Source organism: Macaca mulatta, chromosome 4, assembly GCF_049350105.2.
Source record: "Macaca mulatta isolate MMU2019108-1 chromosome 4, T2T-MMU8v2.0, whole genome shotgun sequence".
Classification (NCBI taxonomy): Eukaryota; Metazoa; Chordata; class Mammalia; order Primates; family Cercopithecidae; genus Macaca; species Macaca mulatta.
In genome coordinates this window covers 171975306-172081842 of record NC_133409.1, presented here as the reverse complement: position 1 = coordinate 172081842, position 106537 = coordinate 171975306, and the positions used below count along the sequence as shown (strand labels likewise).

General features: G+C 42.8%; 3 protein-coding genes and 1 non-coding gene across 6 annotated transcripts; 2 read left to right on the top strand and 2 right to left on the bottom strand.

Moving 5' to 3' along the window:
- The first annotated feature begins 33099 nt into the window (after positions 1-33099).
- Positions 33100-33203, top strand: LOC114677897 (small nucleolar RNA U13). Its single transcript, XR_003729323.1, has one exon. It is a non-coding gene; the product is annotated as a small nucleolar RNA U13 (small nucleolar RNA).
- Positions 33204-46693: 13490 nt separating this feature from the next.
- LOC144340571 (uncharacterized) lies at positions 46694-48001 on the bottom strand. The gene is made up of 2 exons (XM_078000963.1): positions 47223-48001; positions 46694-47140 (listed from the first exon to the last, which is right to left on the bottom strand). The coding sequence occupies exon 1, from the start codon at positions 47999-48001 to the stop codon at positions 47267-47269; it is 735 nt and encodes a 244-aa protein (XP_077857089.1). The 3' UTR covers positions 46694-47140; positions 47223-47266.
- On the top strand, positions 47569-91017 carry SMIM13 (small integral membrane protein 13). 3 transcript variants are annotated; one of them, XM_077998596.1, is made up of 4 exons: positions 47569-47620; positions 47774-48195; positions 48477-48541; positions 86748-91017. In XM_077998596.1, exons 2-4 carry the CDS (start codon positions 48120-48122, stop codon positions 87009-87011), a joined length of 405 nt encoding a protein of 134 aa, XP_077854722.1. In that variant the 5' UTR covers positions 47569-47620; positions 47774-48119; the 3' UTR covers positions 87012-91017.
- ERVFRD-1 (endogenous retrovirus group FRD member 1, envelope) lies at positions 54723-64438 on the bottom strand. The gene is given in 2 exon segments (NM_001307972.3): positions 54723-57866; positions 63846-64438. A coding segment is annotated over 1 exon segment (1614 nt). The 5' UTR covers positions 57547-57866; positions 63846-64438; the 3' UTR covers positions 54723-55932.
- Positions 91018-106537: the final 15520 nt, after the last annotated feature.

Genomic DNA, 106537 nt, shown 5'->3' with positions numbered 1-106537 from the left:
CTTTTGATATACCTAGCATCTTTGTGTTTTATCTTGAGAAAAATACTCACTCACAATGTATTTTGACTTTAAATCAATCTACTACGTTTCTTCAAAGTATTTGTACTTTTAGGGTAGTAGTAGAAACAGACTACGGAAATCATGTCCTTTCCTTGGCCATGTGCTCTGCTTTGTGTAAAGAAAGCTCTGCACCTATATGAGTTTAGAAATGAAAAATAATAAGATAAAGAGTAAAGAGTAAGCCCAAGTGAAGGCACATTGACGAAACTGAGTTCCCTCCATCAAATTTAGTGCAGCTTTCACTCGATATGTTAGGACTAAGGATTTATGCCAAAGAAATATATGTGTATATTGGTCATTTGATTGGATGTAGTAACAAGGAGACAATCATAACCTTGTATCAATCCAGATTTAAAATAAAGTTTATGTTAATTCATTTGAAAATATTATGCTGAGTACTATATTCTAGTATAACGTTCTAGAGCAGAGGTTGGCAAACTACAGCTGCAGGACAAATCCAGTCAGTTGCCTGCTTTTGTAAATAAAGTTTGTATTAGAATACCGCCATGCCCATACGTTTACGTATTGTCTGTGGGTGCTCTCATGTTAGGACAGCAGAGTTGTGACACAACTGTATGGTCTGCAAGTCCCCAGATATCTACTATTTGACCCTTTACAAAAAAAAAAAAGTGCCAATTTCTGTAGGACTTGGATGATATTAATATGACCTGCAACAATATAGATAACTTCCCATGTTTTATGAAGCTTGTATTTCAACGAGAGGAAGAAGACAATAAAAAAGTCTAGATAGAGAAGTATCATGAAGAAACAGTATGATGATAGAGTGACTTGAGGGTAGCACTTTATTTTTCTAAGTTTTTGCTTTTTAAATTTTTTATGTATTTTAATTTTTATGTATTTAATGCATACAAGTGCAGATTTCTTTTTTAATTATTATTATTATTATTTTACTTTAAGTTCTGGGATACATGTGCAGAATGTGCAGGTTTGTTAATAGGCATACGTGTGCCATGGTGATTTGCTGCCCCTTCAACCCGTCGTCTAGGTTTTAAGCCCTGCATGCATTAGGTATTTGTTCTAATGTTCTCCCTCCCATCACCCCCCAACCCCAACAAATTTCGGTGTGTGATTTCTTATATGCATATTTGCATATTGGTGAAGTCTGGGCTTTTAGTGTACCCATCACTAACTAGTGAGTATACTACCCAATAGGTAATTTTTCAACCCTCCTACCCCTTCTACCCTCCTACTCTCCCACCCTCTGACCTATTAAAGTCTCCAGTGCCATCCGCATTGCTGCAAATCACATGGTTTCGTTCTCTATGACTGACTGGTATTCCAGGGTGTGTGTATGTATGTGTGTGTATGTGTATACATTTTCTTAATCTAGTCCTCCATTGATGGACACTTAGGTTGAATCCCATATCTTTGCTATTGTGAATAGTGCTGTGATGAACATACAAGTGCAGGTATCTTTTTGATATAATTATTTCTTTCCCTTTGGGTATATACCCAGTAGTGGGATCGAGGGATCAAATAGTAGTTCTATTTTTAGTCCTTTGAGAAATCTCCATACTGTTTTCCATGAAGGCTATACTAATTTACATTCCCACCAACAATGTATAAGCATTTCCTTTTCTCTACATCTTTGCCAATCTGTTGTTTTTTGACTTTTTAGTAATGGCCATTCTGACTGGTGTAAGATGATATCTCATTGTGGTTTTAAAATGCATTTCTGTGATGATTAGTGATGTTGGGCATTTTTTCATGTTTGGTGGCCACTCATATGTCTTCCTTTGAAAAATGTTGGCCGGGCGCGGTGGCTCATGCCTGTGATCCCAGTACTTTGGGAGGCCGAGGCAGGCGGATCACGAGGTCAGGAGTTCGAGACCAGTCTGGCCAACATGGTGAAACCCTGTCTCTACTGAAAATACAAAAAATTAGCCGGGTGTGGTGGTGTGCGCCTGTAATCCCAGCTACTTGGGAGGCTGAGGCAAGAAAATCGCATGAAACTGGGAGGCAGAGGTTGCAGTGAGCCAAGATCACACCATTGCACTCCAGCCCGGGTGACAGTGTGAGACTCTATCTCAAAAAAAAGAATAAAGTCTGTTCATATTTTCTGTCCATTTTAAAATGGGATTATTTGTGTGTTTTTTGAGCTATTTGAGTTCCTTATAGATTCTATATATTTGCCCTTCATCAGATGCATAGTTTGCAAATATTTTTTCCTATTCTGTAGGTTGTCTGTTTAATCTGTTGGTTATTTCTTTTGCTGTGCAGAAGCCTCTTACTTTAATTTAGTCCCATTTGTCTATTTTTTGTTTTTGCTGTGTTTGCTTTTGAAGACTTGGTCATAAATTGTTTGCCTAGGCCAGTGTCTTTTAAAAGAGGTTTTTTCCCAGGTTTTCTTGTAGGATTTTTGTAGTTTCAGGTCTTACACTTAGGTCTTTAATCCATCTTGAGTTAATTTTTGTACATGGTGAGAGGTAGGAGTCCAGTTTCATTCTCCGGCATATGGTTATCCAGTTTCTCCTGCACCATTTATTGAAGTAGGTGTCCTTTCCTTGGGAAGAACACTGTAAACAGGATGGTCAGGAAAGACCCCTAAGCACATAATATCTAAATTGAGATACCAGTGATGAAAACAAGCCAGCCATGAAGCCATGAGAAGATGTACGGGAAATCCTTCCTGGAGAAGATAACAAATGGAAACACTTTGAGACAGAAAAATCAGGCTTCTTTGAGGAACAGGAAGGTAGCCAGTGTGTCTGGAAAGTGTGAATCATCAGGGATTGTGGTGAGGATGCAGGTCCATCATCCTCCTGACCAAATCCTATAGATAGAGATCCATGTGTTTGTTGACACCGTGGCCACTGGTCCCTGCTCTGTTGCTATGCCTTTGAGGACCTCAGTCCTAAGGAATCCAGATCCTGGCAGAACATTTTCATGTGATGTTTACTAGTCAGCTGCATTTATCCTAGATTAAAAAATCTAATGGGGGCCATTACTTTGTACCTTTGTAGCCATTTGACTTTATCGTTCATCTTTTTGTGATGCTCACTTAACTGATCTTATTTACGCATTCTTGCACTTTACCGTTTTGTCTTTCATAGAAGCTATTTTACTTAAATTGTCTTTGTTAATTTCTTTTTAAATTTTTTTAAAATGTATTCATGGCAACTAGCACAGGCATAAAGTGGGATAGTGTACTTCACAAGGAAGGCAGTCCCTCAGCATGGCCTGCCATAGCCATCCCAATCCATACCACAGAGTGGCTGTTCCTTTCCCAGGTGTACCGCTCCAAGATTAACCCCACACAGTAGTTCTCCAGTCTATTTTTGTTGCAAACCTACTCTACAGCAAACTTGAAGCCTAGAATTCAACTGAGGAAGGAGAGAAAATGCTGATAAAAATCTGACCACTTAGGTCTCAAGGAGGGCACACTGCAGGGACTCCCCCTTTCCGTTCCCCATTGTAAGTGTGATTGTGTGAGTGTGCGTGTAGGGGGGTGGCAGTGTGAAGCCACACATCCTCTTCTGCTAGAATGAGAGTAATGTAAATAAGAGAGTAGACGAGCAACCCACAATTAATCGTTTTGAAGGCTATGATTTTTTGGCCTGTAGTTGGGCTGATCTGTAACGAATGATTTTTACAACATTATTGTAAATTTGGTTTTTCTTAAGAGATGAGATCTCCTTTTTTTTTTTTTTTTTTTGAGCTGGAGTCTTGCTGTGTTGCCCAGGCTGGAGTGCAGTGGTGGAATCTCAGCTCACTGCAACCTCTGCCTCCCAGGTTCAAGTGATTCTCCTGCCTCAGCCTCCCAAATAGCTAGGATTACAGGCACATGCTACCATGCCTGGCTAATTTTTGTATTTTAGTAGAGATGGGGTTTCACCATATTGGCCAGGCTGGTCTCAAACTCCCGACCTCAAGGGATCTCCCTGCCTTGGCCTCCCAAAGTGCTGGGATTACAGGCGTGAGCCACCACACTTGGCCAAGATGAGATCTCCTTATGTTGCCCAGGCGGGGTCCCAAGCTCCTGGGCTCAAGGGATCCTCCTGACTCAGCCTCCTGAGGAGCCAGGATTACAAGTTCATGCTACCACAAATTATTTTCATTATTGTAAATTATTGACGATGTTATTGCGAATGTAGTTGGTGATAAAATTTAGATGGATACACAAAATTTAACAGACTCTTCCCTTGACTTTGCTTCACCTTAGACTGATTGGTCCTGCATTTCCTTTCTATTGTCATCAAGAACAAAAGCCTTCCATATGAAAACCCTATATGCCAACAAATAATCTACTCAAAAATTTTGTCAACTTCACCCTAAAGCAAGGAATTTAAATGTACTAAGAAGTCATCAGGTGGCCGGGCGCAGTAGCTCACGCCTGTAATCCCAGCACTTTGGGAAGCTGAGGCAGGTGGATCACCCGCGATCAGGTTTTAAGACCAGCCTGGCCAACATGGTGAAACCTTCTCTACTAAACATACAAAAAAATTAGCTGGGCATGGTGGTGGGCGCCTGTAATCCCAGCTACTCGGGAGGCTGAGGCACGAGAATTGCTTGAATCTGGGAGGTGGAGGTTGCAGTGAGCTGAGATCGCACCATCGCACTCCAGTCTGGGCGACAAGAGCAAAATTCCATCTCAAAAAAAAAAAAAAAAAAAAAAAAAAAGAAGTCATCAGGCTAATAAAAATAGCTAGAAAATAGAGTCTTATTTAAACATAGCTAATGCATTATTATATTTGTCCTAATTGGTATTAAATGAGAATACAAAATAAGAACAGTCTCAATGTAGTTAACATTTTATCTTTCCAGTAAATCGGTCCATTAACCTTGTAGAAGAAATAGAGATGACGAGTCTCAGTGATAGTCAAGAATGCAGGTCTTAATTATGTACCTTGTTACAACCTGAACAAGTTCTTCAGTGTCTGCGAAACAGAAACTAAAGCAGGGTGTCCAATCTTTTGACTTCCCTGGACCACATTGGTCTTGGGCCATACATAAAATATACTAACACTAATGATAGCTGATGAGCTGGAAAAAAAAAAAAGTCACAAAATAATCCCATAATGTTTTAGAAAAGTTTACATTCAAAACCATCCTGAGCTGCATGCAGCCCATGGGTCATGGGTTGAACAAGCTTTGACTAAAGGCATCCTATAATTAGTGCAGGAGTCATAGCAGGCAGCCTCAGCTTATAACTTCATCATTCTGTAAGCTCAGATGTGACATTTACAGGTAGCTATTGGGTATCCAATAGAAGCCCAAAATTATGCTAGGTAACTTACAACAGTAGCTCATTTAATCCTCACAATAGTCCTGTGACTAGCCCCGTTGTAGAGGTGAGGGACCTGAGGCTCAGAGACATTCAGTAATGTACACAGTGTCACATGGTTAGGCAGTTGGAAAGTAGGAGAGCCAGGATTCAACCTGAGGCCTGTTGGACTGTTTCCAGGACACCATGCTATTTTGAATAATCCTATCTTTAAGAATCCTTATAGACTTATCAGAGAAATTCACTTTCTTCAGGTCATTTTTTCACTTTTTGAGGGTCAGTCACTTCTATGACATGAGTCCACCATGACTCTAGGAGAGCTTCACAGCATTGGTAGAAGAGTACGGTTGAAGCAAAATGTTATGCTCATTAAGGTTGTCATAGTGGCTTAAAGACAGCCTTCAGTGATCTGTAGGTTAATTTTGCAGTTACGGTGAAAGGGAAATTCTTCTGCATTGTTTGCTGAAGGAGTGAAAATACAAGAGTATGTCACCGGTCTTCCTTCAGCTATTAGTATTAATGTCTAAAAGAGCAGAAAAGGTGTGAGCCTTCCAGTGATTTTATTTATTTTTCTTAATTATAGAACATTTCAAACATATACAAAAGAAGACAGAATAATAATGAATAATGAATCCCAATGCATTCATCATCTATCTTCTGTTTTTTTTTTTTTTTTTTGAGATGGAGTCTCGCTCAGTCGCCCAGGCTGGAGTGCATTGGCGCGATCTTGGCTCGCTGCAAGTTCCGCCTCCCGGGTTCACGCCATTCTCCTGCCTTAGCCTCCCAAGTAGCTGGGACTACAAGGCGCCCGCCACCACACCCGGCTAATTTTTTGTATTTTTGGTAGAGACGGGGTTTCACTGTGTTAGCCAGGATGGTCTCGATCTCCAGACCTCGTGATCCGCCTGCCTCGGCCTCCCAAAGTGCTGGGATTACAGGCCTAAGCCACCGCGCCTGGCCCATCATCTATCTTAAAACACTCATGACCCATCTTGCTTTATCTATATCCTACCTATTTTCCCTCCATCTATTACTTTGAAGCAAACCTCAGATATAATAATTTATCTGTAAATAATTTCATATGTATCTCTAAAGACAAGGATTTTTTAAAAAAACACAATCACAGTACCATTATAATACCTTAAAAATCAGATTTCTTAATATCTTTAGAGACAGTAAGTGTAGGCCAGGTGCGGTGGCTCATGCCAGTAATCCCAGCACTTTGGGAGGCTGAGTCGGGTGGATCACCTGAGGTCAGGAGTTCGAGACCAGCCTAACACGGGGAAATCCTGTCTCTACTATAAATACAAAAATTAAACGGGCGTGGTAGCAGGCACCTGTAATCCCAGCTACTCAGGAGGCTGAGACAGGAGAATTGCTTGAACCCGGGAGGCAGAGGTTGCAGTGAGCCAAGATGGCACGACTGCACTCCAACCTGGGCGACAGAGCAAGACTCCATCTCAAAACAAAAATAAAATAAAATAAGTATACAACTCTCCAACTAGGTTTATGTCTTTCTTTTTAACATTGCAGTTGCTTGATGTGTCTTTTAAGTCTCCTTTAATATCTACATCTGTTCATCTCTTTTTCTCGTAATTTGTTTGCACCGTAGAATTTCCAATAGTCTGGATTTTGTTGATGGCATCCCTGCAATGGGAATTCCATAGCTTAACAAGTGCTGTGCATTCTGCATGTTTGTAAATCGGTAACTGGCTCTAGAGGTTTGATCAGATTCAGGTAAGAATTTTTTTGGCAAAAATACTTCATACAAGTGTGGTGTGCTTTTGTATCAGGAAGCACAAAACATCTGATTATACACTCTTTCTATGATGTTCAGGCATGCTCAATACTACATCCAGTGATTCATTAGGGGCTGAAAAACTGTGGTATTCTAGCTCTACATTCCTTTTTCATTCATTAGCTAGACTACTTTACAGAAAAATATCCCTCATATACTCTTTGATTACCTAAGGAGTATAGTTTGTGTAGGAAAGACAGGATAAGTGCCAATTATAAAAATAAAAAAGAAGAGCTGGTTCATTAGACAATCTAAAAATGCAGAGAGCGAGTTCGAAATTTAGATATGAGATAGGCGAAGAATAAACAGCATTTAGAAATACTCGTGCTAACTGCCAAGGTCAATAATGCCACGTTAACTGTTGTTGCCCAACTTGTTTTTTCATCACTTATGTTCTACCTGAAAATAGAGTGGCTCTTTCAAAGAATTCGTTTTATTTATATAAGCTCTGAAAAGGAAAAAATTAACAGAAGGCTTTAACATGATTGATCCTTTTCAAGGGGATAGGTCAGAGTTCAGGAGAGGGAGTCATGAAGAATTTGTCTAAAATCTTGTTTGGTGACCTCATTGAACTAATTGGATGGAAAAGTACATGTTTCAGTAATCTTGGGAGAAAATATAGTCTATGTCCAATCTCTAACTAATTCTGTTACAGGTAAATTTATAATTAATTATATCAGTACTTCAGCTTAGTTCGGTATTTTACTTATAATGTTAATTTTGACTGCCTTTTTAGTTTCTGTCACACAGTAGATATTTGGTAAATATTTGAGACAAACTGGCCTTTTGTTGTTTACCCCATGCCACCTGGGTTTCTATGACACTCTAAAGAGAATTTTATCCGATTCAAAGCTCTTTGAAAAGTATATTATTTTATTAGATAATGGAAATATAGTCCCTGATTAAATGCCAATTTAATAATATATTTATATAAACAATATTGTGAAACAAATGTGGTCATTACCATTTTGAGACCTGCACCATGCTAGTATTATAAGATGTTTGCAGGCTGGGCGCGGTGACTCACGTCTGTAATCCCAACACTTTGGGAGGCCAAGGCAGGCAGATCACCTGAGGTCAGGAGTTTGAGACCAGCCTGGCCAACATGGTGAAACCCCATCTCTACTAAAAATACAAAATTTGGTAGGCGTGGTGGCACGCACCTGTAATCCCAGCTACTAGGAAGGCTGAGGTACGAGAATCGCTTGAACCCAGGAGGTGGAGGTTGTGGCGAATCAAGATCTCACCACTGTACTCAAGCCTGGGCGACAGAGTAAGACTCCATCTCAAAACAAAAACAAAAACAAAAACAAAAAAAGATGTTTGCAAGAAACTTTGGACACACAATTCTAGCTATCACAGAGATACAACACATATATAAAACACAGTTAAATAACACAAAAATAAAAACAACAATCACATTTGTTAAGCACAGTGGCTGCTTTGGACCTTGTATTTTGTAGGTCCTAATATTTTCTCCATGTTTCTGATAGTGACACTGAACATGGTACTAGCAGTGAAGAAACTGCTGCCTGACCAGTACCCACAGGGTCTGTTGAATTCCAGTAATGGCGACAATTCAGTGAGCTGGGAATTAGTGTCCAGGAAACTTACATATGTTGGAGCCTGAGATAAGGTTAGCTAGTAAGAGTGGGGCCAAGTGCCGGGCGCAGTGGCTGAAGCCTGTAATCCCAGCACTTTGGGAGGCCGAGGCGGGTGGATCACGAGGTCAGGAGATCGAGACCATCCTGGCTAACATGGTGAAACCCCGTCTCTACTAAAAATACAAAAAACTAGCCGGGCGTGGTGGTGGGCGCCTGTAGTCCCAGCTACTCGGAGGCTGAGGCAGGAGAATGGCGTGAACCTGGGAGGCGGAGCTTGCAGTGAGCCAAGATCGCGCCACTGCACTCCAGCCTGGGTGACACAGCGCGAGACTCCGTCTCAAAAAAAAAAAAAAAAAAAAAAGAGTGGGGCCAAGTATTACCAATGAAAGCATATTTAGCTTATTTGCATTTTCTCTATTTTTTGTCCCTAAAAGGACACACACTTCAATTCATATGTACCTATCCTGATCATTCTTCCTGTAGTGAAATTGAATGAAGCTTGGTGATACTTCCAGTTGAGTTTGTGCTCACCTGCTCTTTTATGTTAATATCTGCAGCTTTAAAAGGCAGTGCACCAAGCTGGGTGCAGTGGCTCATGCCTGTAATCCCATCTATTCAGGAGGGTGCCTGTAATCCCAGCTATTCAGGAGGGTGTGAGGCAGTGGGGGACCAGGGGGTGGCTTGAGCCCAGGAGTTCAAGGCTGGTGTGAGGTGTGATTGTGCCACTGCCCTCCAGCCTGGGCACTAGAACAAGGCCCTGACTCTAAAAATGAATCAATTAATTATAGTAAAATAAAAGGCAACGCACCAACAGCTAGACATCATGGTGCAACAATTTATAGTCCATCATTTCCAGTGAGCTGAAGTCACTAAATTCCTGAATTTGGATGCATAGACCTGATTAAAGACCTCATATTTGGAGGATGGCCTCTTTTACCATACAACTTTGGACTCACCCTGCTCCCACAACTCTCATCCTGCCTCCAGCCTCTAGCAAGTATTGCATAGCTTTGGACCTTGCTAAGTGAACTTCTGCTGGTGGTTACACATAGTTTTCTCATCCAGACAAATAGACTATCAACCAGACTATATCTTGGAAATTTAGCATGCTCTCTCATAACAGTACTCAGAACGTGCTTATAAATGCAAAGATCTGACCACTTCTGAATTTCTTAAACACTTTATTATTTATTTATTTATTTATTTATTTATTTATTTATTTGAGACGCAGTCTTGCCCTGTTGCCCAGGCTGGAGGGCAATGGTGAGATCTCGGCTCACTGCAACCTCCCTCTCCCAGGTTCAAGCAATTTTTCTGCCTCAGCCTCCCAAGTAGCTGAAATTACGGGTGCCCGCCACCATGCCCAGCTAATTTTTAGTATTTATTTATTTAATTTTTTTTTGTTTTGAGATGGAGTCTGGCTCTGTTGCCCAGGCTGGAGTGCAGTGGCCGGATCTTGGCTCACTGCAAGCTCTGCCTCCTGGATTCAGGCCATTCTCCTGCCTCAGCCTCCCAAGTAGCTGGGACTACAGGCACCCGCCACCATGCCCAGCTGATTTTTTTGTATTTTTAGTAGAAACGGGGTTTCCCAGTGTTAGCGAAAATGGTCTCAATCTCCTGACCTCGTGATCCGCCCACCTCGGCCTCCCAAAGTGCTGGGATTACAGGTGTGAGCCACCGCGCCCGACCTTTTAGTATTTTTATTAGAGATGGGGTTTCACCATGTTGGCCAGGATGTTCTTGAACTTCTGACCTCAGGTGATCCACCCACCTCGACCTCCCAAAGTGCTGGGATTACAAGTGTGAGTCACTGTGCCCAGCCAACAAACACTTTAAAGCAAACTGATAGCCTTTGGAACTGGCTGGGGAACAGGTCAATACCCTTTATTACACTTTAGGAAAAAGAAAAAATAAATAAATGGAAAGAAAACCCAATCCATGTTCTAATGCGACTGTTCAAGATTCTTACTCTGCCAGAAGATAGGCTGAAAATTAAAATTTAAAATATGACACAATGGAGACCAAGAACATAATCTCAAAGGGCTCTAAATATCATCAATCTTCAAGAAAAATAAATGTAAGAGCAACCTTTTTTTTTTTTTTTTGAGATGGAGTTTCGCTCTGTCGCCGGGGCTGGAGTGCAGTGGCGCGATGTCGGCTCACTGCGAGCTCCGCCTCCCGGGTTCACGCCATTCTCCTGCCTCAGCCTCCGGAATAGCAGGGACTACAGGTGCCCGCCACCACGCCCAGCTAATTTTTTTGTATTTTTAGTAGAGATGGGGTTTCACCGTGTTAGCCAGGATGGTCTCGATCTCCTGACCTCGTGATCCATCCACCTTGGCCTCCCAAAGTGCTGGAATTACAAACGTGAGCCACCACGCCTCGCCAAGAGCAACTTTTAACACTTAACTTTCTACAAACTCAATGCTACCTCCTGAGTAGCTGGAATTATGGGCATGAGCCACTGCACCCAACTTAGTGCTGACAAAGAGAACCAAGGAAATTAACTCTTAGCCTTGAAACAAAGTACAAACTCATTCTGTAGCCAAGATGTAGTATTTGAGTAATAATCTCAGACACATTTCCTTATTAAGGTCATTAATAGATATCCATCTATACTCTATTTGTCTCTTAGTATTATCTTGAACTTACTGATACTGAGTATCCACCAAAAGTCTGAGAGAAGAATTTTTTAATGGGGACTTGGCGTTTTTGTAATCTTATCTACATAGGCTAAATCCGTCCCTGCGTTAAGCCAGGTCTTCAGAAAGCTTAGGACAGGGACCACATCAAACTGACCCTTACTGAATTGTTCAACTAAACTTTGCACTATACTATTATTTTGTATTAAGAAATATCGTAAGAGGCCGGATGCAGAGGCTCACGCCTGTAATCCCGGCACTTTGGGAGGCCGAGGAGGGCGGATCACAAGGTCAGGAGATCGAGGCCATCCTGGACAACATGGCAAAACCCCGTTTCTACTAAAAATACAAAAATTAGCCAGCCATGGTGGCACGCGCCTATAGTCACAGCTACTCGGGAGGCTGAGGCAGGAGACTCGCTTGAACCCAGGAGGCAGAAGCTGCAGTGAGCCGAGATCATGCCACTGCACTCCAGCCTGGGTGACAGAGCGAGACTTTGTCTCAAAACAAACAAAGAAACAAAAAACCATAAGAAGCCCTGTGGCATATTTTCTTGTGTTTACCTTTTTTTTTTTTTTTTTTTTTTTTGAGACGGAGTCTCACTCTGTCACCCAGGCTGGAGTGCAGTGGCACGATCTCACTTGCTCACTGCAAGCTCCGCTTCCCGGATTCACGCCATTCTCTTGCCTCAGCCTCCCAAGTAGCTGGGACTACAGGCGCCCGCCACCTCGCCCAGCTAATTTTGTTTTTGTATTTTTAGTAGAGACGGGGTTTCACCATGTTAGCCAGGATGGTCTCGATCTCCTGACCTTGTGATCCACCCACCTAGGCCTCCCAAAGTGCTGGGATTACAGGTGCGAGTCACCGCGCCCAGCCTTGTTGTGTTTATCTTAATGTAGATAACTTTTAAAAAATTACTTGGCTTTGGGACGGGCACGGTGGCTCACGCCTGTAATCCCAGCACTTTGGGAGGCCAAGGCAGGCAGATCACGAGGTCCGGAGATCGAGACCATCCTTGCTAACATGGTGAAACCCCGTCTCTCTTACAAATACAAAAAATTAGCCGGGCGCGGTGGTGGGCACCTGTAATTTCAGCTACTTGGGAGGCTGAGGCAGGAGAATGGCGAGAACGTGGGAGGCAGAGCTTGCAGTGAGCGGAGATGGCGACACTGCACTCCAGCCTAGGTGACACAGCGAGACTCCATCTCAAAAAAAAAAAAAAAAAAAAATTACTTGCCCTACTAGAAGGAACCTAAGGTAGAAGTCCATATAACTTATTTTTTATCTGACTTTACTGTGTATGTTTGTAATGGAATAATTTTCACTTGCTCTAATTACTAGAGTAATCATCAAAATGAATTCTAAAGAGTTAATCAAGTAGTGGTCTTTGGCAAGACCAAAACTCATTCATTCATTCATTTATTCAGCAGGTATTTTTGAGCTCGTTTCATGTGTGTAGTATTTGCCACTAGTGTGTGTCTTCTTCAGCAAAGAATCTCTTCAAATTTTTGGCCCATTTGTTATTATTTTTTTCTTATTGAGGTTTGAGAGTTCTTCATATATTCTGCATACAAGTCCTTTATCAGATATGCATATTACAAGTATTTTCTTCTAGTCTATGGCCTGTTTTTTTCTTTCTCTTAACAAATCCTGGCTGGGCGCGGTGGCACACGCCTGTAATCCCAGCACTTTGGGAAGCCGAGGCGGGCGGATCACAAGGTCAGGAGATCGAGACCACGGTGAAACCCCGTCTCTACTAAAAATACAAAAAATGAGCCGGGCGCAGTGGCGGGCGCCTGTAGTCCCAGCTACTCGGGAGGCTGGGGCAGGAGAATGGCGTGAACCCAGGAGGCGGAGCTTGCAGTGAGCCAGGATCGCGCCACTGCACTCCAGCTTGGGCGACAGAGCAAGACTCCGTCTCAAAAAAAAAAAAAAAAAAAAAAAACAAACAAACAAAAAACAAATCCTTTCAAAGAAAAGTTCTTAGTTTTGATATAGTTCAAGCTGGTTTTTTTTTTTAAATGAGTTGTGCTTTCTGTGTTGTATACAAGAAATATTTGCTTCCCAAGGTCACAAAGATTTTCTTCCTGTATTTTCTTCTAGAAATTTGGTAGCATTAGGTATTACATTTACGTCTGTATTCAGTTAATTTTTCAGTTAATTTTTGTGTATGGTGTAAGGGATGGGTCAAAGTTCTTTTTTTTTTTCTTTCTTTTGCATACAAGTGTTCAATTGCTATAGTACCATTTGTTGAAAAAAACTATCTTTCTTTCTTTCTTTTTTTTTTTTTTTTAGACAGAGTCTTGCTTTGTTGCTCAGGATGGAGTGCAATGGCGCAATCTCAGCTCACTGCAACCTCTGCCTCCTGCGTTCAAGTGATTCTCCTGCCTCAGCCTCCCGAGTGGCTGGGATTACAGGCATGCACCACCATGCTGGGCTAATTTTTGTATTTTCAGTAGAGATGGGGTTTTGCCATTTTGGCCAGGCTGATCTTGAACACCTAACCTCAGGTGATCCACCTGCCTCAGTAAGTCTATTATTTTTTAATTGCTTTTGTACCTTTGTCAAAAATTAGTTGATCATATATATATGGGTCTATCTCTAGACTTTCTATTCTGTTTCATTGATCTATGTGTCTACCTTTTCACCAATACCACACTGTCTTGATTACTGTTTCTTTATAGTAAGTCTTAAAATCAAGTTGTGTAAATTTTCCACTTTTTCAAAACTGTTTTGGGGTATTCCAGCTTCTTTGCTTTCCCATATACATTTTAGAATCAACTTGTCAACATTCCACAAAAAATCCTAGAGAAAGTGTGGCTGAGATTGTGTTAAATCTGTAGGACAATTTAGGAAGAAGTGACATCTTCACAATATCGAGTTTTCCAATCTACATGCTGGTATATTTATCCATTGTTTAAATCTTCTTTGACTTCTTTCAGCACTGTTTTGTAATTCTAGGCATATCTTCCATAGATTTTGTTAAATTTTTGCCTGAGTATTTCATGTTTTTTGATGCTATTGTAAATGGTATTTTAAAAATTTCAATGTGTGGTTGTTGCTAGTATTTAGAATTACAATGAATTTTTTTATATTAACATTCTACCTTGTGATATTGCTAAACTTACTTATTCATTCCAGAAGCTTTTTGGTAGATACTTGGAGATTTTCTACATAAATAATCAGGTCATCTGTGAATAGAGACGGCTGTTTTTCCTTTCCCATATGTATGCCTTTTTTTCCTTTTCCTAACTCATTCAGCTGACTTGGGCCTCCAATACAATGTTGAATCGGAATAGTGAGAGCGGACATCCAATGCTTGTTCCTCATCTTAGGCAGAAAGCTTTGCCTTTCACCAGTCATTATGATGATGGTTGTAGGCTTGTGTTTGTTTTGTAGATGTCCTTTAGCAGGTCAAAGAAGTTCCCTTCTTTGGCCAGGCATGGTGGCTCACGTCTGTAATCCCAGCACTTTGGAGCCTGAGGTAGGTGGATCACTTGAGGTCAGGAGTTTGAGACCAGCCTGGCCAACATGATGAAACCTCGTCTCTACTAAAAATACAGAAACTTAGCTGGGCTTGGGGGTGGGTGCCTGTAATCTCAGCTACTTGGGAGACTGAGGCAGGAGAGTCATTTTGAACTCAGGAGGCAGAGGTTGCAGTGAGCTGAGATTGTGCCATTGCACTCCAGCCTAGGTAATAAGAGCAAAATTCCATCTCGGGGGAAAAAAAAAAGAAAAAAAAAAAAAGAAAAAAAAAAAGAAAGAAATTCTCTTTCTTTTTTTAGTTTTTTTAGAATTTAGAAAAAATTCTTTTTCTAGTTTGCCGAGAATTTTTTTTTAGTGTTATAAATGGATGTTAAATTTGCTCAAATGCCTTGATTGTGGTCTAGTAAGATAATCATACACTTTTTTCTTATTTAGTTTGTGGATTTGGGAAATTTCATTCATTAAATTTTCCTCTAAGCATTGTTTTAGCCACATTTCACACATTTTGACATGTTTTTGTTTCATTTTTATTCAATTCAGGATATTTTCTATTTTCTCTGTGATTTCCTCTTTGACCCATGTGTTATTTAGAAGTGTTTCTTTTTTAGGCCGGGCACGGTGGCTCACGCCTGTAATCCCAGCACTTTGGGAGGCCAAGGCGGGCGGATCACAAGGTCAGGAGATCGAGACCACGGTGAAACCCCGTCTCTACTAAAAATACAAAAAATTAGCTGGGCGAGGTGGCGGGCGCCTGTAGTCCCAGCTACTCAGGAGGCTGAGGCAGGAGAATGGCGTAAACCTGGGAGGCGGAGCTTGCAGTGAGCCGAGATCGCGCCACTGCACTCCAGCCGGGGCGACAGAGCAAGACTCTATCTCAAAAAAAAAAAAAAAAAAAAAAAAAGAAGTGTTTCTTTTCATTTCTAAGGATTTGGAGGTTTCCCAGATATCTCTTTGTGCAGTAAAATATTGTGTGTCTGTATTAAAAATGAAAGAAAAGACATTACTTGAGATGCTACAGACACTTAAAGGACAATAAGGGAATAGGATGAACAAATTTATGCCAACAAATTTGACAATAAAATGGACAAACTATTTGAAAGACACAAATTACTAAAGCTCACTCAAAAAGAAATAAATGACCTGAATGGCTCTATGTCTATTAAAGAAGTTGAATTCATATTTTACATTTTTCTAAGAAAGAAACTTCTGGCTCATATGATTTCAAATATACGTACTGCTAAATATTTTTTAAAGAAGAAATAACATGAATTCTACATAAACTCCTCCAGAAAATAGAAGAGGAGGGAGGACTGTCCAACTCGTTACTGAGGCCAGCTTTATCTCGATACCAAAATCAGACAAAGACATTATCAGAAAACAACAGAACAATGTTCTGTGTGTGCTTGAAAAGAATGTGTATTCTGCTGTTGTTGGGTGGAATGTTGGTTTCAGCCAGTGTCAGCTAAGTCATGCTTGTTTGTGATATTTGGTCTTCTATATACTTAAGCTGCCTTCATCTTTAATCTCAGTCTACCTTCAAATAGTGTTGCTTCTCATATGGCATAAGAAATTTACCACAGTATATTCCCAATTCTCCGGTTCTACCTTTTGTGCTATTGTTGGCATGCATTTTACTTTTTATGTGCCATAATACTATATAATTCATTACTCTTATCTTTGCTTCAGATAATCAGTTATCTTTAGAACAACTTAAAACATTTTTTTTTAAGATTTTACTTTCAGCTTAGCCATTTCTAGAGATCTGCATTTCTTTGTGCAGATCCAACTCTCTGCCTAGCATCATACTCCTCAGTAGAATTTCTCTGACTACTTTTTGTAGCACAGGTCTCAGGTAATGAATTCTCTGTGTGTTTTTTTTTTTTGTTTTTTTTTTTTTTTGGCCCATGTTTACATGAGATTTCAAGTATTTTACCTGAGATAAATAAATCTCTGGAGATGAATGCTGTTAATTCCCTTTCTCCCTGTAAGCACATCAAGAGGTAAAATCTGCTTTCATTCCCCTTAAACTTGGGCTGATCTGTGACTTGCTGTGACCATTGATTGTGGTAGAAGTAACTACGTGCAAGTTAAGTTCTGAGTCTAGCCTTTAAGAGTCCTAGCAGCTTCTGCTTTTTCTTGAGGAGGCCAGCCACCTTAATGTAAAGAAGCTCAAGCATACTACTGAACTGTAAGATACACTACGGAGAGAAACGCTACATGAGGGAACACCAGATGTGAGACGTGAGGGAAACCTTCTTGGACCTTCCATCCCAGTTCAGCTACCCTCTAAATTCAGTTGCAGGAATGACCTTAGCTGATTTCACACAAAGCAGAAGAACCACTCAGCTGATTGCTGCCCAGATTCCCGATCCTATTAACATAGTGGTAAGAAAAACTAGACAAATGTTTAATGCAGTTAAAAAATATTGTTTATATTCTTAATGAACAAGGAACCCCCTTGGCCTGCACCCAAGTTGAGCTGCTCCCCCATCTTTCAATAGGACTTTGGGTAAGAGTGAGAAACTTGGAATTACACGGGGCTAGCTCTTGTACTCACTGGTAAATCAAGATTCTTAGGTCTCTGGCCAGGCACGGTGGCTCACACCTGTAATCCCAACGCTTTGGGAGGTCAAGGCAGGCTGATCACTTGAGGTCAGGAGTTTGAGACCAGCCTGGCCAGCATGGTGAAATGCCATCTCTACTAAACATACAAAAATTAGCCAGGCATGGTAGCATGTGCCTGTAATCCCAGCTACTTGGCAGGCTGAGACAGGAGAAATGCTTAAATCCAGGAGGAAGAGGTTGCAGTGAGCCAGGACTGCACTTTTGCACTCTAACCTGGGCAACAGCGTGGAGACCCTGGCAAAAAAAAGGAGCGGGCGCTGGGTGTGGTGGCTCACACCTGTAATCCCAGCACTTTGGGGGGCCAAGGTGGGTGGGTGGATTACCTGAGGTCAGGAGTTCAAGACCAACCTGGCCAACGTGGTGAAACCCCTCTACTAAAAATACAAAAATTAGCTGGGCATGGTGGCCTATGCCTATAATCCCAGTTACTTGGGAGGCTGAGGTGGGAAAATTGATTGAACCTGGGAGATGGAGGTTGCAGTGAGCCGAGATCACACCATTGCACTCCAGCCTGGGCAACAGAGCGAGATTCTGTCTCTTAAAAAAAAAAAAAAAAAAAAAAGATTAATAAGTCTCCACTAGCTGATGGTATGGACTAGCAATAATAATTTTTCTATGTACATTCAACTAGCAGAGTTTCGTGAAATATAACTTACAATTTCTCTTCAGGTAATCTTACCAAGACTTCAGATATTCAGGATCTAGTAGCATTTTTTATTCAGAGAAAAAAAATCTTTCCTTCTTCCTTTTTTTTCTTTTTTAAATATTTGTTCATTCAAATTTCAAACTGTATTGTAGATTGTGGCAAAAGAGAGTAAATGCTGCTTCATCCTCAGTGAAACTAAATCACTACTCTTTGGCTGCAAGCCTTTAGCTGGTGATGCACACAGATGGCCCTGGCATTGTTTCTGGGATTAGCAAGATGAGACTCCCTTGTGAGATGGAATCAGAAGTCTGCCAGTCAGCCTTAGGAGAAAACAAAACTGGCTGAGATAATGTGTTCATTAAGGTGGCTATCCAGGAATTTTCAATGTTTTTATTTACTTCCTCTAGCTTTTTCTCAAAGAAGGTTTCAAGAGAAAGCTGTTTATCAACCTGAGGAAGCATGGCTCAGTCACTTGCACTTGTTTTGTAGAATGATATGTTTTCCCTCAAGCTAGTAACTGAGACAGAGTAATGAAAAGAAAGACGACTTCCTGAAATACATACAAAAATAAAATATCTGCTATCAGGCAATCTTTATTAAGGATGTTTAAAATGTAATTATTATACTTCAGGTGGAATAAGTAAAGTCTTTTGCTACTAATATTCATCATTTTTCAGCTACTTATTGTGCCAGTTGCTGCAGTCTTGACTTCAGATTAGCTAAGTGTGTTTCTTCCCTTGTCCTAGGCCAAAGGAGAGTCTTGCTGCCTTGATGGAAGTTACACCACCTCTTTGTCCTGGTTATGCTCTTATTTGGTGACTGGTCATGTGAGGATAGAAAGGCCCAGCTCCCTATGCCGCTTCTGGAGCACCCCATAGGATGGAATGAGTCCCCCCCATCACTGGCCAGTCCTGCTTCCTCACTCCCTCACAGACATTGATCCCAAGAGCACTCCCCAGTAAATGTTATCCATTTCAGAGACTGCTTCCCATAGGCAAATGGACCCACAACAATATAGTCAGGAAGGTATTCCCCCACAATTCACGTGCTGAAATTCTAAACGCCATGGTGATGGTATTAGGAGGGTGGAGCCTTTGGGAGGTGATTAGATAATAAGGGCTCTGCCCTCATGATTGGGATTCATGTCCTTATAAAGAGACCCAATAGAGCTAGCTCACTCCTTTTGCCATGTGAGAACTCAGCTAAAAGGTGTCATCTGTGAACTCGGAAATGGGCTCTCACCAGACACAGAATCTGAAGATGCTTGATCTTGGACTTCCCAGTCTCCAGGACTATGAGAAGTAAATTTCTGTTGTTTGTAACCCACTCAATTTGTGGTATTTTGTTATAGCAGCCTGAACTGACTAAGACACCAACTCAACAACTAACTTTGATTTATCTAACCCCCCCCCAGTTATTTCCTGTATTATTTAAAACTAGGCAATACTGTATTTCCTATATTATTCCAAAGCAAATCCCATATGCCATATTTTTATCTGTAAACATATCAGGATGTGCTGTATCTTTCAAAAGTAAGGACTCCTCCTTTTAAAAACCATAACTGCAATACCATTATTACACCTTTAAGAGTTAACAGTAATTCCCAATAACATCAGATAAAGTCAGTATTTACTTAGTTTGAAATGGGATCCATATAAGGGCCTATAATTGTAATTGATTGATATGTCTCTTAATTTTCTTTTGATCTGTAACTTCTTTTTTTTCTCATCAGATAGTTTTTAATCCATATAATTTTCAACTTTTGTGATTACTGTGCTTGGATATACAGTCCCTTTTTGTATGGACCGTAAGCTCAGTCTCAAGAGTTTATGGTAATACTTGTGACACTAGTAGTAGCTGCCTTTTGAGGCCTTTTTATAAACCAGGCACTCATAGTGCTTTGCATATATTATCTCAGTTAATCTGTGTAACAACCCTCAGCCCCATTTTACAGATAGAAAAACTCTCCCATTTGAGATTTCAGAGGTGAAGTAATAATAAACAGAGCTGAACCATGTCATTCTGACTCCAGAGTTCACATTCTCAACCTCTAGGCTACACTGCCTGAGTAAACGTATTAGAAGTTAATGCCATCCTGAGTGAGTGCTATGTTATTCTCAGTACTTTTATGGGTGTTTGAAATTTTTCTTAGGTTAACGAAAAAAAATTGAATGCTGTCATAAAATGGCCATGTAGTCAATCTAAATCAACAAACCATCTGTGTACATGGAACTGGGTAGGAGCTGAGCAAAATCCACAGATAAATGATATTTGATCTCTGTCCTCCAGATGCTCACAGGCCAAAGGCTGGTGGCGGGAGACAAACGGATACGAAGCAGACTGAGTACAAAGTGGGCTGTCGGGAGTCTGTAGTAGAGCTGTAGACAGAAAGACATGGAGGCAGAAAGGGCTTTCTGATTTGGGGGGTTAGGGAAGGCATTTTGGAGAACGTGGGATCTGCAAGGCCCTTGAATGATGAGAAGGATATTAGCAAAGTGTAGGCAGATGAGGATTGAAGATGATGAGTATTAAAGTGTGACACCACATTCTAATGAAGTTCCTTGGGGGCTTCTCTTTCTCCCAGTTGACTGTGTGGAAATGCACAAAGCATTCGTTGAAGTTTTCTCCCCAACTCAGCAACTTGCGACATAGGCAGATAGGACCTAAACTCTGACCCTGTCTTCACTGCCTTTCCAGACAGGATCCAGGTTGGGGTGCTGATGTTAAGGTCATGTTGTCCACCTGTTATCTGTTTAGGTCAGGCAACTTGCCAGGTCTACCTTGGCAGGAAAGCTTCGGTTCCCAAGATAACCTGTTTTGTGTCTCTCTGATTACAACCTGACTGCAGCCCTGCGTTGTTCTCGGTGAGCAGTGAGCAGCTATCACTGCACGAGGTGGCAAAACTCTGTGCTTAGTGGCAGATCCGTCTGAGATTCCTTTTGGGTGCGCTAAGAAACAAAGCTCTCCTTTCTAGTACTTGGAGGGAGTACTTACTTCATTTTACATCTTTATTAGACATACCTGCTTCTCTGGCTTCACGAGGCTAAGCAAAAAGGATGTGCTAAGCAGCAAAGTTTTCATTTCTGTTTTGTCGCCTGTCAGCAGCAGAAGCTCAGGCTCCGGCTGTCTGACCTTATCCCAAGCCTAGTGTCTCCTTTCCTGCCTCCCCGCACATCTTGCAGTTATGTTCTCAGGAAAGTCAAGTAGGTTTAACGTTAATCAAAGACAAACCTAAGTAGAGGAGTAAATCGACGACCTGCTCCTCCTCTCCAAACCGTATGTAGTAATGAATTCAAAAGCAAAATATTTTCATTATCCATGCTAGCGATTCTTGTCACTAAGGACGAAAGTTGAGTTAATAATAAGCCTACAGGCCCTTACTTCGAAGATATAAGGATAACGTATAAATCAATGTTGCTATATTATTTCTAATGAAATTTTTTTTTAATTTTTACACTTGTATGTTTTATTTTCTTCTTATCACATTTATAACATGTAATAGGTCTTAGTGCTGTCCGTTAAATATTTCTGGTTTTCCTCCAAGATTCACAATAGTAGTATATTTCCTGAACTCTAGAAGTTAGGTGTGGGCACGTGATTTGCTGTATAGTTAAGACAGTGTGGGTGAAGGAAATGGATGCCACCTCCAGACAAACTTTGGGAGCCAATGCATGATTGCCTGTGCTTTGCTTTCCCTTTGCCACAGTGACTGGTGACTTTCTGGGTGACGGCTGCTTCTTCGGTCTGATTCACCCGGTAGATCCCTCAGCCAACTCTGTGATAGATATGCAGCATGAGGTGGAAATCAACCCTGGATGTTTTAAGTGACTGAAACTTTGAGGTGGAATGTTATTGCAGCATTACCTAGCCTCATTTGACTGAAATATAGGCTTTTAAAAAGGCTTCTGAGGGGCCGGGCGCGGTGGCTTACGCCTGTAATCCCAACACTTTGGGAGGCTGAGGCGGGTGGATTATGAGGTCAGGAGATCGAGACCATCCTGGCTGGCACAGTGAAACCCCGTCTCTATTAAAAATACAAAAAATTAGCTGGGTGTGGTGGTGGGCACCTGTAGTCCCAGCTACTCAGGAGGCTGAGGCAGGAGAATGGTGTGAACCCAGGAGGCGGAGCTTGCAGTGAGCCGAGATCACGCCACTGCACTCCAGCCTGGGCGACAGTGAGACTGTTTCCAAAAAAAAAAAAAAAAAAAAAAGGGCTTCTGAGGATTAAAATGAGAAATGAGCCTCTAGATAACCTTTAAGATAACTTCAGAAAAGAGTTTGGCTTGGTGAGTGTGATAAAACACTCACCCTCTACAAATTGGAGGGACTAATGATAATTTTGCCCATCTTTCTAAAAAGGCTTATTTTCCAGTCCTTTGATGACTTACATTATATAGCATAATATGTAAATATTATGTATATAACATAATATAGCCCCTTATAACAAGTTTTTTCCCCAACAAACATTAACTAAAAGTTTTGCAAAGTATCATAGCAAGCTAACATGGAGGAAATTGCTCTTGTATTTAAAATTTAATATTAAAAATTTCACATTTGTAAAACTTTGGTTCTAAGACCTCCCATGCTCATAATCTACAAGACTGGCCCTTTTTGGTTAGATTTGCTGCAAGAACCTGACAATAAGGACTGAGTTGACAAATCTGTTGAATAAATTTATGCTAGGCTTCACAGTGTCAAATTTATATTTTTAGCACCCTCTGCTGGAGAAACTATATACACTTCTGATAAATACGGGTGATTTATGCCAATGTGATCATTCTGACTTGTGTCTTAAATATAGGGTTTGGAGAATGTTATTTAAAATCTGTACTAAAAGAATCCTCTCCTTTAAGCTTTTAAGGCCTTTTAAGGCCTCTCCTTTTAAGGCCAACTGGCCTTCTCACACACTATTCATGCACCAGTGGTATTTGTCTCCTGCAGATCCCCTAGAAAGACATATACATGTTCATATAGTTATTAATGTGTATATAATTTACACATGGAAAAAGTAGAAATGTCCTTAATGAAAATGAGAAATTTGTAGGCCGGGTGCAGTGGTTCACACCTGTAATCCCAACACTTTGGGAGGCCAAAGCAGGCGGATCACAAGGTCAGGAGATCGAGACCATCCTGGCTAACATGGTGAAACCCTGTCTCTACTAAAAATACAAAAGTTAGCCAGGCGTGGTGGCGGGTGCCTGTAGTCCCAGCTACTCAGGAGGCTGAGGCAGGAGGATGGCGTGAACCCAGGAGGCGGAGCTTGCAGTGAGCTGAGATTGCGCCACTGCACTCTAGCCTGGGCGACAGAGCAAGACTCCGTCTCTTTTAAAAAAAAAAAAAAAAGGAAATTAGAAATTTGTAATAATTTGTAATATGCCTTTCCTCAAAACAGCCTCCCCACCATGTATTCTTGTGGGCAAGCACACTTACAGCTTCCAGTCTCTCTACAGTATCTTCTGATTCATCTGCCAAATCTCAGTCCACATTATGTCATTCCTACTCATTCATTCAGCAAACCATGTGACAAAGTGTTAAGTGGTGGGAATCCCATTTTAAGCTAAACCCATTATCTCCTATCTTAGTCTGTTTTATGCTCCTATAACTGAATACCACAGTTTGGGTCATTTATAAGGAAAAGAAATGTATTTTTTATGGCTCTGGAGGCTAGGGAGTTTAAGGTCGAGGGGCTGATCATCTGAGAAGGGCTTTCTTGCTGTGTCACCCACAGTGGAAGCTGGAAGACCATGAGAGAGCAGAGGAAAGGGGGTCGAGCTCATTTTATCAGGAACTCACTCCTAACCCACTCCCAGGGGAATGGCATTAATCTATTTAGGAGGGCAGAGCCTCTATCACCTCTTACAGGTCCCACCTCTTAATGTTGTTACAGTGGCAATTAAATTTCAATGTGACTTTTGGAGGAGACATCCAAACCATACAATATCTCTGTCTTTAGGGAGTTTATGGTCTTATTGGAGAACAGACTTTCACCAAATGAAGAGGTTGGTAAGTATTTAATTATGAACTGTAGGCCAGGCACGGTGGCTCACGCTCTGTAATCCCAGCACTCTGGGAGGCCGGGAGGTGGATGTGGATCACTTGAGGTCAGGAGTTTGAGACCAACGTGAGCAACATGGTGAAAACCGTCTCTTCTAAAAATACAAAAATTAGCTGAGCATGATGGCATGTACCTGTAATTCCAGCTACTCCGGAGGCTGAGGGACAAGAATTGCTTGAACCCAGGAGGCAGAGGTTGCAGTGAGCCGAGATTACACCACTGCACTCCAGCTTGGGCAAAAGAGGGAGACCCTGTCAGAAAAAAAAATAATAATAATTAAAAAAATAAATAGTTATGAACTGTGATATGTATTTTGAAAGGGTACTCTATGTGACTATCTTAATTATATGACTATGTTAACCTAATTTAGCCGACTAAGTTAGAAAGCAGTATTTGGGCTAAGATGACCTGAACTCGGTGGACAGTGCTAACCAGCTGAAGAGAGGGGTGGGCTGGTGGAAGAGAAACATTGCACACACGGAAAGCAGCAGGTGCACCGCTCTGCATCTAGAAAGGATGAGTGAAAGACAAACAAGATTCCATAGTAAGGAGATCGGGGGAGTGTTGCTCTTTTACTTTAGAATAGTGGGAGCTGGTAAAAAGAGGCCAATGGAAGCAGGGTAGATGGGATAGGCAGTACACTCTCAGCTCTGCATTTCAAAACAAAATTGCTCTTGCTGTGTTTGGGAGAAGAAATAATTGGTTGGATATAACAAGATTGGATTCCCTTTACTCTAGAATTAAACCTAGTGCCCAAGCATGATATGTAAGTTTCTCTAAGTGGGCTCTGTCTGTTTTTTCAATTTCATCCTTACACGCTCTGTGATACTGATTGTTTCCTGAGAATATGTATCATGCTCACTTGAAAGGCCTTTTCTTTTTCTTACTTCTCCTTTCTCCATCTGTGGAAATGCCATTTATTTGTTTAATTTATTATTATTATTATTTTTGATACAGAGTCTTCCTGTGTTGCCCAGACGAGTGCAGTGGCATGGTCTCAGTTCACTGCAACCTCCACCTCCCAGGCTCACGTGATTCTCCTGCCTCAGCCTCCCAAGTAGCTGGGATTACAGGCACCCGCCACCATTCCCGGCTAATTTTTGTATTTTTATTAGAGACAGGGTTTCACCATGTTGGCCAGGCTGGTCTCGAACTCCTGACCTCAGGTGATCCGCCAGCCTCGGCCTCCCAAAGTGCTGGGATTACAGGCATGAGCCACTGCACCCAGCCGGAAATGCCATTTATTCTTAAAATACCAATGCAAGACCACATCCTTTGGGAAGCTTTCTCTTTTTTCATCCCCACTCAACATGAATTCTGCTTCTACTTCCTCTACACTTCCATAACATAGCATCTGCATTTCTACATAAGACATCTCACACTTCTCTGCACCATGAGATTGTAAAAAATATAAAAGGGATAATAGCTTCTTTCCTTCCTCCAGCCTCCCCCGACCCCCGGTATTTCCTAGATCATTGCTTTGAACTCAATAGGGCACTTTGAAATGAAATTCATCATTACATTTCATTATACTATAAATTTCATTAGATCTCTCATAGACCCACATTAGTAAGGTTACATTCGTACATGCAAATACATGTAGAGGCACACTTCTAAGAGCAGAATGGGCAGGAAGTTAATGCTTTGCTTGGGTTGAGAGAGAACACCCTAGAAAGTAGACAGAGAAAGGGAAGGGAGGTGGGAAGGAATAGGGAGGTGAGTTGGAGTGGGGAGGCAAATAGGTGAAAAGTGTGAGTAGTAAGTGAGGTGGCCAGAGGATGACCATATAAATAACTGTGCTGACACGGTTTGGCTGTGTTCCCACCCAAATCTCATCTTGAGTTGTAGCTTCCGCAACTCCCACGTGTTGTGGGAAGGACCTGGTGGGAGGTAATTGAATCATGGGGGTGGGTCTTTCCCATACTATTCTCATGCTAGTGAGTAAGTCTTACAAGTTCTCAGGGTTTTTTTGTTTTGTTTTGTTTTTGAGATGGAGCTTGGCTCTTGTTGCCCAAGCTGGAGTACAGTGGCGTGATCTCGGCTCACTGCAACCTCTACCTTCCAGGTTCAAGCAATTCTCCTGCCTTGGCCTCCTGAGTAGCTGGGATTACAGGCGCATGCCACCATGCCTGGCTAGTTTTTTGTATTTTTAGTAGAAATAGGGTTTCACCTTGTTGGTCAGGCTGGTCTCGAACTCCTGACCTCAGATGATTCTCGCGCCTCAGCCTCCCAAAGTGCTGGGATTACAAGCGTGAGCCACCATGCCCAGCCAAGATCTGATGGTTTTATAAAGGGGAGTTTCCCTGCACAAGCCCTCTTCCTTGTCTGCCACCATGTGAGATGAGCCTTTCACCTTCCACCATGATTGTGAGGCCTCCCCAGCCACATGGAACTGTGAGTCCGTTAAACCTCTTTCTTTTGTGAATTGCCCAGTCTCAGGTATGTCTTTATCAGCTGCATGAAAACGAACTAACATACATGTTGATCTAAAGTTGAAGGCTTGCTTCAGACAACTTCTGTTTTTCTCACACATTTACACTAAGGGCTGGAAAAACAGATATGAAATAGTCATGAACAAATAAACTAGTTGGTGTGTGTGTGTATACATATGTGTATGTCTACATATAGAGAGATAGCTACACCCATATGTATATCTCTGAAAATGTAAGACAAGATATAATGTGTACTTACTATTCTCTTTTGCCATTTTCTAGTTTGGGGGAAAGTTCTATTAAATCTAAGTTGATAAACATTATTCCCCCTGCTAATACCACAAGTCCTGACTTGTAAGGAGGACAAAGCTTGAGGTCAGTGCATAAGTATGAGCTGCGGATCTTGTGAAAACACAGATTCTGATTGAGTAGGCATGGAGTGCAACCTGAGTTTCTGCTTCAGGTGATGCTGATTCTGCTAGTCTGTGGCCCACACTTTGAATAGCAAGGGACTGGATGGTTTCTGGTAATCCTTTCTAATTCTGTTGCAGTTGTTTTGCTTGAAAAACTTTCTACCTTTTGGAAGTATTCACTTATAAATCACTTATAGTTTAATCTGTATAGTTTCAGGTGATAACAAAATAGGACATTTCAAGGCAATGAATTAAAAAGGTAAGTAACAATATTAAATATAACCCAGAATTTTCTCTAAGGCAATAAACATTTTCAAAGTAAGTGACAAGTGTGAGGCTTGAATTTTTAAGGATGCACTTAAAATCCAGTGGACAAGCCATTGTTGAGTGAAAATTCAGGCCTCGTCTCTCTTATTGGAAGGTGAATGTGAGCTAGATCAGTAGATATCAAAGTTTTTGTTTGTGACGCACAGTGAGAAACATATTTTAGGTTATGATCTTGCACATAAATAACAGTTTCACAAACAAAACAATATTAATATGTACTCTGATAACATTCATTCTATAGCAATCCTTTTTTTTTTTTTGAGACAGAGTTTCACTTTTATTGCCCAGGCTGGAGTGCAATGGTGCGATCTCGGCTCACTGCAACCTCCGCCTCCCAGGTTCAAGCAATTCTCCTGCCTCAGTCCTCTGAGTAGCTGGAATTACAGGCATGCGCCACCACGCCTGGCTTACTTTGTATTTTTAGTAGAGATGGGGTTTCTCCATGTTGGTCAGGCTGGTCTTGAACTTCTGATCTCAGATGATTTGCCCACCTCGGCCTCCCTCTCAAAGTGCTGGGATTACAGGCGTGAGCTACCGCACCTAGTCTGCAATCTATTTTTTAAAATGCTTTTCACAAGCGCATAGTGGCCTGCAACTCGCAAAATTGGAACTGGATGACCTTTTCAGCCTTCATCTTTAAAAAAAAAAAATCACTATTCATTGGCAAAATGTGATAAAATTGTATTGCATTTAGGTTCCTAAAGCATTCATTTGTCTTTTTTTTTTTTTTTTTTTTTTTTTTTTTTTCCGGAGATGGAGTCTTGCTCTGTTGCCCAGGCTGGGGTGCATTGGCACGATCTCGGCTCACTGTAAGCTCCGCCTCCTGGGTTCAAGCAATTCTCCTGCCTCAGCCTCCCAAGTAGCTGGGACCACAGGTGCGTGATGCCATGCCAGGCTAATTTTTTGTATTTTAATAGAGATGGGGTTTCACCATGTTGCCTAGGCTGGTCTCAAACTCCTGAGCTCAGAGAAACCATCCACCTCGGCCTCTCAAAATGCTAGGATTACAGGCGTTTCTATTGTGTGAAATGGAATATTGGAAAGTGGGATTCCAGGGTAGGCTGGATGGCAGAAAAGACCTGCTTGCTATGTCTTCCAGGAGCACTTTTTATTATAGCTACCACTTATTTTCCCCCTAATCTACAATATAACTACATGTTTGACTTCTGGAATTTTATAAAGGCAAACTGGAGTATTTTTCCCTCAAAACTACTTAACCCTCACTTAAGCAGGCAGTAGAGCAGCATGAACTGATGGCAGGCTGTCTGGTCAACATCCTGGCCATCCCACGTACTAGCTGTATAATTTTAGTCTACTTACTTAACCTTACGTGCCTCACTTTCCTCATCTGTGAAATGGGAACAGTAATACTAGTTGAGTATCCCTTTTCCAAAATGCTTGGGACCGGAAGTATTTAGAATTTCAGATTTTTTTTTTTTTTTTTGATTTTGGAATATTTGCATAAACATAATGAGATATCTTGGGGATGGGACCTAGGTCTAAACATAAAATTATGTTTCATATATACCTCATACACATAGCTTGAAGGTCATTTTATACAACATTTTAAATTCGTACATTAAACAAAGTTTGTGTACACAAGGTCAAGGGTGAAATTTTCTACTTGTGGTGTTGTATCAGTGCTCAAAACTTTTGGATTTTTGAATTAGGGATGGTCAGCCAATAGTTCCTACCTAATAGAATTGAGGTGAAGATTGAATGAGTTAACATCGTAGACAAGCACAACAGGAATGTTATTAGCTACTGTTAGCTAGGCTTAAATTACAATGTAAAGTTTGAGCCTAACTCCAATTTCATGACAAAGTAGAAGAGTAGCAATATAATACGTATTACTTATTAATATAATAATAAGTACTTCTAAACCAGTGTCTTGATATTGAGCTATAGTAAATATTAAGTCCAATAAAAGTGCTTTTTTTTTTTTTTTTTTTTTTTTTTTTGAGACGGAGTCTCGCTCTGTAGCCCAGGCTGGAGTGCAGTGGCTGGATCTCAGCTCACTGCAAGCTCCGCCTCCCGGGTTCACGCCATTCTCCGGCCTCAGCCTCCCGAGTAGCTGGGACTACAGGCGCTGCCACCTCGCCCGGCTATTTTTTGTATTTCCTAGTAGAGACGGGGTTTCACCGTGTTAGCCAGGATGGTCTCGATCTCCTGACCTTGTGATCTGCCCATCTCGGCCTCCCAAAGTGCTGGGATTACAGGCTTGAGCCACCGCGCCCGGCCAAAAGTGCTTTTGGTAATCCCAAATGCAATTTCCCCTCAGTCCTGATTCAAACAGGCCTGCAATAACTTAGTTATCCAACTGATTAGCATTCTAAAACCATACTGAGGGAAAAAATTCTACCAGAAATTTACATCTTGTACTAGAAAATGAAGATCCAGTAATGTCACATTTCTGTGGGAATGTAACAATCAGGGCTTTTGTGGTTTAAATGGAACGATGCAGGCTCCATTCTGTGTAACACCAAAGAAAGCATGACATGTTTGAGAAATTTGTATTTTTTTGCATGATGGTCTTCCTTTCTTTGTTGTTACTCATTTTTGGGGTGGAGGGAGGTCAGTGGAAAGTACTTATGGAAGTTTAGAAAAAGATAGATTCAGCTGCTAAAGGAAGGAAATACGGTATCCATTTTTTCAAATGTTCTACCTATTAAATTGTGAAAATAATAGTATAGATACCCTTTCAAAGTTCTAAATTGGTTAACTTTCCCCCAAAACACTAACAAGTGAACCTAAACAGCTACAATCTAAACTTCTATAAATATGGTCTAGAACTAAATATTCTACCTGTCATGGGAGTGATTACACCACAGAAGGAAGTGAGAATCAGTCATACTTGCCTTCTTGCTTATGACATGTCGTTGCTGTCTGTGTAGGTAAAAATCTATTACTATAGTTAGTCATCTAAATTGCCATAGGGAACTGGTGTGTGTTCAGTGCCTAACTGCAGCTTAACCACTTCTAAAACTGGAACCATAAAGGCTTCATATGCATGTGGATTTTCATAACGTCAGAATGGGAGTAAGGCACAGAGTATTTAAAATAAAGGTATTTTTCCAAATAAGGTCTAAAAGGAAAACATGAACTCCCTCCTCTCCCTAGTTCCCTACTCCTGTTAGTCATAAAGCTTGCCCAAATGCATCCTCTCTTTCCCACCCCTCCGCCCTCCCTGTGTCCTTGCCCAGGACTTCGTTAGCCCACATTTGCATCTCTACAGCCTCCTGCAGGCTGCCTTGAGATCTGAGGCCTTTCCAGCATATCATATCCTTAATACTACTGCTGGACCTAATCTGTTAAAAACATTACTTTGGGCTTGTCATCTTCTCTCTTTATACTCTCATCACTTCCTTGCTTTAACGTTCCCAAGCTTGCAGATGGCCACTTGAGTCCTGGCAGCTCTCCTGATTGCCCCTCATGCATACATACACTGGAACCTTCCCACTGAACTCCTGTATCCAGATGTTCCACCATCACGCTCCAAATCCTGCATGGCAAATGCCATCTTGCTCCTCTCCCCAAGTCAAAGATTTCAGGGCACTGACTTTCATTCAGTCACTCGAGCTAGCAATCTAGAAGTTATCTTTGGCTCTTCCCATGTCCTCAGCAGCACAGACAGTTCATAAGTTCTGGCCCCACTGGGTTGTGGCTTCCTTACATTCACTTCTTGTGACTTTTTGCCCACATGAGTAGACTTTGCAATTTAATGCTGTATTTTAAGGACATAGAAAATATGAGAAAGCATATGTATTTATGTTAAAAGGTAAGAAATTAAGCTTTCTTAATATTTGCTATAAGGATAGACACTGGGTCCTCAATTTGTCTCTTACGTTCGATGATCACGTGTCAAATAGAATACTAGGAAGGATCCTGAGGGCATGGTAGGAGTTCCACTGTTAGTGTATCACTCTGTATTGCTGTTTCCTTGCTATGAGTTGTTTTCAATGGGTCTCATTTTGTAAAAGTAAGATTTTAAAATAACAGGCCATGGCCTGGTGCAGTGGCTCACACCTGTAATCCCAGCACTTTGGAAGGCTGAGATGGGCAGATCACGAGGTCAGGAGATCGAGACCGTCCTGGCTAACACGGTGAAACCCCGTCTCTACTAAAAGTAAATAAATAAATAAATAGCCGGGCATGGTGGCGGGTGCCTGTAGTCCCAGCTACTCCAGGGGCTGAGGCAGGAGAATGGCATGAACCCAGGAGGCGGAGCTTGCAGTGAGTTGAGATTCCGCCACTGCACTCCAGCCTGGGCAACAGTGGGAGACTCCATCTCAAAAAATAATAATAAAATAATAATAATAAATAAATAAATACAATAAATTAACAGGCCATCACTAAAATGGCCAGGCAAACCTTTTCTTACCACCAGGAGTTTTCTGACTTTTTTTTGGCAAAGTACTTAAAGATAAGTTACACATATTTTTTATCTCTTTTAGATGAAAGTGTCATAAGTTAGATTCCTGGGAAGAAAATTCTGAGACACATTCTGCTGGATGATTATTAGGGCTCATCCTTGGTTTCAACACCCATAGAAGGAAGGGGGAAGAAGGAATCGAACAGAGGAGAGACAGAAGTCGAGATGCATTTCAGGCCGGGACTCTTGACTGAACCCACAGGAGCTTTGGAGCTAGAATGGCCCTTCAGAGTTGTCCTGAGTTGGGCTGAGATGGCCAGTTCTTTATATTCCTGCATGGGATAGTCACTGGATGTCCACCCCAGGAAGCAGTGTGGCCAAGACAGTCCCTGAAATGCCTGCCAGCACTCCCTATACCTGGAGCAATGAGACCAACATCACAGGGGGATATACTGGGTGAGGATCACAGCATTCATCCCAGAAGATGATGATACAGAATTGGCTGACTGCTACATTCTAAATGTCAATGTTCCCCAAAATTCATATGTTGAAACTTAATTCCCCAATGTGATGGCATTAGGAAAGGGGGCCTTTGGGAGGGGCTATAGGTCATGAGTGGGATTAGTGTCCAGAGAGCTGCCTTGCCCTTCCACCATGTGAGGACATAGTGAGAAGGTGCCATCTATGAACGAGGAAGTGGGCGCTTACTACCAGACACCCACTCTTCGGGCAACTTAATCTTGAATTTCCCAGCATCCAGAACTCTGAGAGATCAATTTCTGCTGATTATAAGCTACCCAGTCCATAGCATTTTGTTAAAGCAGCTGAAACTAAACTAAGACAGTGACGTTTTCTGCAACAAAAAGATAGAGTGAGTCTCTATAGCATACCATGTAACAGATGTGTTTGGAAAAATAACCTCATTTCATATGTTTCCTCAAGCTAAAAAGAATATCGTAACAACAAATGAGAAAATAGTTGGTTTAGAAATATTGCACCCTATGGAGAGAGTATTTTGGATTTGGCTTTTTTGTTTTGTTTTTAACTTTTGTTTTAGGTTCAGGGGCACATATGCAGGCTGGTTATATAGGTAAACTCATGTCACAGGGATTTGTTGTACAGATAATTTCATCACCCAGGTACTAAGCCTAGTACCCAATAGTTGCTCTTTTTCCTCCTCTCCCTCCTCCCACCCTCCACCCTCAAATAGGCCCCAGTTTGTGTTGTTCCTTTCATTATGTTCATGAAGTTGAGAGAGTGTTTTGAAAAAGAATGTTGCAAAGCATTTCCACTGTTAGATGATTTTAAGTCAAAAAGTTATATAACAGTGTCACCTATCTAGATGCACACAAGCATGGACACAGAATTGTTTCATATGTTTAAAACTTTTCTAGATCCTTTTGTGGTTCATAAGCTTGATGATTGAGTTTTCACGTCCACGTGTGAGATGTGCCTCCCTTGAGCCTTGTTACAACATTGGCACATTCCCTGCCTGATGTGAACAATAAAAATAGAAAATAAAAATTTGCTAAACAGAGTTTCTGTGGATTTCTAACTTATTTATAAAAACAATAAAAATGTAACGTATTCCATTTAGCGTTCAAGAACAACTAAGTAACAGTGAAGGGGTGGCCTGCCCCTCCACACCTGTGGGTGTTTCTCGTTAGGTGGAACGAGAGACTTGAGAAAAGAAATAAGACACAGAGACAAAGTATAGAGAAAAGCGGGGGCCCAGGGGACTGGCGCTCAGCTTACAGAGGACCCACGCCAGCACCGGTCTCTGAGTTCCCTTAGTATTTATAGATAATTATCTTTACCATCTTAAAGATCAGGGAGTGGCAGGACAATAGGATCGTTTTTAGGGAGGAAATCAGCAGTAAGACATAAGAACAAGGATCTCTGTGACATGAATAAGTTTAAAGGAAAATCCTGTGCCTAGAGATAAACCTTTAGCAGCATTGTTTCATCCTATCACATGGGGATAAACCTTGGACAATACCTAGCTTTTCTAGGAACAAAGACACACCCTGCATGCCCAAAATCCATTAAACCTTGAGTTACCACAGCACATGTCTCTTGCAAGGACAAGGTTGGGGATAGGGTCACAGATTAACAGCATCTCAAATACAGAACAAAATGGAGTCTCTTATGTCTACTTCTTTCTATATAGACATAGTAACAGGCTGATCTCTTTCTTTTCCCCACAAACAGTAAAGATGGAAATTTGCTAGCTGAATTTCAAGAAAAATATTTGTATAGTAAGTAGATGAGATAGAAAAAAATGTATGTCATAATTCAAAAGTTAGTCAGAAGCCTGGGTAACATAGTGAGACTCTGTCTCCACAAAAATTAAAAATTAAAAACATTAGCCAGGACAACAGACATGGGAGGTTGAGGTGGGAGGACCGCCTGAGTCCAGGAGTTTGGGGCCACAGTGAGCCATGATCACACCACTGCACTCCAGTCTGGGCAACCGAGTGAGACCCTGTCTAAAAAAAGAAAAAAACAAAAGTCAGTCAGAGGGGCAGTGTTTTCATTTGGAATTCTTCATTTTTTTAAGGTATTAAAGAAAAATGATTTCTTACCACACTGCTGACACAAATGTGGGCGTGTGTGTCACAAGAACCAATTCTCCAACCCTCTGTACACCAGCTGAGTGTCCTACAATTCATTTCCTTTTTTTTTTTTTTCCTTTTGAGATGGAGTCTCAATCTGTGGCCCAGGCTGGAGTGCAGTGGTACGATCTCAGCTCACTGCAACCTCTGCCTCCCAGGTTCAAGTGATTCCCCTGCCTCAGCCTCCCTAGTAGCTGGGATTACAGGCGCCCATCACCATGCCCACCATGCCCAGTTAATTTTGTGTTTTTAGTAGAGACGGGGTTTTTCTACGTTGGCCAGGCTGGTCTCAAACTCCTGACCTCAGGTGATCCTCCTGCCTTGGCCTCCCAAAGTGCTGGGATTACAGGTGTGAGCCACCGTGCCTGGCCCTGCAATTCATTTCTGACACTAACTACCCAGAGTTAGTGCAGCCCCCACGGGTTATGGGTCCATTCCACAAGACTGCCCCACTTTGGATTCCAGTGCCAGATCTGGGCCTACTGTATGTGTGAGCAATCAGCTATAAATCTGTACATCAGAGCTGTCCACCATCCTCTCCTCACACTCCATAAGTTGTTAGAACTGCTCACAGAACTCAGGGAAACATTTTACCTTCATTGACTGGTTTCTTATAAAGAATATGATAGAGGATACAAATGAACAGCCAGATGAAGAGGTACATAGAGCGAGGTCCCCAGCACAGGAGCTGCTGTCCCCATGAAGTTGAGATGTGCCAACCTCCCAGCACGTGGTCGTACTCACCAACCCAGAAGCTTTCTGAACCTGGTAGTTTAGGGATTTAGTGGAGGCTTCATCATGGAAGCATGACTGATTATTAACTCAGTCGCTAGTCCCTCCCTCTTCCCCAGAGGATGCCGGGTGGAGCTGAAAGTTCCAAGCTTCTAATCATGGCTTGGTCTTTCTGGTGACCAGCTCCATTCAGGAGCCTACCAAGAGTTGCCTGGCTAGAACAAAATACATTCCCATCGGCTTTTGGACATCCCAATAATTTCCAAAGGATGTAGGACCTCTGTCTCAGGAACCAGAGTGTATTAGTCCATTCTCACATTGTTATAAAGAAATACCTGAGACTGGGTAATTTAGAAAGGAGGTTTAGTTGGCTCACAGTTCTGCAGGCTGTACAGGAAGTATAGTGGCTTCTGCTCTTGGGGAGGCCTCAGGAAGCTTCCAATTATGGCGGAAGACAAAGGGGTAGTGAGACATCTCACATGCCTGGAGCGGGAGCAAGAGAGCGGGGAGATGCCACACACTTTTAAACAACCAGATCTTGAGAGGACTTACTATTGTGAGAACAGTACTAAGAGGATGGTGCTAAACCATTCATGAGAAATCTGCCCCCATGATCCAGTCACCTCCCACCAGGCCCCACCCCAAACACTAGGGATTACAATTCCCCATGAGATTTGGGTGGGGACACATCCAAACCATATCACAGAGTTGAGGACCAAATATTAAAATAAAAGATGCTCCTAGTACTCCTATTGCTTGGGAAACTGCAAGAGTTTTAGGGGCTCTGTGTCAAGAACTGGAGACAGAGATCAAATATATATTTATTATTATGTCATAGATTATTTTAAATTATGACAAATATTAAAATTCAGTATTAAGATAAAGTGAATATAGGTCATTGAACTGCTAAACCTCAAAGTATTAATCATTTTCAAAAGATTTTTTGAAGTAATGAAGACTGGTGATAGTTACTGATTGAATTATGTCTCACAAAAAGTTAAGTTGAAATCCTTATCCTCAGTTCCTATTTGGAAATAGGGTCATTGCAGATATAATTAGTTAAATTAAGATGAAGTCATAAGGGTTTTTTTTTTCTTTTTTGAGACAGAATTTTGTTCCTGTTTCCCAGGGTGGAGTGCAATGGCGTGATCTCAGCTCACTGCACCCTCCGCCTCCCCGATTCAAGCAATACTCCTGCCTCAGCCTCCCAAGTAGCTGGAATTACAAGCAGCCACCAACACGCCCGGCTCATTTTTGTATTTTTGGCAGAGACGGTGTTTCACCACGTTGGCCAGGCTGGTCTTGAACTCCTGACCTCAGGTGATCCATTCCCCTCGGCCTCCCAAAGTGATGGGACTACAGGTGTGAGGTACTGTGCTCAGCTGGTAGGCCCTTATATGACTGGTGTCCCTACAACAAGAGGAGAGAGCAGATACACATAGAGGAGAGGACCAGGTAAGGAGTCGTCGAAGACTACATTTATGTTGCCACTAGCCAGGGAACACCTGGGGCTATCCAGTGTTGGTGGAGGCAAGGAAGGATCCTCTCCTAGAACTTCAGAGGGTCCATGGCCCTCCTAGCAGCTTGATTTTGGACTTCTAGCCTCCACAAGAGTGACAGAATAAACTCCTGTTGTTTTAAGCTACCCAGTTTGTGGTTCTTTGTACTTTGTGGTTCCAGCAAACTAACACCGTGATATTAAAAATTTTCTCTACTATTAAAAATAAAGTTTTAGGTGGGGGAGATATCTCCTTCACCAAATGCAGCGCATTTGTGTGTTTTCAACGTTCAGAGAATTCTACCTTTTGAGGTTCTTGAAATGACTTGCAAATTAACTAAAGTTTTAAAGTAAACTTTTTTTTCCATTGTAAATATTTCTAAAAATACTACCCATTGGAAATTAGAAAAGTAGAGTACTTTTCTGAATCCAGTCCTGCTTTTATTTTTTTTATTTTTTATTTTTTTGAGACGGAGTCTCGCTCTGTCACCCAGGCTGGAGTGCAGTGGCCGGATCTCAGCTCACTGCAAGCTCCGCCTCCCGGGTTTACGCCATTCTCCTGCCTCAGCCTCCCGAGTACCTGGGACTACAGGCGCCCACTACCTCGCCCGGCTAGTTTTTTTGTATTTTTTAGTAGAGATGGGGTTTCACCGTGTTAGCCAGGATGGTCTCGATCTCCTGACCTCGTGATCCGCCCGTCTCGGCCTCCCAAAGTGCTGGGATTACAGGCTTCAGCGACCGCGCCTGGCCAGTCCTGCTTTTATTTTACACAGTATTTCACAGCTGTGATCTCTGGAGCAAAAGCCAACAGGAAAAAAGTTTGTACGAGTATCATGAAGTATGTCTTTGGGCTTTCGTAAATAATTTTAACTCAAAACTGCTTCTTGCAATACAAAAATAAAATGTAAAAGCTTAAATATTTTATTCATATTCATCTCATCCTCTAGCATTTCTTTTTCTGTACATTCCATAATATAAAGTAACAAGTGTGATAATTTGTAAACAAATATGTATTAAACGTGTGTGCTCAAAATTTTTGTTTTAACTTAAGAATGGCATACAATAAAAAAATACTTGAGTATGTGCTGGAAATTGTGTTTGAAAAGGTGTTTGCATAAATCATTTGAGGCCTAGGACGATGAGCTTCTTTCTTTGTTTCTGCCAGGTCTTAAGGCTATACTAATCCAGGATTCCCCTAATCCAGTTTCAGAAATTGAACTTTTCTGGGTCAGCCCGATCAGTCAAAGCCAACCAGGCTTCAGGTTTATTTTCAGTCACCCCTTTATTCCTGTGGTGAGGCCCTTTGGGGTCTGAGCCCTCTATGCCTGGGATTCTCTAGAGCCCCAGTCCCACAACTCCAGCTGTGCCCTTGTCAACCCAGAGTTGTGGAAAGCACTGCTCAGCCTCCTTTTAGGACCTTTGAATGCCCTCCCTGGGTAAAAGAACCTCCAAATGCCTGGTTCTTGTTTTAGATTTTCTATTTCTATCTTCTCCCCAATCTTGGCCCACTTATTTCTCATTGTCTCATTAGCTATTTGACTTTTTTTTTTTTTTTTTTGAGATGGAGTTTCACTCTTGTTGCCCAGGCTGGAGTGCCCAGGATGGAGTGTTGCAGTGGTACGATCTCGCCTCACTGCAAACTCCGCCTCCCGGGTTCAAGCAATTCTCCAGCCTCAGCCTCCTGAGTAGCTGGGATTACAGGCACCTGCCACCACGCCTGACTAATTTTTTGTATTTTTAGTAGAGATGGGGTTTCTCCATGTTTGCTAGGCTGGTCTGAAACTCCCGGCCTCATGTGATCCACCTGCGTCAGCCTCCCAAAATGCTGGCATTACAGGCGTGAGCCACCACGCCCAGCCGATGTTTGTAAAAAGATTTTTGTTTTAATTCCAACTTTTTAGTTGGATTTAGCTAGAGGATTGGCCCAATTTATTTAGTCTATGATTACCAAAAGCATAATCAAAAACACTTAGAGACCACTGTCTTAGACTATGTCAGCAATCTCTTAATGAATCTGCAATCTTTTCTTACCCCCGATCTCTCCTCCACTTTGCTGCCAGATCAATATTTTTAAAACAACATTCCCATCAAGTCTTTTTGACTTGAGAGTCATCAGTGACTCTCACTGTGTAGTGACCATGTATTACAACAATTTGGTGAAAATGGAATTTCCCAGTATTTACTTTCCTTTATCTTTCTGGATCAGCGTTGGCCAATAAAGACATGTTGGATGATATTTGAGAGGTTGAAATGAAGCAGCTGCCATTTTTTTTTAATGCTTTAGTGACTCGTGAAGGGCAGGCATATTGTCACTGCTCTGCAGCTAGCTCACTTCGTAGGCATGAGAAAGCACCCCAAACCACAGTTCCCCTATGTACTGTGTTGAGCAGTGTGGTCCTGTCAAAATTCACATTGACCAGTAATGTCAGAATGTGACCTTATTTGGTAATAGGGTCTTTGCAACTGTAATTAGTTATGTTAAGATTAGGTCCTATTGGATTATGGTAGGCCCTAAATCCCATGACTAGTGTCCTTATAAGAAGGCCATGTGAAGACACAGCAACACAGACATGCAGGGAAGAATGCTATGTGATGGTGGAGACAGAGATTGGAGTGATGCAGCTTGGCCAAGGAAGGCCAAGGACTGCCATAGCCACCAGAAGCTGGAAAGGACTCTCCCTTAGAGCCCTCAGAGGGAGCATGGCCCGGCCAATACCTTGCTTTTGGAGTCCCGGCCTTCTGAACTGTGAGAGACTAACTTTCTGTGGCTGAAGCCACCACATTTCTCTGGTACTTTGCTATGGCAGCCCTAGGAAATGAATACACTCCAGCTCCCGCCAGACCTCTCCCATCAGTTTCTTCAACTCCTGGACTGAGTGTGTGCTCAGTTCCATAGTGAAGGGCACAAGCTTCTTCTACACATTATCTACGGCATCAAGGTTGGAAGTGGGGAGAGGAGGGTGTTGGTTCCAGTTAGTCTTTGCAGGGTCTGATTGTCTTCGTTGGTCCTAGTTTGCCCTTGCAGTTTCCAGTTCGCCCTTGCCCTTGTTCACATCCAACTTTCCTTCCCAACTGCTCTTTCAGCAACTGTAGGCTCAACAGTAGACATGGAAACAACAGCCTGTTTGGGCTGTCCTGTCAGCTCCCACAATTGCCTGAGACTTAACTCCTACAGTAAATCCTGTATTCCATGCCCCTTTCGGTGGTTCTGGCTCTCTGATCAAATTCTGACAGACTCTTTTCCAAATCAAGTAAAAATGAATTTAATGAAACCAGTCTTGCTACCCAGTTCCTTTTCTTATGTTAAAATAAATTAGGGCCAGTTGTGGTGACTCACACCTGTAATCCCAGCACTTTGGGAAGCTGAGGCGGGCGGGTCACTTGAGGTCAGAAGTTCGAGACCAGTCTAACTAGCATGGTGAAACCACATCTCTATGAAAACATACAAAAATTAGCTGGGTGTGGTGGTATGCACCTGTAGTCCCAGTTACTTGGGAGTCTGAGGCAGGAGAATCTTGAACCTGGGAGGCAGAGGTTGCAGTGAGCCAAGATCGCACCACTATACTCCAGCCTAGGTGACAGAGCGAGACTCTGTCTCAAAAAAATAGTAAAAATATATAAATTAGGTTATGAAGATATTAATGGCATTTATTGAAGACATCCTAAGTGCAGGGTGACACTGTGCTAGGTAAGCTGTCTCTATGTAGTATCTCATTACATTCTCAAAGTGATTCCATGGAGAAGGCACTACAGTTCCCCCTTGAACAACGCGGGGTGGGGGTAGGGATGCTAACCCCCCCCAGGCACTCAAAAACGTGTATATAACTTTTGACTTCCCAAAAACTTAACTACTAATATTGTCTACGAATGACTAGAAGCCTTACAAATAACATATACAGTCAATTAACATGTATTTTGTATGTTATTTGTATTATATGCTATTATGTTATTTATACAAAAAAGTAAGCTAGAGAAAAGAAAATGTTATTAAGAAAACCATGCTGGGCGCGGTGGCTCACGCCTGTAATCCCAGCACTTTGGGAGGCTGAGGCAGATAGATCACGAGGTCAGGAGACCAAGACCATCCTGGCCAACATGGTGAAACCGCGTCTCTACTGAAAATACAAAAATTAGTTAGGCGTGGTGGCGCGTGCCTGTAATCCCAGCTACTTGGGAGGCTGAGGCAGGAGAATCACTTGAACCTGGGAGTCGGAGGTTGCAGCGAGCCGAGATCGTACCACTGCACTCCAGCCTGGGTGACAGAGTGAGACTCTGTCTCAAAAAAAATAAAAATAAAAATAATAAAAGAAAATCATAAGGACTAGAAAATATATTTACTATTCATTAACTGGAAGTGGATCATCATAAAGGTCTTCATCCTTGCAGTCCATACATTGAACAGGCTGAGGAGGAGGAAGAGGAGGGGTTGGTTCTGCTGTCTTAGCAATGATAGAGGTAGAAGAAAACCCTTATGTAAGTGAAACTGTGCAGTTCAAACCTATGTTGTTTGAAGGTCAACTGTATTATTATTAGTAATAATAAATTTATTTGTTACTGTATTAAACATTAGTAAGAGGCTTAGAGAGATGAAGTGATTCAACTAAGTTAGTTAGAATTCAAAGCCAGAGCTGAATTGCAGAGCAGGAGCTTAACCACCATAGTGTCCCTCTACTCCAAATTTTTCAGAACTGAAAGGAACTGTTATCTTTTCCATGGAATCTTAGGCATCCTAACCATCCCGCTCACAAATGTACTCATGACCTCAAGAATCTGCTCAAGGTTTTTCCCTTAATCTTTCCTTTCTCCCAGATCTTTTTCTGTCTGTGGTACAATGGAAACAAAATTTTATTTTAAGTCATACTGACCCGGGTTTGGATGTCAGTTCAATTCATTACCTACTACAAATTTTTTTAGAGTCACTAAGCCTCAATCACATCTGAAAAATCCTATATTATACATGTAAAGTAATATTTAAAATAGTCGGCCAGGCATGGTGGCTCACACCTGTAATCTCAGCTCTTTGGGAGGCCCAGGCAGGTGGATCACCTGAGGTCAGGAGTTCAAGACCAGCCTGGCTAACATGGCGAAACCCCATCTCTACTAAAAATACAAAAATTAGCTGGGCGTGGTGGCACATGCCTATAATCCCAGCTACTTGGGAGGCTGAGGCAGCAGAATCGCTTGAACCTGGGAGGCAGAGGTTGCAGTGAGCCACTGTACTCCAGCCTGGGTGACAGAGTAAGACTCCATCTAAAAAAAAAAAAAAGAAAAAAAAAAGTCACATATATACATGTCTGGTTCCCTTTTACTAGACTGGATTTTTCATCTTTTTATAAACTATAACCCATAGTAAGAATATATTTTGCATTGCAACTCAGTTCACACACACACTCCACTAATACACACACCCACATACATAAATAACTGAAATAAAAGTTCCGTGAATAGTATTTGCCCTTACTAGTTGTGATATACATTTATGGCTTCTATTCTAGTCCTTAAAGTACTGGTTGTGATGCTCACTGAATTAATTTCACGATACACAGATGGGTCAACATTGAAAAATACTGAGCCAGGCTGGGCTATTTTATATCAGGGAGCATATTTATTTTTGTACTGCTACTAGCAAACACAGTGCGTGGCACAAAGTAGGTGTAGGTGTTTGGTAAATACTTGGTGTGGGACTGGATTTTCCATGAGGGCAGGAATCTTGTCTTACCTTGTATCCACCCCACATTTAGCATATTCTTCCCACAATATTTAGTGATCAAATGGCTAAAATTTGCGAGGCTTTAGAGATCAAACATTTGGATCAAAATCTGACAAGCACCTACTATGTGATAACACATAAATGCTGAGTTCATAGCTCCTCTCTCTCTCTTTGTTTTAATACCAATCTAATGAGACATGACTCTTTCTCTTAATTATCTTAAAAGAAGTATGGGATTGCTGAGAGAAAACAATACTGCTGCTCAACTGAGAAATTAAAACAAGAAGTAAGACATTTGGAGGTGAAAATATTAGCTTTAATAATAAGGTTACGTCAGAGAACAAAAAATAACGTGCGAGCCAGTCAGGCCTGTTGACTGGACCTAAGTTGAAGCAACTAGTGTGGACCTCCCTTTGCTGCTGGCCTATGTGAATATAACGCATAAGCAGCTCAGATTCAAGAGGAATGTGGGAAAAGTCGAGCTCTGCAAACCCAGTTTTTCCTAAAGGCACCAGTTAAGTAAATCACTCCTCCCCTGACCAGGGACAGAGGGGATAAAAGAGCACAGAGAGACCAGACATATTGTAATTACACCACCTGAGCTGCCTCCCTCATGGAAGGAAATAGCAGAGGAGGAGAGGTAAGTGTTCCCCCACGAAGAATCAGATATGGGAAAGAAGACATATGTACATATTTGTATTTACATGTGTGTATTTCTACTGCTATGGTTTGAATGTTGGTGTCTCCCCAAAATTCTTATGTTGGACCCCAATGCCCAATATGATACTATTAAGAAGTGGGAAATGATTAGGTCATGAGGGCTCCACCCTCTTTTTTTTTTTTTTTTTTGAAACGGAGTCTCGCTCTGTCGCCCAGGCTGGAGTGCAGTGGCCGGATCTCAGCTCACTGCAAGCTCCGCCTCCCGGGTTCACGGCATTCTCCGGCCTCAGCCTCCGGAGTAGCTGGGACTACAGGCGCCCGCCACCTCGCCTGGCTAGTTTTTTTGTATTTTTTAGTAGAGACGGGGTTTCACCGTGTGAGCCAGGATGGTCTCGATCTCCTGACCTCGTGATCCACCCGTCTCGGCCTCCCAAAGTGCTGGGATTACAGGCTTGAGCCACCGCGCCCGGCCTGGGCTCCACCCTCTTGAATGAGATTAGTGCCCTTGTAAAAGAAGCTCAAGGACCGGGTGTGGTGGCTCACACCTATAATCCTACGCTTCGGGGAGGCTGAGGCCGGCGGATCACTTGAGCCTGGGAGTTTGAGACCAGCCTAGGCAACATGGTGGAACCCCATCTCTACAAAAAATACAAAAAATTAGCCAGGAGAGTGGTGGCAGATGCCTATAGACCCAGCTACTCTAAAGGCAGAGGTGGGAGGATCGGCTGAGCCCAGGGATGTCAAGGCTGCAGTGAGTCATGATCGTGCCACTGCACTCTAGCCTGGGCGGCAGAGTGATACCTTGTCTCAGAAAAAAACGAAAAAACAAAAAAGCAAACCTGAAAAGCTTGAGTGAACTCCCTTGCCTCTTCCACCTTGTAGGGACACAGCAAGAGGTGCCATCTATGAAGCAGCGAGCTCTCACCAGACATTGAATCTGCTGGCACTTTGATCTTGGACTTCTTAGCCTCCAAAACTGTACACAATAAATTTCTGTTGTATATAAACTACCCAATCTAAGGTATTTTGTTATAGCAGCCTGAAGTAAGACATATATGAACATATATATATATTTGAATTGCTAAATATGAAACAATCCAAGGGCTATCACAAGGTGGGCACACAATTGCTAAATGTAATTTACACTGGTGTTTCTCAAGTCTGTTCATCAAAACATGGAGAATATTAAAAAACTTACAGCTCCTCTATACCTCCTTCCCTGCCTTCAGTATTCCTGGTATGAAACCTAGGAAATTTTTTTGGCTGGGCACGGTGGCTCAAGCCTGTAATCCCAGCACTTTGGGAGGCCGAGACGGGCGGATCACGAGGTCAGGAGATCGAGACCATCCTGGCTAACACGGTGAAACCCCATCTCTACTAAAAAATACAAAAAACTATCTGGGTGAGGTGGCGGGCGCCTGTAGTCCCAGCTACTAGGGAGGCAGAGGCAGGAGAATGGCGTAAACCCGGGAGGCAGAGTTTGCAGTGAGCTGAGATCCGGCCACTGCACTCCAGCCTGGGTGACAGAGCGAGACTCTGTCTCAAAAAAAAAAAGAAACTTAGGAATTTTTTTTTTTTTTTTTTTTTGAGACAGGGTCTTGCTCTGTCTCCCAGGCTGGAGTGCCGTGGCATGATCTTGGCTCACTGCAACGTCCGTCTCTCGGGTTCCACAAATTCTCACTCCTCAGCCTCCCAAGTAGCTGGGATTACAGGCATGTGCCACCATGCCTGGCTGAATTTTTTTGCATTTTCAGTAGAGATGAGCTTTCACCTTGTGGTCCAGGCTGGTCTCAAACTCCTGACCTCAAGTGATCCTCCTGCCTCGGCCTCCCAAAGTGCTGGGATTACAGGTGTGAGCCACCGCGCCCAGCCCAAAACCTAGGAATGTTTTTAAAGCTCCCTGGGTAATTCCGACGTATAAACAAGACTGATAACCAGGTGTGGTGGCTCATGCCTGTAATTCCATCACTTTGGGAGGCCAACGTGGGCAGATTACTTGAGCACAGGAGTTCGAGACCAGCCTAGGTAATATGGCAAAAACCTATCTCTGCAAAAAATAAAATTAGCAGGGCATAGTGACGCATGCCTGTGGTCCCAGCTACTCAGGAGGCTGAGGTGGGAGGATCACTTGAGCCCAGGAGGTCAAGGCTGCAGTAAGCCATTGGCTTAGAGGAGTTAGACAAGTGAACAGGAGTCAGGAAGATCTTATTGAGGAGGAATGTGGACAGACATTGCAGAAGTAGGAGTGAGGCTGTCAGAAAGGAGGGAGCAGAGCGTTTTTTATAGGGATGAGAATAGTAAAAGGACTGGAAATAGCTGGGCTTATTTTTTTAATTTCATTTTTATTAAAACTGAGTCTCGCTCTGTCACCCAGGCTGGGGTGCAGTGGTGTGATCTTGGCTCACTGCAACCTCTGCCTCTGGGCTCAAGCGATTCTCCTGCCTCAGCCTCCTGAGTAGCTGGGATTACAGGCATCTGCCACCACACCCAGCTATTTTTTGTATTTTTAGTAGAGATGGGGTTTCGCCATGTTGGTCAGGCTGGTCTCGAACTCCTGACCTCAAGTGATCTGCCCACCTCGGCCCCCCAAAGCTGGTTGCGGTGCCACCGCACCCAACCAGCTGTCTCAAAAACAAAAATAAAAAACAATCATGATTAGGCCCTACTCCCAGAGATTCTGTTCATTTGGTATGGGGATGAGGTCTAGCTATTTGTAATTTATAAATCTCCCTAGGTGATTTGAAATGTGCATCCAGAGTTGAGAAACATTGACAAGGCTTAGAGCAATGGCCAAGTTGATTTGCTTCCTGTGGCTTTTGCACTAGCTGTTCCCTTTACCTGGTGTGTTCTTCTCTAGGTCTTTCCATGAACCCTTCTTGTCATTCAGGACTCAGATTAAATGTTACTTCCTCAGGAAGACCTTCCCTGATCCCCCACAACAAGCTAAAATAACACACCTACATTTATCACACTGTCTTGCTTATTTTCATGACTGAATTAATAGCAGTCCCTGAGATTTCTCTATTTATGCTTATTGTCTGTTTTTCTCCAACCAGCATATAAGCATCTTGAGTAAAGGCACTTTGTCTTATTCACTGCTGTATCCCCAGCACTTAGAACAGTGCCTGGCCTCTATAGGTATTCCAATATATGTGAATCAATGATAAAAATAAATTGTTTTAGTTCTTCTGATGGCGCTTTTTTTTTTTTTTTTTTTTTTTTTTTTTTTTTTTTTTTTGATACGGAGTCTCTCTGTCGCCCAAGCTGGAGTGCAGTGGCGCGATCTCGGCACACTGCAACCTCGGCCTCCAGGGTTCAAGTGATTCTCCTGCGTCAGCCCCCCGAGTACATGAAATTACAGGCGCCCACCACTACCCCCGGCTAATTTTTGTATTTTTAGTAGAGACAGGGTTTCACCAGGTTGGCCAGGCTGGTCTCGATCTCCTGATCTCAGGTGATCTGCCCACCTCGGCCTCCCAAAGTGCTGGGATTACAGGCGTGAGCCACCTCGCCTAGCCCTGACGGCTATTTTCAACTGGTTTTTAATAAAATGTGCTTTACTTATGCAAAGTAATTGAACCATCCATGAAATAAGCACAAACTGATTTTTTTGTAAATATATCTTAATTTCACTGGGTTCATTCTCTTCACAGGAATCTATATTAAATCTGTTGCAAAACAAGTAATTATCCTTTAATGTATTTTTACATATGATATCGGTTCCTAATGTTGCTTCTTAGGGAATACAGTACACATAGCATGGCAGCTGGGTATGGCAGGATACATTTATTAAATCAAGGGATTGCTGCTTCGAACTTTTGTGTTTGTTTTTGGAGACAGAAGACAGGGAACTGTAATTTCTAGAAGAGTAGAAAGTATCTCAGGAAGCAAAGGAGTCACAGGAAAACGCGAAGGCTCTGATTCCTTCTGAAAGAGGGACACATTTACCCTCTATTCTTCTCGGGGCACCTCTTTAACAAGTGAATGTAATCTGGCGGAAGTGGGGAGTTTTAATTTTAGGTGGAGACAGAATAGTTGAGATTATGCAAGTGTCTTGTTTCGTAGAGGAGTAAGCCAGTGCGGCAACATCTCCAAGCTGTGGGTCAGCTGTCGCTTGGTCTCAAGGAAGCAGCTGAGTCTAATTTACAACTCAGGCCGGCGATCTGAGGGCAGTGCTGCTGTCCTTAAGTCACCCGCGGGCCATTTCTGAAATGCTTTACCTACGAAAAGACAGAACATAACATCTGTTGCAAGGGAAAAATGAGGGACCTGAGTACTTCCTCCAAGTCCCAAATATCCAACCTTCGCCCCGGGCAACAGGGCTAGGTGCACGAGCAACCAGTTTTTCAGGCAGCCGCCTCCTCTTCCCTCCCTCGGCGTACTTCATCACGGCTGGAAACAAAACGACTTCGTATTCGGAATAATGGTTGAAATCTCACTGGCGCCTCAGCACTGCGGGCAGCCAAATCCGCGGCTGCGGAGAAGGCCAGCCCACCTTCTTCCGACTGAGGCGACTTGAGCAAGACCAAAGGCAGAGCGACCCTCACGATGGAAGCAGCGAAGCCCGAGTGGGCGGTGCTTTCTGGGAGTTGTAGTCCGTGCGAGACAACGCCCTCCCGTCTCCACCAGGCTCTGCACTCCATCTCCCAGCCGCCCCCGCGCCGCGGAGGAGGCGAGCTCGGTGATGAGCTGCCGCAGCGGTAGGGGGCCTGGGGCGGAGAAGCCGCTGCAGCAGCGGCCGGGAGGCGCTGACATCTGGCATCCCTGGGGGTCTCAGAGACACTTGGGTGGACAGCGACGAAGGCCTTGTGGCCGCCGTGTGTCCCCGCGCTAACCCTCTGTCCTCCCCACAGGCGCGCGGTGTCCGCCATGGAAGCACATCCGATCGCCGGGGTCTCTGGGTGCCGCGGCCTCGGCTTCCCGGGGCGATGACGGACTAGAGGCGCCCTGCGGCCCGCCTGACTCCAGCGCTCTGGCCACCCGGGCGGGAAAGGGATCGGGCGGGCGGGAGGTCCCACAGTGCCCGCCTTTGCGCCGCCCCACCCCCTGAGGGCGCTGCTGAGGGGGCGCCAGCCGCCCATGCAGCCCCGGCGCCCAGCCGCGCCTGGCGCCCGCAGCTGAAGCGCAGGACGCGCGGCCGCCCTCGCTCACTGCCGTCCGCGCCCGCCGCCCCGAGCCGGCCGCCCTTCTGCCCCCAAGATGTGGCACAGCGTCGGGCTGACCCTGCTTGTGTTCGTGGCTACTCTGCTGATCGTCCTGCTGCTGATGGTGTGCGGTGAGTGGGGGCGGCAGCCGCGGGGCAATTCCACACGCCGGGTCGCTGATGTGCTGTTTTTTTTTTTTGGTTTTGGTTTTTTGGTTTTTTTGTTTGTTTGTTTAAAAAGGGGCGTGGACGGACAAGTGTCTTAAAATCAACTGTTGTCCCTTAGCCTCTAGGGCTGAGCGCAGAGGTGGGCCCTTTACCCATGGCCGGCCCTCGGGCATCCTGGGGGAGGGAAAGGATAGGCTGCAGGGCTTCCTGACTCTGAGTGAAACTCTGTCTTGCTTCACCGGCAGCGTCTGCTCTTGATTTCATTCTCACCACAGGCTGCCCAGATTGTAACCTTGGCCTGCATTCGAAGGTGAAGTGATTGGTTAGTCCTTTTTCATTTGCACAGATTCTTACCTTAACGATGAGAGGTGTCACCTTCGTTTCATCAGCGGGTGGGCTAGAGTTGGGTTTTCAGCACCCGTTCAATTGTTTACTCAGAGTTCAGCCTTAAACTCAATTCCAAGCAGAGATGTCGAGACCAGGCAGAGCTTAAAAACACCGGCTATATTAAACTTCCAGGGTCAGGTAACCTAACTCTCAGTTCTATAATAATGGTGCTATTTTGAATGCTGTGCGTATTTTCCTTCTTGGAATGAGAGGACGTTCAACTTTCTTCTTAGGATAATGTTAGCCCAATTTTAGATCTTTTTTATTTCTTTGTACATATATAGTAGCTGATAACCACAGGTCTCTTAGCAAAGTGGCTGAGCAATTGTGAAAATCTAAAAAGTATATAGAACACATGTCAGTGAGTTTACACATATTTATGAGACTGAAGTATGGGTTCAGGTTGATGTAATAATGGGTCAGAATTCATACAGATACTATAGGGCTTGTTCATTACATGATAAATGTACAAATTGTTACTTAGTGATGCTGTGGAAGACGTGTGCACTTGTGCATATGCGTGTATATGTATTTATAAACTTGTAGGTTTATTTTATTTTGTTTTTTGAGATGGAGTCTCATTCTTGTCGCCCAGGCAGGAGTGCAATGGCCTGATCTTGGCCCACTGTAACCTCCGCCTCCTGGGTTTAAGTGATTTTCCTGCCTCAGCCTCTGGAGTAGCTGTAGCTGGGATTACAGGCACCCACCACCATGACCAGCTAATTTTTGTATTTTTAGTAGAGATGGGGTTTAACTGTGTTGGCCACGCTGGTCTTGAACTCCTGACCTCATGAGATCCACCCGCCTTGGCCTCCCAAAGTGCTGGGATTACAGGCATGAGCCACCGCGCCTGGCCTTGTATGTATGTTTAAAATTTATTGTGCTTTCCTATAACACCAGATTAAAGCTTCTAATTTACAGCCTTTCTTTTCTGATGAGATAAAGCAATTGAATAACTTCTTAATTTTCTGCTTGTGATGTCAACAAGCAGAAGAATATTAGAATATTGAACTAATTGTAGATGTTTAAGGTTCTTGAAGTAAGGACAACAAACTCCTTGTGATATGTTTGGATGTGGGGAAGGAGGGAAAGCATTTATTACCCTTTCTAGTTTGAAAATGCAAGCTACCTGGACATGGGAATGTGACATGTAGACCCTACCATACCTTGGCTAGGATATTTGCCAAATTTACCTTTGTGACTTCAGAATTCCAAATTGCTCTCTCGTCTCTAAACAGCTATTTGATGGTTTAATTATACAAATTTTTCTAAAAGTGCTTTTAGTTTCAGAAACATTAAAGAATAAGAGAGATGAGGTGTGTTAGGACAACAGTCCCCAACCTTTTTGGCACCAGGGACTCGTTTCATGGAGAATAATTTTTCCACAGACGGAGCAGGGATGGTTTTGGGATAAAATCATTCCACCTCAGATCATCAGGCATTAGTTAGATTCTCATAAGCAGCGAGCAACCTAGATCCCTCCTATGCGCAGTTCACCGTAGGTTCACAATAGGTGCTCCTATGAGAATCTAATGTGCTGCTGATCAAACAGGAGGCGGAGCTCAGATGGTACCACTCGCCGCCTGCATGGGCCAGGGACCTGTGTGCTAGGGATGGGGACCCCTGTGCTAGGACACCTTAGTTGTTTGGAATGATCAAGAACTAAAAGCTCCATGATGAAGTTATCAACACTTTTTGTTGTTGTTGTTGGGAGAACTGATGATGGAGTAGCCTCATCTTTTGACTAGGATGGGGCGGGAACTTGGGGAGAGGAGGCAAGGATCAGACCAGACTTGAGAGAGAAACTAGAGTGCGATATTAGTTTGCCAGGGCTGCCATGACAAAATACTGGAGACTGGTGGGTGGCTTAAACAACACATTTCTTTTCTTTCTTATCTTTTTTTTTTTTTTTTTTGAGACGGCGTTTTGCTCTCGTTGCCCAGGCTGGAGTGCAATGACGCGATCTCGGCCCACTGCAACCTCTGCCACCTGGGTTCAAGCGATTCTCCTGCCTCAGCCTCCTGAGTAGCTGGGATCACAGGCATGCGCCACCATGCCCGGCTAATTTTCTATTTTTAATAGAGATGGGGTTTCTCCGTGTTGGCCAGGCTGGTCTTGATCTCCCAACCTCAGGTGATCCACCTGCCTCGGCCTCCCAAAGTGCTGGGATTACAGGCGTGAGCCACTGCGCCTGGCCCAATGCCCGGCTAATTTTGTATTTTTAGTAGAGATGGGGTTTCTCCATGTTGGTCAGTCAGGCGGGTCTTGAGCTCAGGTGATCTGCCCACCTCGACCTCCCAAAGTGCTGGGATGACAGGCGTAAGCCACCCACGCCTGGCCGAACACATTTATTTTCTTTTTTTTTTTTTTTGATCTGGAGTCTCGCTCTGTTGCCCAGGCTGGAGTGCAATGGCACAATCTCGGCTCACTGCAACCTCCGTCTCCCGGGTTCAAGCGATTCTCCTGCCTCAGCCTCCCAAGTATCTGGGATTATAGGCGCCCACCACTACACTTGGCTCATTCTTGTATTTTTAGTAGAGATGGGCTTTCACCATGTTAGTCAGGGTGGTCTTGAACTCCTGACCTCAGGCGATCCACCCACCTCGGCCTCCCAAAGTGCTGGGATTACAGGCATGAGCCACCGCGCCCTGCCTGAACACATTTGTTTTCTTACATCTCTGGAAGCTAGAAGTCAAAGATCAGCAGGATTGATTTTCTCCTGAGGCTACTCCCCTTAGCTTGTAGATAGTGGTCTTCTCCTTGTGTCTTCACATAGTCTCTTCTTTGTTGTGTTCTAATCTCTTTATAAGTCACTGGATTATGCTTCCTCACCCTATGACTTTATTTAACCTTAATTACCTCTTTAAAAACCTTATCTCCAGGCCGGGCATGGCGGCTCACGCTTGTAATCCCAGCCCTTTGGAAGGCCGAGGCGGGCAGATCACCTGAGATCAGGAGTTCGAGACCAGTCTGGCCAACCTGGCAAATCCTCGTCTCTACTAAAAAAAAAAAAAAAATGCCAAAAATTTGCCGGGCATGATGGCATGTGTCTGTAATCCCAGCTGCTCAGGAGGCTGAGGCAAGAGAACTGCTTGAACCCAGTAGGCGGAGGATGCAGTGAGCTGACATCGCACCATAGCACTCCAGCCTGGGTGACAAGAGTAAAACTCCGTCTTGAAAAAAATAAAAATAAAAAATAAAAAAATCAGAAATACATTGTCTTCTCTGTGCCCACCACCACCTTCATCTTCAGCCTGCATTAGTCTCCTAACTAGTCTTTTTTCCAACCCATCTTAAGTTACTTTTCACATACTAGCCACACTGTTTTATGAAGAATATTTTATCACCAGTCTAGTTTCAAAAGTCAGTAGTACTTATGAAGAGCTGGTTCCTTTCAACTGTTTCACTATTTTCCTGGTTATTTTCTTTCATATTTCTAAATAACATTCATTACTATCTCTTGATTTTGCATTTTTAGACATTATTAACCATGGTAGATGCTCCATCCATTTCTTTCTCTCGTTGCCATTGATAATACATTTAGCTGACTTAATAGTGTGGATTTATATTTTGACTCTATAAACATTATTCTCTGCTGGTTAAATAGTGTAATATGACCACACTTTCATTCTTACATGGTTCTTCATTTTTTTTGAAGTTAATACATAATTGCCTTTTTAGCTTACCTACTGTTGCTTTGGTACATTGTTGTTTTGTTTTGTTTTGTTTTCTGAGAGGGAGTCTCACTCTGTTGCCCAGGCTGGAGTCCAGTGGCGCGATCTCAGCTCACTGCAACCTTCACCTCCTGGGTTCGAGCAATTCTCCTGCCTCAGCCTCCTGAGTAGCTGGGACTACAGGTGCCTGCCACCATGCCCAGCTAATTTTTTGTATTTTTAATGGAGACGAGGTTTCACCATGTTAGCCAGGATGGTCTTGATCTCCTGACCTCGTGATCCACCTGCCTCGGCCTTCCAAAGTACTGGGATTACAGGCGTGAGCCACCATGCCTGGCCTACTTTGGTACATTGTTATGTGCCCCCTACCAGATGTTCCACAATCTCTTACATTCATCAGTAGTATTTCCCATATGTTCAAATGGAATGCTTTTCCCCTCCTTCCCCTACCCAGCTCCAGAACCTTCCTTCTTTCTCAACAGCTGTCATTCTGCAGGAAGTTGTACTTTCTCTGTCCTGTTCTGTACCCTGTTTTCTGGGTCTCATGTCATTATCTTTTTCAGTTTCCATTCTTTTTTTGTTGGAGCACATTTTCTAGTAGCTTTTTAGGAAAGAATGCATGAAAAATAATTTTTTGAGCTAATGCATACCTGAAAATGTCTCTATTTGTTTATATTCTACCTTTATACTTGATTGATAATTTGAATAGGTTTTGGGGTTGCAAATGATTTTCACCCAAAATTTGAGAATGGTTACCCCATTGATTTCTTGCTTCCAGGTCTGGTATTGAAAAATTTAATGCCTTCTGTTTCCTTGTCGTTATACATGACTTGGTTTCTCTTTCAAGATGTTTTTTGGATAGCCTTTTTGTCATTGTATACTGGAAAGTCATAATGATGTGCCTTTGTATGTGTCTCTTTCATTTTTCTAGGTCCCTTCAGTTCAGATTTTTTCCTCATTTCTGGGGAAATTTTCTACTAGATTTGTGATCATTTTCTCCTCTCCATTTTCTTTTTTTTTTCTTTTCTCTCTGAAACTTCTGGTAGTTGTATGCTGGACCTCTTGGATTGATCTTTTTATCTCCTAATTCCCTCCTCCCCCTTTCTTCTGGAGGATCTTTGGGGCTTTATCTTCTGTCTCTTAAAATGAATTTTTAGTTGTAGCTGTCCAGTTTTTAATTTCCGAACTTTGTTGTTATATGATCAGCGTTGGACCTGGGCTGATCTGTGACTGTGTGATCAAGTCACACAGCTGGCGTTGCCGCTTACTAGCTGTGTGGCTTGAGCAATCCACTTAACCTCTCTTATTTCAGCTGGTAGGTAAATTCACAAATAATTCAGGAATCCTGAGGTTCAACCGTGTTTCTGCTTATTTATCTTACATTGAGGTACTGTAACTGTAATAGAGCTGTTTCTCGCAATACCAGTTGCAGTGAAGAGGTTTTATGGTAGGGCTTCTGAAGAAGGAGATGGAAGGAAACTCCAAATCCATCTTGGAGTGGTTTGGGGCTAGGGTTTAAGGGTTTTGGAGTGGGCGGATTGATTGGTCAAAGAACCCAGGGGTGAAGCTATGGGACAGGAGATGAAGACACTATTCTCGTGCTGATTTGATTCCTCTGTAGGGTGTCTTTAAACTGGTCATAAACTGGTGACAGCTGTTTTACTGTAATTCCAGAACCTGAAAAATGTCTTAAGCAATTCTTTTTTATTTTGAGACAGAGTCTCTTCTGTGGCCCAGGCTGGAGTGGAGTGGCACAATCGCCGCTCACTGCAACCTCCGCCTCCTGGGTTCAAGTGATTCTCATGCCTCAACCTCCCAAGTAGCTGGATTACAGGCATGCACTACCACACCTGGCTAATTTTTTGTATTTTTAGTAGAGACCGGGTTTCACTATGTTGACCAGGCTGGTCTTGAACTCCTGATCTCGTGATCCACCCACCTCAGCCTCCCAAAGTGCTGGGATTACAGGCGTGAGCCACCACACCTGTCCTCATCTTAAGCAATTCTTAAAAGCCTTATGATTCTAACTCAAAAATCTTATTTTTAAGAACCATGGAGATGCAAATGGACAGTATCTAGCATATTGTGACTTTTGGTTACACGAAAATGGGTCAAAGTGCAGCTTGATTAAACTATATTGCTGTCCAGAATTCTCATTAACCCTGTGAGGATGACTTTGGTACAGGTGAATATATATGAATTAATTGACTTTTGAAAAAATCAATTTTTAAAGATTAAATTTGGTTTTAGAAATTTAAACTATCCTTAGATTAATACAGTTTTACTTAGGGTGATGTACATATTTCAAAGATAGTAGACTGAGGTAAAACGTGCTGATTACAGAAAAGTGTGAACAAATTTTGTAGGTTGTCTAGTTCATTGGTTTTCATACAATTTGCAAAGATGTGTTAAGAAATCAACTTAGGCACATTAGCAGTTTAGAGAGTTTATTTGAGTAAGGGTGATTCATGAACAGTCAGTGCCAAACTGCGAGCAACTGGGTCTTTACTGCAGAGGTATAAGGGGGAAACTTTTATAAGGTGCTCACAGAAGCAAGACAAAGAAAATACTTGGTTAAAGTAGAAAGGACCTAGTTAGAGGTTAGTTGGTGGTTTCTAATTGGTTAAGCTTAAGTTTTGTTTGGCTGTTTACACTGAGTTGAGTGTTAGTTTGCTTGGTGCTGGAACCTAAATGGTGGAACTGTTACCAGCAGCAAATCCGATGGGTCTGCAGCAAACTCCATCCTTGCCCCGCTGGAGGAGAGGAGGGAATTTGGCAGGGAGGCATAAGGTAGCCTGACAGTCCCAGGCTCAAGTTTTAGAGCAGGAGTGAAAGTTGTAGAGTAAGAACAAAAGGAAGCAAAGTGCGCTTGAAGAGAGCCAAGCGGGCGACTTGAGAGATCCAATTGCCCTGCTAGGCCCTTGATTTGGGGTTTTATGCATTAGCGTGGTTCCAGGATTTCCATTTCTCCTCCTCTGATTTTTTTTGGGGGCAGGCTGTCTGCATGCACAGTGGCCTGCCAGCACTTGGGAGGGGACACATGTGCAGTGTTTTTACTGAAGTTGTGCACGTGTTCACTGGAGGAGTTTTTCCCTTGCCAGTCAAGCCTTCCTAAAGGAAGGTCATATGCGACTTAACTGCCACTATTTTGCCTCTTAGGGGGCATGCTTGAGCCTGCGCGCCCAACTCCTGAGATTTTATCAGGAAGCTGCTGATGACCAGCTTCAGGTGTTTCCTATCTATTGGGAGCCCATCTTTCCCTGGCGCCAGCTGCCATCCATTATTATGTTAGTGACACAGCTTAACAACTGCTTGACCATCACCTGATGGTTGCTTGACATTCCTGGTGAGGGGGCCCTGCCCTGCTCATGTCTGACTAGCGACCTGCTCCAACATTTCCTCCCCATCAAGAATCCAAGACCCAATTATTTGGGAAAATGGACGAAGGTCAGTCTTCTTTAACTGCTTCCTGCTGACAGAGGGGCTGTAGTGGTTGTTCTGTGGGTCTTGGCCTCTTGCTAGCTGTCAGGGCAGGATGGCTCTGTGGATTGACAAAAGCCGTATCCAGCCAGATCCACAGGAGACGGGGCAGGATTTCGCCTCTGTTGTGTCCCACTAGTGAGCAGTCTAGGGGCCCTCTTTAGAAGGGTGACTCTTGAATATTGCGAGGACGGCATCCCGCACCGTTTGTCTGAAGCTTTATGGCCTGAAGGCGAGAGGAGACAAATTGAGTTATTAGATTTAGGAGACATGGGCCAAAAAGGAGCAAAAGTAGGAGACTAACAAGTGGGCCTATAAAGGGAAGAACCCAAGAGAACCATTTCCAAGTTCCTTCCCAATTTAACCAACCCTGAGTGGCTCGTTCCCGTAAACTGGAGGCTTGATTTAGGAGTTGTCTGATGTTGTCTTGTACTTTTCCTGATTGATTCACCCAAAAGCAACATTTTTCATCTAAGGCCAAACAAATTCCTCCCTGTGCTGCCGTTAACATGTCTAGTCCTCGACGATTTTGGAGGACTACGGCTGCTAAAGAGTCGATTTGTTCTTGCACGGTCGTTAAGGTTTTAGCCATGGTGTCAATGTTCTTGGCTATTTCCTTTGAGAGCTGGCTGTAGGTGAAGGAAGCTTTTGTGATTCCAGCAATTCCGGTTCCCGTACCGGCTAGAATGCCGAGTCCCGCGAGAAGGGGAATGAAATGGATTGCCCTCCTCACCCTGGGCAGCTGGGAATTCCCATAGATTGGTATTGGAAGAGAGAGATTGCCAGGGGCTATGAAGATGTCAGGGGTTACATAGCCTATGGTACAAGTTCCAGTCCAGTTAGTGGGGAGGCATTGGTGAATCGACTGGCCACAAATATAAAAGGCTCCTTGAGTTTTAAGGCATGTAGAGATATGGAAATGAAATAAGGGGGTGAGGGAGGTTCCAAAAAATTCTGAGACTGCTGATATGCCCAGGTAGCTGGTGGCTATAGTCATGCCTGCTAAGACTTGGATGCAGGGTGTTTGGCTCTGGTTAGCTCCCTTGGTTTTATTTTCCCAAAAAAGAGAATTTCGAGTTTGGTCCAATAGAACCCATTCTGCTGGAGAGCTGAGGTTGGGAATTTGCAGACATTGATTGTAATCAGCAGGCCGAAACCAGAAATTTCGAGTTCTACATGAGCTTGGGCGTCCCTGGCAAAACTGGGTGGATTTATCTAGCAAAGTTCCCTGAGGAAAAGTAATATTTGGAGGTTTGGGGAATCTTGGTTGATGGCGGAATTGGTTGTGGGTGTATGTTTGATAAGTCTGTTGGTTAGGATCTACAGTGAAAGTAACATTACAGACTGTACTTGGAAGAGTGCCTACATTTGTTCCATTTTTCCTTTTGGCTGTAACACAAATAGGGGCTTTTCCCATTAAGTTGATATTCGTAAAGATGGGTCCGAAAATGGGAGGTTTCTGGCGGATATCAGGGAAATCTTGCTTTACTGTTGAAAGAAGGCTGTTTGCAGGCGTCATCAGTCCTTTCAGATTAGGGTCCCATTGATAGGAAATATGTAATTCCGCCTCTATGCTTGTCCATTCTCTAGGCGAGGCTGGATAAGCTGTCCCTGGCGTTTCAGTGGAAGAGCTAGTACATAACCAGCAATTGGTGGAGTAAGGGGATCCTGTACTTTGGAGCAGTTGCTGAGCTTTTTCCAATAACGGGAAATCAGGATGGCGGTAGGCTGCTAGTAAAGGAGTGAGAATGAGAACCAGCAGGAGCAGGCCCATGGTGACCTAAGAGAAACTGGTCACAAAACGAGCTGCCAATGGAACTCCTGCTGGTGTACAAGTTAGGGTTAAAATAGTGATAACAATCAGAGCAGTTGCCGATACAATTTCTAGTATTGGGATCACCTTACTTTGAGGCGAAGGGATGTTGGTGGGGCATTACTTATCTTTTTGTTTAAAGAGGAATTTTAGATCTTCCAGTGCCTCGCAAGTGTATTCTGGAGCTGAGGTTGCTGGTTCTGGCTCTGGTGTTTAAGGGCTTTTCCACGGCTTCACTTGAGTGTGATGGATCTAGCTGGCAATCTCCAGTACTGTAATGGCTGTAGGGGTAGATAATAGAATGGTGAAGGGGCCCTTTCAGATAGGAGTTTGTTGGGAATTTGGGGTTCCATCCTTCCAGACATTAATGAGAAGCTGTGAGCGTACAGGATATAGAGGTGGGGATTTTTCCCCTTCAGATTTTGGTTTGTTTGTAAACCATATTCCCAGAAAGCCTGCGAGAAGCCTGCTAAAGAAGAAACGTAGTGGGTGACTTTGGCAGTTTCTTCAGCTAGTAATGTCAGAATATAGGAATGGCCTACCATATAAAGCCTTGAAGGGGCTTAATTGCAAGGGAGCCTTAGGGGCAACAAATCAGAAAGAGGGCTAAAGCTAAGAGGTCCACCCATGGCTGTGCTGTTTCCTCGCAGAGTTTGTTGGGGATATGTTTGAGGGTTTGGTTATTTCTTTCCACTTTTCCTGAAGATTACAGTCTCCTGGCAGAGTGAAGCTTTATGTCCAGGGCACTACTAACCTGTTGAGTTAATTGGGAAATGAAGGATGGACCTTTGTCACTCTGCAATGACCTGGGTTGCCTGAACTGAGGAATGAGTTCCTTTAGGAGGAATTTAGCTACCTCCTGTGCCTTTTCAGTCCTTGTGAGGCAGGCTTCTACCCATCCTGTGAAGGTGTCTACACAGACCAAGAGGTACTTACACCTGCGGTGTGCAGGCAGCTGAGTGAATTCAGTCCATCTGCCGGTCCTCTGCAGGGTATGTACCTCTCCTTTTACTGATGGAGAGGCTTCCCCGTATGGGGATTATTTATAGTGCACAAAGTGCAGGCTTGACAAACCTGTTGAATAGTTTTATTTACTCCTGAACACCCATTTACAAATTTGCCCTAGACTGTCTTTTCTAAAGTGGCGGGAGTCCTGTAAACTCTTGATGATTTCCATTGGAAGGTTTTAGGTAGACGGAGAAGTTCTCCCAACCTATACCATCCATTGGTTTCTTTTCAATACCCATGTTGGGTGGCCCAATCTGTTTCTTCCTTAGTGTATTGGAGAGAGAGCAGTTGCATTGGAGAGAGAGAGGAGCAAGGCCCCCATGAAGGTATCTTTTGAGATGCCTGTCTCTTTAGCTGTTTAGTCATCTAACCTGTTTCCCCATGTAATTTCATCGGAGCCCCTTTGGTGTCCTTTACTGTGCACTATTGCCAATTCCTGGGGCAAATGAACAGCCTCCAATAGCTCTAAGATTTGAGGCCCATACTTAATTTGAGTATCTGGAGCTGTTAGGTACACCCTCTCCTTCCAGATAGCCGTGTGGGTGTGAAGCACCAGAAATGTGTATTTGGAATCTGTATGTACTCTTTTTCTTTCCCCTAGTTTAAGGCTTTGGTCAGCGCAGTGAGTTTGGCTAGATGCACAGAGATCCCCGGGGACAGAGCTTTAGCCTCTATAACTTGGTGAAGGGACATTATAGCGTACTCTGCATAGCTAGTTCTATCCCTGACAAAGCTATTCCCACTTGAAAACCATATGTCATCTGGATTATCTAGGAGCTGATCTTTTTAGTCTTCCTGGCTGGCATAAATTTGGTTAAGTATCTCACAACACAAATGTGGTATTATGGTCTCCTGGTAGTGGCAGTAAGGAAACTGGGTTAAGGGTGGAACACTGCTCAACTCTTACCTATGGGTTTTCTAACAACAAGACTTGGTACTTTAGGAGTCTGTTTTCAGACACCGTGTATCCTCTGTCTGCAAGGAAATTTAGTGTTTTGGACTAGATGTTGGATTCCCAGTTCTCTTGTTGGGGAGCAGATTAACAGGTCGCCCATCTATTGTAGGACACACTCTCTCCTCTCAAGACTTAGGTCCTGCAAATCTCTAGGTAGGGCTTGCCCAGACCAGTGGGGACTGTCTCTGAAACCTTGGGGAAGCACTGTCCAGGTGAGCTGTTGACTCCTTCCTTTTCATTCTCCCACTCAAATGCAAATAGAAATTAGGAGGATGGGTCGAGGGGGAGATACAAAAGAACGAGTCTTTAAGGTCTAAGACTGGAAACCGCTGAGCATCTGGAGGTTGGGGAAGAAGTACGTAAGAGTTGGGGAGCATTGGGTGTAGTGGGACTATTTATGATTCGCAGGTCCTGGACCAGCCTATGTTCTTCATTGCTCTTTTTAACAGGTAAGATGGGGTGTTACAAGGTATTAATAATCCATGTTTTTGAAATTTTTCAGTGAGAAGCTGAAATCCCTCTTTGGCCTCCAGCTGAAGAGGAAACTGCTTTCTACAAGGATAGCTAGAAGGATTCTTGAGCTGAATTACTATAGGCATTGCCGTTATGGCCTTTCCTGTTATTCCTGAGGCCCAGACCTCTGGATCAATGGAAAGGTCTGTGAGCAGTTCATCCTTGTGTATGGTTTCCTTGAGGCGTAAGATTGCATTTGAAAAAGGGGGTGTTGGCCCTGGAGGAAAGGTTAACTGAGCCCCTAGTCTGAACAAAATATCCCTACCCAAAAGGTGTGTAGGGTATTCTGGCATCACCAGAAATGAATGAGAAAAGATGGTTTTCCCCCATGGGCAGCACAGAGGAGGAGTAAACCTCCAGGTTATGAGCACTTCATATTCTCCCAGGAGGGTAATTGCCTGGGAAAAGAGGTAAGCACTGAGCAGGCAGCCCTCATGTCCAAAAGAAAACTTACAGTCCTGCTAGGCACATCCAAGGCAGCCCTTGGCTCTGTCCCTTCAGTAGTGATATTTGATCCAGGAGCCAGCTGGAGCGTAGTTGGGATGTCCTGAAGGCCTTTCATCTTTCAGGGTAGTCCTGTTTCCCAGTGGCCAAGCTTGTGGCAATTGGAGCATGGAGAGCTGGGGGTGGGGGTCCCCACTGGTTTGGGCACTGCCTTCTTGTGTGGCCTGGCTCCCCACAGAAGTAGCATTTGGGCAAAGGGGTCTGCCTGGGGCTGGCCAGAGGTGGCTGGTGGGTTTGCAGGGCAGTCAGTAGTTGGAACTGTCGCTTTTCCTTTTGCCTGTCCTTTTCTTGAGCACTTTCTTCCTCCTCCTGGTTCTGGTTGTAAAAGACCAAGGAACCTACTTTGCAGATCTCACGCATAGGGGTACTGGGGTCCAGTGCTAGTTTCTGGTGTTTCCTCCTACTATCTGGGGTTGTTTGAGTTAGGGAAATGATCCTTTATGAACGATTGTCCTTCTAGTGGATCTGGGTCTAGGTTAGTATGTTTCACTAGGGCCTTTTCTAGCCTCTCTAAGAAAATGGTGAGGTTTTCATAAGGCCCTTCATCTGTTAAGGCCAATTTGTTACAGTTCACAGGCTTTGCTCTGCTAGCTTTCATTCCTTCTATCAGACGGAGGGACTTGTGGTTCCTTGCTCATATACTCCCCTGGATATTGTAATCCCAGTTGGGGTTGACCTGGGGAACTGTGGTGGCCCCCACAGGGTAGCCACCAGGGTCAGTCATGTGCATTGTGTTTGCAAATTGTTAAACCGCCACTATAATGGAGTCACATTCTCCCTTAGGCAGAGTTTGTCCTAGTATGATTGAGACGTCCCTCCTGGTAAGTTCATATGTTAAGCCCAGTTTAGAAAACACTTTGATATATTTGTCAGGGTCCTCCATAAACTCCCCTAGTTCCATTTTAATTTGGCTCAGGTGTTGCACAGTGAGTGGAGTCTGGACTCTAGTGGGTCCACTGGGACCACTAAACCTCCTTAATGGGACATAACTTAAGGGGATGGTGTCCAGAGGATGGCCCTGGGTAGGGAGGAGAAGGCTTCTGGGAGACTTTGATATAATTGGGTAGAAGGGGCAGTGGGGCTTGAGCTCTGGATAAACCTGATGAGGGGACTCCTGAACCAATGGGAAGGGTTTGCATGACTATGGCTGTGGATCTGTTTTACAAGCCTGACCTTTTCAGGGTTGTTTCTTAGGGCCATGAAGACCAGTACATAGGGGATTTCTGTCCATTTTCCCTGGTGGTAGCAAAACAAATCTAGTTGATGGATCATATTTAATTTCGTGCTTCCGTTTTCTGGCCAAGATTCCTGGTCCTAGAGCTTTTATTCAAGCCAGGCTGTGTTACAGAAAAAAGCCTTTTCCTTTTTAGGGTTTGGGAGTCAAACTTTTCCCAGTTCTTGAAGATGTATCTGAGTAGTGTGTCCTGTGGTATGGAGACTTGATTACCCATCCACAAAGAGAGAACAGAGGAGAGAAGGGAAAAAGAAGGCAACCCCTCCAATTTCCCTACTGTCTTCTTCCTGAACTTACAGCATACCAGAGTGGGTAGGGCGTTACCCATTCATCCATTTTTCCTTTGCGTCTGGCAGTGTCCCCCATTCATCCTAAGGGTTCCAGAATGAACCGGTGCTTACCAGGTACCCCAACCTTGGTCCCATCTTGTTTTATGGAGGCACAATTACCCGTTTGCAAAGAAAAGAGGCGAGAAGAGGGTGTCTCCCCTTGTTCTCTTAGTCCTCTGCCTATGGCAGACCACAATGAGCAGGGTGCCCCCCGCAATTCATCCAAGGGGTTCTGGAATGAGCCAGTGTTAACTGGGTACCCCTACCCTGGTCCCATCCCCTTTCTGGACCAGCCTGCATCTGTGTTGCAGTGGTAGCCTGTTTTGTGTTTGTAGCCTGGAACTAGTCTTCATCTCTGTTCTATGGGTACTTTGGTCTCTTGCATCTGCCTCCTTGGGCGTCCTGTATCCTTATCTCCATGACCTTATAGTGACTCTTGTTCAGAGCATTCTAGCAACAAAATGATTATCTCTTTTCTCAGATTCACATTTCCCATGTTCTTTAATTAGACAAGAAGCCTGTTTTTCTGCCAGTTGCTGCAAGGGGGCTGGCCTTCCCTCCCTTCAAATATAACTTTGAAGGTCCTGATACATACTGAGAAGGGCATGGAGGTGATTAGAGGAATGGAGGAAAATTTGTATTTGGGATTCTTCATCCTCCCAGGGTAACATGCAGAACAAATGCTTAAATAGATAGAACAATCCTTCTGCTACAGGAGGAAGCAGGAGGAAGCAAGAGGAATACTCATGGAAAGCCTTCATATGCTCGCGGAAACAGCAGCCCTTGGATTTGAGAGCGCAATGTTTATTTGCCCTCCAGAGCAACCTCTGGAGGACTTGGTGTTTGGGATAAGGGCCTGCAAATGGCAGAGAAAGAATATTCCGTCCTCCCAAAGGGGTGCTAACTCAACAAAAAATCAAGTGGGTGGGGTCCTTAAGTGCCACAGAGTGAGGTCCTATGCAAGCAAGCAAACCACTTCAAAAGCCAGTGAAAAACATGGCCCTGGAGCATCACAGGGATGAAAAGCATATGGTAAGTCATAAGGAGCTGGCAGAGCTGAGGTTCTGATTAGTGTCTGTCCCGGCAGTGAGCCAACAGACAGGGAAAGGGTTGGAGGTCGTCCGAACTGGTAGGGTAACAAGTATAAATATCAAGGGACATCCATAAGGGAGCCCATCTCTTGGTTGCCAGGCTAACACAGCAAGAGCTGTGGGTGCATGAGTAAGAAATAGGGAGTGTAGGTTTAAGGCAGAGAAGAAAGTTGCAGGGCATGCAAAGTAAGAACAGAGAAAAGGCAGACTTACCCCCAAGGCAGTTGGTCCAATGGGTGTGCAAGGTCATTTTGGAATACATACAGAGAAAGGAGAATAGGTGGTGGTGGGTTTTTGGGAAAGAGCTGATTTTAGTTGAAAAAGCAGAGGAAACCCCAGATACTACATGGTGGTAGGTTTTAGCCCTACCACGCTCATCGGCCTTCTGTCAAGGGGGGTTATTAGTGTCTCAGGTCTACTCAGTGCAGACTCCAAGGTCCTTCCCACCCCTGCAAGCCATCCTCAGGGTGAGCAGAGAGAGCAGCCAGGGGGAGCAGAGCCACTGTGGCTGAGAAGAATCGTTCTAGGGGTTGGTTAGTAAGCAGGAGAGTGCAAGAGAAGAAGGAAACCACACATAAGGGTTGAACGCCTCTAGCCAAAGAAGGCAAGGCGTAGAGATGTCTTACCATTAGGGAAGGTATCCGAGTCACTGCACCACTTGAGAGATCCAACTGGCCTGTTCAGCCCTTGACTTGGGGTTTTATACATCGGCATGGTTCCGGGGTTTCCGTTTCTGCTCCGTGGATTTTTGTCTTGGGATGGGCTGTCTGCATGTGCAGTGGCCTGTCAGCACTTGGGAGGAGCCACATGTGCATGTGTTTACTGAAGTTGTGCGCATGATTTCTTGAGACATTTTTCCCATATCAGTCAAGTGTTCCTAGAGGAAGGTCATATACTGGTTAAACTCTGTCCTTTTGCTTCTTAGTGCGCATGCTTGAGCCCACTTGCCTAGCTTTGGAGATCTTATCAGGAAGTTGCTGATCACCAGCTTCCGGTGTTTCCTGTCTTTTGGGAGACTGTCTTTCCCTTGTACTGGCCTCGACCCATTATTATTATTTTAGAGAAACAGTGTAACAACCGCCTGATCATCACCTGATGATCACCTGACATTCCTGAGGTGGGGGCCCTCTCCTGCCCTGCTCATGTCTGCTTGACTACCTACTCTAACAGAACCAGCTTAACCTAATGGCCTCCTGATTGAACTGCTTTCTTTTTTTTTTTTTTTTTTTTTTGAAACATTCTTGCTCTGTCTCCCAGGCTGGAGTACAGTGGTGCAATCTTGACTCACTGCAACCTCCACCTCCCGGGTTCAAGTGATTCTTGTGCCTCAGACTCCTGAATAGCTGGAATAACAGGTGTGCACCACCATGCCCAGCTAATTATTGTATTTTTAGTAGAGACAAGATTTCACCATGGTGGCCAGGCTGATCTTGAACTCCTGACCTCAAGTAATCTGCTGTCCTTGGCCTCCCAAAATGCTGGGATTATAGGCATGAGCCACTGCACCTGGCCCAAACTGCTTTCCATAAACATACAACATGCTTTTTGTGTTTGACTTCTTTCTTCCAGCATAATGCTTTTGAAATCTATTTGTGTTGTGTATATCAGTAATACATTCTTTTTTATTGTTGAAAGAGTATTCTATTGTGTAGATATACCACAATTTGTTTATCTACTTACTCATTGATGGATATTAAAGTGGTTTCCAGCTTTTGGCTGTTATTATTATTATTATTATTATTGTTATTTTATTTTATTTTATTTTTTGAGACAGGGTCTTGCTCTGTCGCCCAAGCTGGAGTGCAGTGGTATAATCTTGGCTCACTGCAACCTTTGCCTCCCGGATTCAAGCCATTCTCCTGCCTCAGCCTCCCAAGTAGCGGTATTATAGGCGCCTGCCACCATGCCTGGTTTTTTGTTTTTTGTTTTTTTTTCAGTAGAGACGCGGTTTCACCATGTTGGCCAGGCTGGTCTCAAACTCCTGACCTCAAGTAGTCCACCCGCCTAGGCCTCCCAAAGTGCTGGGATTACAGGCGTGAGCCTGTAGTAATATTAGTAGTGGTTAGTAGTATTATTAACATTCAATTGCAAATCTTGGTGTAGACATATGTTTTCATTTCTCTTGAGTAGCTTCATAAGAAACTGCCAAACATTTGCATTGCCAACAGTCGTGTGAGAATTCGTTACTGCGCATCCATCACCAACTTTTGATGCTATTGTCTGTTTTTAATTTAGCCATTCTAGAGGATGGGTATTATACTTTTGATTTTTGTTTCCTTAATGACTAATTATTTTGAGCATCTTTTATATGTTATTTGCCATTCTTTCTACCTTCTGTGTAAATCATCTGTACAAGTCTTTTCTACTCATTTAAAAAATTGTGTTACTTGTCTTTTATCAAGTTGTAAACAATTCTTTATTCTGGATACAAGTTTGTTTTGTTTTTTTTGTTTTTATTCTATCTGTTTTGCAAGTATTTTCTTCTATTCTGTAGCTTATCTTTTTATTTTTATTTTTTCGAGACGGAGTCTTGCTTTGTTGCCCAGGCTGGAGTGCAGTGGCACAATCTTGGCTCACTGCAGCCCCCGCCTCCCAGGTTCAAACGATTGCCCTGTTTCAGTCTCCCCAGTAGCTGGGAATTACAGGCATGTGCCACCGTACCTGGCTAATTTTTGTATTTTTAGTAGAGGCAGGGCTTCACCATGGTGGTCAGGCTGGTCTTGAACTTCTGATCTCAGGTGGTCCACCCACCTTGGCCTCCCAAAGTGCTGGGATTACAGGTGTGAGCCACTGCACTTTTTTATTTTTAAATGTCATTTGTTTTGTGTTGTTATTGTTTGGTAAGTGCTGCTTATCAAGTTTTTAAGGTATGACATATAAAGTTATTCTTTTTTTTTTTTTTTTTTTTGAGACAGAGTCTCACTGTGTCGCCCAGGCTGGAGTGCAATGGCGCAATCTTGGCTCACTGCATCCTCTGCCTCCTGGATTCAAGTGATTCTCCTGCCTCAGCCTCCCAAGTAGCTGGGATTACAGGTGCGTGCCACCACGCCTGGCTAATTTTTGTATTTTTAGTAGAGATGGGATTTCACCATGTTGGCCAGGCTCATCTCCAACTCCTTATCTCAAGTGATCTACCTACCTTAGCCTCCCAAAGTGTTGGGATTACAGGCAGTTGAAGGTAGTTTTACCTTTTCTTCCCAGTGTGTACATTTGTCTTTTCGCTTTTGCCTCATTGCACTGGCTAGGGCCTTACAATGTTGCAAGAAAGGAGTGAGAGCAAACCTTCCCCCCTATCTTTTGGAGTAAAACATTTAGCTTTTTACCATTAAATGAGTTATTAGCTGTAGGATTTTAATAGATATTCTTTGTCAAGTTTAGGAAGAAAACTTCCCCTTTGTCTCTGCTTTGTGGGGATTTTTCTTTTTAAAAAAAATCAGGAGTGGATATTGGATTTTTTTTTTTTTTTTTAATTTTTCTGTATTGAGATGTTCATGTACTTTTTCTCTTTTCCTTTTTTTTTTTGTGACGGAGTCTTGCTCTGTCGCCCAGGCTGGAATGCAGTGGTATGATCTCAGCTCACTGCAACCTCCTCCTCCCAGGCTCAAGTGATTCTCGTGCCTCAGCCTCCTAAGTAGCTGGGATTATAGGCGTGTGCCATCACACCCAGCTAATTTTTGTATTTTTAGTGGAGACAGGGTTTCACCGTGTTGGTCAGGCTGGTCTTGAACTCCTGACCTCAAGCGATCCACCCACCTCGGCCTCCCAAAGTGTTGGCATTACAGGCATGAGCTACCACACCCGGCTGTATTTTTTCTCTTTTAAGTCTGTTAACATGATGGATTATGTTGCATTTCGAATGTGAAAGAACCCATTCCTCAGATAAACCTGCTTTGGTCATGACATGTTATCCGTTTTCTATACTGTAGGAATTAATTTAGTAAGCATTTAAGATGTTTCTGTTTATATTCATGAGAAATACTTGTGGTTTTCTTAAGCACCCTTGTCTGGTTTTGTCATAGTGTTAATGCAGACCTTATTACATGAGTTGGGCACTGTTCCTTTCTTTTGGATTTTTGGGAGCATTTACATACAATTGGCATATTGGTTTTCTGTTGCTACATAACAAATTGCCACAGATTTAGCAGCTTAAGACAACACACAGTTATTAGATATCAGTTTCTATGGATCAGGAGTCTCCACTTGGCTTAGCTGGGTCCTTTGCTCCTAAGGCTGCAGTCGGGGCCTGACTTCGTTCGTTTCTGGAGCTTGGGTTCCTCCTTCAAGCTTATGTGGTTGTTGGCAGGATTTGGTTCTGTTGAGTCCTGTGACTGAGGACTCAAGTTGGCTCACCTCTTCATGCCAGTTGAATCTCTGACACCAGGGAGGGTCCCAATCCCTCTTTTAAGGTTTTTACCTAATTGAGTCAGGCCCACCCGAGGTAATTTCACTTTTGAATAACTAAAAAATAACTGATTGAGACCTTAATTGTAGTTTCAAAATCCCTTCGTCTTTACCAAATAATATAACCTAATAAAGGGAGTAACTGTCCCATTACCTTTGCCATATTCTGTCTTGTCTTGTCTTTTCTTTTTTTTGACAGAATTTCACTTTTGTTGCCCAGGCTGGAGTGCAATGGCTCGATCTTGGCTCACCGCAACCTCCGCCTCCTGGGTTCAAGCGATTCTCCTGCCTCAGGCTCCCGAGTAGCTGGGATTACAAGCATAGACTGCCACACCTGGCTCATTTTCTTGTATTTTTAGTAGAGATGGGGTTTCTCCATGTTGGTCAGGCTGGTCTCAAACTCCCAACCTCAGGTGATCTGCCCGCCTCGGCCTCCTAAAGTGCTGGGATTACAGGCGTGAGCCACCATGGCCAGCCTTCCTCCCTCCTTCCCTCCCTCCCTCCCTCCCTCCCTTCCTTCCTTCCCTTTTTTCTTTTTTGGACAGGGTATCACTCTTTCACCCAGGCTGGGGTATAGTGGTGTGATCTCTGCCCACTGCAACCTCCGCCTCCCAGGTTCAAGCGATTCTCGTGCCTCAGCCTCCCAAGTAGCTGCTACAGGCATGCACTACCACGCCCAGCTAATTTTTTTTTTTTTTTCTAGAGATGGGGTTTCGTCATGTTGGCCAGGCTGGTCTCAAACTCTGGGCCTCACGTGATCCGCCTGCGTCAGCTTCTCAAAGTGCTGGGTTTATAGGCATGAGCCACTGCTCCTGGCCAGCTTTGCCATGTTCTGTTGGTTAGAAGCAGATCAGTTTCTACCCACACTCAAGAGGAGGAATCATATAAAGATTACACAAAGGATTGACTCATTGGGATTACTAGAGTGTGTCTGTCACATTTGACATAATTTCTTTTGTAAATGTTTGGTAGAATTCATCTGGGCTGGGACTTTTCTTTTTGGAAAGATTTTCAACTACGAATTGAGTTTCTTTATTAGATATTTGGCTATTATTTGGCTATTCCACTTACCTGTTTCTTCTTGAATGAACTTTCTTTTTTTTTTTTTTTTTTTTTTTTGAGACGGAGTCTTGCTCTGTCGCCCGCCCGGGCTGGAGTGCAGTGGCCGTATCTCTCAGCTCACTGCAAGCTCCGCCTCCCGGGTTCACGCCATTCTCCTGCCTCAGCCTCCCGAGTAGCTGGGACTACAGGTGCCCACAACCGCGCCCGGCTAGTTTTTTGTATTTTTTAGTAGAGATGGGGTTTCATCGTGTTAGCCAGGATGGTCTCGATCTCCTGACCTCATGATCCACCCGTCTCGGCCTCCCAAAGTGCTGGGATTACAGGCTTGAGCCACCGCGCCCGGCCTGAATGAACTTTCATAGTGTTTTTCAGGCACTGTGTCTGTTTACTCTGAATTGTATAATTTACAGGGATAAAGTTTATAATGTTTCTTAATTAGCCTTTTAACACCTGTAGGATCTGATATTGGTTATTTGTGTCCTTTCTTGTTTGTAATTGGCCTGACTAGAGGTTTATAAATTTTATTGATCTTTTTCCAAGAACCACCTTTGGTTTGATATTTTTCTCCCTATTGCTTGTCCATATTCTGTTTCATTGGTTTATGCATATATCTAGATATCTTTCCTTCTGCTTATTTTGAGTTTAATTTGTACTTCTTTTTCAAGTTTCTTATGGGGAAAGCTTGGGTTATTGATTTTAGACTTTTCTTATTTTTAAGAAAATAGATATTTAATGATAATTGTTTCTTTTTCTTCTTTTTTTTTTTTTTTTTGAGATGTAGTCTTGCTCTGTCGCGAGGCTGGAGTGCAGTAGCGCGATCTTGGCTCACTGCAACCTCCGCCTCCCGGGTTCAAGCGATTTTCCTGCCTAATCTCCTGAGTAGCTGGGACTGCAGGTGCCTGCCACCACGTCCAGCTAATTTTTGTATTTTTAGTAGAGATGGGGTTTTACCATGTGGCCAGGATGGTATCGATCTCTTGACCTCATGATCCGCCTGCCTTGGCCTCCCAAGATGTTGGGATTACAGGCGTGAGCCACCGTGCCAGGCTGACATTTAATAATTGTTTCTAAGTATTGATTTTGACTTTTAAATTTTTATTCAATTCAAGATATTTTCGAATTTCACTTGTGATTTCTCCCTGGCACCATGGCTTATTTAGAAGTATGTTGTTAAATTTTGACTATTTTTTCTTTTCCAGATATTTTGTTTTCAGTTTCTAATTTGACTTTTTTATGGTCACAAATGTATTTTGTATGATAAAATTTAGGAGGGTTTACTTTTACATTTAATGGGACTTATTTTATGATAGAATATGGTTTATCTTTTTTTTTTTCTTTTTTTCTTTTTTCTTTTTAAGACGGTCTCTCTCTGTCACCCAACTGGAGTGCAGTCGCAAGATCTCTGCTCACTGCAATCTCCGCCTCCCGGGTTCAAGCAATTCTTGTGCCTCAGCCTCGCAAGTGGCTGGGATTGCACGCCCGGCAAATTTTTGTGTTTTTAATAGAGATGGAGTTTCACCATGTTAGCCAGGCTGGTCTCGAACTCCTGAACTCAAGTCATCTGCCCACCTCAGCCCTCTAAAGTGGTGGGATTACAGGCATGAACCACCACCCCTGGCCAGTATATGGTTTGTCTTTGCGAACATCGCATATATAATTGAAAAGAATGTTTTTTCTGCTATTGATTGAAATGTTCTATATATCTCAGATCAGTTTGGTTGAGGGTTGCTTGGTACTTTTGTGAAAGGGCACCAGCAGCTTTTGCCATACAGTAGCTACTATATTATATAGTAGGACTCTTCAGAGCAAACATTGAACTCTGTAATGGATCAATTGGTCAAATTAATTAAATCTTGGTAGTTTTGGGGGTGGGATTGGGACAGGGAGAATAAAAGTTGATTTGTTTTGAGTATCTACTTTGTGCCAGGTGCTGTTTTAAGGCATAGTGAGCACACTGGAAAACTGATTAAAGCATACATTTCCTTTCCTTAAGAAACTTGGGTCTCATAGGGAAGGTGATCAGTAGTATGGATGATGGAAGTGAGCATGAGGTGCTAAAGCAATTACCCAAAACAGGTTATATTGAAGTAATAGTATTGTAGAATGATCTAAAAATTATATATTAGTAATGCTTAAAATTCTCAGTTACAGCGGTAGTAGTCTCATGTCTGTATTGTTTGCCTTAGAGGGGAGGAGGTTGGAGCCTATGAGATGGTAACAGTGCTAATATTTGATGAGTATTATGTTTTAGGCATTCATTTTAGCTTGTTACATGTATTAACTTTTAATTACCGCATACTCTTTGAGAATGGGTGCTGTTATTCACATTTTATAGAACAGGAAACTGAGGCACGTAGAGGTTAACTTGCCAAAGTGAGAAATAAGTCATGGAGTTTTAGGATTCATGGAAGAACATTGTGGTCTAACATGCCTCTGAGATATAAGAAATTATGGTGACAATCCAGTTGATAGATACAAGGATGTGATCTAGGATAGAGAATGGCGCTAGGAATGTAGAGAAGGAGACAGATGTGAGAGGGTTCATTAAAATAAAATCTGCAGCACTGGGATAAGATAAAGTGGGAACAAAATGCTGAAGAGGAACTCTTTTCTGCCATAGAGAGGGGGAGAGAATATAGTTCCCCCAAAGAGCTGTTGGATGGAGACAGACAGCAGACACATGTGCGTGTGCTCTCTCTCTCTCAGCCTCTCTCAATCTCTCACTCACTCGCTGTTTTTGAGATGTCTTCAAACTAGCCAGGTAGAAATTCCCTCTTGAGGTTCAGGAAAGTGGAAAGTGTGGATGAAAATTTGGTCCTCATCATCTGTAATAACGATGATATTTGGATCCATGGCAGTGTTGTGATCACCAGAAGAAGAGAACAGAAAGAGAGAAGAGATTTTAAAAGGCAACTTGAAATGTCTTATGATTATTGGATAGAAAGGCTTTGGATTTGTTAGGTACTATGGCTGAAATTTGTGTTGATTTGGTAGTGGCAACTCCAGGGGCTTAACTTCTAGCATTGCCTAGTGTGTCATTGAGAAAGGGGTGTGCAGTAGAGGGAGAATTTTAAGAATTAGAAGAGCTTGGCTTACTTGGTTTAGTCTGCATTTAGGACTTGGACATACTATCTCACAGATGAGCCTTTGCTGCCTTCAGAGTAAAATGGAAATAAAGTAGTAAGATTGAACGTGGAAAAGAGCTTTTTATAAATGTGAAATCTGTATTGAGCCAGTCAACTAGCTACTTAGATAGTATCATGAAGGTGAGATTATGTAACTCCATTGGAATGATTCCACAATTTACAAATACAAGAATTTGTGGTTATACCGCACCTGGGCTTTTGGACTGAAAATACCTTGGGTAGTGTGTCTTAGTCTGTTTGGGCTGCTGTAACAAAAATACCATAGACTGGGTAGCTTATAAACAACGAAAGTTTATTTCTCATGGTTCTAGAGGGCTGGAAAATCCAAGGTCAAGGTACTGGCAGATTTAGTGTCTGGTGAGGGCCTGCTTCCTGGTTCATAGATGTGTCTTCTCACTGTGTCCAAACATGGCAGAAGGGGAAGGAGGGAGGGAGCTCTCTGGGGTGTTATTTTAATAAATGCATTAATCCCACTCATGAGTCTCCACCCTATGGCCTAATCACCTCCCAGAGGCTTCACCTGCCAATGCTATCACATTGGGGATTAAATTTCAATATATGAATTTTGGGGGCACACAAACATTCAGACTATAGCAAGTAGCAAAATGGTATTCTCATTCTCTAGATAGTGCTTTGTGTTTTAGTCATACTGTCACCATGAAAATCTGAGAAGTTTGATACACTGTTAAGATTCATTGCTGTGTCTTATGTAGCTGGCTGTCTTCAAATGTCATGAGTCACTGTGTGCCTTTATTTTCTTATTTAGAAAATGGGAATAATGATTGCTGGTCTCATTCAGATGGATTGTGTACAAGCACAATGATTGAATGTAAAAGCACTTTGTGAACTGATAACTGTATAATTGAAGGTGAAATTACACTTCTCCCCTAGGTTTGTGGTGTGTTGATGGTGATGGTTCATCACTCAAGTTCATCTATCACAACCCTTCTGCTGCCAGCATGTTTATCTTACATAGAAAACAATTTACAGTGTGTTTAATGAAATTCATCATTTGAACAAATGCTTAGTTATTGGCACACAGAAGTGAGTACTCTTTTGCTTATCTCAGAATACACACCCTCTTTTGCTTACTAGTTATTCTGGCATACAATGCCAGACTGAAGCAAGACATAAACTTCCTTTTAAGCTGAAAAACTGCAAAGCTCATTTTAACAGTCAGTGTATTATGGACTGTCCTTTGCCCCTCACCTCTCCTTTCTTCTCACTCTACTGTTTCTGTCTTACTAAATCCCAGGACATGGTTCTAGACCCATGCCCATAGAATAAGTGTCAAGAAGTTTCTGATATGTGCCTTTTGGGTCTGGGTGGGAGGAATTGTATAAGCTATACTTCTGTAAGAAGTCCGCTGTAGGCATGCAGGGTGCAATTGGTAAGTCTTTTTCAGAAAAAGGCTGCCTGGGTTTTAGTGGTTTTGCTTCCTTCATTCCCCTCTCCCCCAAAATACATATGCACACCTGGGAGAAGTTAGTCACTAGGGCCCTGAGTCCAGATTAGGTTGGTCTATATTTATGGTTATACAGGTGCCTCTCCCCCTCCCAACACACACACCTGCATACACACCCCTCTCCTGGTATTTGGTGCTCTCTTACCAATATCATGTAAAGAGTGATGCTTTATTTTCTATTACATAACTTTCCACTTGTCCTCTCTTCCACTCATTGTTTACAAGAGAATGAGTTCTGAATGCATAAGTGCTGTATTAAACCATTCTATTAACTAGACATAATACAGTTCCACTTGGAGCAAGATACAGTCATTCTTTATGTCCACTACTGACTATCCATTATGTCGGTCATCATATCCATGGTCCTCCTGCAGCATTGCTCCACTTATCAGCAATGTCTGGCCAGTTTCTTTGTTGCTCCCCTTACATACATACCTACACTGTCTCACTAGTAAATACTGATTTTGCATTAAGCTGTGTTTTCTCAAGTATAGTCTTCTCAGGTTCTCTGGTCAACTGTTGTTCTGTCTATCCCCCATGTACACCCCACTGCTAATCTTTTTCTTCTTTTCTTTGGCCAGTCTCCACAATTGATTGGCAGCAGCACTCATGCTTCTTTTTCACTTCTTTTTGTCTTTTCCAAGGCTGCATGTGTGTCAGAATCATCTAGGGAGCTTAAAAACATGAATCAGCACAATCCCTGGAGACTGATTTTGGGATATCTGGGATGAGCTCTTGGCAATCTGCATTTTCTAAAAACTCCTCAGCGGATTTCGAAGTCTGTATGATCCCTCTTGTGAAGGGTGCAGTGTGGTAATCACATACCTTTAACTCGAATCATTGCACTGGATAATAATTTTGAATTCGCCTTACTTTTATAGGTGTTCTTTTCCCTAAAAGGGAAAATATGACTCCTGTCCTCTTGTGACCCTACCTTGCCCCGACTCTTGAGTAGTTCCTCTGCCCTAGAGGTGGAGGGCTTTTTGCAGTGTGGACCAAAGTTTAGGCCTATCCTCTTGCGTGCCCACCTTCCCCTGACTAAGTAGTTCCTCTGCTCTAGAGGTGGAGGACTTTTTGCAATGTGGACCTTTATCAAAGGTCAGGCCTGTGTTTTAAAGGAATTGGGGCAGATTCCAAGAAGATTGAAGGTTTTGGTTAGACATTATCTAACAAAATATTATTGCCTGCCTGGTTTTTTTTTTTTTTTTTTGAGACGGGGTGGCTCCCATGATAGAGGCCATCCTCCAAGAGCCTATTGTCTAGTAAAGGTGGAGGAGATATCAAGATATTACTGGGCATCTTTTCCCAGACTATTCCCTCCACTCCCCTTTAATCTCAAAAATCACCATGTCAGCTGGGCGTGGCAGCTCACACCTGTAATCCCAGCACGTTGAGAGGCCAAGGCAGGAGGATCACTTGAACCGGGAGTTTGAGACCTGCCTGGGCAACAAAGCAAGACCCTATCTCTACAATAAATAAAAATTAAAAACACCCATGTCCTCTCAGGGATGGGCCCTATATTCATGTTCACTGTACCTGCTCCTGGGGCTAACGCTTGAACTCAGAGATTCTACGTTGTGTTTTTTCTAAGTTTGTGTTTTAGAAAGCTGTGGGGAGGAGGAGCAATCTACAGAGAGAAGCATAGAGGAAAATGGAGCCAGTATGCAGAGAGAAACAGATCATGCTGAGCAAATGACCTCAGTTCGTGAGAACCTTCTCCTAGTTCTTGTCCCTCGTAAGGGCGCTTCCTCCCATGCTCTCTGAGACACCCACCTCTGTAGCTTTTAGTAAATTCCCTTTTTGTTTAAGCTGTCTTTGGGATTCTCTAACTTGAACTAAAAGCTGCTTTATTAAAATAACAAGAGATGAACTATGTATGTGACTTTCTATTTCATGTTACATTTGTCATAAGATGATTACAAATACCATAGCTGAATAGATTTGAGCCCTATTAGCAGCAAGGAGTGTGGCATACCAGAAGTGTGTGACACAACGGTTTAGTTCAACTGAATAACAATTTGGCCATTAGATGATATGTGCAAAGCATTTTCTTACAGTTCTTGTCTCAGAGTTTTAAAAGTTAGCTATTATTATTTTTATTGTTACATAATAATCATACATATTTATGGAGTAAATATATTTCAATACATAAATATAATGTACCATGATCAAAGCAAGGTATTTAGCATATCCATCAACTCAAACATTTACCATTTCTTTATGTTGGGAACATTTCAAATCTTGCTATTTTGAAATATACAATAAATTATTGTATGTATTTTTTATTTTTGTGGGTACATAGTAGGTATATATAGGGAGTACATGAGATATTTTGATATGAGCATGCAATGCATAATAATCACATAAGGATAAATGGGGTGTTCACTACTTCATACATTTATCCTTTGTGCTACAATTCTTTTCTTTTAGTTATTTTTATAAATATACAGTAAGTTATTGTTGACTGTGATCACCCCGATGTGCTGTCAAATACTAGATCTTACTCATTCTATCCCAATATGTTTTTGTACCCATTAACCGTTCCCACTCCCTGCCCCTTCAATACCCTTCCCAGCCTCTGGGAACTATCATTATACTTTCTGTAAGTTCAGTTGTTTTAATTCTTAACTTCTACAAATAAGTGAGAACATACAAAGTTTGTCTTTCCGTGCTTGGCTTTTGTCATTTAACATCCTCCAGTTTCATCCATGTTATTGCAAGTGACAGGATCTCATTCTTTTCTACACCTGGATAGTATTCCATTGTGTATATGTACCACATTTTAAAAATCCATTTGTCTGTTGATGGACACCTAGGTTGCTTCCAAATCTTGACTATTGTGAATAGCACTGCAGTAAACATGGGAATGTAGGTATCTCTTCAGTATATTGATTTCCTTTTTTTAGGGGGGTAGGTGGGGAAATACCTAGCAGTGGGATTGCTGGATCATATGGTAGTTTTATTTTTAGATTTTTAAAGGAACCTCCAAATTGTTCTCCATAGTGGTATTACTAACTTATGTACACAGTGTTTCCACCAGCATTGTACAAGGGTTCCTTTTTCCTCCACATTCTCACCCAGCATTCATTATTGTCTATCTTTTGGATAAAAGCCATTTTAACTAGGTGAGATGATATCTCATTGTAGTTTCGTTTTGCATTTCTCTGATGATCAGGGATGTTGAGCACCTTTTTATATACCTGTTTGCCATTTGCATGTCTTCTTCTGAGAAATGTCTATTCAGATCTTTTGCCCATTTTTAATTGAATTATTACATTTTTTTCCTATAGAGTTGTTTGAGCTCTTTATATGTTGTAGTTATTAATCCCTTGTCAGATGGATAGTTTGCATATATTTTCTCCTATTCTGTCGGTTGTCTCTTCATTTTATTGGTTGTTTCCTTTGCTGCACAGAAGCTTTTAAACTTGATGGGATCCCATTTGCCCATTTTTGCTTTGGTTGGTTGTGCTTTTGAGGTATCACTGAAGAAATCTTTGCTTAGACCAGTGTCCCAGAGAGTTTCCTCAGTGTTTTCTTATAGTAGCTTCATAATTTGAGGTCTTAAATGTAAGTCTTAAGCCGTTTTGATTTGATTTTTGTATATGGTGAGAGATAGGAGTCTAGTTTCATTCTTTTGCATATGGATATCCAGTTTCCCCAGCACCATTCAAGAGGCCAACCAGTTTTATACCTTCAGGTGATTTCTTATCAGTAATGTCCTTTTCTTTCAGGTTGAAGAACTCCCTTTAGCACTTCTTGTAGGACAGGTTTGGTGTTGACGAAATCCCCTAGCGGGAAAGTCTTAATTTCTCCTTCATGTTTGAAGGATATTTTTGCTTAATATACTGTTCTAGGATATTTTTTTTTTCCCTTCAGCACTTTAAATATGTCATGCCATGGCCAGGCATAGTAGCTCATGCCTGTAATCCCAGCATTTTGGGAGGCCGAGGCTGGTGGATCACCTGAGGTCAGGAGTTTGAAACCGGCCTGGCCAATGTGGCAAAACCCCATCTCTACTAAAAATACAAAAATCAACTGGGCATGGTGGCGTGCACCTGTAATGCCAGCTACTTGGGAGGCTGAGGCAGGGGAATCACCTGAACCCGGGAGACAGAGGTTGCAGTGAGCCGAGATAGTGCTACTGCACTCCAGTCTGGGCAACAGAGTGAGACTCTATCTTAAAAAAAAAAAAAAAAAAAAAAAAAGCCTGGTGTGGTGGCTCATGCTTGTAATTCCAGCACTTTGGGAGGCCAAGGCGGGTGGATCCCTTGAAGTAAGGAGTTTGAGACCAGCCTGGCCAACATGGTGAAACCCCGTGTCTACTAAAAATACAAAAATTAGCTGGGCGTGATAGTGCACACCTGTAATCTCAGCCACCTGGGAGGCTGAAGCAGGAGAATTGCTTGAACCTGGGAAGTAGAGGTTGCAGTGAGCTGAGATCATGCCATTGCAATCCAGACTCCAGCCTGGGTGACAGAGTGAGACCCTGTTTAAAAAAAAAAAAAAAAAAAATGCCTTGCCACTTTCTCCTGGGGTTTCCACTGAGAGGTTGACTGCCAGACATGTTCAAGCTTCTGAGTATCTTATTTGTTTCTTTTCTCTTGCTGCCTTCAGTATCATTTCTTTGTCCTTTACCTTTGGGAGTTTGATTATTAAATGCCTTGAGGTGGCCGGGCGCGGTGGCTCAAGCCTGTAATCCCAGCACTTTGGGAGGCCGAGACGGGCGGATCACGAGGTCAGGAGATCGAGACCATCCTGGCTAAAACAAAAAAAAAACTAGCCGGGCGAGGTGGCGGGCGCCTGTAGTCCCAGCTACTCGGGAGGCTGAGGCAGGAGAATGGCGTGAACCCGGGAGGCGGAGCTTGCAGTGAGCTGAGATCCGGCCACTGCACTCCAGCCTGGGCGACAGAGCGAGACTCCGTCTCCAAAAAAAAAAAAAAAAAAAAAAATGCCTTGAGGTAGTCTTCTTTGGGTTAAATCTGCTTGGTGTTCTGTAACTTTCTTGTACTTGAGTATTGATACCTTTCTCTAGGTTTGAGAAGTTCTCTGTTATCTCTTTAAATAACTTTGTACCCTAATCTCTCTCTCTACCTCCTCTTTAAGGCCTATAATTCTTAGATTAGCCCTTCTGAGGCTGTTCTCTAGATCTTGTAGATGTACTTCTTTTTTCTTTTGTCTCCTCTGACTGCATATTTTCATTTATTTTATTTATTTTGAGATGGAGTCTCGCCCTGTTGCCCTGGCTGGCGTAGTGGCGCAATCTTGGCTCACCACAACCTCCGCCTCCCGCGTTCAAGCGATTCTCCTGCCTCAGCCTCCCGAGTAGCTGGGACTACAGGTGCACGCCACCATGCCCAGCTAATTTTTGTATTTTTAGTAGAGATGGGGTTTCATATGTTGGCCAGGCTGGTCTCGAACTTCTGGCCTCGTGATCCGCCTGCCTCGGCCTCCCAAAGTGCTGAGATTATAGGCGCGAGCCATGGCGCCCAGCCCTGGCTGCGTATTTTAAAATAGCCTGTCTTCAAGGTCACTGATTTTCTTCTGCTTGATCAGTTCTGCTGTTGAGAGGCTCTGATGCATTCTTCAGTATTTCAGTTGAAGTTTTTAGCTCCAGAATTTCTTCTTGATTTTAAAAAATTATTTCAATCTTTTTGTTAAATTTATCTGATAGGATTCAAATTCATTCTGTTATCTTTAATTTTGTTGAGCCTCCTCAAAACAGCTATTTTGAATCCTCTCTCTGAAAGGTCACATATCTCTGGGAGTGGTCTCTGGTTCCTTAATGAGTTCATTTGGTGAGGTCGTGTTTTCCTGGATGGTCTTGATGCTTCTGAATGTTTATTGGTGTCTGGGCATTGCAGAGTTAGGTGTTTATTGTAGTCTTCACAATCTGGGCCTCTTTGTACCTATCCTTCTTGGGAATGCTTTCCAAGTATTTGAAGGGACTTGGGCATTGTGATCTAAGTCTTTGTTCACTGTAGCCATGTCTGCATTAGGAGGCATCCCAAGCCCAGTTATGCTGTGGCTCTTACAGACTTGTAGAGGCACCACCTTGGTTGTCTTGGGTAAGATCCAGAAGAATTCTCTGGGTTAGCAAGCAGAAACTCTTGTTCTTTTCCCTTACTTTTCCCAAAATAAATGGAATCTCTGTCTGTGCTGAGCTGCCTGGAGCTGGGGAAGGGGTAACACAGTCACCCCTGTGGCCACCACAGCTGGGACTGTGCTGAGTCAGACTCGAAGCCAGCATAACAGTGGGTCTTGATTGAGGTTCATGGTGACCACTGCCTGGCTACCACTTACGTTTCCTCAAAACCCAAGGGCTCTACAGTCAGCAGGTGATGAATCCAGTCAGGCTTGTGTCCTTCCCATTAGGGTGGGGTGAGTTCCCCGCTAGCTGTCTGGGAGCCAGGGCCAGGAGTTGGGAAACTTACAGATTTACCTGGTGCTCTCTGTTCTACTGCAGCTAAGCTGGCACTGAAGCTGCAAGACAAAACCCCTCCCAGTCTTCCCTTTCCTCAGAGAACTGTTTCCTTGTGGCCACAACTGCCCTAGGCCCACAGGGACTACTGTCTTCCAACCACCAGTGTTCACTTGAGGCTCAGTGTATTAGTCCCCTTTCATGCTGCTGATAAAGACATACCTGAGATTGGGCAATTTACAAAATAAAGAGGTTTAATTGGATTTACAGTTCCATGTGGCTAGGGAAGCCTCACAATTATGGCGGAAGGCAAGAAGGAGCAAATCCCATCTTACATGGATGGCAGCAGCCAAAGAGAGAATGAGGAAGACGCAAAAGTGGAAACCCCTGATAAAACCGTCAGATCTCGTGAGACTTATTCACTACCAGGAGAACAGTATGGAGGAAACTGCCCCCTATGATTCAATTATCTCCCACTGGGTCCCTCCCACAACATGTGGCAATTATGGGAGTACAATTCCAAAAGAGATTTGTGTGGGGACACAGCCAAACTATGTCACTCAGTTAGCTTGTGGTGAGATTTGGGTGGAGACACAGCCAAACCATATCACTTAGTTAGCTTGTGGTGAATGCTATCATGACTTAGTCTCTCCTTCAGGACAGTGGACTTCCCTCTGGCCCAGGGCAGGTCCAGAAATGCCGTCTAGGAGCCAAGACCTGGAACTGAGGACACCAGGAGGCTGCTTAGTGTTCTGTCCCACTGTAGCCGAGCTGGTACCCAAGCTGCAAGACAAAGTTCTCTTCACTCTTTTCTCTCCTTTCCTTGAGTAAGAGTTTCTCCCCATAGCCACCACAGCTCAGAATGTGCTGGGTCACATCTGAGGCCAACATGGCTCTGAGTCTCACTCAAGGCCCTCAGTAAGTACTGTTTGGCTACCACTGTTGACTATTTAGGTTCCAGGGGCTGTGTACTAAGCAGGCAGTGAATCCTGCTAGGAGCAGGTCCTTCCATTCAAGGCAGCAGATTCCCGTCTGGCCCAGGGTGTATCTGGACATGTCAGCTGGGAGCCAGGGCCCGGAATGGCAATCTCACGACTCTGCTTGGTACCCTGTTCTAGTATGGCTAAGCTGATAACCAAGTTGTAAGACCAAGTCCTCTTTACTCTCTCCTCTCCTCTCTCCTCAGACAGAGGGAAGAAGTCTCCCCCAGACCTGCGAGCTGTACTGCTTGTGGTTGAGGGGTGGTAATGCAAGCACTCCTTTGGTTGCCCCAGGTGGTGTCTCACTAGGTCGTGTGCTCCCTAAGTCCACTGGCTCCCAACACAGCACCAGGACTTGTCCAGGAATTTTAGTCCTTGTGACTTAGACTCCTTTTCAAGTTTATTGAGGTCCCCAGAGCACTTTAGCCCAGGGTGGTAGGGCTTGCTGGAACTCAGGTTCCAGTTGCTGGGGTGGGCAATTCCCCTATGGTTAGGACTGGTCTAACTGCTCCCTATGTGGGTGCAGACTGAGTTCTGTCCTGTCTTGCTTTCTCCTGTGACAGGACAGAGTCCCATAATCACCGTGCTCTCCCTCCCCCAGGCATACAGATTCTCTTTCCATGCCATGTGACTGCTGCTGACAGAGGAGGGAGGCTAGCGTAGGCATTTCGAGACTATCTTTCCTCTTCAGTACCTCTTTTATTAATATGTTAAAACCAGGTACTGTGATCATTCACCTGATTTTTGATTTTTATGAAGGTGCTTGTTTGTGTGGATAGTTGTTCAGTTTGGCATTGCTACAGGGACGTTGGTCACTAGAGGCTTCTGTTTGGCCATCTTGCTCTTCCTTCCTCCTCTCTAATTGTATTTTTGTACCCACTAATCAACCTCTCTTCATCCCTTCCCCACCTCAACACTTCCCGGACTCCAATAACCATCACTCTAGCTCTGTAAGATCGTTTTTAGCTGCCACGTATGAGTGAGATGATGTGATATTTGTCTTTCTGTGTCTGACTTATTTCACTTAACATAATAACCTCCAGCTCCAACCATGTTGCTGCAAATGACAGGACACATTCTTTATGGCGGAATAGTATTCTGTTGTGTATCTGTGCCACATTTTCTTTATCCATTTATCCATTGCTGGCACTTAGGTTGATTTCGTATTTTGCTGTTGTGAATAGTTCTGCAATAAACATGAGCATGTATGCAAATATCTCTTGAATATACCGATTTCCTTTCTTTTGGATATATAAACCAACAGGAGCATTGTTGGATCATATGGTAAATCTATTTTTAGTTTTTTGAGGAACTTGAATGTTCTTGGTGGGTGTGTCAAATCAGTTGGCTGTTAATACATGGATTTATTTCTGGATTCTCTATTCTGTTCCATTTGTCTATGTGTCTGTTTTTATGTTAGTACCATGATGTGTTGGTTACTATAGTTTGTGGTATATTTTTAAGTCAGGTAGTGTGATTCCTCCTAGTTATTAGTATTGTCATGTCTAACATAGCAGTTGAATAGCTTATTGGCAGTTGTATCTGGCACAGTAATACCTCTTTTAGTTTATTCTTTGCTCAGTCATACTTTTCCTGTTATATATTCATTGGGGCTTTAATAATGGTTTTTTTCCTCAAAACAGATGTGTCATGTGTTGTTTTCCCATTCAAACTACCCAGCATTTTTAGTCTCATCCTTTGTTCAGACTATGAACACTCTTTGATAAACAGCCTATGGTAGAAGCATCAGATCTTACTAGTCCTAAGTATTATGATATGGAAACACCCCCCTTCCTGTCCTCCTCCTGTCTCTCCCCAGAATTACACCTCTGTAAGAACTTAGTCATTTTGCTTGGAGGACAACTTGTTGAACTTTCCTCAGTTTAGTGAATTTACTGCAGTTCTTATCTAAACTACAATTTATCTCTTTCCTTTGTACTCCCAACCTATCATTACAGTAGTCATTGTAAGAAAAACAAAACAACTGGGCGTTTGTTCTTTTTGGCTGCCCAATAGATGAACTCCATAGTTATATTAGGGGAATTCCATACCTCACAGTGTTTTGTGAGAAACAGTGTCACTACTGCATGTTTCCCCCCAGCCCTCACACAGCCTATACCCAGACAGAATTGGGAGAAAAATGCATACTGTTCAAGCTTACCTCTCTCCAGATTTGAGGATAAAAATTACAGCAGTATGGAGTTGGAGTGGTTCAGCTGGCCAGGGTCGGGAGGGGAGTGGTGAGTGGACATAGTAGCCATAACTTGCTTCTCCAAACTCTGGAATTTTTCTCATTGACACCACATTCTGGTTCTGAATTTTGACTTGAGATTGAATCCCTTACATTGGTTGCTGACAGTGATTACCAAAAAAAATTTTGTGATTCCTCTTACTAAAATTGGGAAGAGTCTGTGATCTAGCTGAATGCTCTTCTATCCCAAGCCTCTGAAAGCTACAGTGGTCCTTAGTTCCTTATCTTGTAGATTTCCATGCTGAGAGACTTACTCTTTCTTAACCATCCCAAGAGCACTATAGTACTTTATGGTGGGAACCCCAATGGTGAGGCCTTTTATCATAGTCTTTCCAGGCAAAGGATTTCCTCTCTCTTCTTTATGGTCATTTTATACATTGTAGCCACTGTTGGAATCTTTGGCTTTAATAAAATCAAGAGCATCAGTTTTTAGCAAGATTATAATTTTCTGATAGTAAATTTACCACTGTATTATCTGTTTAGCACAAAATCCTGATCAAGTGAGTTCTTTTAGCTTTTAGGTTATATTTTCGAGTCTAACCTAAGAGTTAAGAGAAGTTTTCCTTAGTATCTGTTGAAGTCAACTGACCTTGTTAATTTAGGCTAATTAATGGCATTGAGGTATTTACAAAATATAAGTCTACAGAGTATTCATGATGTACTTACCGGTTTCTTTCTTATTTATCCCAATTACCAAAGCCATGTGTGTTCATTGTGGAAAAATTTGGTAAGTACAGAGAAATATATTTTTTTAAAAAAACAAGGTAGGTGTCCAAATTGATCTACAGATTAAATGCAGTCCCTATCAAAATTCTTGGTGCCTTTTTTTTAAAAAAAAAAACTTATATCGACAAAATGATTCTAAAATTCCCATGGAAATGACTCAGAATAGTCAAAACAGTCTTGAAAAGGAACGTTGATGGACTCAAATTTCCTGATTTTTAAACTTAATATAAAGCTACTGTAACCAACATGGTATGGGACTAGAATAATGATAGGCATATACAGGTTAATGGGATGGAATTGAGAATCCAGAAATAAACTGTAACATTTATGACCAATTGTTTTTTGACAAAGGTGCCAATATAATGTAATGGTGGAGGAAAATAATCTTCTCAACAAATGATCCTGGAACAGCTTGATTTCCGCATGCAAAAGGATGAATTTGGACCCCTTTCTTACACCAAAATTAACAAAAGTGGATTAAATACTTACATCTAAGAGCAAAACTATAAACTCTTACAAGAACTACATAGATGTAAATCTTCATGATGTAGGATTGGTCAGTGGTTTCCTAGATACGCCATTCAAAGTACAAGCAAACAAAGGAAAAAATGATGCATTAGGCTTCCTTAAAAACTTTTGTGCTTCAAAGGACTTTTTCAAGATAGTGAAAAGCCGGCCCACAGAATGGGAGAAAATATTTGCAAATCATATACCTGATAAGCATCTAATATCTAGAATATACTAAGAACTCTTACAACTCAATAATAAAAAGCAACTAAATGTAAAAACTGGGCAAAAGAAATGAATAGATATTTCTCCAAAGTAGATAATAGATGGCTAATAAGAACATGAAAAGATACCGAACATCATTAGTCATGAGGGAAATGCAAATCAAAGCTTCATGATATACCGTCATGCCTGCTAGGAGTCCTGTAATAAAAAAGATGGACAATAAAAAGTGTTGGTGAGGATGTAGAGAAATTGGAACCTCATACATTGCAGGTGGGAATGTAAAGTGTTGTAGCTGCTTTGCAGTTTCCAAGTGTTTAAACACAGAGTTACCATATGACCCAGCAATTCCCTTCTAGATAGATACACCCAAGATAAATGAGAACATAGGTCCATGGAGAAACTTGTACACAAATATTCATTGCAGTCAAAAAGTGGCAACTTTGTTTCCTATAATAGCCAAAAGTAGAAACTTCTAAATGTCTATCAATTGATAAATCCTTAAACAGAATGTAATATGTACATAAAATGGAATATTATTCAACCATAAAAAGAAATGAAGTGCTGATGCTTACAACACAGTGGACACACGTTGGGAACATGGGCTGAGTTTGAAAAACCAGACACAGAGGCCACGTATTGTATGATTCCATTAACATGACATGTTCAGAATAGGCAAATCCATAGAGACAGAAAGTAGATTAGTGGTTGCCAGGGGCTAGTAGGAGCAGGGATGGGGAGTGACTGTTAATGGGTATGAGGTTTCTGTTGGGGTTGATGAAAACATTTTGGACTTCAGTAGTGGTGATGGTTGTACAATCTTGTGGATATACTAAAAAACACTGAATTGTATACTTTAAAAGGATGAATTTTATGGTATGTGAATTACATCTCAATTTAAAAACCCAACAAAAGTTACCTCAGATTCCACTGCCTAAGGACAACCAAATTGAGCATTTTAGAAAATGCCTAATGCCAGGTACCTCAGCCCTTTTGAGACCTTCTCATTCAATTCCTCACTGTAGCTTTGTGAATCTTCTGTCAGAACTGGAACTCCTGACTCCTTCCTCAGTGTTCTTTCCACTAATTTGCTCTGCCTGTTTTACACAGAATTTTGGGTAAAGAGAGAAGATGCTAATTTGGAGTATCATTAAAATAATATTTTACGAAGTTGGGTGCTTTACTCAAACACACAGTTGACCAGAAAATATTTATGGTTTGGTTCAGGTAACACTCAGCACCCAAGCTTAAAGCAAAAACTTGAGAAATTGATTAAATCTCTGAAGTTTGTCTTTAGTGTCAAGGGGTTTATAGTAATTTTTTCCCAGAGATTGTAAGAAAAAAACAAGTAAAATTAGAAACTCCCCTTATGTATCCATTTATCTTGGCCTGGATTAACCCTGGGCAAGAAAAGCTGCTTTTATTTTGTTTTCACAAAATATGCTCTATGCTATGTTTCATTTCTATTCTATGCAGCCGGAGTCTTTAAAGTAGACAGCATCAAGAAAACACATGAACGTGAAAAACCGTGTTAGGATGCTTAATTTAGTTTAGTTTATGCTCTTAACATTTTAGAGCAACCAAGCATAGGTTCAGAGGTTTTCACCTGTGTGTTCCTTTATTGATTGTTTGTTCCTTATTAGTGAACATTTAAAAACCTTACTACTCCTTGCAAAAACAAGACTTGTTTTTTTTTTTTTTTTTGTTAAAAGAGAATTAGTCATACTTTCTAATGACATTGACATGAAAATATTGTATTTTTAAAATCTGTGTTTTAAACACCTTGAATCTAAGATATTGGTGCTGTGGCTTTAGTCTTTCATCATATAATTTAAGAAAACATATTTTCTTTGAAAATTATTTCCAGAAACTTATGGATAGCTTGGTCCTGAGTAGTTTTCATCATAGTGCTGTTAAGTCCTGCTATTTAAGGCCATATAGATTCTGATTGAAACAAACTTACTTTTAGTAAATAAATAGCACCGAGATATGAAAGTCCAAGTAAATGGCAAAGTGAATTTTCTTTCCCAGAAAAATGCTCTGAAAAATTTGATTTTAATATAAGTAACACTTTTACTTAGATATCATAAACTCATTTTGATTTTACTGTAGATGGACTCAGCCCGAATTCTAGATTCTATGAGGGTAGAGGCTGTTTTTGCCATTACTGTAATCCCAGAGTTTATCCTTATTCCTCATACAAAAAAATGTTTGTTATATCATTATATATTTGTAATTATGTATATTTTTATATATTATTTTGTAATATACCTCCCCATTAACTGTAACATTCTGAATTGATAACATTGTGTGTAATAACTTTTCTTAATGTTTTTGTCTTTCTCTATAGGTTGGTATTTTGTATGGCATCTTTTTTTATCAAAATTCAAGTTTCTCCGGGAACTGGTGGGAGACACAGGATCCCAAGAGGGAGATCATGAGCCTTCAGGGTCTGAAACTGAAGAAGACACTTCCTCCTCTCCACACAGAATCAGATCTGCTCGCCAAAGGAGGGCACCTGCTGATGAAGGCCACAGACCCCAGACATAGTCGTGTACTCGTGAAGGATGAAAAGGCAGTTGCCAACTTCTGTCTTTTAGTGACTTGGCTTTGAAAGTTACTAATGACTGAAGAACATTTGTATTGGATTTTATGTCCAATTTTAAAAAAGATTTACATGTAAGCCATATAAAAATAAAGGGAATTAAAACCAAATTGGACTATTTCATCTTAAAGATAATCTTTTATTTCACTAGCTTTCTACTTATACTCTTATTCCTTGGCTTTTGGGCTTATTTTCTTGCAGTGCTGCAGATCTGGTAAACATTAAAGGCTTGAAAAACCATATTTTGTTAGCCCTAAAATGTACATTTTTCTTCCCACTTTAACTTGTCTGAAATTGGGATGCATCTCATTACTGTCAACCAGGTGATAGTCATGTAATTCTCCTACTGTGTGCATGTGCGAATTTACAGCTTGTCATCGTGTCATCCCTTTAACCAACATGTGTTTTGTTGGTATCAAATGTGTCAGGTTTAACTGACATTTTAAAATGTCTTCAAAAAGATTACACTATGATTCAGCATTGAAACGAAAAGTTATTGTGTATGCAGAAAAGCATGGAAACAGAGCAGCGGGGCGTACATTTGATATTAGTGAAGCAAATATTCGTCGCTGGAGAAATGATCGCAATTCCATATTTTCCTGCAAAGCAACAACAAAATGTTTTACGGGACCTAAGAAAGGTAGATACCCACAAGTAGACGAAGCTGTATTACATTTCGTCAGTGAGACACGTGCAAAAGGATTGCCTATCACACGCCAAGCAATGCAATTGAAGGCAGGCGAAATTGCCAAAACCCTGGGAATTGATGAAACAAAATTCAAAGCCACAAGAGGCTGGTGTGACCGATTCATGCGCCGAGCAGGACTGTCGTTAAGGCATCAAACATCATTTTGTCCCAAGCTCCCCACTGCCATTAAACAGAAGACAGTGTTGGAGCACTCTTTCAAGAAGTGCTGCATAACCAGTACTCTTGACAACACCGGGAGAGACGTTATGTGGAAAAACGCAGACATCAATGACTGTGGTTTGAAAAGTGATTCAGAGGAGTTGGATTCAGAATATGAAGTTATAATTATAACTTAACCAATTTATTTCACACATTTTCTTTACATATGCACAAGATTGATGTGATAAAAATCTGTTTAACTCAAAGTGCTGTTTCAATAAATATAAAATAAATGTTTTCTGTGATATGAAAGCATTGTGTCATAGTTTAATGGGCAGTGTTTTTTCTTAGTGATACATATGGTGCATCTTAACAATTGGTAGTATCTTAGGTTAAATTAAAAATGGTAGCTTGTAAATTTATTTTTAAGATAGCAGTTATTTATTGAGGAATTTGATTCTGACTCATAATGTTAAACTTGTTATCCTGTGTGAAACACATTTCTGGGGCGGGGGGGTGGGGGCAGGTAACTTTACCTATTCGATATTTTAGAGTAGTAACTTAGGAATCTAAGAACTATCTTCTACTTTAGGAAGAGTGGGATTAGTTACTCCCTTTGTATAGGAGGACTTTATGCTAAAGGAATGTGTTGTGGAGAAAAACACTTCTTCACAAACAGCAATTCATTGACAAGACCTCAAAGGTAATGCATATTGAGGAAAAGAGTAGTGGGTGAAAATACCCGCTTAGCTGTAAAATGACTCTCTTGCCAGGTTTCCATGTTTGTCTTAACTGAACTCTGGACTGAGTGTTTACCAGGGAGGAGAGATGTGAATTAAACAACCTTCCTGTTTAGTGTTACCTGCTTTGTACAAGAATGAAATGCAAAGCCAACTTATTTGATTAATCCAAGTTCTTTTTATGTTTTTTTTTTAACCTTTATTAAGGACTAGTCATCACAAAATATTTAACCTCTATTTTATGGTGTGTTATTATGTTTGATACCTCATACTTCTTGCTTAGAGTTTTGTTTAACAGTTCACTGGCTCTGTCCCAATATTTGTGATGAACACTTCTTTGCTATATTGTAGCTCTTGGAGATACTAAAAGGGAATTCACAGAACATTACTTTAGTTTTATGTGTTTGCTAGGGGAAGATTTCCTAGCTGCTGAGAGCGAGGCACAGTCTTTCTGTCTTCATTTCTTTATTAGATACAATTTTCTATTTTTATGTGACTCTAGGGCATAACAAAACAGTGACGGTTTCAAGCATTAATTTTAATGCTTCCTACTAGCTAAATATCGTCTTAAAATGATTATTAGAAAAAAATATGCCCCCAAAACATTTTGGTACTGGGAGGATATTTAAATATAGATTTTTCATAGTCTAATGTTTTGAACTATGGATTCTGTTTTATGGTGGATACCTAAGGTTTAGATAATAGTTGCTGGAAAGCTTAAAGTAGCTGGTGAGCTTCCTGTTAAGTCACTATTAAAGAATTGATGGCTGATGTAACTCTCCCCCCGAAATCTACAAGGGTCATGCCCAAATTAATACAGGTTAACCTTTGTAGAGGTATATATGTTGGCATTATTTATTGACATTTATGCTTTAAGCATGTCTTATTCTATGTAATTTTAAGAAATACTCTATTTAACTTGTGAAATACACCTAAAAGCATACTAGTTAGCTCTTAGCCTGTCACTTAGGGAGGGTAAAGAAACCTCACTGATGCCAATATGAAGATCTATAAAATCCTTTGTTTAGAACTCTGTTCTCTTCGTGCACCTCACAACACACTTACCATGGTACATATTTCTTAATGCCACTGAGAAAGGCAAGATAGTTAACACATAATTATTTATGTGCTATAGTGTTTCTTTTCCTGTTTTAGTGCTTTTGTAGCTAAACTTGTCAGAACTGCATCACAAGTACATTTTCAGCCTCAGTGGGAGGCGGACCAGCCTGTGTTTAATTTTAGAGCTTAGAAGTGTATGAGCATTAAAAATACATGTATTAGAATCTCGTCTACTCCCTCACAAAGGATGATGGTGGTCAGCATGCCATCTTTTGAAGATTAATTCTAAAATTGAGGACTCTGGTAGGGTGTTTTATTTCCTTCCCAATCAGCCATTCATTTCCAAATGTTTTGCCTTTGAAACTTTTTGTGAAAATTGCCTGTACCAATTGCATTGGTTGTGTTGCTCTGATTTAAATGCCAAAAATACTAAATATTTGTGTAGTGCTGTTAAGTGAGGTTTTTGATATTTCCATCACTTGATGGATTTTGTAGTGATATTTTCATAGTTGAAACAAGTAGATTGCTCTGTGGTGGACAGCCATCTCACAGACATGCAGACCCATTTCTTTCAATATTAGGGTTAACACCCATTTTAATTTTATTTTGCTGAAGGTTTGGAATATATAAAGTAATGGATTCACAAAATATATCTTAAAACATGTTGAAAGATTTGAAAGTGGTACATTTTTACTTTTAAGAGCAACAATTTTTGAAATTAATCAACGATGCAGTCTTTTTTAAAAGTCAGTTTTCTCAAGTAGTATGTTGTAATGTAACTGATATAACTAGATTTTGACTGGTAAACTTTAAGTGCTTTTACATTTGAGGTTGACTTTAAAAAGCCACTGAGCAGTCCTCAGAGGTTATGGACTCTCAAGCGACTAATGGAATAGTGTTCTGTTGTGAAGTCTAGAACTAAAGCACCTTGTATTGTCTGCTTCTAAAGTGTCCTATAGTTTTAAACTTAAAGTTATGGCAATTAAAGTTACATTTTTCATTTGTTGGTGTACATGTGCTACCTGTTTTACGGGGAATGTTTAACATGATCCTCCAAGTTGGTTCTATGCATAACCATTCACCAAATACTGCTGCTGCGGTTCCTTGAAGGAAATATTCTGTGCTCTGCTATGATGCATTGCCATCTTGCTGCTTGACAATAGGTTTATAAAGAATTAGAATTATGTGTTTTAATAGTACCTTTGTGTATATAACAAGATGTAAAATTAAAGATGAGGAATGTATGTAAATGATCATTCACTGTTTTTGTTTTAAAACTGGTCAGTACTATAAAGCTTCTGTGGTTTGTATGATGTTTTAACTTTCACTTTAAACTGCATAGAATAAATTAAAATGAATACAACAAAAATTGTGTGTCTCTGATTGATAAAGGATGCTAAGTATGAAGGGTGCCGTGGACATAAAAGGATTTGAAAGCAGCCATTCTTACTAATGGTCAACACTTCACCCCATTTTTCAAACTACAAATCTAGAAGAATAAGAGGATAGCAATAATTCTTAGTGCCATGAAAGTAAATGACTTAGGACATATATATAGCATTAAAGGACACACACACACACATATATATATATAGTGTTAGAGCTACATTATTACATTTACCTTATTTAACTTTTTGTTTTCTTCCCATGCTGTATTCAACACCCTCAAGGTTGTTTTGTTAACCTGTTTGCCATAGATCATGTTTCACATTTTTGTTAGTATTAACCACCGGGAAGATTGAGGAAGCTCATCAAAGCCAAGTAAAAAGATGGAGGAGTTTCTTTGAGAATGCAGTTGAGATAGAAAGCCATGAATTTCATTGGCTGGGGCAAGTTGTGACTTCTCCAGGAGTGCTCAGCTGCCAAGAATGTAGGATGGGAAGAAGTGGATTGTGCTAGGGTTGGATTTTGCAAGGCAGGTGTGTCTGAAGGGCAAGGTCATTAGAGATTGCTGGAGATTGGCCCTGGAATTTGGGCTGCGTCATGAGAGAAGTCGGATGAGTAAGGCACTGGTAAACTGGGTGAAAGGAAAGGGATAGGGATTGAAGATAAAATGAATGTGACGTGTATGATAGGAAGTTTGGGATGGAGATTAGCTGAGGTAGTTCTGAGCAATGACACCAAATACAGCCATAGAAAAGGGGAATCTGAGAAGAGTGACTCATTTTAGAGTATGATGTGAACCTGAGAATGGCCACTAATATTTTCCACATGATGGCTACAGTTAAACTATGACTTGGGGGCCATGTTAGGGACTTGGAAGACTGATCTTAAGGTCTGTTATGTCTGGTGGCTCTTAAAAGGAGGAAGGAGCTTCCTGAAAATGGAAGAGGAATGTTCTGGGGGAGCTTTGAGAATGCTCTTTGCTCATCCTGGCCCCCACTCCCTGGGCATCTCTACAAGCGCATTAGTTTATCTTGTGTAAGTACTTCAGCTGAATTGTAAGAATGATGCTGTTTACAGAGAACTTTGTGGGGGTTAGAGGAGGAAGGAGGGAAGAACAGCAAAAGCTTCACTAAGAATCTTAAAGGAGTTGGAGTTTTCCAAGGAGAGGATGAGGATTCTAGATAAAATAATGTGCACAGGCAGTGTCACGGGAAGGTGCCTTGCTTGGAGAACTATAGAGAGTTGGTCATTCCTGAAATAGAGAATGCAAGTGTCAGGGGGTGGGGATGGGGGTCCACTGTTTAGACAACAGAGATACACAGTCTAGGTTACAAAAAGACTTCGTGTGCAGTGGCAAAGGCTTTGAAGTTCATGTCATATGGTACAGAGTACTAAAATGTTTTAAACAGCACTGATTTTGCTTAATTAACATACGTTGAGTAGTCAACTAATCTTCAGGCACCTGCACTAGTTGCTCGTGCTCACTGCGAGGAGGAGGACTGGTTAGAGGCACAATGGAAACAGGATGTCTTAACTGGTCCAAGCAAGAAAACAAAACTAATGGCAGACGAAAGGAGCAATGACCATGGGAAATCTGAGGATACGAAAAATCAATAGGACTTGAGATTAGATTGTGAAGGAGAAGCAGAAATGAAGGATGATTTCAACATTTAGCAGTTGATAACATGAAGGGATACATACAGGAAGAGAAGTGGGTTTGGGATTGGGTATAGGGAGATGGAAGATAGGAGTCCAGTTTTGGGCATACCATATTTGAATTTGAGGTGCTTATAGGATATTAAGTAGACAGAAATAACCAGTTGTACAAATAGTATGAGGGACATGGATTGAAAACACAGACTCAGTGTTATCGCTATGTGTATGCATTTGAAGCTGTACGCAAAAATAGGATTCCCCAGGGCAGGGAGTGGAACAAGAAGAGACCCAAGGTGACACTGCTATGGTGTGAATGTTTTTGTTCCCTCCAAAAATTCATGTGTTGGAAACAATGCAATAGGGTTGGGAGGTGGGGCCTAATGGGAGGTTTTCAGGTCATGAGGGCTCTGACCTCGTGAATGGGTTAATGTCACCATAAAAAGGGATGGGCTCCTTTTTTTATTTTTTAATTTTTTTTATTTTTTGAGGTGGAGTCTCACTCTGTCTCCCAGGCTGGAGTGCAGTGGCACGATCTTGGCTCACTGCAACCTCTGCCTCCCAGGTTCAAGTGATTTCTCCTGCCTCAGCCTCCCGAGCAACTGGGATTACAGGTGCCCTCCACCATGCCCAGCTAATTTTTGTATTTTTAGTAGAGACAGGGTTTCACCATGTTGGCCAGGCTGGTCTCGAACTCTTGACCTCAGGTGATCCACAGGTGTGGGCTCTCTTTTCTTCCATATGAGGACACAATGTTCCTCCTTTCCGGGGGATATAGCAAGGAGATGCCATCTTGGAACCAGAGACAAACCTGCCAGCACCTTGATCTTGGACTTCTCAGCCTCCAGAACTGTGAGAAATAAATTTCTGTCCTTTATAAATTACCCAGTCTCAGGTATTCTGTTATAGCAGCACAAAAAGAACTAAGGCTGTTACGGTGCAGATATTTGTCCCCGCTAAACCTGATGTTGAAATTTGATTCCCAGTCTTGGTGGTGGGGCCTAGCAGGAAGTGTTTGGATCACAGGGGGAAGATCCCTCATGAAAGGCTTGGTGACATTCTCTCAGTAGTGAGTGAGTTCTTGCTCTGTAAGTTCCCAAGAGAGCTGGTTGTTAAATAAAGCCTGGCAACTCCTCCCCAACCCCTGCTTCCTCTTTGCCATGCAATCCTGCGCATGCAGACTCCGCTTCACCTTCTGCCATGAATGGAAGCAGCCTGAATGCCTCACCAGATGTCCAGTCTTCCAGCCAGTCGAGTCACAAGCCAAATAAACCTTTTCTTTCTTTCTTTTTTTTTTTTTTTTTTTTTAAAAAGAGGCCAGGGACAGTGGCTCATGCCTGTAATCCCAGCACTTTGGGAGGCCAAGGCAGACAGATCACGAGGTCAAGAGATGGAGACCATCCTGGCCAACATGGTGAAATCCCATCTCCACTAAAAATACAAAAATCAGCTGGGCGTGGTGGTGCACACCTGTAGTCCCAGCTACTCGGGGGGCTGAGGCAGGAGAATCGCTTGAACCCGGGAGGCGGAGGTTGCAGTGAGCTGAAACTGTGCCACTGCTCTCCAGTCTGGCAACAAAGCGAGACTCCGTCTCAAAAAAAAAAAAAAAAAAAAAAAAAGAAAGAAAGAAATTACCCAGTCTCAGGTATTCCTTTATAGCAATGCAAAACAGCAATGCAAAAAAAATTCAGGCCTCTAAAGAACATTGGTATTTCTCAAAGAGGTTGGTAGAAATTTCTTAAAGAGACTGGTGAAAGAAGAAGTTCAGTAAGGACTCTGAGAAGGACCAGTAAGAGAAGTGGAATATGCATGAAGGTTAGTAAGGTGCTAGAAGCAAAATAAAGAAAAAACGTGAAGAGCAAGTGTTCAACTGACATACATCATAGAATGATGTTGCTTGGATCTGACTTTTGAAGAAATTGTGCCAACAGGAGTCCATTGTAGTAGTTTATGCAAAAGATGACACGAATCTGCAAGGCTGGTGGTAGTGGGGACAAATTGAAGAGATAGTGATGGGAGTCAATTTGACAGGTTTTGATGATTGGTTAGATACAGGAAGTGAGAGACAAGGATGAGTCAATGGTGAATCACTGCTGGACACTGGGGTGGAATGTATTTTAGGGGACAGTTTGGGCATAAGCCCAGGTGCGCGTAAGTCCTGTGGAAATGGCCAATCCGGATCTTAGGATCTCAGTCAGAAGAACTGAGATCCCATCCAAATGCTGTAACTTAAAGTTGGAAATTTATTTAACCTCCCTGTTTCCTGGTCTGCTAAATGGGAATGATAATATCTATCTCATAGGATTAATTTTTAAAATACCCATCAAGCATATTAATATATAGTAAGCAATCAGTAACTTCACTGTCCCCCCCCTTCTCCTTATTCATCTTTGTAAGTGTAGAAACCTCCTTCTCCTTCTCCTTTTCCTTCTTCTCCTTCTCCTCCTCCTCCTCCTCTTTCTTCTTTCTTCTTGTTCTTCTTTTTTTTTTTTTTTTTGAGACAGTCTCGCTCTGTCACCCAGGCTGAAATGTGGTGGCGTAATCTCAGCTGACTGCAACCTCCGCCTCCTGGGTTCAAGCGATTCTCCTGCCTCAGCCTCCCAAATAGCTGGGACTACAGACGTGTACCACCACACCCAGCTAATATTTGTATTTTTAGTAGAGATGGGGTTTCACCATGTTGGTCAGGCTGATCTTGAACTTTTCACATCAAGCGATCTGCCTGCCTCGGCCTCGTAAAGTGGTGCGATTACAGACATGAGCCACCGTACGTGGCCTAGAAACCTTCTTAATGACAACTTGGTCTGGGAGTTACTCATTTCGTCGAAAAATCCAACTGAATCGTGCTACACTATTTCTAGGTAAGGCCAAGTCTTCTTTCACTGAATATAGATTCATTAGAGTTGCATCTCATTTTCTTTGCAAGTCAGACATAATTCTGTGATTTATAGTCTTGTTCTCTTAAAATGTGAACAAGAACAGAAGCTTGCAAATATTTAACTATATTTATCCATGGTACTATTTTATTTCCATTTTATATCACTATTAATATAGTATAATTTTACTACATTTTGTAGTGTATACAGTCTGTATATTTTATAATTGATAACTGTGAAGGATATGTGTAGTTTACAGTTGTCTCACTTGTAACTAGATGGACAGGATTTTTAGCATCTTATTTTTATCGGGTTTTCCCGAAGCAGTTAACTATGTTATAGTAACAGCAACCCTCTTTTCACATTATTTCATTGTTATATTTAATTAAAGTATGTAAATATACTATCAGAGACCACCGGAATAAACAGGTTTGGGAACAATTTTGGCTAAACAAAGAAGTGATTTGGCGAGAATAGAAATATGTGAGCATACAAAATACGAATCTTCTGTCCTTGACGGCACCGCACTCTGGCAGGGACTGGGCATCTTGTTTTACAGAGCAAATCGACTGGAATCCACTTACCCCTGTCCATATCTATTCCCGGCCTCCGCTTTCCACTTACCCCTGTCCGTATCTATTCCCGGCCTCCGCTTTCCACTTACCCCTGTCCGTATCTATTCCCGGCCTCCGCTTTCCACTTACCCCTGTCCGTATCTATTCCCGGCCTCCGCTTTCCACTTACCCCTGTCCGTATCTATTCCCGGCCTCTGCTTTCCACTTACCCCTGTCCGTATCTATTCCCGGCCTCCGCTTTCCTCCTGCTGCCTTAGAGGACAGACCTTCCTGCCTGCCTGAAACAAATCCTTTCTGTCCTTCAGATCCAATCTCCTCCTACCTTTTCAGCAAACTGACACTATCCATGATTTATTCTAATATATTCAGTCACATCCTGTCAACTGGGTCATTTCCTCAAACATTTAAATACATTCAATAAACATATTCCATCTGGAAAGAATGGGGGCGGGGGAGGCCTGCTTCTTTTCATCCTCTAAGCTGCCAGCCACTGTTCTCTCTCCACTTGACACCAGATCCCCCTAAGTTGTTGTTGTTGTTGTTTTTTAGAGACAAGGTCTGTTGCCCTGGCTGGAGTGTGGTGGTGTGATCATGGCTCACCGCAGCCTCAATCTCCCAGGCTCAAGCGATTCTCCCACCTCAGCCTCTCAAGTAGCTGGAACTACAGGTGTACCACCATGCCCAGCTAATTTGTTAACCTTATTGTACAGATAGAGTCTCGCCATGTTGCCCAGGCTGGTCTCGAACTCCTGGCCTCAAGCGATCCTCCCGTCTCGGCCTCCCAAAGCACTGAGATTGCAGGTGAGCGCCACTGTACCTGGCTCCCCTAAGTAGTTATCTCCGTGACTTTGCTGACATAAAACTGAAGGACATTCTCCAGCCCTCATCTTTGACCTCCGGCAGTGTTTGTTGTGGTTGCTCATCCCTTGCTTGAAACATTCTTTTCCTTGGCTTTTATGACACTAAATTGTCCTGATTTTACTGATTTTATTCCTATCTGTCTGGTCATACTTTCATCTCACTTATAGGTGTATCTTGCAAATAAATGTCAGAGTTACTCAGGGCTAAATTCTAGCCCTTTTTTTCTTACTCTGTGCTGTCTCCTCAGGCAATTTTATCTGTGACTTCAACTACCATCTCTTCACCAGTGGGACACATATTTCTGTCTCTCTCTCTCTCTCTCTCTTTTTTTTTTTTTTTTGAGATGGATATCGCTCTGTCACCCAGGCTGGAGTGCAGTGGAGCAATCTCGGCTCACTGCAATCTCCACCTCCTGGGTTCAACCGATTCTCCTGCCTCAGCCTCCCCAGTAGCTGGGATTATAGGCATGTGTCACCACACCTGGCTAATTTTTGTATTTTTAGTAGAGACGGGGTTTCACCATGTTGACCAGGCTTGTCTTGAAATCCTGACCTCAGGTGATCTACCTGCCTCGGCCTCCCAAAGTGCTGGGATTACAGGTGGGAGCCACTGTGTCTGGCCCCATATTTCTATCTCTTGAGCCAGCTGCCTTCTCAGTCAGTTAAACACTGGTTAAACTCAGAATCTGCAAGGTCAAGCTAATGACCTTCTCCAAACCTGGTGTTCCTCCAGTGTCCCTATCCAGTGGCTTAAGCTGGCAGCCTGGGTATCATTCTTGATACTCTCTGGTGTCCTATATCCAACACATCAACAGGTCTTGTTGATTTTTCTTCGCAAGTAGCTCTTGAAACCATATACTTTCTTCCATTTTCTTATTACCGTCTATAGGCCAGGTAATGTAGTGGTCATAAAATTAGACATAAATTGTGGTCTGTGAAATTAGACTTCTGTGTGCCTCATTTTTCATGTGTAAAATGGGTATTAATAGTAGTACCTAGCTCATAGGGCTTTTGTAAGGATTAAATGAGTCAATATACAAAGCATTTAGAAGTGTGCCCAGCATATATCGGTTATTCCCTACCATGATAATGCTTACTTGGGCCACTACAGTAGTGGCTGTTTCAAATCACTACAGCCCATCTTTAGTATTTTCTCTTATCTGTTACTGGGAATGAGCTTTTCACAACCCAAATTTGTCTTCCTGCTTACAACATGTGAATAGGTTCCCATCGCTCCTAGAAAAAAGGTAGAAAAGCTTCAACGTGCCAGTGACATGCTGCACGGCTGCATCTGCAGTCTCCTCAGCATCGTCTCATCCTCTTACTCTATATGCTTGTGGCCACATGAGTCATCTTTCAGTTGCGCAAACATGCCGTCCTCACTCAGACATCCCCACCCTACTCACTGGATCCTTCCACTGGCCGTGCCCCTCACTCACACACTTGCCTTCTCTCTCCTTATCTTCCAGTCCTTCTTTCAATTTCAGCTCACAAATCACGTTCTCAGGGAAGCGTTCTGTGAACACAGCCCCCTTTCCAGACAAACTCTCACAGAGAAGGCTTCCTTTCCTTCAGTGGCCTGATCCCAGACGAGAATTGAACATTGGTTGGTGGATTTTTTTTTAATTAAGTGTCACCATTCCCACTATGTTGAATTAGTTAAACAATATTTTAATATAAAGTAGAACTTATATCAAAATAACATTTTAGCCTACAGTCTTTTTATTGGAATCTGAGAGTTTAAAATATTATAAAAGATGCCTTATTCCTGCCTAATGAGCATCTCCTGAAAGTGGCGATTTTCTTTAATCAGCAAACACGAAAGTGTATGTTAATGAGATGTATCTTTTTCAAGCCCCTAATCCTGCAACTTCTGTGTCCATTTCACTCCTTCATCTCTTCTGCAAAGGTCAAAGGATCCCGCCCGGTGCTGCCAGAAGAGCAGCTTGCAACCACGAGGTGGCGACAGTTTTCAAGAGTTGGCAGGTGAGGACACCTTCTGTTCAGGTCTGGTCAGGGGTGCGCTCCTTTAAAAGGGTGTCGCTGGATGGAAGTTTGTTTGATCGTTATATGGCACCCTGTTTTATGTCATAGGCATTTTACCTAGCGTTTTTTAGCTAAAGCAGCTGGGGCAAGCATAGAAGCTGTTGATCAAACTGGAGCACTTGAGAGTGAATGGGAGGAGAGTGGATTATACATCACTGGGCCAGGACAATAGATACAAAACAGGATTGTGCCAGCCACACTGGGGCATCTTTTTTCTCCCTCTAAAGCCAAGTCAGGTGACAATATTTACAGTCTCTCTGACACCTACTAATGAAGGCTTGAAGTTGGAGAGAAAAGGAGCGCTCCCAAATAACATTTGAATTTTATCTCCCTGTGTACGACTCCAGAAAGTAAATCATTTCAGAAAATGAGTAAGGAGAGGATGACTGGTCCAAAGGTTCACATATTTATTTGTTGGAGTCAGAGAAACTCTACCTTTGGTGAAATGTCTTGAAAATAATAAAGCTTTTTTAAAAATTTTGTTTTGAGACAGAGTCTCGTTCTGTGCCCAGGCTGGAGTACAGTGGTGTGATCTGGGCTCGCTGCAAGCTCCACCTCCCAGGTTCAAGTGATTCTCCTGCCCCAGCCTCCGGAGTAGCTGCAACTACAGACGTGAGCCACCACTCCTGGCTGATTTTTGTATTTTTAGTAGAGATGAGGTTTCACCATATTGGCCAGGCTGGTCTCGAACTCCTGACCTCAGGTGATCCACCTACCTCGGCCTTGCAAAGTGCTGGGATTACAGGTGTGAGTCACTGTGCCCAGCCTAAAATAGTAAAGCTTTGTGTTGAAGTACCTTTCATTTGCAAAATCCTTTCCATATACTGCCTTCATTGAACTTCACAGCTTTGTGAGGGATAAGGAAGGAAGGAAAAGTATTATCCTTACTTTACACGGGAAGAAATTGAAATGCACTTTCTCGGCCATGGATGTGGTAAGTGCAAACCCCGGGCTTCTGCCTTGTCGCTTAGAGAAGGGGAAATACTTAAAGCATTCAAATCACTGTATGTCATTCAAACAAAGGAAAACGAATGCATATTCAAATGCAAGCACAAGATGAAGCCCTAATTTATACGAACATACCTGGCTGGATAAACGCACGGAGAGAGTTTTGGTGTAGCACTGGCTTTCTCTCACTCCAATGGACTCAACAGGTTTTGACTCACTGGGGTTCTAGATCTGGATTGTCCAACAGGGAGGACTTGCAAAGGGTTTGGAAGAAAGGTGCATTTAACAAGAGCAAGTGGCCTGTGGGCATTGTGGTTGGATTCCCAGAGGTTAATAGGAGAAACCTGCACCCCATGTCCACATAGTCTGGCAGGTGGTAGGTCTCTAGTGAGGGTGGCCTGCAGATACTCGGGATCTGAATGCTAAGCTCTGGCTTTGGAAACTGTAGCCATGTTTTCTGTGGCCACCTTGGACCCAGGGAGCAATGCTGTGAGCAGTAAGATGGGCCCCATAGGGCTGGATGATGCGCATCTCAGTGACAGCGCTGACGACCTGAAGGGCACAGGCTGTTGCTAAGTTTTCTGGATTGTGGTGGACCCTTTAGGCTCTTAGGGAGGGAGAGATATGTTGCCAATGATGACTAATATTGAATGTCTCACTAACCCTGGTAAGTAGACTCAGAGTCACATTTAATTTGATTGAGAAACAAAACAAACCCAAATACGTAACAGATCTTGCACTGAGTGTTGTAAGGTTAACTCATACTCGTTAGTGATTACATGTAGAAACAAGTCCTCTGCTCCTCTCCAGACCAAAAAATGAAACACAGAAAGAAGCCCAGGGCCCTGGCCTATTTTCCAGCCTGGTTCCTTCCTAGCCCACACCATCCATCCATCAGTCCTGCCCTGTGCTGCTGCAAATGCCAATCACCTTGCGTGATGTCCTCTCACCTTTAACTCAAAGGCCACCTCTTCCATGCAGCCTTCCCTGGACCCCTGTGATCCTGTGGCCTTCTGTTGGCACCTCCAGGAGATCTTTCACTTGTCCCTCCTTCTAGACAATTGTTCTCAGCATGCGGAATCACCTGCGTGCTTGCTAAGTGCAGAGTCTTGGCCCTTTCTTACTGAAATCCACTGAATCAGAATCTTGGGAGGTCTGGACTAAGAAGCTGTATTTTCAACGTGTGTCCCTGCAGGTGATTACTACCCTTTCTTTACCCCTTGTGCTGGCTTGAGTAGTGTCCTTCCAAAATTCATGTCTACCTGGAACCTGTGACTGTGACCTTATTTGGAAATGGGGTCTTTGCAGATGTAATCACATTAAGATGAGGTTATACTGAATTAGGGTGGGCCCTAATCCAATGACTAGTGTCCTTGTAAGAACAGGGAAATTCAAAGCCCCAGAGCAGCAACACCATATGAGGATGGAGACCTTGACAAATTGAGGAAGGCCACAGACTGCCCAAGATTTCAGACTTCTGGCCTCCAGATAGTGAAAGCGTAAGACTCTGGTTTTTTTTTGTTTTTTTTTTTTTTTTTGACACGGAGTTTTGCTCTTGTTGCCCAGGCTGGAGTGCAATGGTGCAATCTCGGCTCACTGCAACTTGTGCCTCCCAAGGTCAAGAGATTCTCCTGCCTCAGCCTCCCAAGTAGCTGGGATTACAGGCATGTGCCACCACCACTGGCTAATTTTTTTTGGCATTTTTAGTAGAGACGGGTTTTCTGCATGTTGGTCAGGATGTTCTTGCACTCCCAACCTCAGGTGATCTGCCTGCCTTGGCCTCCCAAAGTGTTGGGACTACAAGCCTGAGCCACCGCACCTAGCCAAGCTTCTGTTGTTCTAAGCCACCAAGTGTGTGGTACCTTGCTACTGCAGTCCTAGGTAACAAATACCACCCTGCACCTCTCTCTTTTCCTATCTTCTGTCTTAAGTTACCCTTATTTCACCTTCTTCTCTACAGGAAGTTAATTTCTTTTTTTTTTTTTATTTTTTTTTATTTTTTATTTTTTTATTTTTTATTTTATTATTTTTTTTTTGAGACGGAGTCTCGCTCTGTCATCCAGGCTGGAGTGCTGTGGCCGGATCTCAGCTCACTGCAAGCTCCGCCTCCCGGGTTCCCGCCATTCTCCTGCCTCAGCCTCCCGAGTAGCTGGGACTACAGGCACCCGCCACCTCGCCCGGCTAGTTTTTTGTATTTTTTAGTAGAGACGGGGTTTCACCGTGTTAGCCAGGATGGTCTCGATCTCCTGACCTCGTGATCCGCCCGTCTCGGCCTCCCAAAGTGCTGGGATTACAGGCTTGAGCCACCGCGCCCGGCAATTTCTTCTTTAAATTATTTTCATGTTATAGTGGACCTATGTCAATTTTTTGGGGTGGTTCAGTGGACAATCGCTTGAGGAAATGCATGTGTCTACCCCCCCAAGTGTCTTGGGAGGCCAAGTCCGTCTCTCTCAGTAAAAGAAAATTAGGCCAAGGTGGGGTGGATCACAAGGTCAGGTGCTCAACACCAGCCTGACCAACATTGTGAAACCCCATCTCTACTGAAAATCCAATTAAAAAAAAAAAAGCTGGGCATTGTGGCACGCACCTGTAATCCCAGCTACTTAGAATTGCTTGAACCTGCGAGGTAGCGGTTGCAGTGAACCAAGATCGCGCCACTGCACTCCAGCCTGAGCAACAGAGCTAGACTCTGTCTCAAAAAAACAAAAAAAAAAGAAAAGAAAAAGAAAATAAAACTCCAGACCTTGGTTTCTCTCCCTCCCTGCACTGCAGCGATGGTGCCAGCACATCACCTCGTCCCTACAGCCATGTTCCCAGCCATGGTTGAGAGAGTAGAAGCTCATAGCCCCAGGAGGCTGCGACAGAAACGTTGCTCTGGATCTGCAGTGGCAGCTGCAATGGCTTAAGTTGCCCACCCCGAGGTGTTCTAGGGTCACGTGTATGCTGACGTGGCGTGAGCAGTGCAGGAGGCAAGGGTTGTCCTGTTATCAACAGGCCAGCTCCGCGCACTGACCGTGGTATTGGTCCTACTGAAAGGTGACTAGCAGCCCTGGCTCTCAGCGCCGCGTCGGCCTTGGCGTCCACTGCGGGGATGCTTGAGGAGCTCTTCATCCCACCACCGCACTGTGAGAGCCCCTCTTTGGGCTGACCGAGGCCAGAGCCGGCTCCCTCTGCTTGCGAGGAGGTGTGGAGGCAGAGGTGCGGGTGGGAACGGGGCTGAGCGCGGCGCTCACGGGTCAGCGCGAGTTCCGGGCGGGCGCGGGCTTGGCGGACAGCCCTCGGAGCGGCCAGCGTGGCTGGCCCAGGGCAGTGAGTGGTTTAGCACACCGGCCAGCAGCTGCGGGGGGTGCGCCGAGTACCCCAGCACCGCCAGCCTACCCACACCACACCAAGCTCGAATTCTCGTCGGGCCTCAGCCACCTCCCCGTGGGGCAGGGCTAGTGCAGCCCGCAATGCCCCAGCCCGCCCAACCGGCGGTGGACTCCCGCGCAGCCCGAGCCTCCGCCACGGGGGCCGCCCCCTCCTCTGCTGTGCCTGCGGTCGACCCCCCAAAGGCTGAGAAGCGCAGAAGCCGCGCGCTGGTCTGGCAAGCAGCTACACCAACAGCCCTGGAGAGTAGACACTGGGCAGAACTAGCTGCATTTTTGAGTCTACTGGGGACTTGGAGAACCTTTATGTCTAGCTAAAGCATTGTAAATACACCAATCAGCACTCTGTGTCTAGCTCAAGGTTTAGTAAACACACCAATCAGCACTCTGTCTAAGTTTCTAAAGATACCAATCAGCGCTCTGTGTCTAGTCAATGTAGTGGGGACTTGGAGAACTTTTATATGTAGCTGGAGGATTGTAAATGCACCAATCAGCACTCTGTATCTAGCTCAGGGATTGTAAATGCACCAATCAGCAACCTGTCAAAATGGACCAGTCAACTCTCTGTAAAATGGACCAATCAACTCTCTGTAAAATGGACCAATCAGCTCCCTGTAAAATGGACCAATCAACTCTCTGTAAAATGGACCAATCAGCAGGATGTGGGTGGGGCCAGATAAGAGGATAAAAGCAGGCCGCCAGCAGCAATCAGGACCAACCTGTGTGGGTAGTTTTCAGTAGTGTGTGAGTTGTGTGTGTGTTTTAGTTTTTGTGATGCGTTTTGGTACTGGTTAGTTAAGTGTAGGATTTTTTTTTCGTTGTTAACTGTAGTATTCATAGACATCATAGACAGGGACACAGTGTTCTATTGAAGCTAGTAAGACCACTAATCCGCTGAGAGGTGTGCTGTTTTTGAGAGCTGTAATACTCTTGGGTAAAGGTCGGAAGTTTCATTCTTCTAACTAGCAAGGGTACAAACTTACCGGGACGGAAGGAGGAAATGCGGAGTCGTGCTGGGTTGTAGAGCTGCAGTAGTCACCGGGAAGGTTTGTAGGTTTGCTTTTCAATCCAGTGTAGACCACGTGAGCCACTAAAAGGAAGACGTTTCAGACATACCATCTTTAACTGTAACACTCACTGCAAAGGGCCGTAACTTTATTCTCGAAGTCAGCAAGATTAGAAGTCCCCCAATTCCGGACCCATCGCTAGTGCTTGTCTTGACTATATTCAAATACATGATGTTCTATTTTTTTTTTTTTTTTTTTTCTATTTAGACAGCCACTCCTGTTGCCCAGGGCTGGAGAGCAGTGGTGACTTCAGCTCACTGCAACCTCTGCCTTTCAGATTTGAGTGATACTTCTGTATACAGCTTTCCAGAGTAGATGGGACTACAACAAGCACGTGCCGCCATGCCCAGGTAGTTTCCATATTTTTAGTAGAGAGGGGGTTTTCACCATATTGCTCAGGCTGGTTTGAAACTCTTGGTCTCGTGATCCAGCTACTTCAGCTTCCCAAAATGCGGCTATCATAGGCATGAACCCCCAGGCCTGGCCCAGTATTCTAATAAACCCCTTTCGTGCTTAAGTCAGCCTGTTGGTTGCTGTTCCCTGCTTCTAAAAAGTCTGTCATGGGTGGACCTTTCTTTTTTCTTCCTTTACGTTTTCTTTTCCTGTTTCTCTTTTTTCCCACCCACCCTTGGTTTTCTTTCAACAAAGTTTTGAACAAAATTTGAAGACACTGTTTGCTTCTCAACACCAGGAATTCAGGAGGTATTAAATATTTCATCCTATCCGACGTTCTTGTGATTGGGGTTGAATATTTTTGTTCACCTGAATTACTAGTCATTATCATTGTGGCATATTTAAGAGCTGAGATTTCTTGAGCTATACCGACGTGTTTCCTGGTTTCTTTGTTCTGCGTTGGTTTTTTGTTTTGAGATAGTTTAGCTGTTGCCCAGGCTGGAGTGCAGTGGCTCAGTCTCCGCTCACTGCAACCTCTGCCTCCTGGGTTCAAGTGATTCTTATGCCTCAGCCTCCCGAGTATCTGGGACTACAGGCAACCACCACCATACCGGGGTAATTTTTTATATTTAATAGAGGTGGAGTTTCACCGTGTTGGTCAGGCTGGTCTTGAACTCCTGGCCTCAAGTAATCCACCGGCTGCAGCCTTCCAAAGTGCTGGGCTTGCAGGCATGGGACACCGCGCCTGGCAGATGTCTTTATAGAGTCAAATATACTGTTGGTATTTATTAAATAGCTCTTGGGTTTGTAGTCTTAAGAAAATCTCTGCCACCTTTGTAGTCAATTCATACTTGTATAGATTTTCTTGCAGGATTTTAATCTCTTTCATATTTAAGTATTTTGAGTTTGTTTTTATAAGATATAAGATAGTGCCCTGCATTTATGTTCTTTCACATCCACATATGGCAGATGCCTGGCATGTTTATTTTAGACGGGATGATTTTCCCCGTATTCTAGTCCCTGCACAGATGGCCACATTTCTTTTGTTTCCTGGGCAAGTGTGCAGACATTTCTAGTTGACCTTTCATAAACAAGGCTCAGGGATGCCTGCCAGGGCTTGGTCCAATTTCTTTGTCTTCTGCAGTTTGGAGGTCCATGTGAGCTAATACGCCAGGTCCTAGGGCTTTTATCAGTGCCAGTCGTAGTGAGCCACAAGGCACCAGGGATGCATCTTCTACTCACTGCTCTGGGTTTGATTTCTATCTTCTGGCTTCTGTCACTCCTGCCATTATTGTTTTAGCCAGCTTCCTGCCTGTAATCTTTGGGGTAGTTGCCTTTTTTTTTTTTTTTTTTGAGACAGTCTCGTTCTGTCACCCAGGCTGGAGTGCAGTGGTGCCATGTTGCCTCACCACAACCTCTGCCTCCTGGGTTCAAGTGATTCTCGTGCCTCAGCCTCCCAAATAGCTGGGACTACAGGTGTGCACCACTGGGCCTGGCAGATTTTTGTATTTTAGTAGAGACGAGGTTTTGCCATGTTGGCCAGGCTGGTCTCGAACTCCTGACCTCAGGCATCTGCCCAGCTCGGCCTTTCAAAGTGTTGGGATTACAGGTGTGAGCCACCTCGCCTGGCCAGCAGTTGATTTTTTAAACTGGAACGAAAGCGGTTCATTTGAGTTTAATTTAAAGTATTGTTAAGTCTATGAGGCAAGGCTTTTTA

Coding starts and splice junctions, on each gene's coding strand:
- LOC144340571 (XM_078000963.1), bottom strand. CDS start 48,001: ATGGGCGGCTGGCGCCCCCTCAGCAGCGCCCTCAGGGGGTGGGGCGGC.
- SMIM13 (XM_077998596.1), top strand. CDS start 48,120: ATGTGGCACAGCGTCGGGCTGACCCTGCTTGTGTTCGTGGCTACTCTG. Junction 48,196..48,476: donor CCTGCTGCTGATGGTGTGCG/GTGAGTGGGGGC, acceptor CTTCACCGGCAG/CGTCTGCTCTTGATTTCATT. Junction 48,542..86,747: donor ACCTTGGCCTGCATTCGAAG/GTGAAGTGATTG, acceptor CTTTCTCTATAG/GTTGGTATTTTGTATGGCAT.